General features: G+C 48.6%; 36 protein-coding genes and 1 non-coding gene across 37 annotated transcripts; 22 read left to right on the top strand and 15 right to left on the bottom strand.

Annotated features, from left to right (window-relative positions):
* Positions 1 to 3,680: 3,680 nt before the first annotated feature.
* On the bottom strand, positions 3,681 to 4,506 carry LOZ57_005810 (uncharacterized protein; the record flags this gene model as incomplete). The annotated part of the gene is made up of 2 exons (XM_049254836.1): positions 3,681 to 4,393; positions 4,467 to 4,506. 2 exons carry the CDS (start codon positions 4,504 to 4,506, stop codon positions 3,681 to 3,683), a joined length of 753 nt encoding a protein of 250 aa, XP_049106176.1.
* A 678-nt stretch (positions 4,507 to 5,184) lies between these two features.
* Positions 5,185 to 6,561, bottom strand: LOZ57_005809 (uncharacterized protein; the record flags this gene model as incomplete). Its single annotated transcript, XM_049254835.1, has 2 exons — positions 5,185 to 6,448; positions 6,551 to 6,561. The coding sequence occupies 2 exons, from the start codon at positions 6,559 to 6,561 to the stop codon at positions 5,185 to 5,187; spliced, it is 1,275 nt and encodes a 424-aa protein (XP_049106175.1).
* A 554-nt stretch (positions 6,562 to 7,115) lies between these two features.
* On the top strand, positions 7,116 to 8,348 carry FOL3 (folylpolyglutamate synthase; the record flags this gene model as incomplete). The annotated part of the gene is made up of 1 exon (XM_049254834.1): positions 7,116 to 8,348. The coding sequence occupies one exon, from the start codon at positions 7,116 to 7,118 to the stop codon at positions 8,346 to 8,348; it is 1,233 nt and encodes a 410-aa protein (XP_049106174.1).
* A 1,642-nt stretch (positions 8,349 to 9,990) lies between these two features.
* CDC15 (Protein kinase of the Mitotic Exit Network) lies at positions 9,991 to 14,638 on the top strand (the record flags this gene model as incomplete). Its single annotated transcript, XM_049254833.1, has 12 exons — positions 9,991 to 10,137; positions 10,204 to 10,338; positions 10,407 to 10,436; positions 10,499 to 10,524; positions 10,617 to 11,049; positions 11,105 to 11,929; positions 11,987 to 12,478; positions 12,535 to 12,669; positions 12,723 to 13,001; positions 13,056 to 13,263; positions 13,321 to 13,771; positions 13,840 to 14,638. The coding sequence occupies 12 exons, from the start codon at positions 9,991 to 9,993 to the stop codon at positions 14,636 to 14,638; spliced, it is 3,960 nt and encodes a 1,319-aa protein (XP_049106173.1).
* Positions 14,639 to 16,152: 1,514 nt separating this feature from the next.
* On the top strand, positions 16,153 to 17,712 carry LOZ57_005806 (uncharacterized protein; the record flags this gene model as incomplete). Its single annotated transcript, XM_049254832.1, has 3 exons — positions 16,153 to 16,768; positions 16,826 to 17,398; positions 17,462 to 17,712. 3 exons carry the CDS (start codon positions 16,153 to 16,155, stop codon positions 17,710 to 17,712), a joined length of 1,440 nt encoding a protein of 479 aa, XP_049106172.1.
* A 1,673-nt stretch (positions 17,713 to 19,385) lies between these two features.
* LOZ57_005805 (uncharacterized protein) lies at positions 19,386 to 20,695 on the bottom strand (the record flags this gene model as incomplete). The annotated part of the gene is made up of 2 exons (XM_049254831.1): positions 19,386 to 20,158; positions 20,215 to 20,695. 2 exons carry the CDS (start codon positions 20,693 to 20,695, stop codon positions 19,386 to 19,388), a joined length of 1,254 nt encoding a protein of 417 aa, XP_049106171.1.
* A 713-nt stretch (positions 20,696 to 21,408) lies between these two features.
* On the top strand, positions 21,409 to 22,055 carry QCR7 (Cytochrome b-c1 complex subunit 7; the record flags this gene model as incomplete). Its single annotated transcript, XM_049254830.1, has 2 exons — positions 21,409 to 21,524; positions 21,569 to 22,055. The coding sequence occupies 2 exons, from the start codon at positions 21,409 to 21,411 to the stop codon at positions 22,053 to 22,055; spliced, it is 603 nt and encodes a 200-aa protein (XP_049106170.1).
* A 3,020-nt stretch (positions 22,056 to 25,075) lies between these two features.
* On the bottom strand, positions 25,076 to 26,696 carry LOZ57_005803 (uncharacterized protein; the record flags this gene model as incomplete). Its single annotated transcript, XM_049254829.1, has 7 exons — positions 25,076 to 25,281; positions 25,350 to 25,470; positions 25,544 to 25,886; positions 25,939 to 25,999; positions 26,055 to 26,187; positions 26,256 to 26,494; positions 26,573 to 26,696. 7 exons carry the CDS (start codon positions 26,694 to 26,696, stop codon positions 25,076 to 25,078), a joined length of 1,227 nt encoding a protein of 408 aa, XP_049106169.1.
* Positions 26,697 to 35,530: 8,834 nt separating this feature from the next.
* On the bottom strand, positions 35,531 to 36,936 carry MAG1 (3-methyladenine DNA glycosylase; the record flags this gene model as incomplete). Its single annotated transcript, XM_049254828.1, has 2 exons — positions 35,531 to 35,714; positions 35,801 to 36,936. The coding sequence occupies 2 exons, from the start codon at positions 36,934 to 36,936 to the stop codon at positions 35,531 to 35,533; spliced, it is 1,320 nt and encodes a 439-aa protein (XP_049106168.1).
* Positions 36,937 to 39,334: 2,398 nt separating this feature from the next.
* Positions 39,335 to 40,565, top strand: ecm33 (cell wall protein Ecm33; the record flags this gene model as incomplete). Its single annotated transcript, XM_049254827.1, has 2 exons — positions 39,335 to 40,233; positions 40,289 to 40,565. 2 exons carry the CDS (start codon positions 39,335 to 39,337, stop codon positions 40,563 to 40,565), a joined length of 1,176 nt encoding a protein of 391 aa, XP_049106167.1.
* Positions 40,566 to 41,933: 1,368 nt separating this feature from the next.
* LOZ57_005800 (uncharacterized protein) lies at positions 41,934 to 43,123 on the top strand (the record flags this gene model as incomplete). Its single annotated transcript, XM_049254826.1, has 4 exons — positions 41,934 to 42,525; positions 42,581 to 42,631; positions 42,682 to 42,897; positions 42,957 to 43,123. The coding sequence occupies 4 exons, from the start codon at positions 41,934 to 41,936 to the stop codon at positions 43,121 to 43,123; spliced, it is 1,026 nt and encodes a 341-aa protein (XP_049106166.1).
* Positions 43,124 to 44,562: 1,439 nt separating this feature from the next.
* On the top strand, positions 44,563 to 45,488 carry LOZ57_005799 (uncharacterized protein; the record flags this gene model as incomplete). Its single annotated transcript, XM_049254825.1, has 5 exons — positions 44,563 to 44,759; positions 45,025 to 45,080; positions 45,106 to 45,293; positions 45,354 to 45,368; positions 45,447 to 45,488. 5 exons carry the CDS (start codon positions 44,563 to 44,565, stop codon positions 45,486 to 45,488), a joined length of 498 nt encoding a protein of 165 aa, XP_049106165.1.
* A 432-nt stretch (positions 45,489 to 45,920) lies between these two features.
* LOZ57_005798 (uncharacterized protein) lies at positions 45,921 to 47,624 on the bottom strand (the record flags this gene model as incomplete). The annotated part of the gene is made up of 4 exons (XM_049254824.1): positions 45,921 to 46,025; positions 46,078 to 46,946; positions 47,000 to 47,036; positions 47,091 to 47,624. The coding sequence occupies 4 exons, from the start codon at positions 47,622 to 47,624 to the stop codon at positions 45,921 to 45,923; spliced, it is 1,545 nt and encodes a 514-aa protein (XP_049106164.1).
* Positions 47,625 to 47,997: 373 nt separating this feature from the next.
* Positions 47,998 to 49,893, top strand: LOZ57_005797 (uncharacterized protein; the record flags this gene model as incomplete). Its single annotated transcript, XM_049254823.1, has 5 exons — positions 47,998 to 48,181; positions 48,297 to 48,758; positions 48,814 to 49,595; positions 49,649 to 49,741; positions 49,798 to 49,893. The coding sequence occupies 5 exons, from the start codon at positions 47,998 to 48,000 to the stop codon at positions 49,891 to 49,893; spliced, it is 1,617 nt and encodes a 538-aa protein (XP_049106163.1).
* Positions 49,894 to 50,793: 900 nt separating this feature from the next.
* Positions 50,794 to 51,473, top strand: hus5 (SUMO conjugating enzyme Hus5; the record flags this gene model as incomplete). Its single annotated transcript, XM_049254822.1, has 4 exons — positions 50,794 to 50,828; positions 50,903 to 51,063; positions 51,134 to 51,157; positions 51,220 to 51,473. 4 exons carry the CDS (start codon positions 50,794 to 50,796, stop codon positions 51,471 to 51,473), a joined length of 474 nt encoding a protein of 157 aa, XP_049106162.1.
* Positions 51,474 to 52,328: 855 nt separating this feature from the next.
* ASN1 (asparagine synthetase) lies at positions 52,329 to 54,326 on the top strand (the record flags this gene model as incomplete). The annotated part of the gene is made up of 5 exons (XM_049254821.1): positions 52,329 to 52,339; positions 52,401 to 52,543; positions 52,600 to 52,635; positions 52,698 to 52,846; positions 52,905 to 54,326. The coding sequence occupies 5 exons, from the start codon at positions 52,329 to 52,331 to the stop codon at positions 54,324 to 54,326; spliced, it is 1,761 nt and encodes a 586-aa protein (XP_049106161.1).
* Positions 54,327 to 54,798: 472 nt separating this feature from the next.
* Positions 54,799 to 56,095, top strand: POR1 (Mitochondrial porin; the record flags this gene model as incomplete). The annotated part of the gene is made up of 5 exons (XM_049254820.1): positions 54,799 to 54,846; positions 54,918 to 54,951; positions 55,010 to 55,098; positions 55,166 to 55,888; positions 55,946 to 56,095. 5 exons carry the CDS (start codon positions 54,799 to 54,801, stop codon positions 56,093 to 56,095), a joined length of 1,044 nt encoding a protein of 347 aa, XP_049106160.1.
* A 504-nt stretch (positions 56,096 to 56,599) lies between these two features.
* On the bottom strand, positions 56,600 to 57,609 carry LOZ57_005793 (uncharacterized protein; the record flags this gene model as incomplete). The annotated part of the gene is made up of 2 exons (XM_049254819.1): positions 56,600 to 57,440; positions 57,605 to 57,609. 2 exons carry the CDS (start codon positions 57,607 to 57,609, stop codon positions 56,600 to 56,602), a joined length of 846 nt encoding a protein of 281 aa, XP_049106159.1.
* A 318-nt stretch (positions 57,610 to 57,927) lies between these two features.
* Positions 57,928 to 57,999, top strand: LOZ57_005792. Its single transcript has one exon. It is a non-coding gene; the product is annotated as a tRNA-Glu (tRNA).
* A 1,522-nt stretch (positions 58,000 to 59,521) lies between these two features.
* On the top strand, positions 59,522 to 61,218 carry MAP2 (Methionine aminopeptidase 2; the record flags this gene model as incomplete). Its single annotated transcript, XM_049254818.1, has 7 exons — positions 59,522 to 59,558; positions 59,626 to 59,766; positions 59,823 to 60,421; positions 60,476 to 60,748; positions 60,802 to 60,963; positions 61,020 to 61,106; positions 61,162 to 61,218. 7 exons carry the CDS (start codon positions 59,522 to 59,524, stop codon positions 61,216 to 61,218), a joined length of 1,356 nt encoding a protein of 451 aa, XP_049106158.1.
* Positions 61,219 to 61,804: 586 nt separating this feature from the next.
* On the bottom strand, positions 61,805 to 63,139 carry ERG12_1 (Mevalonate kinase; the record flags this gene model as incomplete). Its single annotated transcript, XM_049254817.1, has 1 exon — positions 61,805 to 63,139. One exon carries the CDS (start codon positions 63,137 to 63,139, stop codon positions 61,805 to 61,807), a length of 1,335 nt encoding a protein of 444 aa, XP_049106157.1.
* Positions 63,140 to 64,427: 1,288 nt separating this feature from the next.
* On the top strand, positions 64,428 to 65,733 carry DES1 (sphingolipid delta-4 desaturase; the record flags this gene model as incomplete). Its single annotated transcript, XM_049254816.1, has 3 exons — positions 64,428 to 64,604; positions 64,669 to 64,947; positions 65,011 to 65,733. The coding sequence occupies 3 exons, from the start codon at positions 64,428 to 64,430 to the stop codon at positions 65,731 to 65,733; spliced, it is 1,179 nt and encodes a 392-aa protein (XP_049106156.1).
* Positions 65,734 to 66,688: 955 nt separating this feature from the next.
* Positions 66,689 to 67,918, bottom strand: SCS2 (phosphatidylinositol-binding protein scs2; the record flags this gene model as incomplete). The annotated part of the gene is made up of 7 exons (XM_049254815.1): positions 66,689 to 67,135; positions 67,198 to 67,296; positions 67,369 to 67,484; positions 67,541 to 67,599; positions 67,659 to 67,681; positions 67,748 to 67,818; positions 67,879 to 67,918. 7 exons carry the CDS (start codon positions 67,916 to 67,918, stop codon positions 66,689 to 66,691), a joined length of 855 nt encoding a protein of 284 aa, XP_049106155.1.
* A 1,379-nt stretch (positions 67,919 to 69,297) lies between these two features.
* Positions 69,298 to 70,343, top strand: LOZ57_005787 (uncharacterized protein; the record flags this gene model as incomplete). Its single annotated transcript, XM_049254814.1, has 3 exons — positions 69,298 to 69,379; positions 69,441 to 69,784; positions 69,849 to 70,343. The coding sequence occupies 3 exons, from the start codon at positions 69,298 to 69,300 to the stop codon at positions 70,341 to 70,343; spliced, it is 921 nt and encodes a 306-aa protein (XP_049106154.1).
* Positions 70,344 to 70,728: 385 nt separating this feature from the next.
* Positions 70,729 to 72,812, top strand: RAD52 (DNA repair protein rad52; the record flags this gene model as incomplete). The annotated part of the gene is made up of 5 exons (XM_049254813.1): positions 70,729 to 70,736; positions 70,806 to 71,082; positions 71,155 to 71,241; positions 71,301 to 71,480; positions 71,538 to 72,812. 5 exons carry the CDS (start codon positions 70,729 to 70,731, stop codon positions 72,810 to 72,812), a joined length of 1,827 nt encoding a protein of 608 aa, XP_049106153.1.
* A 638-nt stretch (positions 72,813 to 73,450) lies between these two features.
* LOZ57_005785 (uncharacterized protein) lies at positions 73,451 to 76,065 on the bottom strand (the record flags this gene model as incomplete). Its single annotated transcript, XM_049254812.1, has 5 exons — positions 73,451 to 75,212; positions 75,266 to 75,439; positions 75,503 to 75,734; positions 75,787 to 75,952; positions 76,012 to 76,065. The coding sequence occupies 5 exons, from the start codon at positions 76,063 to 76,065 to the stop codon at positions 73,451 to 73,453; spliced, it is 2,388 nt and encodes a 795-aa protein (XP_049106152.1).
* Positions 76,066 to 77,485: 1,420 nt separating this feature from the next.
* On the bottom strand, positions 77,486 to 79,463 carry LOZ57_005784 (uncharacterized protein; the record flags this gene model as incomplete). Its single annotated transcript, XM_049254811.1, has 6 exons — positions 77,486 to 77,517; positions 77,602 to 77,960; positions 78,016 to 78,220; positions 78,274 to 78,285; positions 78,339 to 78,498; positions 78,546 to 79,463. The coding sequence occupies 6 exons, from the start codon at positions 79,461 to 79,463 to the stop codon at positions 77,486 to 77,488; spliced, it is 1,686 nt and encodes a 561-aa protein (XP_049106151.1).
* A 437-nt stretch (positions 79,464 to 79,900) lies between these two features.
* LOZ57_005783 (uncharacterized protein) lies at positions 79,901 to 81,754 on the top strand (the record flags this gene model as incomplete). The annotated part of the gene is made up of 4 exons (XM_049254810.1): positions 79,901 to 80,187; positions 80,237 to 80,276; positions 80,336 to 80,764; positions 80,963 to 81,754. The coding sequence occupies 4 exons, from the start codon at positions 79,901 to 79,903 to the stop codon at positions 81,752 to 81,754; spliced, it is 1,548 nt and encodes a 515-aa protein (XP_049106150.1).
* Positions 81,755 to 82,345: 591 nt separating this feature from the next.
* Positions 82,346 to 83,213, top strand: LOZ57_005782 (uncharacterized protein; the record flags this gene model as incomplete). The annotated part of the gene is made up of 3 exons (XM_049254809.1): positions 82,346 to 82,789; positions 82,840 to 83,013; positions 83,073 to 83,213. 3 exons carry the CDS (start codon positions 82,346 to 82,348, stop codon positions 83,211 to 83,213), a joined length of 759 nt encoding a protein of 252 aa, XP_049106149.1.
* A 1,286-nt stretch (positions 83,214 to 84,499) lies between these two features.
* Positions 84,500 to 85,508, bottom strand: SIW14 (tyrosine-protein phosphatase siw14; the record flags this gene model as incomplete). Its single annotated transcript, XM_049254808.1, has 4 exons — positions 84,500 to 84,817; positions 84,876 to 85,071; positions 85,124 to 85,304; positions 85,430 to 85,508. 4 exons carry the CDS (start codon positions 85,506 to 85,508, stop codon positions 84,500 to 84,502), a joined length of 774 nt encoding a protein of 257 aa, XP_049106148.1.
* An 819-nt stretch (positions 85,509 to 86,327) lies between these two features.
* On the bottom strand, positions 86,328 to 87,534 carry LOZ57_005780 (uncharacterized protein; the record flags this gene model as incomplete). The annotated part of the gene is made up of 5 exons (XM_049254807.1): positions 86,328 to 86,382; positions 86,445 to 86,635; positions 86,697 to 87,187; positions 87,246 to 87,423; positions 87,499 to 87,534. 5 exons carry the CDS (start codon positions 87,532 to 87,534, stop codon positions 86,328 to 86,330), a joined length of 951 nt encoding a protein of 316 aa, XP_049106147.1.
* Positions 87,535 to 89,011: 1,477 nt separating this feature from the next.
* Positions 89,012 to 90,644, top strand: LOZ57_005779 (uncharacterized protein; the record flags this gene model as incomplete). The annotated part of the gene is made up of 3 exons (XM_049254806.1): positions 89,012 to 89,150; positions 89,211 to 90,386; positions 90,454 to 90,644. The coding sequence occupies 3 exons, from the start codon at positions 89,012 to 89,014 to the stop codon at positions 90,642 to 90,644; spliced, it is 1,506 nt and encodes a 501-aa protein (XP_049106146.1).
* Positions 90,645 to 91,832: 1,188 nt separating this feature from the next.
* Positions 91,833 to 92,744, top strand: LOZ57_005778 (uncharacterized protein; the record flags this gene model as incomplete). Its single annotated transcript, XM_049254805.1, has 3 exons — positions 91,833 to 92,060; positions 92,124 to 92,215; positions 92,282 to 92,744. 3 exons carry the CDS (start codon positions 91,833 to 91,835, stop codon positions 92,742 to 92,744), a joined length of 783 nt encoding a protein of 260 aa, XP_049106145.1.
* A 2,012-nt stretch (positions 92,745 to 94,756) lies between these two features.
* LOZ57_005777 (uncharacterized protein) lies at positions 94,757 to 95,379 on the bottom strand (the record flags this gene model as incomplete). The annotated part of the gene is made up of 3 exons (XM_049254804.1): positions 94,757 to 94,984; positions 95,052 to 95,099; positions 95,155 to 95,379. The coding sequence occupies 3 exons, from the start codon at positions 95,377 to 95,379 to the stop codon at positions 94,757 to 94,759; spliced, it is 501 nt and encodes a 166-aa protein (XP_049106144.1).
* Positions 95,380 to 100,261: 4,882 nt separating this feature from the next.
* On the top strand, positions 100,262 to 101,632 carry LOZ57_005776 (uncharacterized protein; the record flags this gene model as incomplete). The annotated part of the gene is made up of 3 exons (XM_049254803.1): positions 100,262 to 101,228; positions 101,288 to 101,350; positions 101,415 to 101,632. 3 exons carry the CDS (start codon positions 100,262 to 100,264, stop codon positions 101,630 to 101,632), a joined length of 1,248 nt encoding a protein of 415 aa, XP_049106143.1.
* A 1,035-nt stretch (positions 101,633 to 102,667) lies between these two features.
* LOZ57_005775 (uncharacterized protein) lies at positions 102,668 to 104,343 on the top strand (the record flags this gene model as incomplete). The annotated part of the gene is made up of 5 exons (XM_049254802.1): positions 102,668 to 102,838; positions 102,963 to 103,027; positions 103,090 to 103,389; positions 103,463 to 103,644; positions 103,700 to 104,343. The coding sequence occupies 5 exons, from the start codon at positions 102,668 to 102,670 to the stop codon at positions 104,341 to 104,343; spliced, it is 1,362 nt and encodes a 453-aa protein (XP_049106142.1).
* Positions 104,344 to 106,851: 2,508 nt separating this feature from the next.
* Positions 106,852 to 107,404, bottom strand: LOZ57_005774 (uncharacterized protein; the record flags this gene model as incomplete). The annotated part of the gene is made up of 3 exons (XM_049254801.1): positions 106,852 to 106,966; positions 107,078 to 107,151; positions 107,264 to 107,404. 3 exons carry the CDS (start codon positions 107,402 to 107,404, stop codon positions 106,852 to 106,854), a joined length of 330 nt encoding a protein of 109 aa, XP_049106141.1.
* Between the last annotated feature and the right edge of the window lie 1,256 nt (positions 107,405 to 108,660).

The following is a 108,660-nucleotide window of genomic DNA, read 5'->3' as shown; positions in this document are numbered from 1 at the left end:
CCTGCTTTGAATGGCAGACTGAATGGCTCGTTATTATCGTTTGAACAGCTGCCAATGGAGAGCACCTCCTTCAGGATACGAGTTTCTTATAACTACATATAAGTAACTAAACTCCTCAGTGCTCCGTACGCCTTTCTTTTTTAAATAAGGATACTTATTTCATCACTTCTGTTACACTCCAGCGATACCGGGCGTAAATTCGTGCATTGGTGCGCTGTCCAATGACGGGGCAGCTCCAATTCTTTTAAGCGCCCTGCGATCTTCATCATTTTTGCTTCTTACAGGCAGTCAATTCCTTCAGTAGAAGCTCAAAACATCTATCTATTTAGACAAATATACTCCGTACGGAGTAAAGCTTGCTGCAAACACCAAAGGGCCGCTGACCAGCATCATTACATTGGATCGGGCTAAGTATGCTGGACATATAAGAGCGACCCTATAAGGCGAATTACTCTGTACCGATTTTCCGACTGGGATGGCACGGCATGAAATGATAGTGATTGATTGAAAATCGATGATAAGTACTGATAAGGAGCATAACTATTTAGTTCTAGTACAAGCGCATTTTCGACTGTCACTCGGACCAAGAGCAGAAAATACATATATCGTAGACTGCAATGATACGTGCTGTACAAAAGAAGGCCTAGCTCTAGTCCTGCTTCAGTCCATTTTGGAAGTAACACTAGTCCAAATTGATTACCAATATTAAGCACTCTCTGCCATTGAAAGACTCCAAAAACCCAACCGCCACGACCAAGCAAATTTTAGGAAAAGCAGAGTCACCGGAGACCAGGACGGAACAGGTATTTTTCTATTTACACGGCAATCGCTCCGAGCATGGCCGCAAGGGCGGCAGCGGCAAGAGATCCAGATTTGAGCGAAGAGCCAGCGTTGGAGGTAGTCATGGCTGGGCCACCGGTGCGAGTACCTGAAGGGCGGGGGCCAACGCCGGGGCCGGAGCTGGAACCAGGACCAGAAACGCCGCCTGTGGCCGTGGCAGTTCCAGGGCGGGAGGCGGTGCTGTTGGCAGATCCAGTTCCAGATGGGGCCAGAGAGGTGGTCGAGTTGGCGGAGGCGGGAGCGGAGATCATCGCTGTGTAGGAGAGCGGTGCGAGTTAGCAAATTGAACAGAATAGAAACAATAGCTTGGGAGCGACTCAAGAGGGATTTGTAGTCGTGAGAAACATTTTTATGTACGTACAAACATCGATTCCGGCCTGCTTGCAGGCGGTCTGATAGGCATTCTGTGCCTTGCGGAGATTGTTGCTATCGCAGGCTTTCATGAGGGCTTCCTGGACATCCTTGGAGGCACCCTCGCAGAGGGTTTTGACATCGGCGGGGTTCTTCTGAGTGCTGCGTGTTCTGGTCAGTAGGGAACTCACAGAGTCGATGACGAATGGGACACGCGGCCACGGCGAGGGAGTGTGTCTTACTTGACGGCGGCGAGCAGACACGCTGGAGGAACCTGAGCGGCCACGATGTTGAAAAGAGCCAAGATGGCGAAAAGGAAAACAGATTTGGCGGAGAGCATTTTGAAAGAGATCGTGAATCTACCGGGAAGGTTGTTTTCTCGTTTTGAATCGGTTTCGAGGAACGCGATGGCGATGGAACACGCGACGGTTCAAGAAGAAAAGACTGAAATTAAAAGTATTGACGAGTAAGTAGCGTTTGATAAAAAATGAGTGACTTGAAGCTGGCAGGTTTGAAACGACTGTTGGATGAAGAAGGGTTGATGGGCGAAGAGAGAGAGGGAGAAAGAGGGTCGAGAAACGAAAGTTCGCGGGTTTGTGTTCGCCCCTGTCGCAGCCGGGCTTGGAACAGGGACAGGTCACCTTCGCAGGATCGCCTAAAGCCTGCAGCGCTAGCGCAAAGCCTGTCGCCAAGCTGGCTTTTAATAGCCTCGAACTGCTGTTTGGCGGTGATCCAGCCCGCTTGAAACGACATCATGGCGCCGATATATCTCTGGCGGCATTTCGGGGGCATGCGAGGTCTACATAACAGCGAGAGATCGCATTTGCGCTGCGCCGGAGCGGTCTCTGCTTCCTTCACCCCTGCTGGTCCCCAAATCGTTACTTAATCATCGCTTTCTGTGGGCATGAACAAGATGTCACCATGCGATTGGATTAAACCCATCCCGAAGTGGGCTGCCAACAGACACCCCAGCCTTGAAACACTATAACTACGGAGCAGATGCTCAAGAACCATTAGAGGGCCACTTGGCGACGTTCGGAGATTCTCCAGGATTAAAGGCAAAAATCAGGGGTGGAGCACCTTGGGGCGTTGGTCCAGTTTTGTCCGGAGACTTACGAACCCTCGGATTCCTAATAGCTTTATGAACACCTCGTCTTTCTCTGGAGGTTGCCTCATCATCCATTCATCTTGAATGAGCTACTTCTTGAATAATCTTTATTGTATGAATCCAGATCCCAAAGTCGGTATCTTGCGGATGAGTCTGAGAAACTCGTCTTTGTCATTCACTTCGCTTATCGTGATACCAAAGTCCTCAAGGCAAATATCGGTGATGGGAGGCTCAGGCGCCCAATTTCCTATGAAAAAGTAAAAGATAAATTCAAACTCACACGGAGGCTAATATGTGTGTCCCTAGATTTAGCTTGTTTGTCAAAATAGCCTGAAACGACAGGGCTGTTGCGAATCTCCGATGGTAGAGAGCCGGGTACCCAATAGATTTGCCCAATGACAACGGAAGAACATATTGATTGTTAATTCGATCCATAGGGTCGAAAACGTTTCTTACCTTCCATGAGCTCAAGAGTCTAATTATTTAGGACAATATCAGAAAGCCCTATTACGGATAGCTTGCGTTGGTTTATGCTTATTGGTAGTTACTATGACACCAATACTCCGTAGACCGCACTTCAACAGCATAATCCTAAGACACGTTCAAAAACGCCTTGGCACTCGATATAAATCCGTCATCCGCCAGTCCAGATATCTCATTGAGAATCGCTGAAGATTCCGTATCCTGACTGACAAATGCTTTGAGTGCGGTATATCGCTTTCCCCTACAGAATATGCGAACCCCCCTTGTTATTCCACGCAGAGTCTCTTGCCAACAGATAGGGTTTGCGAACCCCTGGAATGGGGTCGACAGCATATCAGAGCTGGCAAGGAAGATGGTTGTTTGATTTGCCACAATGACGCGTTGGGAGTACGCATTTCTTCGAAGATTGACTAGGAAGGCCTGATGGGTTCGGAACTGGGTGTTTCTCATCTAGTTTTCCCGCAGTGTACCTTTGGGCTCGTTGACATTGCACGAAGGCATTTGGACGATTGAAAAGAAACATGTCTAGGAATCCTATCAATTCGGTAACTCTCAAAAAAGATTTCCGTATAAGAGTTAGATAATGCTACTCCGTAACCCTAATCAGATCCGGAGCAGTATGCAAGAATACAAACCCTTTAATTCTTCTGGGTACGCGTGAAGGCGAACCATCCCGTCCCTGCCAAGCCACCGGCAACCTTGACAATCTTGGACGCGTCAACACTAAAACTTGTCAGACCCAAGCTGAAAATAGCAGCCATAGACGCGAAGCTGATTACGCCGATTTGGGTACATGGGGGGATTATTGGGATTGTTGGTATTTTACCTTGCGAGAGGCAGCCATGGCATTATGGTGGCAGGTCCTCTATGCAATAATGAAAGCGCCGATGGCTGTAACTCATTTCCATTGCGCGTCCTCCCGGCTTACAATAACCTCGGATACCTCCAGGCGATTTTCAACAATCTCTTTGCCATTAACCAGGTCGTTCTCCACAGCTCTTTTCTCTGCCAATTCCTCGTTCTCCGCAATCCCGGCTTCCACATGCCGCGTGATCAGTCTCCTCTTCGCAACCTCGAAGTCCACTTCTACGAACCACAACTCATCCATCAGACCCGCCGCGTCGCTCCAGGGCTCTTGCTTCAAACTCAGATAATTACCCTCGAAGAATAAAACCTTGGCTGTGGCTGGGATAGGCACGTCGTTTGCGACGGGGTCTTTGAGGGCGTGGTCGAAACTGGGGGCATAAATAGTCGCTGCGTCTGGAGAAACCGACTCGCGCAGGCGACGGACCAGCTCGACAAAGCTGACGGGATCGAACGTCCACGAAGCTCCTCGCCGAGCCATGGCATACGCGGGGTCCGGCATTGCTGCCAGTTGGGCTCTTGTGAGATGATATCCATCCATAGCGACGCAGGTGGCAACGGGTGGCTCATCGGGGTGCTCCTTCTCATATTGGCAGTTTATTTCTCTGGTCATGATCTTGGCTAGGGATGTCTTTCCAGAGCCTGGGCAACCGCTGATGGCAACCATGTAGCGCGAAGATGGCGGCGTGGAAAGGAATTTACCTGCCCCAGGTCGAAGGACATCAGCATCGAGTGTAGAGGTGGGTGCTGTTGTGGTGAGACAACCCCACCACAGTGGTTGTTCATAAAGCGTATGGACATCGCAAGGTAGGTTTCTTACTCCAGACCTTATCAACGAGCCTTTTTACTTGGACATCCATGGCTCCTCTCGATGCGCTTGGTATGAGCTCGTCGCCCTTAGCTAACAGTGCTAAAGCCTATTAAATGAGGAAAGTATTAGAAGTGGGCATGGCGGCCGAAGGTAAGGAGAGATGTAGTTTAGTAGTGGCAGGATATGCAACGATGGCTAAAAGAATGAAGCTTGCTAGAAGTGGCTTGAAAGCTGTAAATCCATGACAGATCAACGCGTATTACTGTTGCTGCTCAACACTGGTGGCGTACTAAGCAAGGCGGGGCGGGGCACCTGTTATTGCCAGAAAGGTGGAGTGCTAAGGCCTCTGGGTTATGACGGTGGTTACAGAGTGTTCCGTAGAATCTGGATACAAAGAGGCATTCAAAACGTAATATCTATTCAAATCCATCCCTCTCATATACAAATCCCCGATATAGCTATGAATCATGGGCCTGATAAAACCGAAAGGTACGCGCAAATTTTACACCGTCATGAATCAAGGTGATGAGATATACACAAGGCGCCTGAAATGCAGGATACGAAAAGGAGGTCATGTCGAATTTGAGACGTAGTTGCCAGAAAAGAGCTGCCAGTAATGCCGTAGCTCTAGCAATTCATGCTAGCAGAATGGCCTAATGGCTTTGAAAGCCAAATGCCAAATTTTCTGGTCTAGTCCAAAGAAAAGAACATGAAGTGCGAAAGACAGCTAATCCCCACGGGCTGAAGAAGTAATGTCAAGCTCTTGCCGGATGGTACGTGATAAACCTGCCGTCGCCCACCACTCGTCCGGAATGTCGTCTCGTCGGGCTAAGTGATCTAAGATCCCATGAATCTCTTGCAAGTCGGAGGGCATAGATGGTAGGTGATGGTTGTTTGACGACGAAGCAGCCGTTTCGTTATTGCCATTATTATTGCTACTCTCGTGGTTATTCTCATCAGAATTCCTCGCGTTGCGCCGACGGAGGTCTTCGCTTCGACGCCTGCTTAGTGAATGAGCAAGCGTGAGACTTAGCATGGCCCTAGGCACACGCAATGCTGCAGTGTCGATATCGGAGTCAGGTTCCGTGTCGGAATCGGTGGGTTCGCAGTTCGGAGGACCGTCGGGGAAGGCTTCATCAAACATGAGGCGTAGTCGTGGCGAAGCCGCTCCATACGAGGAGGCAGGCGTCAGAGTGTTAGCAGAACCTCTAGATAGTGCTGACGACGCGCTTGCAGTCGCTGAGGTAAACGACGAATCAAAGCTGGGTAGATGGTCGTCTGGGGTGATGGTGGTTAAAAGAGTCTCCCACGAATCATGCAATTCGTCGTCGTCAAAAGCGGAACCAGCAGGGCTACGATCTCTATCACCAAGACCGTCGACTTCCGCGCGTCTTCGCTCAGTCGCATCCGTAACAGACCGGTGGCCCATGCTGCGCAGCAGTGACGTCTGAGCATTGACCGTCGGGGAGCCCGTATTTGAACGAGAGAATAAATCGCCGTCCATTTGATGCGCCGGTGCAAATCGTGGCGACAGGGTCAAGTGCTCAGGCGCGGGAGCATGTCTGGGGCGCGGAGCAGGAGGCACAATCGGCTGTGGAAAGTCGCCATACCAGTATGGCCTTCCCATTTCGAATCTCAACGATGACTCGCGAGGAATGCGCATCCGCCGAGGCTGAGAAGAGTTGCGCAAGGACTCCCGTAAAACATGCTGACCGCTTTCGCGTCGCCCGATCGAATGTGAAGGATCCGGGAACGGCTGTATCATGGGAAGAGTGAGGTTGGGGTCAGGCACCTCCCGGTCACCAACACTGGGCTCTGTTTCGACTGTATTCTGGGAGATCGTCGGCCGGGGGCTGCGGCTGTTGCTACTGCCATGGCGCCGGGTTCGACGGATGGCGTTTTGCCGTCGGATCGATGAGCGAGCGGACGCGGCTACAGCATCGGGTTTAGGTTTCTGTTCGCGGCGCGAAGACGGAGGTACGTATTCAAGCCTATCCAGAAACCACGTCAGTTGCTGTCATTAATAAAGGACGTTGCTGGAGATGGTCGCAAGCATCCGCGCAACGCGCAATAGCATGGAAGCTTCAACTTACGGGATACCCATGGTAAAACAGTGATAGGGACAGATATTCGACCACGGAAAAAGGAACGGATGTATCTTGTGCAAAGCTCAAGTCGTCAACGGGCATAAAATCGTGAATTGAAGAAGCAGTTCTGTACAAGCGCTGGATGAAGGTCTTATTGAAACGCGGCGAGGCGGATGGCTGTCTTGAGGGGGCCGGTTGGGGGACGAAAAACGGCGCCGATACGAAAATGACGGGGCGAATCCCGCGGGAGTGGCCGTGCGGCCAGGCGCGACTCGAAAGGTACGCGTAAGCTTGGCGTAACTTTGAGCTGACACGGGTCCGGAAACATGAAAATCCGAGCCGCCGCGGCTGTAGGGCTTGGCGTTATGGTACGTGCATTTCAAGGTCATCACGTGCCAGGGCTCGTTTTGAGTGCGGCGACGGTCGTGCTTCCTAAACGGTCTCGACTAACTTGTCGCATTGAACGACGCCGGGCCGCTATGGCCAGATCTTGATCCGTGTTTCCAGCCATGAAACCGAAATATTTTTTCATACCCGCCAGAACATCAAACCACCCTGTCTCTGTTGCAGCATGATCGAATTGGGACTCGCTCGAATTGCGCGGCTTGTTCCGAAATCGTCCCTGGCCTGGAAAGCAATTCACGTTGCTGGAACGAATGGCAAAGGTTCAATTACAGGCTACATTTCTGCTCTGCTCACAGCGGGTGGTGTTCGCTGCGGCTCGTTTACTTCGCCTCATTTGGTCGACCGTTGGGACTGCATTACGGTCAACGAGCAGGTGGTCCGAGAATACCTCTTTCGTACGATAGAAAATGAGGTAGGGCAGCGAGACCAGACACTGGGCCTTGGGGCTACGGAGTTTGAGCTTTTGACTGCTACCGCATTTGAAATCTTTCACCAGGAGCAGGTTGAGGTCGGTGTTGTGGAAGTCGGTGTTGGTGGCCGCCTCGATGCAACGAATATCCTGACAGACGCCCTGGTATCAATCATCTCGAAGATTGGATATGACCACCAAGCAATATTGGGAAATACCATTCAAGAGATTGCTAAGGAAAAGGCCGGAATCATAAAGCCAGGAGTCCCCTGCATTGTGGATGGCACGAATTCCCCTGAGGTGAAGGAGGTAATAAAAGATCATGCCGACGCAGTGGGCGCACAGACGACGTTTGTCGAACCAGAGAGCATCCGGGAGACGTATCCCGCTCTACACCGTCGATTTGAAACGCTCGATCTGCCACCCCACCAGCGCACAAACCTCTCCTGCGCGATCATGGCTCTCCGCGCTTCCTTACCCGAGATTCGACCGGAGCTACCGGTCGATCGACTCTTTCCATTTGTGCCCAAAACTCCACGCTCAGGAAGACTACAGGAGCTGTGTCTTGAGCCCCTGATTCCCCGAAGAGAGCCAGTTTTGCTCGACGGGGCCCACAACCCGCAATCCGCTGAGGCATTGGCCCTATATGTCGATCATAGGCTCCGAGCGTCTGGTAACTGCGTTACATGGGTTGTTGCGGCCTCAGAGGGTAAAGACATGCGACAATTGTTTGGTGACATGCTTCAAGCGGGCGACAACGTTGCCGTTGTGGAGTTTGGTCCTGTCGCGGGTATGCCGTGGGTGCAGAGCGTTAAGTCCGAAGACATCGCGTCGATGGCCCGCTCGATTGACGGGATTGGAAGTGTAGAGAAATTTGGAGCTGATATTCGGGCTGGCCTGAATTGGGCTAGTACGGTATCTGCGGGCCGCCCTATGGTTATTGCCGGCAGCCTTTACCTGGTTTCTGATGTGCTACGGCTACTTCGGTAAACCAAGAATATTTTGAGGCAGCGATTAAGGTTGTTCGCAGACCATAGTTGAACAAATAATTGCTTTCCCTACGCCCTCGTCGACATCACTACTATTTCGTGAATTTAACTGGTTGACAAATACCAGGAAGTTCCTGGACTTGACGTTAGAATTATTTAGTTTACCCGGGACGGGATGATACGCCACGGCAAGCCTCCTCGCAACCAAACGCGGGTTCGATCTACTAAATTGAGGACAAACAAATGCTACACAAATCTCTCTTTGTATGTAACGTCGGGCTGACAGGCCGTGATAGACATCTACCATCATTTTGGCGGATGGTACGGAGTAGAGCTGACCCTATATATATGTTAGGCCCGATATTCACCTTCCTAGGTGGCTTGCGTGGGGGCTACTGGGCTGAGAGCCGCAAATGGAATGTGGCTGTGAGCCAAACTCAAATGCCGTAAGGCAGGAATTCCCTGGGATCTACGGAGTGCGTACGGAGTAGTAGTACTCCGCATGTAGTCATCATGTTGCATTCGCGGATTGAGGAGCAAACTCCTCCAGGCTGTCTATCTCAATCCCGACGTAGTTGGCTCCCCTGGGTGCTCTACCGGTTAGTTAGCTATTTGTGCATTTCAGCCAAGATCAAATGGTCGTAAAACCGCCGTTGAACCTGAATCGTGTGGCGAAGCCGCACGGCCTTTTTGCTCTCCGACCTGGCAATTATTATTGAAGGGAGCTGCAGGTGGAGATTGTGGCCGTATTTGAAATTGACCAGTGCCGGTAGAAAGAAATATGAGGACCGGCCAGGAGGCTACCGAAGATGATAGGCTTGGTCTCCTGTGGGCTGCGAGTGCTTCTAGAAGGGTGGGCGAATCCACAGATATTGTTAGCATCCTTCAACCAGCAGGCAGGGAGCGGGTAACTCAGCAAATCCCACGGCTCCAGTCTGCTCCTCTGAGCCACCGTCGCGCCATAGTCGCTGGGGCTCCGGCAGTGCCGTGGTCGCAAGGGCCCGTGAGGACGCGCCAGGGCCGCCAGGGGTTTCAGCGTGAAAAAATAATACACGGTAGTGGCGGGCCAGCGAGAAGTGGACCGTCATTTACCACACTCGGGCGCCGTATGTAGATTGCACGGCCAGTAGTTAACTAGCTGGCCCATCGTCGCAGCGATCGCAGCTGGCGAAACCAGCCCGGTGCTCCCCTTCGCTGGCCAGCGCGTCGAGCAATCCTCGTGGCGCGGCGGCGCTAAATGGCCGGAGCTGACTTGTTGTTCGTGCCACCAGCCAACTGCGTCATGCCTGGGCACTCTAGCTGCACAGTCGAAACAACTCTACAGCCACACGGCGCTCTAGTCCAGATGGCTGCTCGAAAACTCTTGTCTGGTCACTAAACCTCGCCGCTCCCCTCCCGTTGCAGTGCCCGACCGTTGGATGTCTCGCCCGCTCTGCAAGCTTCTCCCCTCGATCCCAGCTGAACGCAGCAACCAACCCTGTTCCCTGGCTTGCACCTTATCGCATGGCCCCTCCTCGACTGTCTTGCGCGTAACTCGATCGATTTAATAGGCGTACCTGACATGAAGACCAATCCCTCCATATCGTCATACTCGCCACAGACACTGTCCTACCCTCCGTGTGAGAGGCAACAGGCTCCCCACCATGGTGCTCCGGCCTGATGACGCAGGGGATATCCAGCCTCCGTCCCGTCATGACACTCCAAGGCAGAGAATGAGATCCGGCACTAGCTCGCCGAAAAAGGAGAGATCGAGGTCGTCGGCCAAAGATGTCTCGGAGCTCACTGACTATGTATGTGTACAATGCGGTTGTGAAGGCATGCAGCGGTCCGTGTTTATTGATAATGGTCATTTACAGCAACTGGGCGATTGCCTTGGAAAGGGGGCCTTTGGCTCCGTGTACAGGGCGTTGAATTGGGGGACTGGAGAAACCGTTGCCGTCAAGCAGATTCGACTGGTAGACCTCCCGAAGAGTGAACTGAGGGTTATTATGGTGAGAATTGAACCTCTTTTTTTTTTTTTTAGGAAAAGACAGTCTTTTAATACTCCGCAACTCAATAGCAAGAGATAGATTTACTGAAGAACCTCGATGTGAGTTGCCCCGCGGTGCTACAAGATCCGGTTCAGGAACAAAATTAACGCCAAGTTACCAGCATCCGAATATCGTCAAGTACCACGGGTTTGTGAAGTCTGCTGAGACTTTGAATATCATTTTAGAGCAAGTTGAACATTGTTGGTTTCTTGGTGGACAATTATTAATCTATTTGGCAGATACTGTGAAAATGGATCCCTACATACAATATCAAAGAATTTCGGACGATTCCCCGAAAACCTCGTCGCTCTCTATATGTCACAAGTTTTATCAGGACTCCTCTACCTTCACGAACAAGGTGTTATCCACCGCGATATTAAAGGCGCGAACATCCTTACCACAAAACAAGGCTTGGTCAAGCTCGCCGACTTTGGTGTTGCCAGCCGTACTACGGGTTTACATGAATCGAGTGTCGTCGGAACCCCATATTGGATGGCACCTGAGGTGATAGAACTCTCGGGTGCTACTACTGCCTCGGATATCTGGAGCCTTGGATCTACTGTCATTGAGTTGTTAGAAGGAAAACCGCCATATTACAAGTTCCAGCCCATGCAAGCCCTGTTTCGTATTGTTAATGATGACCACCCTCCATTGCCACAAGGGGCATCACCGGTTTGTTCCAGAACAGCCCGTCTGTTAGATGCTTAACCTGCTGACTTTAGAACAGGCTGTGAAAGACTTCCTTATGCAGTGCTTCCAGAAAGATCCAAATCTTCGCGTAACGGCCCGCAAACTTCTGAGACACCCTTGGATTATGAATGCTAAACGTTCCGATTCTATTGTTCCAACAAAATATACTGAATACGAGGAGGCTGTCAAAAGTGTTCAAGAATGGAATGAAGCTCTCCGATCCCCAAACCCGAATACTCTCCGACGGCCCATTCGATCTGGATATGCTAGCCCTGGACAACCCCAAAGAAATAGCTCGCATTCACGCCAGTCTTCTTCTCGCGATTCCCTTCCAGCTATAAATACAACTGTTGCAGATAAGACCTGGTCTCCAGAGAACAATAATGACAACTGGGACGACGATTTTGCATCAGCCGTTTCACCAAGTGCGCTCCAGTGCCCACGTTTAAAACCGCAAGACAATTTCGGTGGCATGCTGTCTTCGGAGAAGCTAAAGGCTTTTGCTTCCCTTGAAAATATTGCTGATTTTAGGGCCGATAGGCTTACCGAAAGCGACTCATCAGGCAAAGAGAGAAATGCCTTATCTGATTCTGACCCACTACAGACAATTCGTCCATATGCACGAAAGAAAGCTAATGAACCGCAAAGCGCGCCGAAACTTCCAAGGCGGACACGGCACCGACATGTCCCCACACCGTCATTCAAAAAGAACGCAATAATTACTCCCATATCTCGAGGGTCTCCCAAACCTGCCGGCCAGCCTCGATCGGCTGCTTTTTATAGAGAAAACTCCGATGAGGATTATTCGGATCTTATCGCTGCGAATGAAGAAGTGCTAGAGAGGAAGCTCGCTGTTGTTCCGGTGAGCGATCCATTTTTGAGTCAATAATTGTTCCGTAATCTAACCGGTGACTAGCAGGGAAACATTTCAGATGACGCAACTACTCCAGCCCACGAAGTCAATGACTCTTCTGACTTGAGCACCACAACGGCTCACTCGCCTGAGAAAAGCGTATTTCAGTTTCCGGCGAGGAGAAGAAAAGCGCCACTCACACGCGCCCGAACATCAATCGGTATTGAAATATATGCTGAAGACGAAACTGATGAGGATTTCTCAGACATACTTGGAAACGATGAGGATACGCTCGTGAGGCTTGATAGCGACGGCGCATCGGACTGTGGTAGCAGTTTAATGCTAAATTCCAAACTATCCAGCAGCTCATGGTTGGGTGATGTGGACGATGAAGATGACCCCTTTGCACAGCTTGAAGAGGGGTTGGACGAAATGGATCTTGAAGCTAATATTGCTAGAGATAAATATGCACGACTTCGGAATCAAGTTGAGGGTCTGGTCAGTTCGCTGAAGACCTCACAAGATGACGAGGTATTGGCGGACATTTCGGAACAATTGGTAGGCACCCCCTATTTCATATTCTGGTTTCGAAACATAAGTACTGAACAATATAGGTAATGGTTTTCTCTGATTTACCTGAAACAAAAAACGTAATCATTGGCGCTCACGGCATGTTGCCCATACTGGAAATACTCGATACGTGCCGTCGGAGGGACGTTATATCTAATCTCCTCAAAATTGTCAACTCTGTGAGCCGTCGCATTGTCTTGCTTATCTTTCTAACGCTAATGGATTTTGGAAGATTATTTTCAATGATTTTGAAGTTCAGGAGAACCTATGTTTCGTGGGTGGAATTCCGATTATCAATAAGTTTGCGTCAAAGAAATACCCACGAGAGATTCGTCTCGAAGCCGCTGCTTTTGTTCAGCAGATGTATCAGACCTCGACGTTGACCCTCCAAATGTTTGTCAGCGCAGGAGGACTCAATGTCTTAGTTGAATTCCTAGAGGACGACTATGAAGACGAGAGAGATCTCGTTCTGATTGGCGTTAACGGCATCTGGAGTGTATTCGAACTCCAAGTATGCCAACCACAAACTTTCCAGTGAGATTTCAGTATGGCTAACTTCAAATAGGGGTCCACGCCAAAGAATGATTTTTGCCGTATTTTGTCTCGAAATTCGGTCCTGGATCCACTCTCTTTAGTTTTGAGCAGGGTTTTGGATGAGGAAGAGGGTGAAATGGCTGAACTATGCGAAGGACGTATCGCGAATATCTTCCATATATTCTCACAGGCCGAAAGTCATGTAAAAGAGATGGTAGCCGAGAGAACTGTTCTGCATCGTAAGTCTTGATGTCATGTCAACCGATGTAGCATTGGGAAGCTAATGCATTTTTTAGGGGTTCTCAAGGAACTGAAACGGATGTCCCCTACACCCCAGATCACGATGCTGAAGTTCATCAAGAATTTGTCAATGCTGTCGACAACCCTTGAGGCGCTTCAGAATTCAAACGCTATCGACGTCCTCACGGACCTACTGCGCTCCACCATGAAGGGTCCCCATTTCCGTGAAGTTTCGAACCAAGTTTTAAATACAATATATAACATGTGTCGTCTGAGCAAGTCGCGACAGGAGGACGCGGCACTCAATGGGATAATACCGCTTCTGCAGAAGATTGTCAAAACCGAGCGACCCTTAAAGGAGTTTGCTCTGCCTATTCTTTGTGATATGGCACATTCTGGCAGAGTCGGCAGGCGGGAACTCTGGCGAAACAAGGGCTTGGCTTTCTATATATCTTTACTCTCGGATCCGTATTGGCAGGTCACTGCCCTTGATGCTATTTTCAGCTGGTAGGGCCCTTATTTTTTTTTTTTTTTGCTTCACCTTCTAACCGTAAGCTGACGATTTCCTTACCCAGGCTGCAAGAAGAAACAGCCAAAGTTGAGGAACACTTACTCGATGACCGTAACGGCGAGCCTCCCTTCACGATTGCGATACTTCGCTGCATCACAATATCGAAGGCAAACGCGTTTGAGAACCTTCTTGAACCTCTTCAAAAACTACTGAGACTGAGTCCAGCAGTTGCAGCAACACTCGCCAGGCCGGATATGTTTGAACGTATTGGCCAGAAACTACACCATCCAAAGCCGGCTGTGCGGGTGAACTTGCTGCGTATCCTATCGACCATCTGCGATGCTTGCGAAGAAGGATTTGGTCTTCTCAGTCAAGATGGGTTGCTGGATGCCATTCGAGAGCTCCAAAAGGATTCTCGTGTCCTTGTGCGGGAACTAGCTTCTCAATTAGTGAAGTCCAGTGAAGAAAGTGATCATATGAACAGCCAAAAGCGACGGTCAACAAGGACAGGAAGTTCGTCCATCACACCACCAAGCCTGATGTCTAGCCATTCGATGCCTGCTACACCACAAGTCAGCCGATCTGGAGGATCAAAATTCTACATAGATGGAAGAGACAACCTTCATCCGTCGAATGGGATCAATGGCTCACTGGTTCTAAGACCCGGAAGTCGGGATGGCAGAACACCGACTCCGAGCGGCATGCCCAAGCCCCGGCTAGTGCATCGATTATCGCAACAGATCACACCCATGACGCAGCAAAAGGAAGAGGGGGGCAGGACACCTACTTCGGCGAGAGCGCCATCTTTCCTTCAGTCGCGCCGAAGAAGGCCGACAAATGGCGGCGGGCCGGAGTGGGCATGACCAGGAAAATCTGAATTTGTTGAGCGTTTTCGAATTCCACCCATTGACGTTCGTTTCTGATATTTCTTTCCTTGCTTCTCGACTTTCTCTTTTTATTCGTTTTGGTGGATATGGGAAACGTTCGGATCTTTGCATGGCATAGCATGGGCGCATTTGGCAATACAGCATTACTTTGGCCGTTGAGCCCGGGACATTGGGTCATAGCTATTTCCTTTGTTCTCTCTATTAAGGCCATTCTGGCTAGTATTCATTCCTTTTCCATATTTTATTTTTTCTTAATCTCTGTCGTCCCGAGTGTCTTCTGTGGCTCCCCATATACTGGGTGGTTTAATTGTCGAAAAGCGAGAGTGAACTCACACTACAATGTTGTAGAAAGTGACGGTTCTTGTTCAGCTTATCGTCGAAATCACATTCATAATATAAAATATAGCTATACACTGAGGGTGTGCTAAACAAAAGGCACTACATTTCAAGCTCTCGATAAAGCCGTAACAGGCGGAAAATCTGTCACTCTGCCACAACTAACAATCCTTGAAACGTGAAGATGATAGGATAAAGCCACGATGGCACCTTGCTAGCCAATAATACAAGTAGTAATTTCGCGTGATTTGCTTAAGGATACCTCGGCAAGTGATAGCTGGCTTTGGTCGTCAAATCTATCATTGAAGCGCTCCGTAATCATATAGACGTAGCTTCAGCTGCCCGTAAATTCGAGACTACGCAGACATTAACGACGATACATCGAATAAATTTCCCCCGCAGTCGGTTGGCCCAGAGAATAAATAGCCGTTGATATCGAAATCCGTGGCAATCACAAGGTTCGCCCTACGCGCACGTGACGCGCGCCCTGATCGGGTGATCGGAGCCACGAAATTCCGCAAAGTTAAAATAATTTATCGTCATTAGATGCATCGCATCCCGATTCCCATAGACAATGAGGGCGAAGGCGGGCGTTTCCTTTCAGATCGGCGTTGTTTGTATGGCTCTTAGCGTTTTCTCTCTTTTTTCAACGGAAAAGACCGCTTAGAAGCCTGGTTATGAAGTTCGCTGCGTCTCTTCGGCGGTTTACCAGTGCCGCAAGCAAACCCCCCATTCCCCAATCAAAATTCACCCCATGGACCTGCCGACAATGCCTTCAACGGAAAGGAAAACCGTTCCGTTATTTGAATTCTCGCTCGGATTTTTCAACTTCGGCTTTTCGACTTAGCAACCAATCTAAAGGAAACACAGGTGGTGGCCAGAGAAGGAAGCCTCGGCGGGCTCTCAAATATGCTGCAGCGGGGGGCACCCTAGGCGCAACGGCGCTCGCATTCTCGGACGACATAAAACATGGGTATACTGCAGTCGAGAGAACCGGAAGGGTCGTCACTGCGCTGGCAGTCTGTATTAATGAGTAAGTGCCGGCTTCCTCAACATTCGACTTCCTTTCCTTTTTTTTTCAAACCTTTAGATTCTTGTCGGCATCTATTCACAAGAACAAGCAACAAACACATTTACTAATTTCTTTTCTTTTCATGGGCTACAGCTACAGGGTAACTCTGAACCAAAATCCGGATTCCGAAGAAGAGAAAACAGCAATCCTTAATGCTTGCCACAAGCGATGTGCTGAGCGCACGCTTCATGTGTTGGAGAAAAATGGGTCGATATTTATAAAACTTGGTCAGCATTTGAGTAGTATGGGCTATTTATTACCGTTGGAATGGACGACGACTTTCATCCCGTTACAAGACAAGTGCCCCGTTTCTTCGTTTGAGTCGGTGGAGGAGATGTTTGTGAAAGACACCGGACACCGGATAGACGAATTGTTTTCCAGCTTTGAAAGAGACCCGATTGGCGCTGCATCACTTGCGCAAGTACACGTTGCAGTTTTAAAGGGGTCAGGACGAAAAGTAGCTGTGAAGGTACAGCACCCAACGTTAGCGGAATGGGCTCCCTTGGATTTGGCTCTCACAAGGTTTACATTTTCAACATTGAAGAGGTTTTTTCCAGAGTACGACCTAGAGTGGCTGTCAAATGAAATGGACTTGTCATTACCCCAGGAGTTGGATTTTCGAATGGAGGCTGACAATGCAAACCGAGCGAGGGAATACTTTCGGACAAGGACAAAAGCGCCGCTGGTTATTCCAGAAGGTAAATCTACCAGACCGTTTCAGTGCGAATAGCTACATACTAATACATGAAATGCAGTCATGTGGGCAAAACAGCGGATTTTAGTGATGGATTTTATCTCTGGCCACCGACCGGACGATCTCGAATTTTTAGATGCCAACAACATCGATAGGGATGAAGTATCAGCTGCGCTGGCCCACATTTTCAACGAGATGATTTTTGGCGATGGAGCTCCGCTTCACTGTGACCCTCATGGGGGTAACATTGCAATCCGCAAGAATAACTCCCGACGCAAGCCCAATTTTGAAGTCGTACTCTATGACCATGGATTATACCGCGATATATCTAAAGAGGTCCGACGGTCATATGCCAAACTCTGGCTTTCTATCGTAGATGCGGATGAGAAAGGAATGCGAAAATACGCACACGAAGTCGCTGGCATAACAGATGATCAGTTCCCCTTATTCGCTAGCGCCATTACAGGCCGAGATTACACAGTTCTGACCAAGAATTCAATCACATCTTCCAGGTCTGTAGAAGAGAAAGAAGTTATGACAGATGCCTTGGGCGATGGAATGCTACAAGAGCTGGTTAGTTTGCTGGGTAAAGTGCCGAGGATTATTCTCTTGATTCTTAAAACCAACGACTTGAGTGAGTGTCGATATGTTTAGCTTCCCAACTTTGTATCAATTCAGCTAACAGCCATTTAACTAGCTCGTTCTCTGGATGAAAATCTCCACACTCGCCATGGCCCGCTTCGTGCATTTCTCATTCTCGCTCGCTACGCAACTTGCACTGTGTTTGAAGAACAGATGGAATCTATTCGCCAGCACGGCAGCATTTTTTGGCCTAAGAATCTTATGCGTTATATATGCGCCTGGACGAGTTATCTTCGGGTGGAAATAAAATTAGGGATCTATGAGCAGTGGTTATCTATGAGGGGAAGGTTGGGACTGGCCAATTAGTACTAGTTAAGCTCGACCTTCTCTTAGTTCAGTTATAGCTATGCTGGATATTTATGCTCTAATTTTGATAGACATTGCTTGATTGGTTATAAAGTATAAAATAAGTACACGATTAGGACATATGGACAGCAGTTCGCCTTAGACCGCTTAAAATACATCTTCCCCAAAAGCACGGAGTAGTAGCAACGGAATTTAATACACAGCAGCCCAGTTCAGCGGACACTTGAGCTCTGTACTCATAAGAGGTTAGAACTATTAATTATGTGGTCGTGAACAAGAGCTACTCACCAAAGATGGCAGAATAAAAAATTTTTGCAAATTTGATTCGTGGTCCTAGAATCTGCGGCTGGGAGAAACGTCCCGAGGAGGCGAGTAAGGAGGGGGAGCATCGCCTGTTTCCACAGCGATATTTGGTGCACTAGAGGCAGCCCTTTGTCGCCGATCTTCTCTGGCAGCATATGAAGCATCTCTGTTTGTTATATTCATATTAGCTTGAGTAGCAAGAGGGAGATCTAGTTTGTATGGAGTATTGAGATGCCATACGTTAGCGCTGATGCTATGAGGCCGGTGGTACAGAAGAGCATGCCTAGAGGTATGGCAATAAAAAGCAAAGAGATGAAAATTTTTTGTAGCACATGGTCGGCAATATCAAGGTTGCTAGTCGGGCCCGCCATGGTGGGTTAAATTTCTAAATTTGATATGAAGTAGCTAGGTATAGGGATGGATGTCGATATGGGGGTAAGGAGTCGGTAAAGGGTTTATGTATGGCGACATTTGCCTTTTAAGAGAGAAAATTTCGAGAAACGGCACATTTTGGTAACACCGTGTATGAAAGCCAGTGGTATAGTCAGAGTTGGCATGAGCCAGAACTTTAGTCAGTATTTCAAGTCCCGCCAGCAAGAAAGTAGGTGTTTGAGTAGCGGATCGTTTTCGGTAGGTTGGCAGGCTAAATGCAATAAACCAGAAGGCATTTCATCCAAAAGCGGCTACAAGTCCCAGAAGCTCAAGGGTATCAAAGCGTTAGCTTCTGAACATAGGAGCGCGGGAGGCTTAGCCTCAACGGCTTCGCTGATCGCAAAGGTAATGCAACTTCATAGCCATGTACTCAAACCCACTATGAGGTCAACCAAAAAAAATAAATTCCCCAAACTGCAAGGAAGTAAACGGTAGCAAACCGGGTTGGTTCTGGTTGGGGATACCATGTGGAAAGTTTGGAACTTTAAAAACTCCGGACGGGTCATATTCAAGTCATTCCGCTGAAAAACATCACAGGACGCCAGTTGTGTGCCACTGTTGAAACAATCAAGTACTACTGTACAGAACGCCCACTGTGCAAAGAAAAAACAGAAGGTTTTGCGGCTTTAGTCATACAGGGTATGAAGCCTTGGATCGAGCCCTTGCGCCGGCAGGGGAAACATTAGACGTTCTATGATTGTGAAATCCAGCAACGTCATGCTAATCAAACATAAGTAGGGGTAGAAATCATATTCAATGCAAGGCGAAGAACAGAAAAGGAACGTAGTAAGTAACGGTACCTATAGTCTATTCGTTCGGATATCACTAGACGCTGGTCATCCATGTAAAAAGAAATAGCAATATCAGTTCAAAGTCATAATAAAAACCCTGGCCCGCTGTACATTTCCAGGTGTAGCTTCGGAATTAATCATTATCAGTTAAAAAGTCGTCGAAGTTCCCTCTGTCAAGATTTTATCACCTTCGTATTGGGTCCAATGTATGACATTCCGAAGATATTCATATGTGAGCATCGTGGTCATCGCAGCTGGCACTGCACGAAACAAATTGGTTCCGATACCGGCATAAAAGGCGCGCCATCCCTCCTCCCGAAGAATGGTTTGGAAAGTACGGACCACGCCACGATATCGGGGCTGATTTCGCATGCCATCCGACGATGATGCACCGGAGCCTAACCCGGGAGGGCGACCGTGATCCTGAGGTTGCTCTAGAGCCCCACGGAATGTGATTCCTTCAGGTGACGCAGCTGGCTCGAGTCTTTGTTGGGTTTGCAAACGAGTTCGTAATACCTCATGAGGATAAGTAACAGTGCTGGCGCATACTTTGCTCAGAAAAGTGGCTGCACTTATGCCTAGCCATTGGGTATTGCCCTCATCTGGATGCTCGCCAATGCCAAAGCCAGTAAAAGCCATCTTGAAATATTCGTAAAGTGGAAATTGTATAGCGACATGTGTCAGCCCAAGCAAGGCGGGAGTAAGACCAGAATAGAAAGCTTTTATTCCTTCTGTGGCGTACATCTTACGAGCAGCATCCAGCGTACTTTTATAGTGCCAGGGGGCTCGATAGCCATTAGTCGAGGGAGTGAGACTCTGTGACATGAGTCTCGTTTTGATTACCCAAATAGGGTTCGTAGCGATCGTCGAACAGGCTCCCGCAGTGAGAGATGCATAGCCGCGAGCCATCCACCAGTTTTCTAAGTAAGGAAACGTCAGGAGACATTATATTTCTTCCTTAGCAAGTTAAACTTACCTGTCTTCTCCCAGAAGTATTCTCTAGACCGGTCGTATATTGTTAGGTAGATGGCCCAGGTCGGTAAGTAACCCAAAAGCATGGGTCCGAGTCCCCTATAGAATCCTTTAATACCTTCGTCTTTCCAAATAATTCTGCCGGTTCCAATCATCCCCTTGTACAGCATTCCCGTTTCCACCAACTGTCCATTTCGTCGAAGCTGAAAACCACCCTGCGCCTGTAGTTTAGTTTTGATGACATCCAACGGACAGGTCACGATGCCAGATGCGATGCCGGCACTTGCCCCGCAGAGAGGTGTAACCCACGATTGAGGAACGCGTGTGGAATATATCTGGATACTGGTAAGCAGTGGAGTCCCTGGAGGCGGCGTCCCCCGCGTATGTAGTTTTGGAATAGAGGAATGCGGTTCTGAGTGGTGTGAGATCTGCTTCGAGGTAGAACCTGCGGGAGTTCCAGGGGTATCGCCGCCACTGGGAGGCATGATTGACTGGGTTTCGAGCAGATTCTCACTCTCTTTCCCTCAGTGTCGCTGCATGGATGCAAATTTCAGGCTGAGAAGATCTGGCTTCCCCGCTCAAGCTTCAATAGAGGTGGGTTATGAACCAGTTATTACACAGTCAGTTTTGTTTTTGGCGATTCGCGATTCTCTGCCGGTTGAATCCGGTAGAATCGGGGGCTGGAGGATTTGACTCGTGTATCTTGCGGTGTGGTTAATGAGCAGTGAGTGGCCCTGCGGGGTCAATAGCCCTCGCAGCTCCAAAATGGAGCAGAGGAGGCTAGATGTGTGCACTTTTCATGCTATGCAGATGAAGTAAGCCAAGCAAAACGTGAAGAATGAAACAAAAACACAAAAAGCTGTTTTCAAGGATTGTAACCACAAATCAAACGATTGGACTGAGGAGTTCTTCACAAAGAAGAAGAATGCCAGTTGGAGACAGTGTAGCTGTGAAATGAGGAGAAGGACCCCAAACAAGGAATAACCCAATCCTTCTCTCCTCGGGATCTCCCTCACAGTCACGAGATCTGGGTTCGGAGAAAGTTGGTCCGAGCGTTGCCATTTTGCACAACATCATCTCACTTGGAGGAATCGCACCACCCAGTTGACCGCCGTCGCGCCGAGCCATTGAAGGTGTGGGACACAATTTCCGTTGGATTTCGACAGATACACAATCTATCGCATTCTCTTTCTTCACAATGTCGCTTGCCGCCATCGTCAACCGAACGTTCGAGGTGCCATGGGTCAAACGCATGATGATGCCTTTTGCCCAATGGTATACCGGCGCCGCTGGATACAGACAGATGGGACTCAGGTGCGTGCGAAGCGCTTGCTTTTGCAATGGCAATGCCGATTCAGCGGCATTCTTCTAGCCCTTCATGCGAGCCGGCTGACTGACTGCGTGCGGGCTGTGCTTGACAGATATGATGATTTGATTCCTGAGGAAAACGACGTTGTCCAAACAGCGCTGAAAAGACTTCCACCAAAGGAGGCTTATGACCGCATTTACCGCCTTCGCCGCGCGTTCCAGGTGCGTTGTATCCATGAGATTCCTGAAATCCGATGTGTGAGGGGAAGGCAGCAAGGGTATCAAGACATAATCGGACTAATGGGAGTGATATATCCAACAGCTTTCTTTGCAACAGCAAATACTGCCTGTGAGCGAGCAAACCAAAGCAAAGGAGGTGAGCAAACCCGCTTTCCTAAACAGGTGTGGTCATGTGGCCGGCTGCTGACGCTGTATCTTACAATGCAGGACATCCGCTATCTGCAACCCCTGATTGATGAAGTTGAGCGTGAGCGCAAGGAGCGTGATGATCTGGACTCCTTGGTTCTCAAGAGATAGACACTTCCATGCCAAGGGGCTGATGAATGTCAAACCTATTCAGCAAGAAAAATGGCTGTCATCACATACCAGCACACTCCCATGCTGGTAGAGGGATACTAGGAGCAAGAACATTTTCATTGAATTGTACAGATATTGTGAATTAGAATTCATGGTGAAAGAGCTGCTATTCTAGAAAAAAATACTCATATCATCTCATCGTTATTTTCTATCCTGAACTCAGAGTAATAGTGATGATACCCTTACATGTGGGCTGATGTCACTGCTTTTCATGGCCAGGTCTTTATACTGTCTCAAAGCTTAGTCCTGTGATCCAGTTGACACCCGAATATTGAGCGGATGTCACACGTTGAGTACTCTGTTACTTCATGAGGACGAGGTATTCAATTTGGTTCTCCTTGCCGTCATGGCATCTAGCTCATCAACCCGGCCGATGCTAAAGTAGCAATTATCCCGAATTCTTAAGGCATATTCACATAACACCAGTCGCGAATTCTCCGACTCTTATGTACTTTCTGGCTGGATATATGTGACTTCTTGGGCCAATGGTATCTGCACTCCACATGGCTGCATCTAATGATCAGCGAAAGTGATATCATTCTTTCGGCCGTTAGGTATGCCTGCCTTAGCATGTGAGCTTTTAGGTTGATTCGGATTGTTTCGTGAGTGGGCAACCGTGGAATCTGTCCCTGTTTCTGTATCTGCTCGGGTGGGCGTGTTGGAGTGGACGGAAAGATTCCAAGTGGATGTCCAGGGCGTTGTGAATTATGAGGTAAGCAAACGAAATGGAGCCTAGGTTAAAGGCAACGTATTGAGTCACATCCGGATTCAAGGCTCAAGAGTGCCCACATTATTACTCGAATGATGGTATGGTTATGGGTCCTAAGTCCAAATCTTAACCAGCGACCTGAGGCCGCAAACGGGGAATATGGGGCTAATATATCACCCCTCACACATGGGTTCTGGCAGTGTATGCCCTTCCCGTTTAATGCAACTTGAGGGTTAGTGTACTGCAGAGGCAGATGGTGTCAAAGCAGGAGGGGCAAGGTACTCTGCGCTGAGAGCTTCGATCCTGCGAGGGCAGAGACTGTTGCATTGATTCAGGAGCCAGAGCTCAGACGCGTCATATACAACGCCTTTAACGAAGACACTTGTAATACAATTAGCCAAAAAGGTCTCAAGTTCTCAACAAAATACAAGCAAAGTAAAGGGTGCATTTTCTTTCGACGCCCAAACATCATCCCACCAACGCTGCAGCCTAAGCGCAACGAAGATACGGCAGAGGCATGGCGCTCGAAAGCAAATAATAAAACAGGATGTGCATCTAGACACAGGGAAGAAGCGAGAAGGATGGACCCAGCGTGCGGTCCAGAGATGCGTTTTTTTTTTTTTTTTTTTTTTTTTTTTTTTGGATTTTTGATACAACACGACTTTTCTTGGAGAGCCTGGAGTATACGATGTTAGCGAGTGGTCTCCACGCCAAAAAACCATTCTGCCTGGATCCTCAGCTCCAAGACTCGTCACGCGCCCTGCTCGGAGGCAGCTGCGTGCAGGCTTGGTATGCAGCACGCTCCCGAGACCGGATGCGACCAAGATGGGCAGACGGGCGAGGCGGATGGCGCCTTGTGGCCAAACTCTTCACGAGAATCGCCTTCGGCGGATGCTTAACCTTAGCCAGCTGCAGATCGCCTTGTTAGTCAGTCACTCGATAGGCAACTAGTTGGTTCGTTAGCCCGAGAATTGTTTTTACAAGTCGTACCAAGCGAGACATCCAGGGTCTTGCTTCCGCCCGTTGAGGAGCCAGCCAAAGAGCTGCCATGGAGATATATCGATTCTGACCGCCCAGCTCTGCGTTTGTGAACCGACAGGCTTCCATGCGTCCCAAAAACTTTAACCGACCGGCCTGGTGCATCTGTATACGGACGCCGAAGTTTCGCCTTGAGGACATTCCAATCACGCCTCTCACACTGCTCGCGGGTCTCCGTGATGCCCAAAAATATCCCATGGCGAAGCAGGATTCTAGTCCCTTTCGAGTAGCCGCAGCTCTCAGCTCGTGGATTCGCCGTGGCGTTTTGCGCCCGTATTTTTCACCCCTATCGGCTCGACGGTGGTCGACCTCCTTAGCCAACACGTTTTCTAGAAACCAGATGAAGCCTCACATCGCAATCTGCAAATACGGTTCTGATTATTGCGGAAATTGAGAATAGCCATACATTTTTTCACCGTGCAGGAAAACGGCCGGCTAGCACTCCGCGTGCGAGTGGAGCGGAAGTACCCTCGAAGCTCCATAGGATTGACAATCTGGCGGAGATTCTTTCCTGTGCACGGCTCTCTCGCGCGCGCACGAAAGAGCCGGGGGAGGGGGGGGTGGACCCGTGGCAAATTCTTGCCTTGCGGCAAGCTTTCATTTCCCTCCCCTCCCCATATTATTATTATTATTACGGAGTGGTTAGTTAGCTCGCCCAGCGCGGCACACAAGAGCCTTGTGACCTAAGGTAAAATTGGTGTCCTGCCGTCGAAGGATTCTGAGTCGCGGGTGCTTAAACCCATACCATGAGGTAGCTACCTACCTTTGCTAAGACGCAAGCTAAATAAACCCGCTCGAAATGACTCCTTGTACTCCGTATGTAGGTACGGAGTACGTACTACTATAACTGATCATCCGGGATCCGCAGGCACGTTTTCCCGTTCCCTGCTCAGAATACCCATTCCTTCCGCTGGGGCGGGACTAACAATGCAGGATCGGAAGCATAATACGGGAGCGCAGTTATTATAAATGCAGTTTTCTCAAGAATTCTAGCATAGCATCGGTTGGGATATACAAATAGGGCATATATATCGGCAAGAAGAAAAGTGTTGAGAGATATACGTACAGAGGGAGGAATAAAAAGGTATAAGTGGGACAAGATGCCACGGGCTAAAGAAGCTTGGAAGAAAAAAAAGAAAACATGAGAAACTGGGCAAATCTTAAACGGAGCACACACATGGCCCGCCGTCTCCGTTTCAGACGTGCATTTTGTTTATTTAGCGGGAGTCTGAATGATCAATTGTTTGTCCTTCTTGATACCCTCAATGACGTTAATGGGGACGTTGATCGCCGCGGCGGCCAAATCAGCTGGAGTCATCGCAAGCCATTGGCCAAGAGAAATGTCAGCAACGCGGTTGGCCTTGTAGACCTCAATATAGACAAGGTCATCGGTCTTCGACGTGTTTTCAATGTAATGTCCTAAATAATGGTATGCATTAGTGGACAAGTTCTAGGGAAAAAACTTGACTTTATAATAAGGTACGAACCGCTATTGTCGGGGAATACGCCAGCATCGCCTGCTTGGAAGTCAAACGTCCTCGAGTTTCCAGCGCCAATGTACACAGTTGCGCGAGCAGTACCACGGTGGAAGTAGAGCCATTCTTCGGCCTATATTTCGTGGCAGAAGCGGTTAGTCCCGATGTAACGTTCCATGCGAGAAATCTAAAGAGGGGCGGCTTACAGTGGGGTGCCAGTGAAGTTCGCGGAGACCACCCGGCTTCAAGGTGACGACAGTGGCAGCGATCGTTTTGGAAATCGGGAAGTTGCGAGAGTCCACAATCTGGATTGTTCCACCGTGTCCTGGAACCTGCATGTGGTGTTCGGGCCGGCTGTGGAACACGAAAGAACTATTGCCAGTGACGGGGCCATGGGGTCCGGTGACATTCTTGGTGCTAATAGTCGAGTTGACAAGGGCAGGTTCGGGGTTGAACGATGTGTCAAATGTGTTTGGTGGAACGCCAAAGTTCTTCGCAAGAACGCTCTTCGGAGTGTGCGTGATCCAATCGTTGATTTGGAATGTTGTTCTATAAAAAATTGTTAGCGCCTTGTCCGCTCAGAAAACGGGGCCACTCGTACCCAACGCGACTGAAGTCACCATCATCGAAGCAAAGCAAGGCTTCATTTTCGTCATCAAGACCTATCCAAGTGTGAGCCAGGCTGAGACAATGGTGGGCGTATCATGTTGAGCGGACCTTGAAGAGAGTGAGCAACACCCTTGGGGAAATAGTACATATCTCCAACATCCAAATAGTCCAGTTGGAATTTGCCATCCTCATCGACAGCAGAAAGTAAGATTCGACCAGCATAGACATAGCCCCATTCAGCCTGTGGTGGCAAAATCAGCCTCAAAACACGATATATGGGGCCTCTGATATTAATCGTGAAGAACATACAACTCTATGCCAATGCATTTGTCGGATAGCACCCTTGCTCATGTGAATTTGAGCGCCAGCGATGTCATGACTGGTCGGTAAATCCGAAAGAACCTGTTCACGAATCCAACCTCCGTGGAACATTCTCATTCTTGAAAGCGAGAAACTCCATTTCAAATTTGGTACAAAACCACTGTCAGTGTCCGACGTTGCACCAAGGGCACTTGGGTTTTGTAGGTCGATTTGGTGGTTGGTCGCGCCTGTTTGAGCATCCTGCCATCAGCCACGGATTGTTTCGAGTAAGAGTTGGAGCTCCGATCGGACGGAAGACAACATACCGGCGAAGGGGCCGCCTTTGCCGTTTTCACCAATGGCTATTCCCTTGTTGAATTTGCCGGGAAGGACGCTGGCGCCGCTGGCGAGCGCGGAGCATGCTGTTAGGAGGGCGGCGGTGTACTTCATCTTGTCGACTTTTTTTTTGGCCTTTTATATGTATTTTCGAATGTCACTCACTTTGGGGACAAAATATCCTCAAATGGGGCAATGAGTGAATGACTTTGTCCACAGGGCAGGTATGACAGAAAGCTGCGGACCACCTAGTTTATATACAATCCGCGCTGTTTATATATAGCATGAAATAAAGAGGCGTATGTATGGCTGAGGCCATCTGTACCCGGTTGGCAGGGCCAGGATGCACCCAGCCAGGCCCGTACCCCCCTGGACCCCAGGCGTTTTCTCGCACGAATTGAAACAGGCGTACTGGGGCGACATAGATCGTTTTAGTTCCGTCAAATAGCGGAATCAGCATGGCAAACAAATGTTAAATAAGAGAAACTAAACGATGTCAAGAGTATTGGCAAATTGTGCTGTGGTGTAGAGTATCAAATACCCAGTGAAACACTTGATATTGTGAGAACAACTGAATAAAACACAGTCTCGGGTCTCTTTGAATTGCACTTGGCGACATTGCAACAAACGAGAGGGAAAAAAAGGCCCAATATCTTAAGACCTCGGGATCGGCTTTCTCGAATCCCTCTATAGACGGGGGTAGTGGTGATAAGTCGGGTCGAGCTCTTGTAGAGTTTCAACTCGACGACCTGTTTCATTTTCCCATTGCTTTGCCTAGCACACGCAGTGCTGGTCTCCGCTCCCCAAACACGTATCCAGAAAATATTTTTATGCTCGGGGCGTATCAGGCCGCGGGGCACACTGAGGGAGACTGAGAAGGAACCGTGGGGAAGCCGGGATTAACACTCGATGCTAGATTGTACATACAGAAGCCAGCGCGACGTCTAAGTCTTTCTCGTCACGGATACAACGCTACTATCTGGGCAGCATCAAGCGATATCTGATGTGTATGTAGGCAAACCCACCCGGCGCCGTTAGACGGGCGGCGCCTTGAGAGCTAAAACGCGATGCTGATCCATCGCCCCGCGGACCGCATTCCTTCCAACTCAGTTGGCGCAAGTCGGATCCATGCTCGGCGTGTGCATAGACTTATGCCATGTGTCTCTGGCTCCAGCTTCTCCGCAAAGTCCGTGCGACTGGACAATCCGCAAATTTCGAGCCGTCCGCGGAGGAATTGGCCCTACACGGGGGCAGTTCTCAACTACTGCAGCCAATTTCGCGGACCAGCAGTAGTCGATGCCAATGTTGCACTATTATTATATAAGTGCCCCGCGCCATGCCATCCAACCCGTCCGAACGCCGAGGCAGTGTCAACAGCAATAATGAAGCTCGCCGTCACGGCGTTTTGTACGGAGTATACGCGGCGTCGGAGATGGTCGATGATACCCAGCTTAGTCAGCGGTTTGGCCCGTACCGTATATTACAGTGCTCGCCGCATGCCGGCCGCATATTCTCGTATGCCCAGTACACCGGGCCTCGAACTGCCCAATGCGGCCTCGGGATCTCATCAACGCTGCACTGACCGAGCCGACCCGCGACTCGGCTCTGCCGCAGATGCAGCCTCCTCTTGTGACTATGATGTGACAGCTAGTAGGAAATACCGATGGAATGCAGCTCACCAAGAGACTCAGCAAACCGCGCCTCAAAGCTGGTGTATGCCGGGTTGGCAAGCCCGATAAGACTCTCCATCTCGTTTCTACCAAAAAAAGAAAATTAGATGTCGTGGCAGAAAACCTGGGGGGCGTCGCCATCGCCGTCGCCGGCGTGGATATCTTAGGCCGGGCCAGGATTCCGCTCTTCTCGATCTTAATTTTATTCGAAAATGGGAAGAGTTTCTCTCGGGTTCAGCAGACCCCTGCCATGCCTGCGTCTCATGTCCCTGCGCTTCTCGACTGTACCCTTTTACAGGGAATACCTGCCGTCTTTGCCAATCTTGTAACTCTCCTCTGGGGAATTGTCCCAATCTGTATGTGCTCTTTGCGTTGTTTGTGGGCCATGCTCTCTTGCATATCATACTTGCATGCTCCATACTTATGCGACCTTGCCGGGCGCTCTCGGTGTCCGGCTTAGCGCGCAATATGAAGACTCGTACTGAGTGTTGTTGCGTGTTCAATCTGGAGCAATACCAGGCGAAAATCCCCTTGGCGATAGTGGGTTGCTGAGAACTGCAGCAGGCATAGGTATCATATACGGAGATACTCAATGGGTGAAGGTATCACTAGTGTTTGACCTCGTTTCTAGAGTGTTTCCATTGTTGCCATACCTTCAACGTGGATATGGATTTCTCCTCTCCTTGGTGGCACGGCAAGTTGTCCTCAGTTTATCTTCCCCCAAAGGTTTAGAAACCGACGTCTTTTGTCCTGAAAGAGTCAACTAAAATCAAGCAATATGGACACGCGAAAGGAAGCCGTTAGGTTAACTTTTTGGCGTCTTGTCGATCAGACAAGGACGCTTCAAAAGGGCCCAAGCTTTATCAAGCGTATTTTGAGGTGTGAAATTAAACATGTTTCATTCTTGTCGTCCCTGGCCGCCCTTGGCGATCTTGGTGCCTGTGTGGCTAGCTCGCCTTGGTATCAGGATGCAGATGACTAGGCCCCTTGTCACTCGTGTAGTTACGGAGTACATGATGGAAGCTTTGCGATGAAGCCCTTTTTTTGACGGTGGAAATAGCATACTAATGGTTGCCACTTAATGCATCCAAATCCCATTGGCCCTACAGTCGAAGTGGATAGGGGCTGTGTGCAAGAGCTCTAGATGGCGATTTGCGTAGTCAATGCGCAGGTAAGTGCTCTCAATGTTGCAGCAGTGTTGATATTCGAAAAGACCTTGCTTGGCCTTAACCCTTGAGGTCCATCTAAGTCTAACTTTTCTTATCTTCCAAAGCGGCATCAGTTGTTCGGTATCAGCCGAGCCAGGCATGGTGATTTGACTCATCCAAACTTCCACGCTTCTCTTTGCCCTTTGCAATTTAGGCTTCTGCTGGAAAAAGCTACGTTGCGATGGATGGATGTATGCACATACATACGATTCACAGGAGAAGCCTGATCATACGATTCTAAAAAGCTATCCGACGGCTCAGGGCCCGGAAATGAGAGGCGTCGAAAGCTCCCTGGCTGGATGCTTCGAGAGTTCCCGGCGCAGCAAGGTTAAGAATTCTGCGAAAACTTTTTACCGACATATTAAAAAGTGGCTCATCAATAATAGTAACTACTGCAGAGTCTCCCAGTCATTCTCGTATCGTCAGCAACCTGTTGCTGAGGTGGCAAGGCGCACTTCTAACAGATAGACAGCAAAAGAGGGCCAGTTTTCTAGAGTTTTCCTCTCAGATACGATGCTCGTAAATTTGAAGATTTTTTTTCTAGGCATCCGAGGCCAGGACGTCAATTTTTGTTTCTTGTTGCTCGGCGAACGCATCGCCTTCTGATGCATGGTCAAAGGAGCCGAAAAGCCGTCGCCGGTGGCGATCTAAGCACAGCTGTAGTAACAAACACCACGAGTCGTGGTTCCCAGAGTTCATGCTCTACGGGGGTCACACAGAAAGAGCTTGAACAGGATACATATTCAAGGGGCAACTTGTCTTGGGCTCGGCTTCCAAGCAGTTTCGCGAGCTTCACATTAGCTACTGCACATTTGAGCAGTTTTGTCACCCAACAGCAACGCCCAGGTATCAGAGGAGCAATGGAAAGGATGAGTCTGCATACCTCGTACCCGCGAAGCAAGACTCTTGGCGCATCTGGCTGGTCTGGCAGGCTGGTATGCATGTGGGACTGAGCGCTGCATCATCGGCAGCTCCCACGTTGATGGCCAGCCTCGATTGATATTGACGCCACTGGTAACTATTCATAAGGCTTGAGTGTAGGGTTGGCAGAACCCAATAATGACCTGTCAGTCAGCGCTGGCCATCGAATTGCCATTTTTAAATTTTTTTAGAGCCCCAAGCTCAACTGTCGCTTACGCCTTGCCTTTTTTTTTTTTTTTTCGTCATGGTTCTTGACAGTAAACTAAGTGAATAAGACCTTCTGCGTGGGCGGCGACGCACCTTCGGCTACGACCCCCCGGTGAAGCGAACAACGGCGAGCAGATATGACAGCTCAACCATCACTGAGACCGATGTCAAAACCCTAGTTAGTTCGTTGTCGCTGCTGGCTGCCAACTCGCGTCTGACAGCTCCCAAGAGACCAAAAAAAAAAACATCCCAACAGACATACCTACTCCCGCACATGGTTGTTCCATGGAAGACGTGTTAGATGTACAGTTGGGTTGCGATGCGTGGGAGGCAAGGAGGCGACGATCTTCTCCTGGGGCCCTTGGAAGCCAGGTCTTGCGCGCCATGCAATTGCTCTGTCATTCTTTTGCTCTTTATCGCCATAACATACACTCGCGCAAGCGCATCCAGACCAACCTGAAAAAGTCGTGTCATCAGGCATCATTCGGCATCCCGGGGTAGAATCGCTAGGCCCTGAGCAAACCGTGGTTGGGATTCATGCCGGCAGTCGGATATCAGAGGTCATTTTCAAGGCTGGCACAGTGAACGTCGCAGATTTTGTCTGCTACGGCACGATGCCCGGACTCTTTTTGACTCAGCACGGTTCGCTTTTGTGTTACAGCCCCTGGCGGGTCTGCTGCGTGATACCCGAATGGCCTAAGAAGCCGCGTCAAAAAGGACAGCGCATGTATACTACATACGGAGTACTTACGAAAATAACTGCCATGAATGGATTTGAGTTGCAATACATACCCTGCGATATTCGTTATCCTCATCTTCCTAGCTGTAATTATATTCGCGTGCCTCAAAAGCCATTTCCGGGTGCCGGGAAAGTTCAAACGACAACCCGCAATCGTTGCGGTACCCGTTCATCGCTGCTTGGGCCCTTTTCCGTTTTGATACGTTCTCAATCGAGGCTCAAAGAGTCCCTCAGGCTTAGCTTCATATTGCTTAAGATGAAGAACGCTCTCGGATTGAATATCAAACTGGGGTCAAGCGTTCTTGGGCGGCACTTTGCGGGCAAGGAATAAGAGTCAGTGCAATGGAGCGCCGTTATGCAGGGACAAGACAACGGCCAGGCCGCCAGTGGCTATACGCGTAGGTTTTGATTGGCCTCCCCTCCACGACGGTATCATTATTCCCATGGTTGCCAACATGCCTGCCGTTGCCCCTGAATATCGAATCCGTTAATGTTGTGGACAAATTTTTGTCAGAGAAACAGGGTGCCCCGGCTGGCCGCAGCGAATTCCTTCCCATGATTGGCGGTATGGTTCACCTCACTGCCACCTGAGAAGGTGTTGCTGTACCGAGCGTTGCACATTACAGGGTTCTCCAGTTATCACTAAATTGCACTAAAAGGATCCCCGGTCCCCAGCTCCGGCACACTTGGATTATTAGCCTCGGATCCCTAATTCTGTGGAGCAAAGGGTTGAGCAACAAAAATAGCGCACAGCCATCCTAGAAAAAGTTCGAGTCGAAGAAATTTTGATGTCTCAATGTCTCCTGCCGCGATTTCTTTTCCCAGCTATTTCTACACATATACATGTATGCCAATGTGCGCTGTTGAAAGCGCTCATCCTGATGGAAGCCAATACCTTGGAAGTGGGTGATGTTGCCACGCATTGTTGAAACGTCATATTAAAGGGTGATTATCCTGACGGCACCCAAATTTGTTTTGCGTTGCTTTGCCTCTGTTTGATCTCTCTTTTCTTTCTATGCCTGATATCCTGCGCAAATCTGGTGCCTCGACGGCTCTCGACAACCTCAGAAATAAAGTTCGGCCGGTCGAGCGATAACCAAGTGACTCCCAATCATAACCTCGCTGATGATCATGGCAGCAACCTGGCGGCTCTCAGACGACACGAGCAAGGCTCTAGGCTGACCAAGCGGAGGACCAGACGGGCCGCGACCGTCCAGAATGTCGCCATTGCAATATGGCGTGAGGATCAGAGTATGATTTTCCACGTCACATGTAGCATCCTGCGACAATGCGACGCCTGCTGGTCGCCGAGCGTGGTTAACGTGGTTAATTCGACCTCGCCGGGATGTGCGCTGGCGCGATCGTCCAGTCAACTCGACAGTATTGTCTAGCTAACTACCTAACTGACTAGTTATTAGCTATTTACTGGCGGCTCCTAGGCCTTCAGACGTCAAGCACACCATTGATCACCGACGCCGAAACAGTTGGAAGAGATCGACCGGCGAAATCCAACCGGCCTTTTCCATCAATGGCTTTGGCATCTATCAGCATTGCTACGCCTACCGTTGTTCGATCTCCTATTTAGTTGAGGTAATTAATTAACCGAACTAAAATTGCTAGAGAAGCACTTGCGCGTCCTATATTTTCTTTCTCGCGATCAGTGTCCAATAATCCTTCAAAAGAAAAAAAGAAAAGATGCAAAACGAAGATTTCTGGAACTGGAAGTACAAGCTGGCTATCGCGGGTCGGGTTCGGACCGTAGGGCGTCACGCTCTCGGCAGATTGGCTGAAACATGGCTCTTGTTTGAATTCAAGGCCAAATGGACCAGGGACCCGTGAATCCCAGCACGCAGGTCTGTTGCTGGTTTGCCTCTCCAGCATTTTTGTGAAAAACACCCACGGCGCACTGGCCTTTTCAATTGTATGTATATCTATCCTTGATCCCAGGGGGAGTTAGTGATTACAAACAGAGAAGGGCTATTTTCAAAGTGGGTGTGCTCTGGACCGCAAAGTCGCAATTGATTACGGACAATTGTCAGACAAGGCTCGTTCTCTTGTGGTATCGGGTAGGCCCGCTTCCACTTGCACGATTCTTGATGATGTATGTACGTATATATTATTTGCTCTGCACTCCATACTATGTGTATGTGTATACATGCAACACCTCATAGACTGCTCGCATTTTAACGCTTTGACCCCCGATGTCTTAAGTGTGAACGTTTCAAAAAAAAGAGAACACCGATTGATACCCCCTAAAGCTTTAGGAATTGTTTTTTAAATTTAAATCGCTTCTACTCCCTACAGGGAAAATGTCCTCATACATCATCGATAAATAGCACCTCCTACTCCATACAGTATACATCGGCGGGAAGTCAACCTACCCTGCGATGCTGGAAGCGCGACTAACTACGGCCAGCTTGAAACAGGACTGGCCAAAAATTAACGTTGTTGGAGACCTCGCATGAACTTTGCCGCCTACCGCGTGGTAGAAACATGCCCAGGACGGGGAGGTGGAATAAAGGGGCTCCAAGACTCTGGAGGCGCCACCTTAAGGGAAATCACCGCGTCTCTGGATTGCGTCATGATTAAAAAAAAAAAAAAAAAAACAAAAACAAAAACAAAAAACAAACGGGTACGTAGTAGATCATGGTGTGCTCCGTTATTATTTCCAATTCCAGGGACCTTGGTTCGGAATATACTGCCGTCGAAGCGGTGCGCGCGGGTTCCCTGCTATGTCTCATCCTCCTGCCCGGTACTCCGTACTCTTATGATGCCATATTCCTTGCAGGCAAGGCAAAATTATCGCAGGTTTTCTTTTAAAGGGTGCCATCATCAAGCCAATAGCAGTAGCGTTGCTGCTGCGGTTGAAAAACCAACGTCGATCCTCCATGAACCTATTTTATTGTCAACTGGAGGCCTGTGCGCACATAAAAGTAGTTATGTAGGGAATATAAGTGATATCCGCTGCTGTTCTTTCTCCGATATCCGTCATCGGTCTTTGATTCTCGCCTCTCCTGGCTTATTCTCATAAGCCGTCTCGTTTAGCACTTCGTGCTTTGTCTGTAAGCTCAGGAGTAGCTCTCTCCAGCATCAAGTGAATTACAAAATCTGATGTGTAGTGGTCTGCTGTGCTTGCTCTGCCTGTCCTCTTCAACAGTGCCTGATCTTCGAGACCTTGATATCAACCGGAGTGCAGTCGGAAATCCACAAAGACTATGCCTCAAAAACTCTTCATATCGATGCTACCCATTGTGTATACTCTCCTTTACTCCTTTTCGAGAGGTGGATGAGTAGTCAGCGATTCCGCAGCGCTGACAATTGCAATATCATCTGGCTAAAGCCTTCCTAATCGGGCAACACAATATGAACATATAATCAGCAAAACAAGAAATCTAGCAACAGCCCAGTGATAGGTTGGTCGCCCTAGTGTTGGACGCCGGCACTACTTAGTAGACCGCCTAGGCGCTGGTTTGATATCCAGCCTCGACTGGGTGTCGGAGGGGAATTCAGTTGATCTGAGGCCTTGCCATTGAACTCCACTCCGCTCCCCTTCCCCCGTCATTTTCTTAATATATACTTGTTGTGTCTCAGCTTTTTTGCTTTTCTTTTTTAATATGTGCGCATAAGGCGATCCGATTCTTTCAATCGCTGTTGTACATACATACAAACACAGCCAGATAAAAAATGTCTTTGCCCCTGGGCAAACATTGAAAGTTTCACGCGTTCATTGTTATGTAGTGCTCTTATCATGTCTGCCCTAGGACATGATATAGATATCTCAAACCGGAAAGGGCATTCAGCAAAGCATCCCCACAGCTACTGACAGGGGAGGGCGGCGTGTAACTGACTTGGAATCCACGAGCAAGGAGCAATCATTTGCTGCACGAAGCTACAATATGGCACGGATGAGTGTTGAGGCTCCAGTGAAAGTGAGGCTTTGGATGGATATCGAAGCCTTCACGGCTGTTATATCTGCTCGTTGTATATTTACTACAACATAACCAAATTGCGCCAAGTTGACAATAAATGTCACGTAGGCATTATATTAATATTCTAATGGCCTAGATACTCTCTAGGCCATGGGTCTTATTGGCGATCTTGGGTATAAAAAGGGACAATCTGCGGATATAATCCATACATTTCCACCAGTGCTTCAAGCGCACATATAAAAAGAAAGGTATTCCGCAGACGAGATACTCATGTCTAGTTTTGGAAAACTTCGATGTCTGTTTCCGCCCATCGCCACATGTACCACATAAATAGACTTCTATATGGAGAAAACGGCGCTGCAATCTCGACCATCTCTTTTTCTGCCATGTATTTGAACTTACCTCCCTTGGCCTTGAGCTTTGCGACGTCACGACCAACGAAGGCGGCCATACCACGCCTATATCGAGTAGAGTTAGCAATGAATATACTACTCTGATAAAAAAGTACTCGATAAAGGGGGGGTTAAGAGAAGGAAAAACCTACTGCACTCCTAAATCCCCTGTAGAGAACACATCCAGCCTCTTCAGGCCGAATAAAGAGAACATCTCCACCGACCACCGGCCCAATCCTCGTACAGCGATAAGGGTTTCGAGGACTTGTTCATCGCTAGCGGTCAGCAACATGCGCGCGCTCAGTTCACCACTGGCGAATTTCTCCGCCAATCCATGAATATATTCGGCCTTTCGCTGAGACAAGCCTGCTGAGCGAAGAGTCGGAATATCAAGTGTTATAACTTCCTGCGGGGTTGGAAAGCGCAATTTGGCTTCCGTGTTTCCATTGCCCTCGCTATCTTTATTCTCACTCTTGTCCTTGTCTTTATTGTCACCTTTAGCAGCACTTCGGCGGCGACCCGAGCTGTTCTCTTTCTTCGTGTCCACAGGATCACTCAGGCTCTGCTCCTGAGGAAACAGCGATACAAATTTCTTATGTATCGAGTTCGCAGCCGCGCCCGAAACCTGCTGCCCGATAATCCCACAGGCAAGCCGCTCGAAGGGATCAATCTCCTCAGCCAAATGTGACGCCGAAAACGGAGGATCTGGATGTTTTTCAATCATAGCTCGCATCTTAGGCGCCACCTTCATCAGATGCGCTAGGCCCTGCTCGAGGATGTTCCCTGTCGTGGCGGTGGGGCGCGGAAGGCCCGTTTTCGATGGGGACGCTTCCTCCATGGTGCGTGGGTAGGCCGTAACGTGCGAGCCATGGGGTGTAACAAGAGTCGCCGTAGTTCGGTGCGGGTCGACGGGGCGGTTTAGATCTGGGGGCGCGGATGATGCTGGAATAGGCTTGAGATCCGGAAAAAAGGGAGGGGGGGTAGAAGGTAGAGCGGGTTTTTCATCGTCGCGTTTTCGTTTCTTCGGGGTCGATGGACCGTCCGTAGCATTAGACTGGAGACTTTCGGTTGGCAACTTCTCAGCAGCCTTCTTCTTGCCTTTTGACTTGGTGGTTGTCGTAGTAGCGGTAACCGTTACGGTCGCCTTGGTCACTGTAGGCTTCTTCGACTTGGATTTAGCAACTCGATTGCTCTCAGTTCGGCTTTTCAATGCTTTCTCTGGGCCTGAGGACGCCTGGACCGTCTCTTGTATCGCAGCGCTGATACGTAGGGAGCGTCGTGGAGCCATTGCAGCGATGAAAGATGAGCAACGTTGACCTATTCCCACCAAAGACCGGGCATTCATACCAGAACCACAAAGGTTCTGGTGCGAGAAAAAAGTGGCTACAAGAATAGGGCCCTTTGATCAGCTTAGAACTGGCGCCGTAGATATTTTCATTTCTCTCAGCCCGGACGAGGACCAGGCGCTGGTTTTGTTGCCCTGCGGCCGTTGGCTGGGGAGCCGGATGCGGCCGTGGAGGTCGTATCCGGCGTGGTTTAGACGCGTGAAATTAGTCAGATTCACCAACCGCGAACAAAGCAACCAGACCACGCACGCGGCCAAAGAGGCGTTAACCTCGCCCACCAGCCATCGCTGGCTCAAGCTCATAGGCGCGAGCGTCGAGTTTTCGGAAAGGCGCTCGGCTGCTACAAATTCGGCTCCGTGGCGTCCCCTGACTCCAGAGGTCGGTGTTCAAACACACCCGTTGCGTTTCATCTTCGTGCTTCAGACAGCTGCAGACGGGGGAATATCTGTGGTAAAATACATACACGTATATCTTGCATTGCTCTCAAAATGAGATTTATCGCGCATGCCCAGCAGAAAGATCTAGAACAGGGATAGATTAAATACTTGATTTTTTGCTGTTATCATCCAAAGGCTTTTTTGGGAACTGCCGATCTGGTGGATCGCCGATTCGCCGGTGAACAAGGACTTCTGCCCGTGACGAACTCATATGCGATTTCCTGCTGGCATGCTGGAGGATCAGGGCATGAAAAGGGCCATTGTGCGGATAAACACATCCAACGCCGTCATGTAACCCGTGGCTCAAGAGAGTAGCAATTCGAAGTCCATGGAAATGCCATTATTTGCCTCCTGTCTGGTCCGCCTCGGGGGCGTTGTTTCACCTAAAGGTCCCCCGAGTTTCGGCCACTGGCAGCTGAAATTCCTATTACAGCCGTCGGGCCGTCGTCACAATCCACAATAATGCATCCATCCTGGCTTCTGTGCACGACCATGTTGTTGTGCAGGTTGGCCTCCAGTCCTCCGCGCGGTCTCCGCCTGTCCGCTGCCAGACAGTGTGGCTGCTCGAGCTGCCTGTTTTGCCGCTCCGCGCCGATCGCCACGACGTCAGCAGCGGTGGGCCGCCGGGGTGTATGAAGCCACATGTGATGCGACCACTCACATGGCCGTCAGCGCTGTCTTTACGGTACCGTACCTTGAAATTCGGGTTACCGCAGCGTAGTGGGTGGGTTTCGGCTGTAATTTATTGGCCAGTCATGCTGCAGCACTGGGCAATTCCGCCACAGCACCGCCCAATCATAGCCGCCCAGGTGCCGACTTTTGTGGGCCGGTTCCTGACAGCCCACACGCCAGCGAAAGTCAATGTTTCAACCGCCTGGGCGAGAAGCACTGCACCACGCAGACGGAGGCCGCTCGAAGCCGCTAGTACGGGCGTATGGCGGCGTATCGCGAAAACCCTGCGAACAACTCATGACAGAGTCCCAGAAATCCCTTGGGATGTCCAAGATTCTTGCCCCTAACACGCCAGTACGCCCTGTATTGGGATGGCCTCCGGCTGCCGGCACTGCCATTGGCTGTGGTGCTTGCCGTCCGTACGGTACGGAACCCGTCGGTACGTAATGCTCATTTCTGGCCCTCCTATTCTCCGGCCCAAGCAAGCACATCACGCCTTTTTTTCTCGCTCCCCCTACGCCTCCAGGTTCCTCTCTCTCTCTTCATCTCTCGATTGAGCCCGACCACGCCGTCGAACAGAAGAAGGAGAAGCAGTTTTTGCTCGCTCGCTCATTCTTTTTTCTCTTCTTCTTCTTCTTTCTTACTCTTTTGCCCCCATTACGCCTTCTTAATTTCGCGTGGCCTCCCCGTCACTCGCTCGTCCCTTCGTTCGCCCTCACTTCAGCTCGCAGCTCCATCTTGTCTAAGCGCGCCTTCCAGCCAAGTCAGTCACCCTTTTTCATCCCCTTCTTGTCGCGTTTCCTTTTCTTCCCCCTTTCTCTGATCCTCGCCATCCATCGTTCGTGCCTGAAACCACTTACCAACAGCTCTATTCTAGATATCAGCCTTTTAATATCATCTCTCATTTCTCATGTAAGTATACCAATGCCCTCTGCCCACCCTCTCTATCCTTGATGTCATCCCGTTCCTACCCTGCTTTGTGAACCTGTTGATTTGTGGTTAATGGGGGGATACAATCCCATACTCGTTGTCTCGCGACCTGACACCTCAACGCCCACAACAACCAAACCTCACAACAACAAAAGCAACCAACACATCCAACACATCCAACCAACCAACAACATCCCCTCCTCCTACACTTGTTTTTTTGATTTTCTTTTCATTTCAATTTCAATATCAATCCCACTAATTTATCGCGTCTCTATCAGTCCTATCGAATATTGTAACCAAAATGGTTCTCATGAAGCTGTTCGTTCCGGCTTTGGCCCTTGCCGGCCTTGCCTCTGCTGCTTCCGGCGACTGTGATGGAAAGGTGATTCAGAACCAAGGCGATGCGGATGGCCTTGCTTCCTGCAGAACCATCACTGGGGATCTCGAGGTCTCTGAGAGAGCCTCTGGCACCATCTCCATCTCTGGTGTGCAACGCGTCAACGGAAAGTTTACTTGCAAGGGAGCAGTAAACTTGACTGAGCTATCTGCCAGCAGTCTCTCTCGGATCGGTGACGCTTTCTTGCTGAGTGGTCTTACCACACTCGCTAGTTTGAGATTCGACGCCCTCACAGAAGTCGACAGCATTAACTTCGAGGCCCTTCCCAGACTTCAACAGCTTTCTTTCTCTAAAGGAGTCAGCAAGGCCAGCCGTCTCCGAATCGCCAATACTGACTTAGTTAACCTTGGAGGAATCAACCTGAATACTGTTGGGGACATGGAGATTAGCAACAATCCTCACTTGACAGAGGTCAATGTCAACCAAATCACCAATACGACCGGTTTTGTCAGCTTTTCCGCCAATAACATGAAACTTAAGGTCACCTTTCCCAACCTAGAAAACGCCTTGAACATGACCTTTCGCAATGTTAGCGCGATCTCTCTTCCGTCCTTGAAGAAGACTACCGGTCTACTAGGATTGTACTCCAACTATATCGAGGATTTCTCGGCTCCTAACCTCACGTCCACCGGTGATTTAGTCCTTGCGGCCAACTCTCAGCTCTCCAATCTCTCGCTCCCACTCTTGGAGGATGTCAGAGGCGCCTTCCAGGTTGCAAACAACACCAACCTTAAGTCAATTACGGACGTGCCCAAGTTGAAGAAACTAAATGGCGCCCTTGATCTTTCGGGAAACTTCACTGAGTACGCCTATGCCCATGATACTAAATTATGGACAAGACTGACATAGAATTTCTAGAATACGACTTCCCAGTGTGGATGAAGTGCGTGGCCAGGTCAATATCCAGAGCTCTGATGATAAGTTCTCTTGCAGTACCTTTGAAAAGGACCTGAAGCCCAATACTCGCGGCAAGTTCACTTGTCTCTCAAATGTTAAGGACCCGCAGTCCACCGATCCAAACAACAACGGAAAACCCAAACCATCATCTGGCATTGCCATGTCTGATAACGTCCTTTCTCGCGGTGGTGTGACTATGATCGCCCTTCTCACAGCTATTGTTGGCATGGCTTTTTAAGAATCCTGCGACCCGATGACTTTTCTTTGCTGTTTTTTTATCAAGCTCTGTAACATTCCATCAAGTTCTTCCATTTCTTTTTTAAAAGGTTTTCGTATTGCCCGTTGCGCGTACTCGGTATTCATTGGCAGGTAATAATTAAGCATTTCTTTTTCTTTTGACGCCGGCTGTTTCTGGTGTGTTGAACCTTTACTCTGAATGGTGCCGTACTTTTTATTGCAACATGCCCATGTCCCAGACGCGGGGGTGGTGTTGGGGCGTATTATGTAGACACCCAGTCATGGCATCATTACTAGTACTTACTTCCAAGCCGATTCCATCATTACGTAGTTGATTAGTCTGTAGCTGCCAATAGAGTTACATGCTAAACGGCCAGCGGGAGGCGCAACCTTCGAGCGCGGCCATCGCCCAGGGAGCTTATATAATCAATTCACTTGACTAAATCACGTGCAGAAGACACTAGCGCTGGCTCATGCTGGCCAATCAAGAACGCTGATTGTGCACTGCGGCAGGTCATCTCACAGGCTGGCAAGCAGCCCCCTTATCGATCCGTGGTTTAACGCAAAACGACCACAGCGCAGGAGGCCAGGTTCCATTGAACACCCAACCTTGATCCCATCCATTCGCTTGGTTTCTGCTTTTTGTTTTGGCGTCAATTTTCCGGGTGTGAAGTTCCCGTCAAACTCTCATTTTTTACGAAAAAAAAACTACAGGGGTGCAGAGAATCTGGCAAGCTGAAGCGCTCTTGCTGAACTTGGCTCGCTACCACCCAGCGTGTCCGAGGGAGTACGGTAGACGTGAGGAGAATCAAGGGGAGCTTCGCGGCTTGGACGACGAAGCGACAAAGCCTATTTTCGGATATTCTGTTTCCTTTCGACAAAGTTCCTCCGGCCAATTGTCACCAACCTCCAACCATCACCACCGCCGTCATCACCACATTATCAGCAACAACAGAACGAGCAGAGACATTGCAGCGGCAGTCGAAATTTGAGGGTCGCTGAAGATATTTAGTATCTTTTTTCTTTTTCAATTCGTCGTGGAAAGAGGGTGTGGACACATTCAGCAATGTTGCTTCCGAAAGGTGGCATCTCGTGGAAAGGCACGCAGGCCAGGTTACCGCCATGGAGGGCGGTACTGACACTGCTGTCCAAGCCACGCTTTATCCTTACAGTTACAATCATCGGGGCAATGATGTTACTGTGGAGGGGAATCACACGTTCGGCGACGGAGATGCAAAGGTGTGTTGCTTGGCGGGATCCTCGCATCATTTTTCATCGCATACCCGTTTTGGGCCAATTGCTAATATTGTTTGCGTTCTTTTTCTGGTATAGTTTTTATTGCTTCGGTCCTTCGAAACCGCCCAATAAGATGACGGTCAATGAAATGGTGGATTGGCATGCTCACCTTCAAACCCCCGTCCTCTTCAACCACCACGAACCATATGAAGTGAACTCCAGCACGGTGCAAAAGGTGGACCTCAATGCTATCCGCTCGACCCCCAAAGCACTTCAGAATAAGGAACGCATTCTTATTCTCACTCCTCTTCGTGATGCTTCGCATTACCTTGGGAAATACTTTGATCTCGTTTCGGAATTGACCTATCCCCACGAATTAATCGACCTTGCCTTCCTTGTCAGCGACTCCAAAGACGATACATTGGCAATTTTGGCTGCTGAATTAGATCGAGTCCAGGGTATGCCGGGCAAGATTCCCTTCCGAAGTGCCATGATCGTTCAGAAGGATTTCGGTGTCTCCGTGGGTATGGATATTGAAGCGAAGCATGGATATGCAGCCCAGGCCCCGCGACGAAAAGCAATGGCCAAGGCGAGAAATTTCCTCCTCACTGCTGCGCTTAAGCCCGAGCATTCTTGGGTCTATTGGCGTGATGTAGATATCACGGACAGTCCGAAGAAGATCATTGAGGACTTTGTGGCTCATGATAAGGATATTCTTGTACCCAGTATGTATTTTCAGCAGTATGTGCAGACAATCTTGTGGGCTGACTTGACTTGCAGACATTTGGTTCCACAGATATGACCGAAATGGGCGAGATATTGAAGGAAGATGTTTGTTATCTCCCTGTCTATCAATGGTTAAAATGCTGACCCTTATTCAGTTGATTATAATTCCTGGATTGAGTCCGACAAAGCGCGTAAACTTGCCTCTACGCTTGATAAAGACACCATCTTAGTTGAAGGCTATAAAGAATTTGATACTGGAAGAACATATCTGGTTTCCATGGGTGACTGGAGGAAAAACAAAGATGAGGAGGTTGAGCTAGATGGCATTGGTGGCGTCAACATTATTGTTAAGGCCGACGTGCACAGAGCTGGTATGTTATCACTTGCTTCTCCTTTGCTTTCGCGCAGTGAGCTGATTTGCTCGGCTTAGGCATCAATTTCCCCTGCTATGCTTTCGAAAATCAGGCGGAGACCGAAGGCTTCGCAAAGATGGCAAAACGTGCTGGCTACCAGGTCGTCGGGCTACCCAACTACGTTGTCTGGCATATTGATACCGAAGAGAAGCCTGGCAATATCGGCAATCGAAAAGCGTACTAATACTAGCGATCCACAACTGAAAAAAGAAATAGCGTGCATCCCCTCACACCATACACATTAAAACTCCCCCTGACACACCAACAACTATTTACCTTACAGTCTCTGCCAGCACATCAGCCGCCCATATCTCCAAAAACCACTCGTTTGAGATGTGGACAAACAATGCCACCTCTCGCAATACTACTCGCCCACTACACCCTACCGGCAATGCGATTGGAATAAATCAAGGCTACAAAACTGAAACGAAAACACCAAATAATGACTTGAACTTACACTCCTGCCAAAAAAACAAAGCAGGTCCTTGTATTCGATTTCCACCTAAATGCATGCCATATCAAAGGCAACAAGCATTTCTCACCCTTTTTCGCATATTATATTTTTGGTACGGCTTGAATTATTTTTCTTCGATGGCTTCTCCTGATTCAATTGGAGAGGTTTAACCACATTGTTTGCCGTGTGTCTTTTCTTGAACCATAATGGGCGCCCGGGGTGTGATATTTTTTTTTTTTCGAGTGAGGTTACTTCTTACTTATCCCTCGTTCGACGTCGTATACATTCTATCTGTGTTTATAGAATAATATTTTGATGTTTCTTTTCTACTTTATGTATTTTCTTACAATATGAGGGGGAGTTACCCGCGTTTCTTCCTGTACGAGACTCACTCTTGACTACCTGCACCTGGTGAATGTCCCCGTAAATGGTTTTGTCAAATGAAAGGAGCTATTAGCTTCTTAATAATTTGGCCTTGATGTTAGTATGGCATGCATTGGGTCCGTCGAGCCATCCTCGCTCAAGTTTCTTCATGGTTTTTAACCCTTTTTTGACATTCCATAAACTCTCGGGGAACACAAGTTTGCATGTACGTATGTATGTACTTCACTCTATCTTTTATTGTGTCGCGACTTCTATATGAATTTTACAGACGCCATGCGAGACTCTCGACCGCTATGTCTTCAATGATTGGGGTAACCAATCAATAACAGTGCAATTCAAATTACGGCAGGGTCCATTGTAGACGTAACTAACCCTATGAAAAAGACATAAGGTAACAAGAACGGCTTCGATTTATAATTACTGCGAGCTCCGTGCCGGTCTGGCCGGCTGTCTGTAACAAACCGTCCGCCTGGGTGCATGCTGGCTGTGGTCGTGCAAGTAATTGTCCTACCCAAATGACGGCTCTTGCGATATCGAAGTTATAGATCGCACCAAGGGGAGATAGGCATAGTTGCAACACGAAGCAGGCCTGGCACAGATGTCGCACCGGCGAACGGCCTCGATCCGCGCTTCCATCCTGGGCAGGCTAGTTAACTAACCAGCGAACTCTGGCGCTCACCAACCCTCCAGCACGCCCGCACCAAGGAAAGCTCCCCGCACACGCCCCCCCTCCCCCGGCTGTTCCGCTCGTTACTAATTGCCATCGCTCCCGCCGAAGTCCAGCAATGATCCGACCAACCCCCGCCTCTGCCCTCCGCCTCTTGACCAGCTCTTCGCGGTTTCCTCCAGCATCGGCAGTGACAAGCAGGTCGACTTTGTTCTCGAGAGCTATGGCCAGCAACGCGGCGCAGAAGCCGGATTGGATTGTGGTGGTGCACGACCGGAAGGATAGTACGCTGGAGAGGAGGATGGCCGCGCGAGAGTAAGTTGGGTCTATCTGGGCGACGATATTTAGTTATGCTTTCGATTCTTGCTGGATGATTCAATTTGTCAGGAATATGGGTCTTGTTAATCTGGTTTTTTGCTAATTGGCATGTTGACTGATATCTATTTTCGGCCTGTCTTTGGATTCGCGCGTATGTGACTTTAATGTGGGTTGTTTGTTGGGATAAACAAACTACATCCACCTGGAAAGCAGTGCTGGTATCTGATTACTGTTGTTATCCGCATCAACTAACTTTCAATAGCCAGCACATCGGCAACTTGGGGCCCCTGATTGATTCTGGGCTCCTGAAGATGGGAGGTATGCCCCTCCAACCTTTCTCTAGGGTCAATCCGTGGGGTGCCATTGACTGATTGTCCTTCAGGAGCAATCCTCAAAAACCACCCAAAGGAGGGTGAAGCCCCACCAATGAACGGAAGTGCCTTGGTTGTCTCCGCAGATACAGAGGAAGAAATCCGTGAGGCATTGTCTAACGATATCTATGCTAAGACTGGAGTGTGGGACTTGAACAACGTAAGTTCTTGCTCGTTCAACGCTTTAGCTATGTAACTATTGTACTGACATACTTCTAAGATCGAAATCTATCCGGTAAGATCATTGTATTCTTTGGCTCTATAGAAACATATCCTGTCAGATGCTGCTTGTGCTGACAATCTGTGGATGTAGTTCCGATGCGCTCTCAACACCTATGCAAACCCAAAGAAATAGGTGAAAATCATCCCAATTCTACTTGGTAGGCCATTGGGAATTGGCAACTGTTCCGGGAATCAGAATATCCGCATTTTCTACATGATGATATTTGTCCCTCCTGTACCTGTAGAGAATACGTATTATAGATCATATCATTTCGGTTATATATTCTACTCTAGAACCGCCCTTCAAAGTCTACTTAAAAAGAGATGTAGAAAATTGATTTTAATTGACAATTCAATTCAATATATATATTTTTCTGAGGATGATGGAAATCAGGAAAGCAGTACTCCGTACAGAAGCTGATACATGACTGGTTATAGATAATCAAAATTTTTGTCTTTCGCTAAGCAAATAGTGAGTTGGCAAAGTACCGCATAATGCTTTTGACACGCCAATACCCGAATAATCGGGGCTATCTCATCTCTCTAACAGGAAATAGTGGACTCCTCAGAGTTTAGGGGAGGAAGAGTCTTTCTTGAGCATTGCCTCTGCAACTTTGCGGCGCTGGACTTTACCTGTTGCAGTTTTGGGTATTTCGGGAAGAATCCAAATCTATTCATTGTCAGCTTCTGTCCTCTCAATTGCTCCAGGACATGGTAATTACCTTCTTTGGCACCTTGAACTTCGCAACCTTTTGCGCAATCTCGGTTCTCAGTTGATCTTCAGAGATACTTCCCTTCTTCTTAATGACAACGGCCACGCCAATATCTTCTCCATATATTTGATCCGGAATAGCGAATGATACCGCTTCTCCTACATGGGGATTCTGGGTGATGATGTTATCTAGCTCGATAGGACTAATCTTCTCTCCACCTTTGTTGATAAGCTCCTTAATGCGGCCTGTAATATACACATAGCCGTCTTTATCTTTCTTTCCCTGGTCACCGGTTCGGAAGAACCCACCCTTGGTGAAAGACGACTTGTTTGCAGCGGGATTGTTAAGGTAGCCTTTAGTAACATTTTCGCCGCGGATGCATATCTCGCCCTCAGAGCCCTGTGGAACTTCGTTACCTGCTGAATCAAGGATTCTAACATCGACGCCTTGTCCAAGCCCAACACTGCCAGGTACACGCTTGCCAGGTGGGAGTGGATTGCTGGTCATCTGGTGAGCTGCTTCCGTCATAGCGTAGGCTTCTAGGACAGGAGCTTGAAGAGCTTTTTCCAAATCATGGAACGTCTTTGGTGCCAGAGGAGACGAGCACGAACGAATGAAGCGAATATTTGGGACAGGAGACGGTATGGGGTTCTTGAGTAGTATCTGATGTATTGTTGGAACTGCAGTATACCAATTGGCACGGTGTGTGGTGAAATCATGCCAGAACTCGGACGCAGAGAATTTTAAAGGTACTACAGCAGAGCCACCGGATGCCAATGGCGCAAGAAAAGCCGCTAGAAGGCCGTGGACGTGGAAAAGCGGCATCACAAGCATGGTTCGGTCCCTCTCCGTCAAGGAGTAGGTAGCTTGGATATTTTCTGGAGAGAAATAAGCTTATTATAGATCCAGGTGTTATTGGTATACTACTCACTCATTGTTCTTGTCAAGTTTTTATGAGTGAGAGGGACCTATGATATCGATATTAGGGTGCCCCGAAGTTTGCGAGGAAGCTGCAGACTTACAGCTTTCGGTCTTCCGGTCGTTCCACTGGTGTGTAGAACAAGCGCAACATCATCAGGCTGTGCAGTTCCAATGGGCTGGTTTCCTTTTCCTAGTAATTTTCCATTTTCCCTAACGTCGAGAACAACCTCGGTACCATTCCAATAGCACTCCGCAATGGCAGCTTTGTATTTCCTTGCGGCTCTGACAGCTGGCCCTTCCTGATCATAAGAGCCTTTTGGGACAAGTGCCAGGGCTGAGCTAAGATCATCGATGTAGAATTCAAATTCGTCCTGTTTGTACGCTGGGTTGAGCGGCGCTGCGATGGCTCGCTGCCACGAAGCTGCAAGAAACGAGACTATGAATTCGTAGGAGTTTGGGAGTGCAATAGAAACTGCTGCACCAGGCTTAATTCCCAATTTGGCAAGTTTCGTCTGAAAAGAAAGGATATCGGCGTGTAGCTGCTTGTATGTCACAGTCAAGGCCGACGGCTTGCCGGGAATGATGATAGCAGTGCCCTGGGCATTGCGGGAAAACGAATTGGCTAACGTTGACATGGCGGAGCTTAAGATGTAAAAGAAAGAATAAAAACCAATGGGTAATAGGAAGAGCTTGGGACAAAAAGAGGGTTGATAACAAGTGTGCGAATTTACTATTCACAAATACATTTCTGCTTGCGCGTTGCAGTAGTGCCGCAGATGCGTTGCACCAAAGGGCGGCTCGGGATGACATCACACGAGATCGGGGCTGCTGTGCCGAGGTGCCGAGAGCTGCAAACATGGCAAACCAGCCTCATCACGTGGTACTTGCTGATATAATCATTCTATTCGAACTTTAGTGGACACGACTAATAAGCATCTTCAGCTTCATGAAAGGGAATCTTCAATCTTGTTTTCGGAATAGGCGCCGTATATGCCTGAGCTTTCTCCAATGGCCGCGCAACCACCCGCACCTAAGAGTGGGCTGTCTTTATACGCGAATCTCCTCGACCCCTCGGAAACTCCCTCTACTCCTGGCACCATCTCTCGTGCACCAGTAGTGTTCAAGCAAGCTACTGGCGGTGATTCTCAACAACATGATGATGCAGCTTCCAGAAAGCAGCAGATAAGTGCTGGTAGATCAACTATCCCTCCTATCGCCCGTTGATTGCAACTTCAAACTCTCATTTTGGACGATATGGTTTGCTCACTTGTTATCTTGGGTTTGTCCCTGTCCCGTCAATTTTACAGCCTCTCTACGATTTCAACCTACGAAAAGGCCCCAACTGCCTTCTCAGAAACTTAAAACAAAACCTGGAATACCTAAACCACCTGTTATTCCTGCTGCTGCTGCCCCAAGTCAAGGCACTGCTCCCACTCCAGCACCAAGCGCTGCTCGCCCTCCGGTAAAAAACACCCTTGCAGACTGGGCTGCGACGGCAGATGATGACGACGTGAATGGGTTTTTTGGAGAAAAACGACAACGGGGTGGTCGGAAGAAACGGAAGAAGAACCGCGAGGCGGAGGTGCTTCATAACTGGGACGATATCTATGACCCTTCCCGCCCAAATAACTATGATCAGTATAAACACAGTGACGAGAAAATTAGGGAAGTGAGAGAATGGAAGGATCGCCTATATGCCCACCGCATCGCCAGAAGGGCTAGCAGCGATATGGAAAGTGATGATGAATACCAAAACCAGCCCATGAACAGTCAGTATCCTGTTCCTGAGTTGATTGTGATTCATTATTTAACCCCGATTTTCAGTGAAATTTGCACCTCCAAAACAGTTTGCTCCACCCTCTAACCTCAATGATATACCTCGCGAGCCCTCTCCGTCCAACTCACCCGCCACGGAGGCTACCCCCGTTCCATGCGCTCCGCTCCCTGACGACCAGACCGGAGAGGATGCTTTTGCACGACGCCTTCGAATGAGTCAAAGCGCCGCCCCTGTAGCAAGTACAGTAATTGAGCAACCCTCCTTCGCACCTCCTCCACCTCCACCTCCGCCTCAAGATGATATCCCTCCAGAACCTACTACGGCCAAAGACGTATACTCCGCAGCGACTATTTCGCGTGCACCTGTTCGATACACGTTACCACCTCCCCCAGAAGATATACCTGCAACTGAAGAGGAGCTCGAAGCTGCATTCGCTGAAGAAACGGAGGATGTGCCAAGTGAAGACGGCCCGCGCTCACTACGACCGGGCCAAAAAGGTTTCGCTGAAAGATTGTTAGCAAAATATGGGTGGACCAAGGGATCTGGCTTAGGTGCCAGTGGAACTGGAATAGTTAATGCGTTGCAAGTAAAGGTTGAAAAACAAAAGAAGAGACCGGACTCTGAAGGTGGGGGGTTCGTAACGCCAGCAGGACGGGGGAAGATAATCGGTGGACGTCAAGCGAAGCAGGAAGAGGAAGGCAAGTTTGGCGCCATGAGCGATGTTGTTGTATTGCATGGGATGGTGGATGGGATGGACCTCGATGCAGAACTAGAGGGCGGAGTGGATGGAGGCCTGATACAGGAAATTGGCGAAGAATGCGGTGAAAAGGTACGGCCCATGCCTTCCCATGTCAATTGTCGCTCATGGCTAATCGTTTGCAGTATGGGAGAGTTGAAAGGGTGTTTATTGACCGAAACACCGAAGGTCAGGTGCCTGTTTTTGTGAAATTCACCAACCAGCTGTCTGCATTGAGGGTGAGTCGTTGTGACCTCTCATATTTTTAATAATATTAACCGCCGCGTTTTTATAGGCCGTGAATGCCCTCGAGGGCCGCATATTTAATGGAAACGCAATTATGGCCCGCTTTTTCAACTCTGAAAAGTTTGAGAAAGGGATCTACAAGTGATCTATTTTCTCCGCATGTACTTACATACGCAAACTTGCCCCCTTCTTTGGCTCATATTGATGCACAGTCTACAGCTACTTGCAGGTCTTAGCAGTCAATGTATTCAACGCATTAGGTTCTTTAGATTTTTCTTGGGCGGCCGTAGTGCCTCGTCGTGCTTCTTGTTTTCACCTTGATAGGCACAGCATTGCCCGGGGATTTCCTCCAGGTGCAGCCCCGTTCCATCCTAGCTGTTTTTGCTTTTCCCTCTTCTATTCTTTTTGAGCGCTAGGGCCTTCACAAAAATATCCCCTTTACATGGATTCGCAAAGGATTAAAGGGGTCGAATACATCCGGCTCGGCCCCAATACAACTAACTACTATATAAGAACCCAACCGTGACACGCTCCGGCACTGGGCATACGTGCTTCCAAGATGGTAGAATAGTATCAGAGGACTAGTCTGGGTCTCTGGACAAACACACTGCCAAGGCGGCTTGCTAGAGACAAGAAAAAAACAGCAAGGAATCATCATGTGACCCCTTGTTGGGCGTAGATTACGCAGGTCTGAGGATAGTGATGGGCTGATATGTGTGATGGAATCAGTAGAGCTTCAGCTTCCATTATTGTTCAAAATCCGGGAAAAGGCAGCCTAGGCAGGTTGTGCATATTGCTTAACTAACTACTACCCCACAACGTGAAGCCGGCAATCTAGAACAAATACTAACTAATTGCCCTTGTGGCGGCCAGCTTTTACTTTGTACATACATAAGACCACACATACTCCCTACATTCTTCCTTATCTACGTCCTTCTCTCCTTCTTTACCAGCGGTCTTCTCTCCTTTATATTTTGCTTGCATTGGCACACCCTAAATACCGCCCAGCCCCAAGTCGTGGTCAAGCTACAGGCATCCAAACAAGATGTCTCTGTGTCTAAACCGCCTCTCAGAGGAAAGGTATGTTGCAGTTAACCGGCCGGATTGCAAGACTTGTTCGCTGGATAGCCTAACCAATGCGATGTGTTTTGTAGGAAGCAATGGCGTCGAGACCACCCGTTCGGTTTCTACGCCAAACCTCACCGAAACCCCCAGGGAATCCTTGATTTGAAACGATGGGAGTGTGGGATCCCCGGAAAAGCGAAGACAATGTGGGAAGGGGGTCTTTTCAAGCTGGACGTAATATTTCCCGAAGGTGTGTGCACGACAGAAATCTAGCTACGAAGTTCCAGGCTAATAGAGACCCCGTTTTGCAATACCCACAGAATATCCTACAAAGCCACCCAAATGTATGTCATTCTTCTGACTCTAAAACCGAAATACCTAAGGACTGACCCTTATATCCCCCAAGGCAAATTTAACCCGCCGCTATTTCACCCAAATGTCTACCCATCCGGCACGGTCTGCCTATCTATCCTGAGCGAAGAGGACGCATGGAAACCCGCAATTACAGTGAAACAAATTCTTTTGGGCATTCAAGATCTCTTAGATGACCCAAACCCGGATTCTCCAGCTCAGGCAGAAGCGTACAATCTCTTCAAAAAAGATAAACCCGCATATGAGAAAAAGATACGGCAGGTTGTGAAGGAAAACCCGGGTGTTTAGATCCCGTCTTCGAGTTCTAGCAAATGGAAAAATGTCGCTTGCATTTTGGCGGCATTTTGACGACTTTTACGGAGTAGACGAGAATATCTTGTGGCCCTCTTCTTCTATATGCCTTTTTATTTATTTTCACAGCCGGGAGTTTGGAGCCAATTTTGATTCGCCAACACTTTAACATATTCCTTTGGTATTTTGCTTTACTGCACCGAGTTGGATCTGTACCCTTCTCAACCTCGGGTTCTTTACACAGTGGAGCAATGCACCAATGATTTAAATGCCTAAATGGCTTTAGTGTTGGGAACTTACGATGAATACGCGCAGCCCAGAGTAAACTACGAGACAATGTTGCAGTATGCAAGTCTGACGAAGCTCGAAACAAAAAAAACGAATGATATCTCGCAGGCAAGCCCTTCAGAATTCCAAGTGGCTCATTTGTTGTAGATGGCGCGCTTGGCTAGTTTGCCATCGGAAAAGGTCAAACCGGGTCTTATCTTATCGGCGTCCATCCCACCAGGAGTGTAACTAAATAACCTTAATGGATGACTCAAACTTTTTTTCGTTCTCGCTCGATACAAAAGAACCTCCTGCACGCCTCTTTATTCCTCATTTTCTTCTTTATTGTCTTCTTGCCGTTCTTATTTTCTGGATACCAATAAAAAAGCAGTCATGTGCGGTATATTTGCGTGCCATTGGTATGTTCCCAGGCCTGGTTCACCCTACCCATGCCCCCCTGCCCCGCGACTCTGGGCCTGAGCATTCTGATGACTCTTTGAATACCCCGTTACGGAGCGATTGGACTAATAAATGCCTTGATACAGTCACCCGGATGTACAAAAATTCAAGCCGACGGCTTTGCGTATGGCAAAAGCGTGAGTTTTCGACATATACCTTTTCCATGTGGGAGTCATAGCTAAAAGCATGGGTGCATAGCGTTCGGCATCGTGGCCCCGACTGGAGTGAGTGGAACACAATCCCTGTCTTGATGCTGCACCCTGCGCTTCTTATCACGATAAGTAATGGGCTAATGGATGGTCGCGATCAGGTGGTAACTTTATCGCGAACAACACAAGTTAGTATTACAAAAGTGGAAATACTTCGTGTGATCTGCAGGTACTAAGTCTGTGGATAGTCCTCGCGCACGAGCGTTTGAGTATTGTCGGTGTCGGTGAGTTTTTAAGACTCTTGCGGAATATAAGCGAGAAGCGAAGGAGACTAATCAACAGGTAGAGTCCGGCGCCCAGCCCTTGGTCAACGATGACGGGACATTGGCTCTCGCTGTCAATGGAGAGATTTACAATCATCGAATCTTGAGGAAAGGGTTGAAAACTCCATACCAGTTCAAGACACACTCCGACTGCGAAGTTATCATTCCATTGGTATGCATCTGCGCATCTCTGCAACGAAATGTGTGCTAACTTTCTTTCATTTTTGTAGTACCTGGAACACGGTATCGATGCTCCGAAATACCTCGATGGAATGTTCTCATGGGTTCTTTTTGACAAAGAACAAGACCGGGTAGTTGCTGCAAGAGATCCCATTGGAATCACTAGTTTCTACCAAGGATGGTCTTCCCAGACGCCTAATACCGTCTACTTCGCATCCGAGCTGAAATCGCTTCATCCTGTTTGCGACACGATTATCGCATTCCCTCCTGGCCATGTTTATGACTCCAAGACCAACACTACCTCGCGCTATTATGAGCCGAAGTGGTGGGATCCAACCAATGTCCCTTCAGCACCAGTTGACTATAAATTAATTCGAGATTCCTTGGTCCGATCTGTTCGCAAGCGATTGATGGCGGAGGTGCCTTACGGCGTTTTACTGTCTGGAGGACTAGATTCCAGTTTAGTCGCCTCGATTGCTCAGCGAGAGACTTTGCGCATGGCAGCGGTACCAAGTGGTGCAGTAACAAACGAGGAATCTGGCGCAGCTTTGGTAGGAATTGACGACGCTAACGAACTTTCTACCGTGACTTCGTTCTCCCAGTTGCATTCTTTTTCCATTGGTCTTCCAGGGGCCCCTGACACCAAGGCTGCTATAGAAGTCGCTAATTTCCTTGGAACTAAGCATTATGCTTTTACGTTCACCGTCGAAGATGGGCTCAACGCTCTTTCAGATGTGATCTATCATCTGGAGACGTATGACGTAACCACAATCCGCGCTTCCACGCCAATGTATCTGCTGAGCAGAAAGATCAAAGCAATTGGTGTAAAGATGGTTCTCAGTGGTGAGGGTAGTGACGAAATCTTCGGTGGCTACCTGTATTTCCATGCTGCTCCAGACAAGAAAGCATTTCACGAGGAAACGGTCCGACGAGTTAAGAACCTGCATTTCGCAGACTGTTTGAGGGCCAACAAGTCTACTTCCGCATGGGGCCTTGAGGCTCGTGTGCCTTTCCTGGATAAAGACTTTTTGGAGGTCTCTATGGCGGTTGATCCGCAGGAAAAGATGATCACAAAGGACAGAATTGAGAAATACATCTTGAGAAAAGCGTTTGACACATCTGATGAGCCAGACACGAAGCCTTTCCTTCCTGATCACATCTTATGGCGCCAAAAGGAGCAATTTAGCGACGGTGTCGGCTATTCCTGGATTGATGCCCTGAAGGATAACGCTGAGCTCCATGTGACGGATGAGATGATGAAGAACCCGAAGCCAGAATGGGGAAGCGATATCCCAGACACCAAGGAAGCGTATGTCTTGCTTCAAATCCCATTTGAGGTATTGTTAATCAATGTGTTCTCTAGGTACTGGTATCGGATGATGTTCGACGAGCATTTTCCACCCTCTTGCGCATCGACTGTAGTACGATGGACGCCAACATGGTCAAAACAGACTGACCCTAGTGGACGGTAGGAAGCCTTTTTAGCCCTGTAGTTTTGCGAGGAATTGCTACTGACCCTGACACCAGTGCCATTACCACGCACGTCGCCAAATACAGCCACGCGTAGATGAGATAGTTAGAAGGTCTGGCGTGGGGTGTTTTTCTGCTGTAGCCTCGATAGTTCTTCAATGCTATTATGATTACATTCGAGCCCTCTCCTCCGTAGATCTGTAACGTCCGCGATGTTCGACGGGGCTGCCGTTCCATGGGTAAAGGCCTATCACGTGGTGGAGTGCAATGCCGCCGGAAAGCGGACCAATCAGAGGCGCGATAGAGTCACGATGCCCGACTTTTCCGCTTCGAGCATTGTTTTTCTGTTCCCCCGTGATTTCGCCCGTCGCCCGCCTATCCCAACGTCCCAACTCCGCCTCCCCAACGTCCGACCTCGCCGTTCTCTACACTCCCACAGCTCTCTACGCGCTCTCTACAACCGCTTCTTTCACTATGGCTGCCCCTGCTGCTTTCGGCGATATCGCCAAGACTGTCAACGATGTCCGTTCCTCGTCCTGCCCGCTGTAACTGCGTGTCTTGAGCCGTTTGCTGACATTGTTGAGTACCTATAGCTCCTGAACAAAGATTTCTACCACACCAGCCCTGGTATGATATCGCTGAGCTTACATCGGACGGCCGGAGGATTACTGACAACAGTACTTAGCCAGTCTTGAGGTCAAATCCAAGGCCCCCAATGGCGTCACGTTCAACGTCAAGGGAAAATCTGCTCATGAGGGTGCCATCTCGGGATCGGTAAGTTTGATATATATATATAACAGAATACTGCCGGGGAACCACGCTCACCTTCTTGCCATTGCAGCTCGAAGCCAAATACGTTGATGCGCCCACTGGTAAATACCCATCAAATTCTGATCAGACCTCACTTCGCACCGCGACACATGCTTCACATCCCTCCCTAAAATGGATACCACTTTTGTCATTTTCGTTTATTCGTTGTTATACTCGTTTTAGCACTTCTTCCCTCGCTTCCACACCTCTACACAGAATTGACGCTAAGCTAATATCGTGCTCGCATCCAGGCTTGACGCTCACGCAAACGTGGAACACTGGCAATGCCCTCGACACCAAGCTTGAGCTGGACAACAACATTGCCAAGGGCCTCAAGGCAGAGGTTCTCACGCAGTATCTTCCATACTCCAACGCCAAAGGTGCCAAGTTGAACCTCCATTTCAAGCAGCCCAACTTGCACGCCCGTGCTTTCTTTGACCTCCTCAAGGGCCCCACTGCCAACTTTGATGCCGTTCTCGGACACGAGGGTTTCATTGTCGGTGCTGAGGGTGGTTATGATGTCCAGAAGGCTGCCATCACCAAGTACTCTGCTGCTGTCGCATACTCCCTCCCTGAGTACTCTGCTGCCATTACTGCCACCAACAACCTCACCCTCTTCTCTGCCAGCTACTACCACCGTGTGAATGCTCAGGTCGAGGCCGGTGCTAAGGCTACTTGGGACTCGAAGGCAGGAAACACTGTCGGCCTTGAGGTTGCCAGCAAGTACAGACTTGACCCTTCTTCCTTCGCTAAGGTAATTAATCTCCTATGATATACGTTGACTTATGTGCTAATTATATTCTATCAATAGGCCAAGATCAACGACCGTGGTATCGCTGCTCTTGCATACAATATCCTTCTCCGACCAGGTGTCACCCTTGGCCTTGGTGCCTCCTTCGATACCCAGAACTTGAACCAGGCTGCCCACAAGGTTGGTGCCAGCTTCACCTTCGAAGGTTAAATGACTTTGCATGGATTTATTGTTTGGTGATAGACGTTTTTTGTAACATCAAATAAATCAATTGAAACCTACCATATTTTCTTTTCACACAACACTTTTAATTCATTTTTTTGTATTGATTCTGCTAGATTCCCACCTAAGTTCTCAATATGTTAGCTATGAATACATATTGTATGTAATGTAGCTACATGTTGAAATATGTCTGATTTGTGTACGCCTCCGATTTACAACCTCAAACATGATTTATCCAGCATCGGATGGAGTACACATAGTTATCGATCGAACTATCCGGTACCAGCCTAAGCTACGTATAAGTTGAAAGTGGATTTGGAGGAGCTTATGCTTGTGGGGAAGGCAAATTAAAGGGTATCAGTAACCATTCATAAATTCTGTTTATATATTCTTTTTTGTGGTTTTTATAGGAATCCAGTCGTGTATAAATGCGTCCGACAAAGCTTCCCATATTTTCCCTAGAACCTAGGATAAGCAGGCTATTTTAAACCTTTAGGGATTTTTATTCGTTGCATCGCTTTGGTCAACCAGTCGCATTTCACCATGAGGAGCTACTTGCGGCTCCTGCCGCACCACGCTGGTCACCCGCATGTTATACTCCTGGGCGTGCGGCTTCCTCGGCGCATACATGATCGGCGTAGTCATCCCAGTTGAAGACGATGATGATTGCGCATTCCCCAGAAGTCCATGGCCTACTACCATCACCGCCCAACCAGTGCCCATGATACCCAACACCAGAAACAGCCGCATCGTCGTATTCCCTTCGCCATCGGAGATGTCAAATCCGCGTGCTGCAGCTTCCTCTTTTGCCTGCCGGGTGGCTCTAAGACGGCGCTCACGACGCCGGGCGTCTTCGTGGGTCTGGGTGCGGAAATGCGACGCGGCGTTGAAGTGGGGGACAGGGTTGTGGTAGATAAATGCATCCGGGTTATCATATGCAGCGGGACCGCCTTGAGGCTGCCTGTGAGAATGGGGGTGTTGGTGTTCATGGTGCTCGTGGCGGTGGTGATGTGGCGGAGGGCGGTTATGGTGTGCTGTGCCATAACCTCCATGAGCATAAAAGCTAGGCGGGGGTCCTCTAAAGGGGCCCCTGCGCTTGCTTAAGCCTGAAGGTGGTCGTGACCCGACGTATGAACCGCGATGACCACTTCGTGTGCTGGATGATGCTACTGTCGCTGCACGGTGTATATCATGATCGTGATCATATTTTGCACGCTTGGCAGCATTGGAGAGGGTTTGATACGCATTGGATATTGATGCAAAGCGAGATGAGGCATCGGGATCCTTTGGATTCTTATCGGGATGGTGGGTGAGGGACAGAGCGTAAAATTGTCTAGATTCGCTCACGCAGACGATACGTTAGCCTCTCTTCATGAGATTGCAAACCTCGACGATCTTAACTTCGAATACAAAAAGCAGACATCCACTGAAAAGAAAAACGGTAATTATTCACTTCTTAATCTCCTGAGTAGTAGCAGTTATTGGCACATTTAGAACTTCATAGTACGTGGGATCGCGACTATCTGCAAACGACCGGGTTGCGGAAGCGGGAAACGGGTATCTCCGTAGTCCCGAGGGCAGGCGGGAGAGGATAGCAGCAGAGTTGAGGCATGGCGAGAAACGGTGGGTGCAAAAGGGCATGCCGCTGCATGGTCTTTGGTGGCTCCTCTGTCGTTATTGTTTAATATCAAGCGGAAATTTGAGACGGAAATGCTGATGAGGTCACACCTCGCTAGTCCAATTTAAGTAAGGTTTCGTTCTGGGTGGCGGTTCTTTTGCTTTGTTTGAAAGTTCAATTTGCCTGCCACTCATCAAGCAAGTCCTTAGTGGTGTAGTGGTTAACATCGCTGTCTTTCACACAGTAGCCCTGGGTTCGATTCCCAGCTAGGGAGTTCAAATTTATCTTTTTGAATCGTTTCCAGGTGGATCTAACTATTCGAGTCGGCTTTTTTATCACCATCGGTTTCTCCTTATTAAATAACGAAGCTTGCGCTGTCAACCGATCTTGGATTTCGGGCTTGCGGGAAAATGAAGCCCGAGCCAAGATGGATCTAAAAAGTATCTGCACTCCATAACAATAGCACCAGCTGCTTTTTTTTTAGACAGGATGGTTGGGTAGTTAGCTATTTCATTCTCTAGTATGAAAGACTATTTCGAATTGCGTATAGAACGTTTTTCAGCACATTTTATTCATTTTTGAGGTATCCCTCAAAGCTGCAAACGTCGGCCCATGCAAATTTATATACATAATAGGCCTGAATCATAGAAAAAGTTAGGGGGCAGAGAAACGGCCTCCTTAGAGATCTATTAACCTACTAAATTGCTTCGCAGTTTTTGAAATAATTACCTGGGATATCTACATTCAGTCACATGAAATCTCGCCGATTAGCTGCCGCCTGAGGGAGAGCTTTCCATACAAGGTAGTGGGGGCTGAACATGCCCTATATGTATATCCCCTAAACGCTCTTAAGTGATCCGATGCGAATACTGCCTGTTTTATGAGGGATACCCCTTTTGATCGTTCTTCTCCACTGGCCCCGTAACAGCCAGTTCTCCCCTCTCCTACCCCGGGTAATGACAGGAATGGAGAGGTACCAGAAGCCATGTCACAACCAGTTCACCACCCCACTGCCCTGGATAATGGCTGTAATGGGGCGTTGGGTTCACTTCCATTGGTGTTGATTTACCAGTCAGAGAGTTACATCTCATCAGAGGTTTCCGTCTGGAGCCCATCACACCACAGCCCCCCAGGGTCAGAGTACTAGTTAAATGATTATTCCTCTTGTTTTACTTCATAAACAATCTTGGAGAAATCAAAAATGTCCAGAAACGTGTTTTCAAAGACATAATCAAGAAAGTTATATAATTTGGCCATAAGTAATTCTCGGCCAAATGCCCAAGAAGCTAGCCAAATAAGTTGGCCCAATGAGGGAGTGGGTATGCAGCGGGAAGAAAGCCAAAAAACAGGCGTAGTTTATCATGCAGTAAGACGCTCAGATGGTCCATATCTACTGAAGGTTATACTTAAGCCTAGGAAGAGTTCCTAGAAGTATGGTCATAAAGTAGACATGTGGTGGGAAATCACCTGGGTATAACACGTCAGATGAGCAGTATTGTTACCTGTAAATATATAACTATGCATTTGCCGGCTCTTATATATAAACTGAAAATGGAAGGTAATCAAATTTGTATATTTCTTTTTGCCTTGTGTGTTTTGATTTTGCAGGATAATGGAGTTATCGCCGCCTTCTGGATTCTTACTAAGCATCTTGGAAACCAACAGGCGGCTTAATGCGGCGAGCCCCCAACACAGCCGCTTTATTCGTATAAATCGAATAACGTCTCCCCAGTCCGCCTACACAAGAATCACGCAAAAAATAAGTTTGAGAGGAGAGCTATTACCAGGCTGTCAAAATGGCCGTGCAGGCTCCTCAGGTTGATACTCTTAGCCGTAAGTTACAGAATTTGTTTTTTTTGTTCATTGGCTGCAGATCCTTGCTTGCTAAACTCGTGTGTAGTTAACGAGGCTCTTGCCGCCAAAACTCCCGCCAACGGCAACGCTACGCAAGGAACTGGCGGATCCGCGGATGCATCGAATGACGATTCCGATGATGATAAAGAGGATGATCAGGTGGTAGCGGAGGGTGCTGCTGCTACCGGTATGGGGTATCCTATTCCCTACCTTTATGTGTGTGCCTAACGCATGCCGCCTTAGGAGAAAAAAAGAAGAAAAAGAAACCCAAGAAAAAGAAGAAGAAGGGTGTGGCTAAGGTTCAGAGCAACCCTCCCCGTGTCCCCTTGTCGACCCTCTTCCCAAATAACCAGTATCCGGAGGGAGAAATTGTCGAATATAAAGATGAGAACGCTTATCGTACGACAAACGAGGAGAAGAGATATCTCGATCGTATGAATAGCGATGCCATCAATGACTTCCGCAAGGGTGCGGAAATCCATCGACAGGTTCGCCAGTATGCACAGAGAGAGCTTCTAAAGCCCGGCAAGACTTTGACCGAAATTGCAGAGGGTATTGAGGATAGTGTTCGCTCCTTGACGGGACATATGGGTCTTGAGGATGGTGATAGTTTGGTTGCCGGCATGGGATTCCCTACTGGGTTGAATATCAACCATATCGCTGCCCATTACTCTCCAAATGCTGGAAATAAAACCGTCCTTCAGCAGGGCGACGTCATGAAGGTGGACATTGGTGTTCATATCAATGGAAGAATTGTTGATAGCGCATTTACTATTGCTTTTGACCCAGTTTATGACAATTTGTTGGAAGCGGTGAAAGATGCCACCAACACTGGTATCAGAGTGAGTACATTATGGCTGTTCACTACGACGTTCAGGGGCTCATTTTTATTTTAGGAAGCAGGTATTGATGTCAGAATGAGTGATATCGGAGCTGCTATTCAGGAAGCAATGGAAGCTTACGAGGTTGAGATCAATGGCACCACTTACCCCGTGAAAGCCATTCGAAACCTCAATGGTCACACAATTGGCCATTATCTTATCCATGGCGGAAGCGTTGGAAAGAGTGTTCCTATAGTCAAGGGTGGTGACCAGACGAAGATGGAGGAGGGTGAAACCTACGCCGTCGAAACCTTTGGAAGTACTGGAAAGGGATACGTGAGAGATGATGTGAGTTCATTTACGCGTATAAGAAAATGGGTTGACGCTAATAAGTTTCCCAGCTGGAAACTTCTCATTATGGCAAAGTTCCCGATGCTCCAAACGTGCCACTTCGTTTGTCTTCCGCAAAGAATCTATTGAACGTTATTACGAAAAATTTTTCCACTTTGCCGTTCTGTCGCCGATACCTTGATCGGCTCGGCCTGGACAAATACCTTCTTGGGGTAAGCCCTGCGTATGGTTTTGTATATGCAGACTGCGACTGACTGACGTTGAATAGTTAAACAACCTAGTATCCTCAGGCCTTGTGGAAGCTTATCCACCTCTAGTCGATGTGAAAGGCTCCTATACCGCTCAATTTGAGCATGTGAGTTCTGTTCTACCCGAAAATGTTGAACTTTTGCAATTGACTATTTATTTAGACATTCTTGCTTCGGCCAACTGTGAAGGAAGTCTTCACCAGAGGAGACGACTATTAAGTCTCGAGGGATTGATGTACCCTGGTAATAGGGGTTACGTGATCCATCCATCGGATACCTTTCGGGTTAAAGTCGATCCTTCTACAGATCGCAGTTTCCCTAGATATTTGGTAGGAAAGAAAACATGGACAGTCTTTTCAATATACATCAATATATCAACATCTCATCAGACGTAGTGCAGAAGGGTTCGTGGCGTCTTTTTCCAATGGACACCCCTAGTTGGCTATTTCGACGCCCGTTCTAATATTTGAACGACTCAGCATGTGTGGAGTAGTTCGTTGACATGACGGATGGCAGTTGGGGGCCTCGAACAGGGTATAGGTTGCATAAGCCGTTATCACCCTGCGCCAAGATAATTATGTTTTAGCCAGACTAAAATAGATTAGTGTATTTCAAATTAGGGTTTAGTGTCTTGGGTGTCAACATTAGGTAGCCAACTACGGAGTACTAAGGGTGCCCATTTAACCAGACTCTTTAATCCGAAGACTGAATGTAACAGGATATCCTTCCCTCTTTTCTGGGTGCTGTGCTGATTGAATATTCTAAGACTATTATTTGGATTGAATGCCTATACTAGGTGTCAACTCTATCTCCAGGAAATCCATCCTTCCCCCATTTCAAGTTGATTCCCAGCCAGACCAACCAGTTGCTCGATAGTGCAAATATCTTCATTTGCAAACTCTCCACGGTCAATACCTCCCTCTACCTCATCTCCAACCAGTGAGCACCCACGAACGGCGACACCGGCGGCCCCCAAGACAACCTGATGCTTTTCGAACCCCTCATTTGCGATCTCCTGGTCAAATCTCCTCAAGGCATTCTCACTAACATCTGGGTGGAGTAAAACAATGGTACATCCGCCTCCTCCAGCGCCAGTGAGCTTCGCCCAGCCGACTTTTGTAATGTCTGCCAACTGGACCACACGATCCAGGCACGGGTGGGATACCTCAAGGCTATTCAGCAATTTTTGATTCTCACCAAACAGTCTCCCCAAATTCTCAATAGCGGCTTGCCTTTCCTCGCTGTCGTTGAAGGACGTGGCGGTGGAAGAGAGAAAATGCAGAGCCTCTTCGACAAGCAGACCGATGGCGTCTAAGATGGGTTCAATATTTGCGGGGTTTGCTTCCTTCAGTTGTCGCACCTTCCGAACCTGGTCAGCGGTTGTACGTGTTCGTTTCGTGTCTATGAGAAGAATGCGCAGTTCGGGGAAACAGTGAAGCGGCTTAACAGATAACAGGCCATCGGTGGTTTTGCAGAAAAGCACGGCTTGGCCCAGGCAGGAGATGGTGTTATCGACTCCGCTCGGGTCTCCGTGGATGCAAAGTTCTCCGGCGTAAGCCCAATTGTTGATTCGCTGTAATTGATCTTCCCGGTTGCCACTTGGCCCTTCAAGTGCATTGGCCTGGATGAGCAGCGCAGTGCTTATGCAGATGGACACACTTGCACTGCTGCCCAAGCCAGCACCAACAGGAATTGCGGACCGAAGTGTGTACACGGCGCCGGGGCTTTCAGGGGAGCCAAGTGAGAGGAAGAGGTAGAGAAAGACTCTGGCAGATCCTTGGTGTATCTTTCGTTCTTTCTGCGGGAGATCTGGCGAGACGGCCTCGACAAGAGGCTCAATAGCCGCGAGCAGGGTCCCATCGAGGGAGGAGCCGTGACACTTGCGGAGCCGGCTATCGGAAGGCGGCCAAGGTAGGGTGTCTATTGACCAAGTGTAATACAAGTCAATCTCCCTAAAGTCTAGCGCGACGATGTGCTCAGAGGCAGGCAGGGTCTGGACGTGGAGATACGATCGAAGAGAGATGGCCGCAGCAATGGCAGGCTTGCCATATACTGCTCCGTGCTCACCAAAGACAATGACTTTCGCCGGCGCGGAGACAATGAAGGATTTCTCCAATGGTGACAATCCATTTTTGAGCATGGCCACCGAACGGCGAAAAGGATGAGGTTGGCAGTGTTCTCTTGTCTGGACGGGTAATATCGAGACGGGACCTGACTAGCGGATTGTAGCTGGACGCCGGGCGGACCTGCAGACGGGAGCTACACGGAGTAGGCAACTATGGACCCACTGCACGTGGCTAGTGCTCAGTCGGCCAACAGAGTTGAGACCCTCTCTGATTTTACACCAAAACCTATGCTTTTCAAGTTGGAATTCCCATAGGTGCTCTACCTGGTAATTACTGGTGCCAAACGTGGTTGTTAGCTACCACATAATCGCAGGCCTCTTCTGACAAGAAACGTCATTAACTGTCAGAATGTGAGCGTTACTGGATCTCGGAGAGGTAGCTCGCAATCAGGTATACCGGCGATCTACTTCTCTGGATTGGGGGGAAGGCAGCCAGTCGGGCCAGAATTAGTGAGTGTTGCTTCAGCGTAGGGTGGACAGGATCCCACTATCTTCGCGTCTTGCACATTGAGAACCAACGGCAGGTCTCTCAGAACCTGGTGGAAGGTCAGGTTATTTACATCGCTTGTTGCGAGTGCACAAAAGACACTGTAATATCAATTTATGGGTTTGGGAATATGCATTCAAGCTGCGTATGTCCTGCAAGCCTATTCACCCATTGCGTGAGAGTGAAGTCGATGAAAATTGAATATCGCAGAGGATCATCTCGTGAAGTGGATCTTGACGCGAGAGACATGGTCTTGAAAGGGATGGCGGCTCGAAGAGCAGACAATCCGTGCTTATAGAAATAATGGTCTGTTCTACAGAACTAAATAATATGTCTCAGGATAACTTACTTCGTTCTAACCATAATAGTTGCGGGCTAAAGGGGCAGTGTGAAAGGTTCAGCACCCGGAACACGAAGGCTTCTGTGGGTCTGTTTGATCGAATTTATGATACTCCGTACTTTGATGCTTCTTCGATGAGGGGACAACGGAAGTGGACATTGCCCGGTAAGCTCACGTAGCTTAAAATCTTATGTTTCGGAGATGAGCAGGCAAGCGTCTATTCTTGTATCATAGACTTTAACAGCTGTTTGTAAAGGAGTTTACTCCGTACTCCGTATTGCCACTGCCCTTGAGCTAGTTAACTACGTTACGTAATCGGATCTCGCCCCACGTGGAAGCTGGACGCTCCGCGAACTAAAAACGATATCAAATCGAGATCCTCCAAAACACAGATGAATTGACCATGCAGCACTTCACATTTCGCCTCTACTAAGGCCTGATTTTGTTTTTAGGGCCAATTCTGTACAGTCCAAATCATGCCGTCGATCGTAAAGACAACCTCTGTTCAGTCTCCGCCCCCTAAAACTACCTCCCTTTCCGGCCGCGTTCCTCCGCCACCTTCCAGTTCCTCCGTGGAAGATCACTTCTTTTGGACATACACGGAAGAGCCACATAAGTCAAGAAGGCAGGCGATTATTAAAGCACATCCAGAGGTTAGATTGGAGAGTACTGCTGCTCAGCAGGCCTTTTTCGTTAATACCATTGCGTTAAATGTAGGTCCTTAAGCTATGCGGCATTGAACCATTAACGAAATATGTCGTCCTCGGCGTCGTTTCTCTACAAGTTGCCTGCGCTTATCTTCTACGAAATACCCCGATACTATCATGGCCCTTTCTCCTGACCGCCTATGTGATTGGGGCTACTTCGAATCAAAACTTGTTCCTAGCAATTCACGAAATCTCTCATAACCTAGCCTTCAAATCCCCTTTGGGGAACCGGCTATTGGCAATCTTTGCAAACTTTCCTATCGGATTGCCATATAGTGCTGCATTTAGAGTGCGTCTCCCTTCCCTATCACTTGGGATCAAACCTAGCTAACATTCCTCCCAATATCTATAGCCTTACCATCTCACCCACCACAAATCTCTCGGTGTTGCATCTCTAGATACAGATCTTCCAACAGCCCTTGAAGCTGTTTTCCTGGATTCGATTCTGGGAAAGGCATTTTTTTGCACATTTCAAATCCTGTTCTACGCCATTCGTCCCATGTTCATTTATACTCCCGCCTTTACTGACATTCACTTCCTGAATATCATTGCCCAATTCGCTTTCGACTTTGCCCTTTACAAACTCTGTGGCTCTTCCGTGCAACCAATTTACTATCTTCTTCTTAGTTCATTTCTCGCCGGGTCCCTACACCCTTGTGCTGGTCACTTCATTGCAGAACACTACTTCTTTTCAAAAACTGGCGGGGGCACAGAATCCCTTGAAGAACAGAAAAAGGCAAAGAAAGAATCCTGCATTTCTCCCTTGGCATCTCTTACTCCACCAGAGACATATTCATATTACGGCCCTCTTAACATCCTAACCTACAATGTTGGCTTGCACAACGAACACCACGACTTCCCTGCTATTCCTTGGACTAGATTGCACAAACTGCACCACATTGCGAAGGAGTTTTACGAACCCCTACCGTGCCATCGCAGCTGGGTGTGGGTGATTTGGACGTTCATCTTAGATAAAAACGTTGGCCTCTGGTGCCGAGTGAAGAGAGCTGAGGGAGGAAGAATGGTCGGAGGAAAAGATGGGAAGGGCTGGAAGGAGAGCGAGATCCAGAATTGATGTGGGAAATAGAAACAAGTGATATCTTGATATTTGTTTTTTTCTCTTGGATATCCATCCTCTTCATCTTTTCGAGCGTTGTTCTGGGGCGTTTTTTTATCTCCTATTCTCTGCATTTTAATAACGATTGCTATGTTTGAGATAGCATTTGCAGCCTGTTTTCTGAAATCTACCCACCGCTTTCATCTCTTTATCTAGTATCACAAGTCTAAAATGGGTTCTTGTTGATATCTTATGTACATTATTTCTTATTCAAAACTGTAATAAAATGGGAGCTAATTGATAAAAGAACGACCTTTGCAGCACTAGTTCTCATAGGACTCCCTGCTGGAAAATATGCAAGGAAAAGGATACGAAGAGATTTACCTTGACGAGTCAACTGCCTTTCTACTCTTTCACATAGGACATCCGCGCAAAAAAGAGCACGTGAAAGGAAGATTATAAGGACAACTAAAGAACCCACTCCCATATCGCATGTTTCATATCGCATTGAGAGAGAGAGAGAAAAAAAAAGAAAAATTACTGAGAAAGAGAAATAGACCGGACAAGCTGTGGGACAAAGAATTATCGGGAAGTTCAGGTGGAAAAACGAGAGAATTTAACAGAATAAGTTACAGTATGTATCAGGGCAGCATGCGCTTAATATCAACACTAGTCCGGGGTGGATGACTGGATTTGGCAGAAGAAAACATAACTCCCCGGGTCGAGACAAGTCGCTACAGGAGAATCAAAGTAAGGAAAAAGGATTGAAGTAGGAAATATGAGAGGCCTCCAGTCGATGAGTTATACGGGGTAGCACAGCCGTGAAAGTAGCATAGAAGATATCGAATTGAGGCTTGCATGTGAAAAAGAAGCAGTCGCGGGCAACGCATAATCTCACAAACACTGTAGGATGCCTTATGATGTGTTCAAAGGGCATTGGTCAGCGTATCAAGAAAATAAACACAGGGTTGGTCTAAAAGAAGAAGTATGCCAATAGGAAACTAAGTAGGCAAAGACCGGCAACCATCTGAACAGGAACACCTCCAGACGGATGTGATTGTTGTTGCAAGGTAGCCATTTCCGAAGGATTTTGTTTTGGGGCGGCTTTTCGTTGCCGAAGCTCGCTGTCGGCCACCTGCTGCTTTAAGGCTTGAATCTGAGCCCGGGCATCTTCAAGTTGAGATTCGACATCTTCACCGGCAGATGAAAAGGTTACTCTCTGCCGCACCTTTTTCGTATCTTGCGAGGCGGACGCAGAGTCGGGTTCTTGCGGCTCTGATTTAAGATTCGGAGGTGGGATTGGCGGCTCGGCAATCACAGCGGCTGCACCAACGGGGGCAGCTCGGGTGGGAACCGACGGGGTTTCAAACTTCGGGTTTGCTGGAGATGCGTGTAAAGCGCTTGCATCATCTTCAGCGGGCTAGGAGAAAAGAGACGTGAGTTTGGAGAATACACAAGTAGGGAAGATTCTCAAGAACATACAGCTCCATTCGTTGAGGGGGCATCAGCCGGAGCTAGGTAATTGACACGAATCTTTCGCTCTTGGATGGTATTTTTGGCCGACTGTTCAACATCGTGCCACTAGGATTGTGTCAGTAATCCGGTCCCATTGATGCTTCAGTCCCAATAAAAAGGTTGTAGGTCATTACTCACAATAGCGGTTACGTTGGAGAATTCCTTATCCGCGGAAACAGCGACGGATTGGACAAGAAACTTATCTCTACATTTTGTATCGAGCGGCGGTTCATCTTTCATTGCCTGAAGGAGAACTGTGTTTGATAGTCAAATTAGCGACGAATCGCACTACGGATCAGAAAGAAAATACCTTGAACTTCGATATGCTTGCCAGGCTCAATGCGGCCAGAATTTGGACGAACACAGTATCTAAGAAAATGTTAGCGCACTTCTGGGCTCCTGGAAGTGGCTTAAGCGGTCTGCAGTACCTTCGTGGTGCAGTGGTTTTTACCTGTTATTAGGAAGAGGTGCATTTAGTTGTCTATTCACAACGTAGAAGAAGGGAAAGCAACGGTACCTTGAACGCAACTGGATCGGAATTTGGATTGCGCAAATGTAATATCTGACTGACTTCCTGGTCAAAAGGGCCTAAAGCGTCAAACGATTGTTAGTAGGTGCCTTGGGGCGTTGAGAGGGGGAGGCTCTTACGCTGAAAGCCCAATTCGGCGGGCTCGATTTCGACAGACATTATTCGGAGAAAAGAAGAGATCAGGAGGCGAGTATGCTAGTAGACCTTGTTGTGAATGGTGGGTGCTTGAGTTGAGATGCGCATTGCCTGGTCTCGTCGGGTGATTACCTGGAACGATAGCTGGCAACGTTAATCCGCCGGCAAAGCTGGACAGGCACGTGACCGTCCAAGCCACCTCACCGGCTCCACGACTGGCATCGGAAACGGCGGACACCCAGACTCCTAGTGACGTCCTAGCAGCGCTAGGTTCTCGTGGACTCCTCGAGCCTGATTAACCAAATGAAACAGCTGATTTTATCAGGAATACGGCCCGACCAGCTTGCTGTGCATTTGCATATCCTCACGTTCACAGAGACAGCTCAGTCGTCTGTTCGTACATACCATGGATCAGGCAGCTATTAGTCGAATATGCCCCCATATTATAGAGTTCCACCCCCGGCAGAAATTACAACTATCTTCATCCCTCTATTGGTAAAAGAAGTACATGCCTTGCATGCTTATGCACTCTCTATGTACAATACAGCACACCCCGCTGAAGCATTTCAGTCCATAGACACAACAATTTGTCTTCTACTTAAGATACTGACTGGTGTTGTTAACACATTTCCTTTCAAGTTTTGGCTGTGAAAGCAACCTGTTCCATCATCCCAGCATAAGTACATGGATTTCACTATTTCATACAAGTATTGATATATATATCCCCAGGAAATTCACCATAAACAGGACTTCATGCTCTCTTGCCTTTCATACGACATTCGGAGTAGAGAGATTTCAAAAAACTCCACCAATGTCCTTAGGGCACAACAGGGCCTAGCCGCGAGGCCATGTTGAAAGCTAGAAGAGCCCAGCACTCGTCTCAGGTCCTCATGATGACGTCAAAGCTTGGACTCAGTTTCTGCCGTCTCTCCTTATAAGTATTGGGAACGGCTTTGTTACGCTCTGGTCACATTTGCCAAAGGGCCTTCAATAGCTGATCGCCCGCGTACCTAGTTTAAGGCTTGAATCAACTGTAACATGCTAGAGCAATTTGCTGCGTTTCCATTTGATTGATCAAAAATATTGGCTTAGAGTAAAATTAAGAAATCTTGTATGCGTCAGATAAGTGTAGAGTAGATGTAGTTATAAGACATAGTACTCCGTACATAGTTAATTAGGCTACCTGTTTGCCCTCCAGTTTGCGAGCGGCGCCGCAGGCGCGTAGTTAAATAGGCTGCCGCTCGGAACCAACCCCCCCCCCCCGCACTGCCTGGGCGCATCCCACATTCTTCCCTAAGCTACATAACTATGCATGACACCACTCCTTGATTTACTTACACACTTTATTAGTTCTATTCCAGCTTATTATCTGATTTTGTTAGCTACCACTTATATATTTAGAGATGCCAACCGATCTAGAACAGCTCGTTGACATGGGCTTTGACCCAGACAGAGCGAAGATTGCAGTTTCACAAAGTGGCGGACGTATGAAGCTACTTCAAACATATATCCAGCGAGGAAACTTCCTAACATGTCTATTTAATAGTTCAAGGCGCACTTGAATGGCTCGAGACCAACCAAGACAAATCGCTCGAAGAAATACAGTCGGCAGTCGCCCAAGACCAAGATGATGGAGGGGAACCTCTAAAGCCGGGCGAGGAAGCGAGGAGCTTGGTTTGTAACGATTGCGGTAAAAGATTCCGTAGCCAAGCGCAGGCCGAATATCACGCCTCAAAAACAGAGCATGTTGATTTCTCGGAGTCCACGGAGGAACTTGCCCCCTTGACGGAAGCAGAGAAGGCTGCGAAGCTCACGGAACTTCGAGAGCGACTGGCTGAAAAGCGTGCGAAGGTATCCGAGCAGGACAAAGCCGATAAAAAAAGAAACGAGGTTTGAAATTAATTGAATAATGATTTGTGCCTGAAGTTTTGGGTCTAATTCCATATATTTACAGGAAATACGGCGGAAAAACACGAAGGAGTCTCAGGACATTAAAGAGGAGTTACAGAAAAAGGAACAACTAAAGGAAGCAGCCAAAAAGCGTCGCGAGAAACAGGAGGAAATAGATGCCAAAGCAAGAATCAGAGCTAAAATAGAGGCAGACAAGGCGGAAAGAAAAGCCAAAGCAGAAAAGGAAAAGGCGGAGCGAGAAGGTCGGTCTACGGCGGCTTCAGTTCCTATTCCGGCCGCCGCCCCAGCTGCTCCCAAAGCCGCATCGTCATACACAGAAACTAGATTGCGACTTCAGACAGCATCTGGAAATGTGATGAAGGCCTTCCCTGTTGAGACAACGCTCTTTGAAGTAGCCACCTACCTCAATCAGGAGAATGGCCTGAACGTCCAGAGCTTCACTCAAACTTTCCCTAAAAAAATTTTTGATAGTGGATACTTTGGAGAAACGTTGAAGGAGCTTGGTTTGGTCCCCAGTGCCAGCTTAATTGTAAATTAGAGCGCGTTGGTTGAGCCATTTTTGCATTTGTTGGCGAAGACGGGGGTGTCACCATGGATAACTACACCTGTAGAATGGAGTTGATAGGGTGAGAATAAGTTGAATCAGCGCAGAATTGACAATAATTTGTCGTAGTACAGATTAGATTTGATTTCATGGAACAGCTCGATGCCGCTTAACTATAAATAGAAAGCCAAGGTGACAGTCACGTGTCGCGATTCTTCAACGCGTTGGACGCGTCTTGGTTGCCCGATTCGGAGATATCAAAAGACTAATTCGATCTTCAAGTCCAGTGACGCCACTGGCATCTAATTCTCTGTGCCGAGTTGTTTTCTGATATCTAGATGGTATTACGCGTCCACATGTTCTGCTAAGCCTTTTCGCAATGCCAGCGTAAGTTTGAATGACTGTTCCCTATGCAACGCTATCCCACTAAGGACCTTGATCTTGCATCGATATTAGGCCAGGGGACCAACACAAGTCCTATTCGGCGAATATAAGTGCTTCCAACCCATTTGAAAATACCCCTCAACGCATGAACGTGTATACCGCACAGGAGATTGCATCGCTACAGAGCCGCCTTGACAAGCAATTAGGCCCCGAATATATATCCTCACGGGCGGGTCCTGGTGGACAAAAGGTACACTACTTAGCAGCAGATAAATGCATTAATCTAGCAAATGAGGTCTTCGGGTTTAGCGGCTGGTCAAGTTCGATTCAGAATGTTTCGATCGATTTTGTGAGTTGAAATTACGCGGGAAACCTCTATAGATGGGATGGGAAATATGCTGATTTAAGGGATTCTTGTTAGGTCGATGAAAATCCGAACACGGGCAAAGTGTCCTTAGGATTGTCAGTTGTCATGAGAGTGACACTGAAGAATGGAGCATATCATGAAGTTGGTTTGACTTACGGCTCTGGTACATCAAGTGCTGACGTTTGTTCCTATGACAATAGGACATCGGATATGGTCACATCGAAAATGCGAAAGGAAAGGCTGCTGCATTTGAGAAAGCTAAGAAAGAAGGAACTACAGATGCTTTGAAAAGAGCTTTACGTAATTTTGGTAACGTTCTGGGGAATTGCATATATGATAAAGACTACCTGGCAAAGGTCACCAAAGTCAAAGCTATTCCGGTATGACATGACCATTGGACTTGTGTGGCGCTCAACTTTTGCTAATGAAGGTATCAGGCCAAATGGGATATCCAAGAATTACACCGTCATGGGGATTTTGTACCTATCAAACAAGAACCCGTTGTTGCCCCGCTTGTTCCCAAGGCCGAACCTGTCCCTAATATCCCGTTTCAATCAAACGTACCCAATATCTCCAAAAAACCACCCAATGAACCCCTCTCTATGGACCTTTATAATGATTTCGGAAGTGAGTTGCTTCTCACAAACCACATAAATATTTCTAAAGATAGTCTAGGCGATGCGTTCGACGAAGCAGATTTCGGAGAACACGATCTTACTCACCCCGATGAAGTAGTTTTGGAGGAAGAACCCGCTGCTCAAATCCAAAACAACAAACGCCAGTCATCCGACGTGCAAAGACAAGGCTATGCTGCCGGAGGGCCGCCACACGCGATTCCGAGTCATATGGTCACGCCATCAAAACCTCCCCAGCAGCCTTATACAGCAAACCCCCCATTTTCTCAATCAAAACCAGCTCTCCCAGTCCCTGCGGATCGTATAACAAGGCCTCCCCAAAATCAGTATACGACCCCCAAGCCTCAAGCAGTAACGCGGTCACAAATTGTACCAGCCAGGCCTATGCAAGGAAGCCAAGATTTCCCTCCTCCTTTACCCTGTGATCAAATGAAGGCAGCCATCGAGCCGGGCACCGACAGCAGAGGAAATGCATCTCCGTCGAAGTCATCGTCTCTAGATGCAGATAACCAAGAGAACTCTGTCGTAGAGCCCGGGGTTTGGTATTCTGCGCATGCTGCCTACAAAGTCGACCCAGGAAAGGGAGCGCCCACTTTTGATCCCAAGTTTGACAGCCCATCGATTCGAAAGACTCATAGTGTCGATCACGCCAAATCGGCACCAGTTACTCGAAAAACGTTCCAAAACATACCGCCATCCTCCAGCCAGGTACTTCACAAAACAAGCATTAACAATGCTCCTTCCGGCAGTCAAACTACACCCCTTAGGCCAAATCCCGAGGCAAACAAAAGGCCAGCACCTAGTAATTATCCAACTCCTGCTAGGCCTCCTTTAACAACCTCGTATCGACCGCCCACCCGGAGAAGCATGACAGTTGCCCCAAACAACCCCCCGGCACCTTCAAACCCAAATACCAACGTACACCATAATATGAATGGCAAAAGGCCGCCCCTGTCGGACATGACGAATATATCCCCCGCTCCTGAAAATGCCGATGCTACAAAGAAGCCTAAGGTCGGTTCCGCTTCCGTTCCTACCGGGGAAAACCAGCAACGACAGGGTGTGAGAAGCAACTGAATTTCCGACTATTATTTATTTTCTGCGCCAAATGCGCACTTTATAAGCTTATTCTTAGCGACATTCACCATGACAGTACATCTCCTGTTTTTCTACTACGACCTGGGAGACCGTTTGTGCTCTGGGGATTATTCGGTACCTTGCTTGTATTTTATGCATGTAAATATGTGTAGCTGCATGTTTTACTGGAAAGGTAAGGGTTATGGCGTTGAGGAAGCTATGAAGGGTGAAATTCTAACGAAATTGTAAATCATATTTTGATATTAGAAGAAGCTAGGCAAACAAGACCTAAGCACGAGACTTGTATTTGAGAAAACTATGCTTGGATAAACGGATTATGCGCTGGGTAACTTTTTGGCCAGCGATATCAAGGCATATGAGGCAATAAAAGGGAAGTTGAGTTCCTTGTCTGTAGGGTACCTGAGGGGTATGCCATTGCCGTCTCCAAGAGATAATTAGTTATTAAGTAAACAGGCATAATAGGGAAGTGTAAATTTCAAAGCAAGTAGAAACAAGAAAAATTGGTAATCAGCGCCTTAAAGAGTTCGAAAACCGACCTGGACGAATGCTCTTTATGAGTTTCGAATTGAAAAAACCCTACCGAAGCGCAACACGCTCGATCCAACGCCATGTGTAAGTTAGTGCGCCCATCTAGACGCCGCCAGACCAGAAGAGGCTGCTTTCTTGGGCTCTTGTTTGTCGTCTTCTGATGCCCATCGCGAAGCCCCAAGGCCTTCTGGCTGCTTTTTCTTTCTTTCTGTCTGTGGGCGGCTTCCATTATCAGTGCAACTTGGCGCTGAGATATTACTTCGTGGGCCAGGAGGTAGCTGAGCTTGCACAGGTTCAGGTTTCTTTATGTTAATTTCCGACTGGGACAAACGGGAATGAGAAGAAGGCATCGGAGTGGGAACTCGAGTTGGGTGATATGGTGGTGTTAAACGACCTTCATTGGAGGAATCGGTGCATTGTTCACGATGAGCACCGCGGCCTCTAATGCGAGGCGGCGCGGGCTCAGGAACGCGAGCGGGGACATGTTGCCTAGAGGAGCGAGAAGGACTAGTTTGAGAAGACTGGCCACCATACTGCATGGCAGCTGCGGTCTGGGGAATAAAAGGTGTCTCGCGCATCTGCAGTTGAGAGCCATATTGCGGGGGTGGAGCTGGTTCAGTCGTGCGAGCTGCCACGGCTGTTGAACCGGGAGGGTTTGAACTCGCTAATTTAGAGGAATTGTTCACCTTGGCCTTTTCATCTTTAACCACAGCCTTCCCCTTATTTGGCCTTTCAGAGATTAAGGGAGGAGACATGGGCTCGAACAAGCGAGTTCGGCCGGGGAGGAGATGGTTACCAATGATATTGCCCCCGTCATTGGGAACGGGTGGTTTCCGGAATTCTCCAGACAGGCTCGGCTCGGGTTCATTGCCATTAAGATCGTCATGCTGGTAAGGAATTTTTGATTGAATTGCAGAAGTTATGTCTTCTGGGTGAGACTTGATGGCCAGGCCCATCTGTGCAGGGTCATCTTTTGGTGCCAAAATAGAAATAGACTTATCAAACCCGCTGCTGGCATGTTCAACATTTTTCTTAGATTGAGGAGTATCTGCTGGTGCGCAGGGGCGAGTTGACTTTAAAAAAATCGTCTCTTCGAGGTCCTTCTTACGACTCTCTAAGACCCTGACGATCGAGGGTGCAAGTGCCACTGTTCCCGAGAGCATATCCTTCAACTCCTCCAACTCCTGCTGCATCTTCGACATTTCACCCGCCACATTTACCTCAGCTACATCTGCGAAAGTCTCCGGACTAGTGAATGTCTCTGATTCGCTCAAAGCTCTGCTATCAGGAGAAAGACTAGACGCACGTAATGTATTGACGCTGACAACTTTCGTGTTCTTGGATTCTAAAGAAAGCGGGCTTGAGGTAACCGTCGATTCGCTGCATTGCTCTGCCTGTTTGGCTGATGCAGGCCGAAAATTGCGACGTAGGTAGAGGTTCGGTTGTGGAAGGCTGCTGCTAAAACCATTATCAACCTTTCGTTGTCGAGAGTTAGTCTGGCTCTCAACTTCAGCAGAAGGACTCCCAAATACTTCAAGTGGAACCAAAGTTTGGGGCTCTGGTGTTGTATTTTGAGGCGGCGGAATCGCCGTTTTTCCTGGTGTCGTTGGGATCTCCACGGCATCAACAAATTCTGCTTCCAACTCGTTTGCAGCGACTTCAATAGGGCTAACGCTGTGGTTAGCATTGTTATTATCTATGATTTCTTCCAGTCTTGTATTAACTGAAGTGTCTGCATGCTTCTCAGGGGTAATGAGTGGCTTTAAAGCAGTGCGCACAGTCTGAAGATTCGAAACGGCAGCCATAAAAGAAGTGGAGTCTGCTAAAATTATATTTTGCTTTCTCATGCTTCTTTTTCGGATGTCAGTGTTGCTAGGAAACAAAAGAAAACGGCCATTACTTACAAAGGTGACACGATAGGCACTCGAGGTCTCATCGTCACCGGCCGAGGGGGCCTATGTATCTGAGCGCCGCGTTTTGATCCACGCCTCGGAGGAGATTGTGGATTATTGATATTTTTCGCAGGATCCAATGGACGTCTAGAGGCACTAGGTGCAATTTTACCCCGGTCAGTGGTCCTGATCATGAAGCAGCCTGGTGTTAGTAGAGAGAAGGCTCCTTCTTAGATAGTATCCACGTACGAGGCTGATTGGCGCCCACGAGTGCCAATAACGCCGCCACCTCGGGCACGACTACCAGGAGCTCCCAGGGCGCGCCTGCCGCGTGGATGCACAGATGTGTCTATTTCTTCGTCATATTTCTGCCCACCGTTTGCCTTAATCGATTCGATCAAGTTGTAGCGGTGGCTTTGGCCTTCAAGTATTGGAGCCAAGTCTTCTCCTTCTGTTGCATCTCCTAAAGTTTTCCAGGCTTCTGTGATAGACGATTAGTCGAAAATTTATATCTGGCAATATAGTCTAGTTACCTTTCCAAGCCTTCAGTTTATCCTTGTTCTCTATGGCAAGCCGATGGGATTGCGTTCCCTCTTTATTCGAGGCCCTACATGCTTCCAAATGGTCCAGAGAAACAATGGGTTTTCGACCTGCCTCTCTCGTTGAGATATAATCCCGTCTTGCAAGGCCGAGGTCCTCCTATGAAGGACGTATATCAACATTGTATCAATTTGAAATATAGGAATACAGACACATACCATTTGGAGAACCTGGAGACGAGAAAGACGGTGTGTGGAATGATTTTCCGCCATCTTCGAGTGGAATGGCGATCAAGTATTTTGGCTACGGCGCCTTTTATTAGAGTATGTTTGATTAACAAAATAAACAAAAAACCTTTGAGATGAGAGAGAATGGAAGTTTAGGGCAAAAACCAATAAGAACCAAAACCAAAAGGCTCAGGGGAGGATTACAGACCAAACATATTCAGATGAGGTGAAAATGAGAGAAACATAAGAGGGTCTGCACAGATTGAAACGCGTCTAAGGAAATGAACTGACAGTAGAACTGAGAGGGAAAATGTAAAAGCCAAAGGCAACTCAAAATTGGTTAAGAACTGAAACGAGAAGCAGACAAAATCTCTGTCAGATGTATCAGTTACGCAGTAAGAGGTAGAATTAGCACATTTGTTAAGAACGCACTTGTAACAAGGAGTGCCAGAGAGTGACTAGCAAAGGGTAAGAGAGGGGATCTTATTTGGATGGAGGGCAACCCTCAAAATAATATCAAATTGAAAGGTCAAGACACTTGCAGAAGCTTCTTATAATATTGCTCAGTACCTTTTGGGTAGGGAGTTTTGCGGGAGATTCGTAGCGATGGCTTGGTGGAGTTGGAAAAGTTTGATGCTCAAAGGTCTAGGTCTAAAGAAAAAGGTCTGGTAAAGGGAAGAGAGAGATCAATTCAGAAAGATAAAGACTGATTAGAAAGCGGGCTTCGAATGGTGGTTGAGAAAGGGGAAGAAAGAGAAAAAGAAAGAGGCTAATTCAGTTGAAGGTTGCTGTTGATGGAGAACGTGACGGCCTAAAACAGTTAAGAGAAGTGAGAATATCAAAATACACATAGTTAACCAAGCAACCACTTTCGGTGAGTGCTAGTGGAATCACCCACCAGCCCCATCACGTTGTTGCTTGCAGCTTCACAATCACAGGGTGTGAAGGGGTTTAAGAGGGAAAAGTCGAAACAAAGCCATTGCTCGATGCAGGTTCCCTTTCCACTTTGGATCTGCGGCTTACCGGGACCAAAAGATGAACAGCATCCCTAGGATATCGACTGTCAAAATTTTTTTTTTTACATAATGTGGCACGTATATGCAGGCATATACGATATTTCTAGGTTTTGACTCCGCTCAAGTAGAGTCAAATTTATATCAAAGATGAACAGTCAAGAGGTCTTCACCTAGGACGCATATGTGTTTCACCTTCAAATGTCAAGAATAGCTGGGAAAAGATGTTAAGAATATAGAATCAAAACCATATTCTTCAAGCTTAATGCCGGGGCGCACAAGGTTGGACTTGTGAGAGAAAGGATTCACGGGGAGAATTCATGCGCGGTTATGAGCTAACTCTCCGAGTATGTCTAGGCCTGGGCTGGAGTAATGGGAAAAATAAATACATCTATATAATATCTAAGACATGCTGGAGAAGAAGAGGGTATGCACAAATGGGTTGGGGCGGTTTAATTTGAACATGTCATTGGGCCGCCTTCATCTATTGGTGGTAAAGAGCAGGTCAGCATCCTTGAGCACAGAAACATGTCGCTCAAGCGAGCACGCTAAAAGAGCAGAAACTTACGTTTAATCATTTTAATCGACGCCTGCAAGACACTGATGGACATGACCAAAGAGCCAAAGATAATGCATAAAACTGCCGGAATTTTGGATTTCCAGCTCTGCCCGCTTAATTTGATGAAACAAAGTGGTGGAAGTATGTACGCTAGAACGCATGCACTTGTTGCTCCGATAAGTTCGAGGACAGAGCCGAGGTCACAAGTGATCAAAGCCATCACAACAGACGTGACAACCAGTGAGGTCGTAAAGATGAGATGGCGGCTTAAGTCGTAAGGCTCGTCTGGAAAGTAAAAAGTAGTCATGACAGATCGGCAAACGAATGCCTCGAGAGGGAGTGTTGCCAACATATTAAGACCAAAGCAGCTATAGTCATATGCCATTAGCAAATAAAAACAGTGCGATAGGAAAAGAGGCATACAGTCGTGCAATATTTACTAATACATTGTCGGCTGGAAAGTTATTCAAAACGTTGCCCTTTGTCCTATCACCAAAAGTAAGATAGCCTGCGGATGCCATGATCACGCACATGACCATCGAAATGCCAGTGGAATAATGAGTTACAAGGGCAAATCGATCCAGAGTAGGCTTCTTTAGAGATCCGTATATCAGGAGGCTGTTATGATCTGGTAGAAGGTGAGTAAAGACGTAATAGATAGCAATACTACTGTGTACATACGGCAGACAAAAGCTACGATATCCAATTAGTATAATGAAGGCTTAAGATAGGTATGTTAATCTCACCAAAAGATATAACTCCAACAGCCTGGAAAAACCCAGAGTTGATCAGAAGTGAGCCTTGGATTTCACCTTTAAGGTCTGATGGGACTCTTGGACCTTGTGTGATGACGGCAAACACAATCACAAGCATGCTTATTAGGGCGAAGGTCGAAGCTTTCGCAAGCTAAGGATCTTAGCACAAACCATTTGAACGGGGGGGAAGGCCCATACCTTTGCAATGTCTCTATACAATGATAAAGGATATGATATTCCAAGAACGAATAGGATAATAACCGCACGTCGATTGGTGAGTAGCCATAAAACCGGCAACTCGTTCAATGAAGGGAAGAGAGCTGACAAGACTGGCGGTATGGTGTCGCCGACAATGATACAGAATGCAATCATCCCACCAAATGCAAACGCCCATTGTGCTATCGATATTGCTATTAACCCAGGTCTGCCAAAACAAAATTCAACAGTTGCTTGGAAGGAATCGGCCCCGCTTAGTTTCGAATTAACAACGATCAAGCGAATAGTCCAGTCAACAGTGACCGTTAAGGACAGTAGAAGTAAAAGACCGGTTAACATCCCGGCCTGACGGAAAGCATACGGCTGTCCAATGATTCCCGCTCCTATTATACTATTCGCCATATTCATAAATGCATTTCGAAGATTGCTTTTCGGTCTCGCACTCTCCAGGTGTTCTTCAGGAAATATGGGCAAGTCGGAGGTTGCAAGAGTCACACTAGGTGCCTCGATATCTGTAAGCAGCGGAGCCAACTGCCCCGTACTACTTCGTCTCGACCGGCCAGTATCATCGTCCAAATAGTCTTCTTCGTTGAGCCATGATTGATCTCGGGCATGTGAGGAAGAATCACGTCCAGGAGTTTCCTCTGCACCGTCTCCAAGGTCGAATCGAACGCGGTTAGGCGTACGGGGGTTGCGGGGCTGGCCATTGTTCAAAATCGGAAGAGCGAGTGCAGAAGGGCATCGGGAGGGAGAGTTGGAGCTTGATATGGGTCGTGAAGGTTGAGGTTGGTCATTCAGCTCGTCATCGTCGACGAAGTGAGAAAGCAGATGCGCTTCTTCCTCGCCATGCCGGGGCGTCTCAGTCTTGCGGACATCGAATCTGTCGGTGCCTTTGGGCATAGCTACATGTATCGTTCATCCTCGCACTGAGAGAACCGCGTAGACATGCCGGATCAGGTCCCCCTGGGAGCATCTTCGTGTCATTGCTGCAATTCGAAAGTCTCCTGTGGCTTGGCCGAGACTCCCACGTGATCCGAAAGCTTGCACGCAAGCAAGATTCCAGCAATTTACCTCCTTTTCAAGCCATAAGGAGAAGTACAGGCGACAAACTAGCTCGAAAGCGCACGTCCCAGAAAAGCTGAGTTGCCTTTGATGCTGGTGATAATGAAGAAGAAAGGCATTGTGTGCAATGTTGGCATACAATGAACTTGTTTTCCAGAATAGGCAATCTAACGTCTGACGATCTTCGCGATCAACTAACTAACTATTGTTCGCTGCTGTTCATCAGCTCTATCGTCGCTGTCCAGGTAGCTGAAATTTATTATGACGTGCAAGTCATGGCTTCAAACTGCATCCAAGTGTACTCTGATATTCAGACTCATGATAACAACCCTCTTCGACTCGAGGTATCCGGTTCTGCTCGGATTTCTTGCCCTCCGAACTCTGCTCTGGCACCCCAGCAGCCAAGTTTAGGCGTACTAAATGTCGACGATATATGGCTTCGCTTGAGTTCGGCACTATTGTTTAAGCTTGATATCCAGATCCAGGACTGTTCTGAGGATGCGCTGTTTGCTCTACACATCTTAAATACCATCAGCCATTTGTTGTGTTCAGCAAAGGCAAGGTCTAGCTTTTGCCGAAGGTTCATATCTCTCCATACTAACCTATTGTAGCTGTGGTCCGATCTTTGCTTGTCCGTATTGCTGGAAGGGTGTACGGTCGTTTCTGATGGTACAAATCTTCAGCGAGTTTGCATTTCTATCCCTCTACAGCAGAATTACAATCAACTCTCTTACGTAGAGAGCTATGGTAAGCGGAATGCGAACCCCTTCTTATCAGCAGCCTATACCCATGTTCTGCCTCCTGCTGGGGTGCAGGTCGTCACCGTGCGCGAAATTGAAGCTTGCTTCAACTTTTCCATGGCAAACGTGAATGCCATAAAACCTCCAGCAAGGGGGCTTCAACACTCGCTTCACTCTATCGATCCTTCGTGTATCAGTAATAAGCTGTTCTTTGAGTCCATGTCTGCTGGCGGCGCACTCTCTGGTCTAGATGCGGATTGGGTCTCACTTGACGATGACTCCCCGTTCTCTAGCCAAGAATTTAAGTCAAGTTTTAGTTCAAAGGATTCCCAAATAACCGGACCGGATGACGAGCAGCCATCTAATGAACGTCCGAGGGTAGAAATTGCCGATACTTATGTAACTTTGCTCGACTATGGGCTCCGGACTTTACTCTGCCACCAGCCATTTCGACTAGAGAGGCATCTTGATAGTGAGGAGAAGAATGATATACCACTCGTCCAAAATCTCGCCTCAACCCTCTTCAATAGTGATTATGATCATGCAAGTTAAATTGTCTATCTACCCGTTTGGATGCCCTCAGCTAAACCGCAATAGGGTATATCCCAACGAGCAGCTCTGATCCCTATAATTGCCAAGGGAATACACTCGCTTCTTTCAACTACTTCGTCCTTGGCTCTCAAGTCAAGATTTGCAGAACTTGAGAAAAATCACCAGGAGACCCCGCGGGCCGAAGAAAATAACCTGTCTGACAAAGTCTCGAATACAAGGAAAGTCATCAAATACCTGTTGTGGACAAAGATGCAACGAAAGCTATTATCACCTTTTCCAATGCGAAAGCTCAGCCCATTAAAGCTTCATAGCAGCTTATCAACTTCTTCTCAGAAACAGTCCACGCCTGCTATTTTGCCGTCTGAAACAAAAGGCATCATTTCTGCGCCGTACTGCCCAATTCTCAACATGGGTGAACACGATGATTTCGACTGCAGTACAGACAGTGAAGATTTCCTTGCAGACGAGCTCGATGAGCTTGAAAGCAAATTGGTAGAAGAAATGATAGGGGCCAAAAACAACAAGTTTTCCCCCACTTCACCCACTCTATGTTCGTCGCCCATGCTTGACGAGGAAAAATATGACCAGGATGATGTATTCTGCTCAGATTTAGACCATAATAGAATAGAGGCGCCAATGTTAGATGGCTTGCCCAAAATTTCATCTTCACCAATGATTTCGGAGCTATCGGTCGACTCCGATCCTATTTTAGATGACGACGAAAATGAAAATAATGACACGGACCTTGGTGACATGATACTAGATATATATAGTGGTGTTGATAATATAGACAATGTTCCGGGCGCCGGTGCTGCAAACGAAGAGATGCTCTTCTAGCCCACTTGGATTTCCTGTTATAAATGATGTTTTTATACTAATTAATTAAGCCACTTTTCTCCTTGAATGCACGAACAGAATATGTTGAAGAAAAAGTAAACACAGGCTCTACAGAGTATAAGCATACGCCTTTCAGAACCAACTCTTTTTGCGGCCTTCGTCCCCTGCCCAACGACCGCCCTAAAACAACGCTGAACACCCATTAACCAATAGTCAAGAACAACATCTAGACTCAGTAGTGATATAGCACATACGACCACAGGAAGTGGAATACAGGGCTTCCCGTCCGCTCAGCCGTACTTAAGCCACTCTGTATCTGCGTGGGACATACTGGCCCCAAATCCCCGCTGCTTTATGGGTGAGGAGCGGGTGAGTAGTGGGTGAGCAGGGTGAGGAGCGGGCGAGCAGGGTGTTTTAATAAAAAAGCCACACTGCTAGAAAATAAATATCAGAGAGGAGCCATGCTGATTCTATTCTTGTTGATCTCTTGGTACTTTCAAAACATATCTGGTGTTAGCTTTTGATGTCATCTAATTCTAACCGACGTAGGGCAAGGAAGAACATAACCTAGTAAATGTATTTAAGAACAAGATGGAAAATAAATTAAATGATGCGAAGGCTCGCAAGAACAAGGCCAGTGGACTAAAGCCATCGACAAGAGGTAAAAGCGAAAAAGACCAGAATACCACCCAGAAAGAAAAAAAAAAAAGTGAATGTGTTGGTAGCAAAGGGTTCAGCTCCGGGCCCCAAACTAGCAATAAAAATGAACATATTGATAACAAGGGTACAGGCCCAAGATATGAACAAGAAGTCTCAGATTGGGATGCAATCTGTACAGCAGCATGCCTTCTACATGATGTGAGGGGTATTCGTAATGAATTAACCATTTTTCGAGCCCTGGTAGTTCAGCAAAAATTGGCATGGGATGGTCTACTCTCGAAAGGCTTTTTGAAGGCTAGCGACACAGATGGCCCTGATTATATTCTTCGAGAGCTTGACAGAATGTGTGGAATGACAGATAACATCAAAAAATCTGTGAGTACATAAGAACTTTTTGAGGCTAACACCTACTAATGATTTTTTAGGTCCTTGATATTCTCAGCCTTGAGCAAAGTAGTATTGGCATCACAGAAGCAATGGAGGCGAGTGAGCAAAGTGAACAGGCTATGAAGCAAAGTGAACAATCTATGAAGCAAAGTGAACAGTCAATAAAGCAAGGGAAAACCCTTATGGTGTTTACAATAGTGACAATTGTCTTTGTATGTGCTCATTCTTCATTCATACTATTTAACAAGCTATATCTAACATTGCTACTAAGACCCCAATGTCCTTTCTCACATCACTGTTTGCCCTGAACACATCAGCCTTTCCACATGATGGCCACGGAAATCTCTTCTATCATTCATCGTGGATATTTCCAATGATATGCAAGTTTGTTCTCAGCCAGCTTTCATCTTGAAAAAAGCTAACAAATTTGATAGTTTGTATATCAATTGCCATCACTATCCCCTTGATGCTTCTTGCTATCTACTTTGAAAAAATAAACACTATTATGACCAACGTGTTGCCAGGCGTCATAATATGGCCCCGGCACTCGGACAATCCATCAACGGTGGAATCCCCGGTCAATAAGGCTAGTGATCAACCAACATCCACCACCACCACCACCAACAACAACAGCATAATAGGCGGCACACCGCCACCTACTAATACTGTGGACAATAAAAGATTTTCCATCGAGGCCATCTTGGCCAATGGTGCACTTGCTCTTTCAAATACAAACAAAGAGAAACCGGAACGGCTCTCTCAGTATATTTCTCACTTACTTCGGAGACACAAAACAGTCGGCGACCCAGAAGCAAGAGTTGAGGAGGGGGTTGAGTAACTAATGCCTGGCCCTGAAGGCGTAATGACGTTGGGTAAACCGTGATTTTGGATCTGGTAGACAGCATTTCTTTGAATTTCGGCCGATTTCTTTGGTGAAATCATTTTGAGCTTTAAAAGTGTCTTTCTTTCGGCTTATCTATTCACCTAATATCTTGCATAATCCCTTGCTCTCCCATTTACGGACTATCATGCTGGCATTTTTTCCCACCACCTGTGGCTTTTAGAGCCACTCGTTAAATACCACCTTTCGAATAGAGTCTAGACCTAGTTTCTCGGTTAGACCAGACCATAATAAAAGAGATATGAGCATAGAGTCGAGAGTAATCTGTATAAAACATGATAATTCGCATTGTGTCTTATCATATGACAGCAATACTCATTTTGCACGTTGTAGCTCGTGTGAGTCTCATTAATACCCTTGCTACTGGTCCAGGCCTAGCAGCTCCAGAAGAACCGCCCATCCGAAGATGATTAAAAACGGTAATCAATGCCCATCAGGCATCAATTCGAGCTGGGAGTAACTTGTCAAGAATGGTTTAAACTGCCCGTCGTCTAGGTATTATTATCGACAGGCGTCTCGTATTACGAAACGTAACATGACAAGGGGGATGGATGTGGAAACACCAACGCCCGTTTCTCCTCCACGATTTGACTCCGTTTCGAGAATTAAAAAGACAAAGAACCACCCCTGGAAAGCAAGTTCCATTCACTCTGCAGACCCGCGACCCATTGCCACACACAGTCTATTCGCCGAAAAGGGCCAACCTGAATTTAAACGCCTTCTCAAAGCATAGCCAGGTCTGAATGGGATAACTCCGAATATTGAAGAATGCTCATCATGGCCGGGCGTGAATGCAATCAATTCGTAAGGTAGATCGGCGGCTCCTGGAGAATAGATTTCGGAGTTGGGGTTTTCTCACCTTCATCAAGAAAATTTCGATCGCCGTCGACTGCGTTGCACAATTGCTTTTGGGTAGCTTTTTTCTCTCGACCCCAATACTGAACTCCATGGTGCCCCACGAATTCACCTAGGATGTTGGCTTCGAAGCTCTCGATGTATTTGCGGTCTAGCAGACGGGTCTTGGGCGTTGAATATCTAACATATTCTGCCACAGCTGCCGCAGTAGACCATCCTTGAGCTCTTCTAAAACAAGCAATCACACAGCCGGTTCGGTGCTGGGAAAGGAATTAGAGAAGATCTCTCAAACTGACATCGAATTCAAAAACACAATACCTTTCCTTTATTGCAGTGGACTAGGACCGGGTGAGTGTCAGGGTTGAAAAGGATCTTGAGCACTTCGAGAATCGTGGTCTGAGGAGTAAAGACTTTTGCGTCTTTATTCGCCAAGATTGGAATTACATGAGTGTTTATTCCGTTTTCTTTGACAAATTTCTTGAACTGTCGGGAGTACTCCTGATCGACAAGTGTACTGGAGCCAATAAGCAATGACGCCTTGTAGGAGGGAAATATGGTCTACTCACATGATGGTTTTCAGGTTTAGACTCTGGATGGATTCGAAGTGATCTGGTAGAGGGTAGCTGCTTCGATAAATCCCCTTTACGACCTCAGCAAAGTTTGTAGGAAGACCAGGGCCATGAGGAGTCGGCGGACGACTAGGACCACTTTCTAGATCGACTGAGTTGTCCTCTTTCTTATTGCTCCCTGTGACAGTTATGAGAAGAGATCACAGCACATCGCGTCGCGTGAATGACAGTGCAAAGTCGAATTTGGATTCACCACAGTTCAAGAAGGGTGTTTACGGGAACAATATGGGGATGTTGACATACCGTAATTTCCAGCTCCATCATAGTCGGGTGAGAGGACAGGTAGTTCAGGATCAGGTGCAGACTTACAGCCGTCGCCCATCGCGTTGAGTGGTATTAAAAGAGTTAATAAAGAATAGAGTGGAAAAAAAATGGAAAGTAAATATAGGAATAGAATAGGGCGAGGATCAGTATTACACGAGCTGAGGACAATAAATGCGGGCGATGGGCACGAGACTCGCTAAAGAGCCGATGGAGAGTGCAAGAGATCAGAGGAGGTGGCCGCGGAGCTGAAAGGGGGCGCCAGCGGGAGGGGGGGAGAAGTCTGGGGCGAGGCCGAGGCGCGCGGGGAAAGAAGGGAGGGAGGGAGGTCGAAGCTGGCAGTTGGGCCTGGCTTAGGAGAGCATCCCCGGGGAAACAGGTAGGATAAGGGGAGCAGCGATATAGCAGAGGCTTAGAGTTCCCAGGGTGATATTGCACTCAGCAGCACAGCTGGCAACTAACCACCAATATGGCAGAAGCAGAACAAGATATCACGCGTGAGATCCATGGTGAAGGGCGGTGGTGTGGGGATACCATGCATTACAGCCTGCCAGCAAGCAAGGGGATAGGGCAGCAGCCAGCAGAACAGCGTGGGCTGGCAGAGGATAGCTCTTGTGCAGCAAGTGTGCCTGCTGGAGTACCTGCAATGCCCGGCGGTGTGGTTGGTGCCAAGCTGTGCGGAATGACTCCCGGCCCGATCGGCCGTTTAAGGTTAGCGTTTCCCCGGATTATCTTAACGCCGCGCGACGATCGTCAGCCCTATGTGAACAACCAGGGAAGTCTATGTATTGCAGTACATTGCTTTCTATGTGCATGGGAAACCGCATCAACTGCACGCTGCTGCCGGCACTTGCACCACTATTCCATTGAAAGGTTCCTGCTAGGACAGCCGCTCTTCTCCCAAGCCAAACATCCGGATGGAGTTATTCCACGCCCTAATTGTATAGTTCGTCAGCAAGGAGTCCTTCGTCTAGGGACGTCGTTTTGGTGTACTTACGCCTCACAGACTTCCTCAACCGAAATCCCTTTGACTCGGGCAATCACCTGCGCCACATGCGATATCGCCACAGGTTCGTTCCTTCCTTTGACCATGCTCCCTTTCTGCCACCGCTCCTTCTTAAACGCCTTCGGCAACGCCGGTGCGTCTTGGACATATTTAAACGACGCATGAGACGGTCGAATCTCACACTATTCCCCAATGTCAGCCATCAAAGTTCTCATGTAGATTCAAGGGCTTCAATAATCATACCCAAGGACCATCCGTTTCGATCTGTATTCTATTCAGCGGCATCGCCTTCACAACCTCCAGGTTCTCCTCCGTTTTCAGACTGCACCCATTGACGCCAATGTTCAACCCCAGTGCAACTAGCCGCTGCATTTCTTCTACCGTTCCCGTAAAACTATGCACCAGCCCTCCTTTCGGCAGCTTGGCGAGTCGCGACGCCACCAGCCGCTCGAAATCTTCGCTAGCGGCGCGAGAATGGAGAAACAGCGGTAGCTGAATTTCCACAGCAACGTCTAGCTGTGCTTCAAAGTATTTCAGTTGCTGGTCCTTGGGTGAGAGGAATAGGCGATCGTAGTCGAGTCCAATCTCTCCAAAAGCAACAGCATGACCGGCATCTTTCGCCTCCAGTGCCAGGGCTTTAATCGCTGCCAGATAGCTGTCCGGTCCTTCGGGGTATGAATCGAAGAGTTTTGCTTGGCAAGGATGCACACCGACCGTGGCATAGCAGAGGCCAGCTAAATAGTATTAGCTCATCTCCTTTCTAAGGGTAAAGCATGGTCAGGGTTTTCATACGGTGATCTTTTGCCAGCTGGATTGCATGTTGCGACTCACGAAGATCCGAGCCTGTCACCATGAACTTTTTGCAGCCGGCATTGACTGCCCGCTCAATGACATCCTGTAAATCATCGTCGTGGACTTTTCTGCCGTGGTATTCACCCCTGAAAACCGGGTCACCTAGATTTATTCCAATCTAGCAACAACATTAGTATTAATCATACAACGGAAATAAACGATATTTAAGGGCGGCTTGATCATGCAGACCTACGTCGACATATCGCATCTGTTGAGCGGATTCTCCCATTGCGAAACGTCCCACCAAGGTACTCAAGTACCTCTCAGGACAACTATATGGTCTATTTACACGCGCCTGGCATCTATGATACTGAAATGCAGAGGTTGTCTGGCCTTTTGACGATAAGCAAGTCTTCGCCCTGCACAAGCGGGGGGAGCCAGTAGCACCAGCCGCATACCTCGAAGCGCTCCACGGAGGCCAGAATTACTTTGCACAGGCGACAATCTCTGCCAAAGGCCTTGAGCAGCAGACAGTCGTATCATCGGCTCCGGGCCCCTGCAGACACATCCGCCAGCCGGTCTCTTGCGACGATATTTCGAATTTCGGTCGTCGTCTTGGCGGCGGGTGGGAGATGTTGCTTAGTCATGCGCCAAGCATTTCTGGCTGGCCAATAAGAGACGCTGCCAAAGCCTTACGTCCCGGCATTCCAATTGGCCGTTTTTCCTCTCACTCGCCGCTGCGGAAATTCGCCAGAAAAGCCCAACCCAGCGAGGGTCAGCCCGACGCTCAACGACTCAGAAGCTGCAGCCTCTGCTGGCTCATCATTATTTTGGCAACACACATGTCTTTCATGCATTCACAATGCATGAGTCTTAATGCTACTCCATCTACGGTAGTTTGTGCATGAACTCCAATTCCCCTGGACGCCGCCGCCCATGTTACACAACCCAGCTTTTCAGGCTTCTCGCTCGCCCGCCTTGCCGACAAAGCCCGTCCATATCGTGTGATGCCCTGTCGCCATACATCCAGCTTCCGCCCAGGAACGGAGGAGTCCGCATATACTTAAAGCCGTCTTCCGTATTCCGTAGTGTAGTTACTTTCTAGACGGTGAGGCAGATGCAGGGCCGCGCCCCCTCAAAAAGCGGTGACAAGGCGAGAAGCCTTGGTTTATCCGGCCATTACTGCGTGGAAAAAATCAATTAAGGGTCCAGATACGCCAGACGGGCAGACTGCTTTCAGCATCGGAGATCTGGGCCCTGCAGACATCCCAAGAACGCCTGCGAGATCCACGGCGTGGGACCGGCACACGCCTCACCTATCATCAACATGCCGTGCGGGGTTCCCAAAAGATCACCGCAAAGCCACGCCCCCAAAGAACGCCGGGTATGTAAAGTCACCGGACAGGACGGCAAGAGCTGAAGGTCGAGGCGTGCGGGCACAGCTTGGGTTCGAGAAGACGGCAGCCGCCCATGTCTTTCCCCAGGGCGAGAAAAACCTAAAAAGCGTCAGCCGAAAGGCTGTTTCTCATAATAGGCGTCTTTTCCCCCAAATTTTGATCTCCACAAGAGGCTTTTTTTTTTCGTTGCTGGCGATGGAGCACGGTGAGAAGCCAGTTGTTTAAGTATCGCTCGTTTCATGTTTAGAGGCCATCCTACTTCGACTGTCGTTGCTGGCCAGATATTTCTAGAGAGGAGCTCCTACTTGGTATATATATAAACTGTGAACAGACATAACAGACCTTCTTTTAATACCCCTCTTGTGAATGATGTCAAGCCCAGGCGGCCGTTTGATTCCGTGTGGAGAAGTCGCTGCGCACAACTCGTCCCACGACTGCTGGATTGTCGTCGCCAACGAGGTGTGGGACGTGACGGAGTTCTTGTCGGCGCATCCGGGCGGCGCTGCGAGTGTGTGAGCCCGCAGCACGTAACTTATGCAGACGCTGTTTGGCTAACAAAGACGCCCAGTCATCCTGCAGTTCGCTGGCCGAGACGCAACGAAAGCGTATGCAGATATCCATGCGCCCAGCGTTCTGCGAGACAACCTCGCCGGCGACAAGTTCAAAGGCGATCTGGACCCGGCCACGGTCGACAGCGAATGGCTGAAGACACCGCCGGAACAGGACCCTGCAGTGGCCGTGAGCGATCAGAAACCGCCTCTCACGACGCTCATCAGCGCCCATGACTTCGAAGAAGTCGCCTCGAGGACCGTCGCCCGCAAGACCTGGGCGTTCTACTCCAGCGCCTCCAACGACCTGATTACTCGCGATGCCAACAAGTCATTCCTCAACCGCATCTTTATGCGGCCCCGCGTCCTGCGCAATGTTCGGCAAGTGAGCACGCGCACCAGGATCCTCGGCTGCGACGCGAGCATGCCGCTGTTCGTCAGCCCGGCCGCCATGGTCAAGCTGATCCATCCCGATGGCGAGCTGGGCGTCGCCAGAGCCTGCGACTCCAAGAACGTTGTGCAGGCCATATCCAACAACGCGTCGTACTCGATGAAGGACATCACCGCCGCCGGCCCCGGCGCGGACTACTTTTTCCAGCTCTACGTGAACTGGGACCGCAGTAAGTCCGAACTCCTGCTGCGCGAATGCTCCGCGAACCCGCGGATCAAGGCCATCTTTATCACCGTGGACGCTGCGTGGCCGGGCAAGCGCGAGGCCGACGAGCGCGTCCGCGCGGACGAGAATCTACGAGTCGCCATGGTCGATGCGACCACGAAAAATGACAAAAAGGGCGGTGGGCTAGGTCGCATCATGGCGACGTCGATCGATCCGGGTCTGTCGTGGGAGGATCTGGTTTGGGCCCGCAAACACACTCATCTCCCGCTGGTGCTGAAGGGCGTGATGAGCGCCGACGATGCCATTCTGGCCATGGAGGCGGGCATGGATGGCATTCTGCTGAGTAACCATGGCGGCCGCAATCTCGATACTAGTCCTCCGCCGATCATCACTCTTCTCGAGCTGCATAAGCGTTGCCCGGCAGTGTTTGATAAGATGGAGATTTTCGTTGACAGCGGGATTCGCCGTGGAACGGACATTCTGAAGTGCATATGCCTTGGGGCCACGGCTGTGGGTCTGGGCCGGAGTGTGCTCTTCGCGGCAAACTATGGACAGGAGGGTGTCGAGCATTTATTTGACAGTATGTTGTCCGCTTATAGCAGCTGACCTTCTTTATATACCGCTACTTTACTAACAACTTTACACAGTTATGAAAGACGAATTAGAAGGCGCTATGAGACTTGTCGGCATCACGTCTCTGGACCAAGCCGGACCTGAGCTGGTCCACACTGGAGATATCGACCACTTAGTACCCGACTCTGTAAACCACCCGTACGCGAGAAGCCCCGCCCGACGTCTATCAGCGACGAAATTATGGACGCCAAAGGCCAGGCTGTAGATATACGGTCTGATTCAGTCACGAGCGGAAGGGAAGACAGACTTCCCCCCCCGGAGAGGGGCACATGTACGGAGTATACTATGGGTACATTGGATGATGTTTGTTTTTTGTTTTTTAGAGAGTTTTTTTGGATTCGTTACATTGGTACGGAGTACCATCCACCAATATGAATGTCATGGCCGAGTGAAGGAGGAGATACTCTACGGATGAAGTTCCGCCGACTAAACACTAAACCTGCAAAGGTGATCCAACTAGACATATTCTTAGTGGTGCAGGTAAGGTTCTTGAATTCGAAGAAGCCACATTTAAATGAGTGAGGCGTCACTAGCCTTGGAACTAAGCTCGAGGAGGGTAGAGAGTGGTTCGGGGGCTGCAGTAGCGGTGAGTGCCGTAATGCTTCTCCTCGGTCCTCCAACGCTAATTCCACAGTCCTCTGCTCAAACGCAAAGAATCAGTATTGAGATAGCCACTGTAGCCTTCTGAGTGATTTCTTTTCGTTCGACACGAGGCAGCACTAAAGCGACTCAGGGACTTTAGGATAGCGGACGCGGAACGGCCGAACCCCCGGCATCCTAGCCACTCCGACAGGCCGAACGCATGACGGTCAGGGATTCGTCTGCGCAGGCATGTAACGAACTAAGCCTGCGGAGCACCAAGAGGCCGCCGGGCGCGAATCTGGGAAGTCGTCGCAGGAATGCAGCCCGGTCAGACCACCAAGACTGGCACGCTTCCCCTCACTGAGCTAGTAGTGGGCTATACCTAGTGAGTGACGCTTCCCCTCTCCCGCCCGGCAGTCTTTAAATTCGCCCTCCTCGCCCGTCACTGGCTCTGCTTCTCTCCATCTGTTCCTCGCGCATCCCTCTTGCTCGCCTGACGTCTCTTCTCGCCGGTCCGCACTCGGAGGCTAACCTGTCTTGGCGCCTGCGCTTTGGCCAACTTGCGGCGGCGGAGTGGGTACCCCTGGACCCAGCCAGATTGCGTGTGGTAGCTTGTACCCTGTCCGCTCCCCCAACAGCTTCCTCAACCAGCTGCGGATTAGGCAAGTCAGCTGATTTGTCGCCAACTATCTCGCCCGCCGCGCTCTTTCGCTCTCAATTGACCTCGTTTCTCGCTCCTGTATCATTCTTCTCTCTCTTTGACCCATTACCCAGCCCCTGCACACCCACGGGCAGCTCAATCCAGCACACCATGGCGGCTCCTCGCTCTACATCGTTACGTGCTCTGCGCATCCTGTCCCAACAGCATTCGCCAGCGCCGTCGTCGGTGCTTCGTCGCTCGCTCCATATGACGGGCGTCTACTCTGCACAGCCAGCGTCTGGCCCCGACGTCACGTCGATATACCGCTCACGAAGCGTCGCGGACCTGAAAGCTGAGTGTGAGAAGAGAAACATTCGGACCGGTGGTAGTAAAGCCGAGGTTTGTCCCCACTGCAACGCTCACACGACAGGGAACTCGGGCTAACTCCATCGTGCTCCGTAGCTGGTCGATCGCCTGGCGAACCATGATTTCCTTCAGACCAGGGCATTTAGCATCGCCATGAAGAGAATCGATGGTCCTGCTTTCGGACAAAGGTAGGAATTGTCGTCTCTTTGGGCTTCGACCATTGGGCAAATCGCTGACATAGAATGAACGCTTAGCTCCGACAAAGGAAGACAGTTCAACACTTCCCGCGCTAACAAAGCTGTCAATGACTCATCTCCCGTTGATTTCGTCTTTATGCCGACCAACAACGCCGAAACCGGCTCAAACATGGCCCCCGGTTTCCCCCGAATGCCAACCCCCCCGGATTATTATACACATTATGAACTGGTAAACACGAGCGGTACTCTCCCTATGAAACCCGAAATCTACAGTGTTGGTGGTGCACCACTGGATGCCAATGGACCAAGCCCCATGGCTGAGGTGGTGGACAACTATTCCGTCGACATCAACCCGTACAACCTCACCGAGATTGTTACGAGGTCGAAACGTGCTGCAGCGTCGTTAGACGTGGCCAGGAGTCAAGAAGGCGAGGTGACGATAGCAGGTATGGCAAAGGGGCTGTGGAATATGATGATTGAAGATCATCCCAAGAAGAACTCAGATACGACTTTGAAATGACATCTGCCTCGTAGCTTTTGCGGATAGGGAGTGTCCATTGTTGTTTTTTCGTTTTCCTTTTTTTTTTTTGTTTTTTTGGTTTCCTATTTCTTTTCGTTCTTTTCTAGTCGATCCAGACGAACTCAGCCAAATGCATCGCCAGTGCGCTTGCATTTTCCCACTTCGACCGTGGGTTCTTTCTACGCTCTTTTTCTGATCTCTGTCTATTTATTATCGCTTTTATTTTCTTCCGGGCTACGACCCTTCTTTGGCACGGTATACTATGTCTATACTGGATCCCAGAATGGGAAATGCCCCTTGAACATATCAAGCCATATATATGGCGGTATAATATATTTTGCTGGAATCTCTTTTCTGGAGATCTACTCGGCTGTTACTCTGATATTCACCTATTGGAGAAATTTTGAATGAAAGCTTTTAGAGCCATAGATATATTGCGATCTATGACGGTTGTATCATTGTCAGTATTTTCGTATGTTTCGCGTGTTGAGGTTAGCGTTGCTTTCTAAGGGTAGCATGCGAGCGGAGCGGTTAAATATTCTTGGTCCCTCGAAGGCCATTACAAGAATAGGTACAGAGGTGGGGATACGCTAACGATATCTTTATATATACTCTGCATTGTTAAGTGTATATCTCCACACCTCCGATTTGCTTTCTTCATAGCGGCTATACTATGTTCGCTATTTCTCGGTCAAGCTAGTTTCAGTAAGAGATACAGGTGGCCTGCTTTATCTAGAGCCAGCTCAGCTAGTCCTCCCTAGCTTCAATCCCATGATTAAATCTCCTCCCCTGACTCCCGGGCATGATAGCATATTTGCACTGGGCTGAACTAATTGCTTCATCAATATACGCACATGATCGTAGCTTCGGTAGCTATAGATGCAATAGTCGTAGTTTTAGAGTTCCAGGCTGTCCAGTACAAAAGGTCATTTGCGTCTCGTTATATTTCTAGGCTTTCTAGTTCTAGCTAGAATTCCGACTTCCCTTACGCCAGACGCCAATGGATGCTTCGCCGCTGACTTCTCAGCCGAGTAGCAACCTCGTAAATTTTACATGTGTTGCAAGAACCAACCGGCTGAAGGATGACAAAAATCCGCCCCGGTGGTTCGGGCCGGGGCCGCCAAACGGCTAATCACTGACCCAGAGTTCGGCGGCCCCAGACCCGACGCACGGGCCCTGGCGACCCTAACCACTAGGCCGTACCACACCCTGGCCAACTCTATATATCGCTCTGGAATCAGAAACGGGTTCTTGTAGAACAAGGCAGAAGGCCTTTCTCATTTAGGCTCAAAGAACAGTGCTTAAACCAGCAGCTTCTAAGTAGCACTTAAGAAATCATATATGCAGACTAAATTTCTCTGTACAAACAAAATTTGCCATTCTACCCTGTGATGCTATGAGCTACAAGCTGGAGAGAAGTGCCTGATTCATCTGATCTCAGATTTCTAGGCTGCTTTATATAAAGTGAGCGACTAGCCCTATGTGGGGCAAAAGAGTCAATCAGAGTGAAGCTCTGACATGTTTATGTGGCAAAAAGAAGACATGTTCCAAATCTACACCATACAAAGAAACAAAAAGAATGCTCTACTCTCCGTGCCGAGCCTCGCCTAGGCAGGCCTCCGGCTGACATACTCATCCCAATTTATTCTACTACCTTCTAGGCTTAGGCTTGCTGTTTTGTTCAATCCAATCAAGATACGCGCTGATCCTGGTGAACACTGAAGGCTTGTTTTCTGTGCCGCAATACCGTCCAGCTGATATAATCCCAATCAGATTTTTCGTTGCTACGTCAAATATCGGTCCGCCACTATCGCCATTGCATGGAGATTTGTTCCGTGCACCTGCGCATATCATTTTTTCCGTAACGTGGAAATTGGCGGGGGGTGGTTTCGATAATCTACGACAGGTCTCGCGATCGACAATAGGAGCGTCTACTTTTAATAAAACGGGCGCTCTTTGTCCCCCATGAACTGTTTGTCCCCTACGGAGAAAAAATTGGTCTCAGCCAGGTGTTAATGCCAAAAGAAGAGAAACACAAACCAGCCTAAGATACTTGCTGTGGAGCCGGACCTAGGATCTGAGCCCTTTGCGGGCAACCTCGCTTTGCGAACGTTCCGGCTTTGCTGGACAGATGTGCTTAAGTGAATAAGCCCAATGTCGTTCGTAATTGTCGAAACATTATAACCAGAATGTACCGTGACGGACGTGAATCCATAAACCGTACCTCCAGAACCGGCCTCCTATTTAAAGAAGCAGACATGTTGGCTGCAATTCCGCTGTGATAGAATTGTTTGTTATATTACTCACTAAGGATCCGACCCGCAGCTGGCCTCTCCGGAGAAACTCTGCAGGAAGCTACTTTTCAATGAGTATCGAAGTTGGTCGGTCCTTCTGAGAGATAAGGGCTTACCGCGGTACCATCACGTTCTGTAAGGCAATATCCAGCTGTCACCGCAACTTTATCACTAATCAGTACAGCACCACATTGTCTTTGTGAATTTCTCCAACTGAGGAGAAGAGTCTCGGGAAATTCTCCCAGCTTTGCTGCTGTTCCACCAACGATTCGAGAGTTAAGAGCAGATGGAGCGGCCGCTGTTGTAGTCGCAAGAAGGGCAAGAATAAATGTTTGAGCCATCATTTTAGTGTCACACTTTCCAAACGTTCCAAGTCCCGAATAATAATCAAATAGAAGACTGCTCTATGAAATATCAACTCAGGTCTTTGAACTGGGAGAAGCACGTCCGTTTTTATATTTTCACCATTGTTCATGCTATATCCCCTGAGAATGTCCTGATATTCTTGATACCTTCCTTAGCTGGTTGAGCACCGGGCTCATGCCATGCTCCACAACGGAATGTCAGGTACAAAAGTGAGGCGAATGATATTAAGTTTTCAATTGTTACATACCACAGAGCGGCATCATTTCTCACCGGTCCGGCTTGAGCACACTCTTGGGCACGTCCAGGCCATTTCATCAGAGGAAATACTGCGGTCAGACTATAATCTAGAGAAAGTCCAATTAGCCACCAGCTTGGAGAAATACGTGCCTCTGCTCCTCCCAATCCTTACCGCCTTGTATCTTTCTAGACCCATGAAGCAGAAATGGGCCTAAGCTAACCAGGGTTTATATATATTTAGGAAGGCGGAGAGAAAGACCTGGAAGAGGAGGGCATAAAACAGCTTGCATGGGCCCGGAGGACGGCTGATCTGCTGAACGGTGCGGCAAAATATACCACCTGCGGGATGGGGTGGGGGGGAAATCGTGTGAATAGAAACATTTTTAGTAAGTAAGGACTTAGGAGTGGCGAGACAAACAAGACATGTGCGTAACTATACCAGATACTCAATATGTGTACCCGCTAAGTCCAGACACATGGTAACCCTTAGTCCAGGCTACCATGTGCCTTGGTATTTTTCCGGGAGCATTCCCGGATTTTATTCAAGGAAAATCAGTCGCCCCAAGCATATTATCCCAAAGTGGTACGGATACGAGTCAGATGCTTGTGAAAGCACCTCAATCATAGAAATTATTGGCCGTGACCAAAGTACTTGCTGAGTGGGTAAAACCTGGGCCCAGCTAGATAGTGCGACATCTTTATGGTAAGACGCATGGGTAACGACTTGCTTGTTTCAGTGTGGGCCGTGTATCTTAATCGTTTCTAGGCGTTGACGTTGGCAGATTGCCGTTGCACGAAGGTACGGAGTACTTCGTACTCTATAACCGCGCTACGCGACTTAGTTCTTGGCTTTCACTCAAGATGTCTGGTATCAATTGGAGCACAGAATAATACTCCTAAAGAACGAAGATTGTTTCTTATTGAAAAAAGGTCTTATTTTCTCCTCAAGGAATGATATTGACTATCCGAAGTCCGTGGCGTGGAGATAGGAGTATAGAAGTAGGCTCGAGCCGCTCAACTCGGCGCCAACCCAAATCTTACCGTTCCTTCGGGAAGCCTGCGCTTCACGGCCTGGCCGGTCTCAAATGGGTTAGGGTACCAAGTCCGGAGGTACCATCATTGGAGGGAAATTTCGGTAATCAGGTAGGGCTCTTGCGTGATCAACAGTCTCTTGTGGTGGAGAGGTTGGAGGCCACTGAAGAATACGTCATAGATGCCGCTCTTATGTAGAGAGACTCTGCGAGGCGAAAATAAGCCCAAAATAAGGATTTTCAACAATGAATGTAAAACCCTAAGCCCTAATTTCCTAATGCGTTACCCCATCAAATGCTATTACTGTGATTGGTCCAAAGACGTGTCCAACTTTACAACTTCTTTTCATTGGATGTGAACAGGTTCGCCCTATGCCCTTTTTGCTTAGACAGGACCACTTATTAGCAGCTACTAGCAAGGCTGAGCAGCGAACGAAGTGAGCGAACTCTTCTCGTATAAGTTGGTGCATTATTTTCCACGCGGCATAAGCGGGAACTATTGTGTAGTGCTGATTGAAGGCAAGATCGTCTCCCATTAATCAAAATATGAATTCTGCGCTCATCGGCTTAGTGCTTAAGAGTTATATTGCGTACGGAGTACGTCATTCGGATTGAATGTCTCCGTGCCCAAAAAGGCGGCTTGGGGCGTTACATTTGACGCGTTGGATCATGCTGGTGGCGAGGATAACGGCTCGCACTACGGAGTAGCAGGCCTCCCGAGAAATTGGACAGCCTTATATTTGGACGAACGGATGGTAGAAGTGGTGTAAGGATATTTCCATGAGGGGTCTGCGAGTCGATTGATTCTCCCACAAGAGTGGCCGGACAGGGCAGGTGGTGCGCTCGTGTTGGTGATAGGCTGGCGCCCGAAATTTGGGACGCAAAGCGCGCAAAGTCTGAGGCTCCCTGAATGCCCAGAGCGCCCGACAACTGCGAAGAAACAAGGTTCGTAGTATGATGTTGCAGGAGAAGAGGCTTGCTGGCCAGACTGTTTGCTGTTCCATTTTTCGTCGGAGTTGAAACAGGATGCCCCAAAAGGCGTTGGCTGGATGACTGGTCAGTTCTTGTGGCCTGCAAACAAGGCAAATGAGGCTTTACGCGGGCTTAGCGGTGCTGGACGGGACCGGTGGCGGTCTCGCCCTGGATACTACAGCCAACTGGGGTTAGCGGGCTGGCTACTCATCAATATTTTCTCCCGTTGCCTGCTGTTTTCTCCACAAGATGACAGTCTCCGCCTCTTACATGCCAGATGTCGACGCATTCCCTTGCTTATGATCAATTCCATTAAGGACTGTTGGAAGACAGCATTTTTGAAGACAGCACTCGAATCATTGATGCCACCGCCCGTGATTTCTGGCATTGAATGGCAGCAATATAGATCTTTTGGTCTTCTAGGAGAGAAGAACTTGCAATACACCAAGGTTGTCAAGGCAGAGATATTGGGGGAAGCAGGCTGTCTGTTGGAAAGGTACGATTGATGAGATTCGTCAATCATTAGTATCTTGGCTGTGACCTGTGGATATTCTCACTTACCTTTTGACATTATACTGTGCATCCATGGGTATGTTTTTGGGTGATAGATCGCCATATTTAACGACAAAAGATGCATCTTTAAGTTCAGGTAAAAGAACACTAGAAAGAAGGTTCATTTGACCAGCTCAGTCTTGTTTAATATCTGGAAGAAGACCCATGTGGACTTGAGGGATCTTATTTTGAATTATCCGGGTATAATGCTTATGGACGATCCCCCTAAAATTGCGAGTAAGATTTAGTCTGAGCAAAATTGAACTTACCAGTCCTCTTGGTACATTCAATCCGTGATGTGTGCATCATTGCTGCTTGATTTTCAAACTGGTTGCTTTGAAACTCATCTGACCATAAAAACTGGCTGCCTGAATACCCATGTCGAAGCAATGAAGGGGCATCTGACTGGATGGTTGAATTTACGGAGTAAGTCCGCTTCTCTGAAGACTTGCAGCCCATGAAAACCCAATGAGCTCAAGTTCTTCAAGAATATGAATCTCTGACGCAAGAAGCTGTGTAGCCATGTCCTGCGAAGTACTCTTAAAGTCCAGCTCTTGCCCTCTTTAAAGGTCATCTTGAACATGCACAAGGTAGAGGTCTGTTTGTCGCTTCGAAGATGAGACCTTGTGACGGGAATAGTATTCTCGTAGAAAGAGTGTTGTTGCATGTTTTTAGCGTAGCTGTGGCCTGTCCGATTATGGTTCCTGTGATATTTAAGCCTTCCCTTGGTTGGGGCTTCTGGGGCTAATAATCGTGGATGTTGCTTGGTGGCTGTCTGCTACCAGTTCGTCGACCCCGTATTTGGCCATCACGAGACCAGCCAACGAAAGAATAAGAATGAAAGGTCTACGTTGAGTCATGCATATATATTGTAAGATTTCGAAATATATAGTCATAGCTGTGATACCGAAAGACTTCTATGCTCAGGATCTATGATGTTTTGCTGAAAAGCAATTGTTTTGTAGAGAGTGGACTGGCTAGCGCCGCACCCCCCCAGCCCCTTATAGCCGCTAGTTAATATTCCGGGCTGCTATTGGCCCAAGCTCGCAGTCCATTCACATGTCTTGGGGGCTCCACCCCCTTTCAGGATCGGGCGGCTAGAGCGAGCCCCTTCCCTCTTTTGCCAGCGCGAAATCAGGGAAGCCGCGAAGGTCCCTGGACATCCTGGGCAACTGCAACGACATCCCATCTGCAACGCCCTTCCTCCTCTCCGCCTCGCCATCTTCACCTTCTCCCTCCTTTCTCTCTCTCTCTCTGTCTCTCTTGCTTTTCGTGTGTTCTGCAACGTCCTTCTCTTGCTGTCTACCCTCAAATCACAGCCGCCGGGCACATTCGGCCTTTTGACTTCCGACCCCTTCTCTTGCACTGTTTGTTGTTTATTCATAGCCTGGTTGATATTCCTCCCACAATCTATTTACTCTTACGTGTGCACACGATAGCAATTGTTTATGGGCGTAAATATTTACTAGTCTGCAGCAATCAGCGGCCGTGTTCTCCGCAGCGTTTCCACCTCCACGTTTCGTTTCATGTCGATCTAAACGGCGGCTATTGTATGCGTCCAAACCCATCGTTTGCTTCCACGCCTCCACCAGCGAGCTTTCTATATATTTTAATATTTCTCGTCCGGCATACGAGCGACTCTCTTTTCGCCCAGGATATATTTTGGATGAACGTCGTTGAACAAAAGTGAATAACACATAATACATTTTGAGACTACCGAAGCGTGTTTACAGATGCCCAGACGTTGAGTTAGTTTAGTATAGACCCTACTTTGGGATCATGATTTTGTTGCCATGTTTTCTTGTTGCAGGCACTCTTTCTACCGGGGTGTCTGCCTTTTACCCTGTGAAGATTCCAGAATGGGATGCCCCGAGTCCTCCTAGTTCTAATCGGCGGCGTTTTTTCCCTGTTTCCCTTCCAAAGATTTTTTCTCCACATGAGAGCACTTCATTGTCGTTTGACATCGTCAAGGTTCCGACAATGGTCAGTTATGTCTGGCATTTCTACTGATCTGGATGAACTGACAGCCTCATAGTCCCGACGGGAAAATAAATACAGCGCAATCATGTCTTCCGAGCCGAAAATGAAGAATAGTATTGCTATCAACCAGGATGGCAGCGATTATTCTTACTTTTCGGTTGTCAAAGTGGGCTCTAAGGGCCAGAAAATGTGGATGCTCCTAGATTCCGGTGCTTCTGAATCTTGGATGATGGGTTCCAATTGTACTTCTCCTGCATGTCTAAAACATAATACCTTTGGGACAGAGTCGTCGGATACTTTGAATATCACGAATAAAGATTGGCGTGTTACCTATGGGACAGGGCATGTGGAAGGTATTATTGCGGAAGACACCCTTTCACTGGCTGGCTTCAATGTCCGCCTTGCTTTCGGATATGCGCTGAAAGCCTCAGATGACTTTTTAAATTATCCAATGGATGGCATTCTCGGGCTGGGACCGTCGAAAGCCACCAAAGTACCACCGTTTTTACAGGTCATAGCGGAGAATAAGTTATTGAAAAAGAACGTGCTTGGAATAAATCTCCAGCGAGCTGCAGATGGTACCAATGATGGGCAAATGGTGCTTGGGGATGTTGATAAGAGCAAATTCACGGGGGATATTATCTACACCAAGATAATCAAGGAGACCAATCGTTGGGAAATCCCAATTGATGGCGCACTTGTTGACGGCAAAACTATCAAGTTCACCAACAAAAGCGCCGTGATCGATACAGGAACCTCATTTATTCTTATTCCGATGAAGGATGCCGAAGCAATACATGCACTGATTCCAGGGTCAAAAAAAGATGAGGATTATTTCAAGATTCCCTGTAATACAAACACCTCTGTGGAAATCATGATTTCTGGGGTAAAATGGACCATCTCTCCCAAAGATTATGTTGGCAGTGGCAGGGACAATGTTTGCAATTCATATATCCTAGGTCAACAGCCTCTAGGACCCAACCAGTGGCTTCTTGGTGATACGTTTTTGAAAAATGTTTACTCCGTGTTCGACTATGATGAGAGCAAGATAGGTGAGCTAGGGACCTTCTTTGTCCTTGGAACAGACAGCTAATTTCGGATCAATTTACAGGATTTGCCAATCGCAAGTCCTCTGGGCCTTCCTCCGCCGGCAATATGGCCACTCCTAGTTCCAGTATGTTGTTTCCCTGATATATCTCCCCTTAATTTATTTTTTCAATTGCTAATGCCTGTTGTAGCCACGTCCAGGTCCTCTAGCCCAGAATCGACGGCCTCTCCGGTTCCTCCACAGGATGTTAACAATAAACCAATAGCAAAACCAACTCAGTCTACTCCAGCCAACTCGCCAGAACATAAAGGCGCTGCTGCCTTTATTTATACGCCTTCCTGGCCCTCACTTCTCCTGCTCTTCTCAGCAGGGCACTCTTGGCACCTGTTGTACCATGCATTTCTTTGATGTTGACGGTGAAAGGAGTTCACTCCGGAGCCTCAACTAAATAGTATTGCTGCCATGTATACCCCGGCAACGACATCTTCTAATTTCCGCACCCTGGCTCTAATGCCTCTTCCCCTTGCCTTTAAAAGCGCGATACCCCTCAAATTGTTGATCTAGCTACAATATTTCACATATCATTGCGTGGCGTTAGTTTTCCTTCGTCTGTGTTCATGAAGCGCCCACCGTTGGCCTGCTCATCTTTTTGCTCTACAACATCTTCTATCTACCTCGTACTATAGGGTGCTCAATCGTGACATGGTGGGCTTGAAATATATTACTCCATCATATAGAATTATGTTGAAATTTATATGCATTTTGGATCAGGACAGATCTTGATTTGGTAGTTAGTCTATAAGTTGTAGAGCCCCATTCTTTGGCTTGAGTACTCCGTATTCATACAAGGAATATTATTTTATTTATACCATCTTGCGCAGTGTACTCCGTGCTCTATTGGAAATTCGCTTCCAATCCATATACATAAAGCCATCAAAGATTACGATTACAAAAGGCTGACGGATTATGACAGTTAAATGGCGATTGCTGTGTGGAACTCCGGATATGGAAGGTTGTTTAAGCTTTCGAACCAGGGGCTAGCAAAGTTAACTACGGAGTAACTAGTTAACTACGTCATCGCCAGGCCCGCGTTTCGACGAAAGTCAACCACCGCCAGGAACAACCCCAGCAATCTCTGCAGCATGATACCCAGACCTTCCAGCAGGCGCGCACCACAGACGCAGTAGCTTGATACTGAACCAAGAGGGGGGAAGAAGCATGCCACTCCCTTCACTGCACCGTGTCGCGGCCCAGCACTTGCTTGCAGCACCAGCAGCCGCCGCCGTCAGTGCACCGCTCTCGCGCCCAACGAGCCTCCTTGGAGTCTCTGGACTCCAGCGGCAGTATTCTAGAAAGAAGCAGCTATCAGCCAGCAAAAGAAGCCTCCATCAGACCTGCGCGCGCGCGACGTTCCGGCCCGTGTGGACGGAGCGCAGGGTCAAGATGCCGTGGGTCGAGGCGCTGGCGAAACAGCGGGAAGAGGAGGAAGCGGCGCAGCAGCGGGGGCGAGATGATGGTGCCGCGATGGGAGGTGGGAAGGAGACGGCGGGAGCGCCGTCGGGGGTGAGAGTAGATCTGGAGCCGAAGAGGATGAGTGAGAGCTATTATCGGACTGTAGGTGTTGTGTGTGTATTTGTTTGAGGAATTTGTGTGGGATTTGGGTTGGATATATTTCCTTTTTGTCGATTTCCCCCTTGTTCTTCTCATGTAGGTTAGACTGATGGTGCTGTTCGTGTAGATATTGCCTCTTGCGCAGGACCCGTGGCTGCTGGATACATATCTCAATGCCTCCGGACATATCAGGTACGTGTACCACAATGCCTTACTCCAACCCCAGTGCACACTTCTCTGACCGGAATCTGCAGGCTTGGGTCTCTTCTCATGGACCTCGATGCCCTCGCTGGCGTGGTTGGTTACCAACATACGGGCGACAACGTCACTATGGTCACGGCCGCCGTGGATCGAATCGTGATTGAAAACCCGCTAAAGGAAATCTGCGATCTCGAACTGAGCGGCCAGGTCACGTATGCCACGGGCCGTTCGAGCATTGAGGTATCGCTGCAGGTCGCGAAAGCGCCGGCGACGCCGGGCCAGGAAGTCCGGCCGGAAGACGTCTTGATTACCTGTGCGTTTACGATGGTCTCGCTGGATCCGGCGACTAAGAAGTTCGTCCTCTTGAGTTTGCTGGGCTTCAGCTGTCCGAACGGTAATTTTTGTTGACTGACGATTCGCGGCTAGGCCGGTGAATGTTCCACCGCTTTTGATTGAGACGGCAGAAGAACGGCGATTATTTGAGAAAGGGGAGCAGAACTATAATGCAAAACGGGCATTACGGTCGCGAAGTCTGCGTCAGGAGACGCCGAATGATGAAGAGAGTGATCTTATTCATGCTATGTGGATTACTGAGTTAGCATACAAAGGTGAACCTGATAGAGCCCTTCAACGTATACTCCGTACTGACACGGCACTTCCCAGACCCCCAAAACCCCATTGTGCGCCCTGACAACGTGATTCCAATGCAAGAGACGGCGCTGCGGTCGGCTCAGATCATGCAGCCGGAGTACCGCAACCGCCATAACTTCATGATCTTCGGCGGCTACCTGCTGCAGCAAACGTTCGAGCTGGCATTCTGCTGCGCAGCATCCTTTTCCCACAGTCGGCCGACATTCCTCTCGCTCGACCCCAGCACGTTCGACAATCCCGTGCCGGTAGGAAGCGTGCTGTATCTCAAGGCGGTGATATCATACACGGATCCGCCGCTGGCGTCCGCGGGCCCCACGACTACGACCTCGGCGGCCGCCGGCAGCGGCGGGCCTGGCGCCTCCTCCGCAGGGAGAAGAAGATTCACGAAGGTGCAGGTACGCGTCGACTCGTCGGTTCGTGACGTCTCGCACGGCGCAAAGAAGCCCACGGGCGTGTTTAATTACACGTTCCTGGTCGAGAGGGATATGCAAGTCATGCCGAGAAGCTACGGAGACTTTATGGTTTGGGTGGATGCGAAGAGGAGGGCGATCGCGACCGACAAGAGTTTGCCGGAGTGGGCGGTCAGCAGCATGGCGAATGGCGAGAAGGACTGGGAGGCGCTGGGGGAGCAGGTCAGAGAGGGCGTCACGGAGTGATTCTGGTGGTCATTACGATTGTCGTGATTGATTGATTGCTGGCTGGCTGGTAGGGCGGTTTGGGCATATCTGGCGAGGGATCAGGTCTGATAGCAGGCCGTATACTCCGTAGTTATCTGCGTATAGATTATGTTGAGATACCTAGGCAACGGCCACTCCAAAACCCATGTCATACCGTCAGACAGCGGCTCCGGAGCAACAACAGGCTGATACTCGGCGATTATCTTACAGCGCCGTTCCTCGGCTCGTCCAGGCGCATATTCGCTCGTCTCACATGCTTCATCTCCACCGCACGGCCCGTGGCGGTTAAAATAAGAAATACGGAGCAGTGTAGATAAGAAGGGAATAAGGCTCGAGCAACAATAATAATAATAATAATAATAAATGATGTGCAACCGCATCGCACTCACGCAGATCCTCCCGACGCGGCCGCCGGCCAATCTACTGCAAACACGTTCAAGAAGGTCATCTAGTTAGTTAGATCCCATCGCCAGCCCGGCGATTAACCACTGCCAGGAACGCCGGGGCCCGGTTTGGGCGTTTCGCGGCGTAACCAGCGAGTTGAGTTAGCTATCTCGGACATATCTCGGCGACGCAGCGCCCGAAACGCCGGAGAAAGCCCGCGCAACCCAAGAAGGAGGAGGAGGAGGCAGAGGAGGACGAGAAGGAGGATTTCTTTTTTATCTTTTTTTTCACGTTTGACTGCTCGGTTTTGCTCAGCTTCGGTCTCTGGTCACGGGAAACAACAACGAAGAGGCTCCTTGTCGCCTAGTTGGCTGCTGCTGCTCCTGCTACTACACTACACTACCCTACACTTACGATATTTTCTGGCTCGAGCTGATCCTGAATCGGCCCCCTCGTGAACAGCCCAAGGCAGAGAGAAAGAGAGAAGGAAGAAACAGAAGACGCAACCTACTTGAAACAAACCACCACTCCCTCCCACGTCGTACTTACACGCCTCACCGCGCCCTTCCTCTGCGTCCCCAAACTAGTTATATTCTCGTGAGTGTGCCGGCGGATCACCTCCCCTCCTCTTAGGCCTACTACTGCCTCCCCCCCTTCGTCGAGGATTAATTAACCCAGCAGCGACAGGATACTAGAGTAGTGAGCGGCAGCAGCAGCAGCAGCAGTAGCAGCAGCAGCAAGCAGTGCGTGCGCGCGCGCCACACATTCCCAATCAATCATGCTGTTCACGCGGTCGGTGTCGCTGACCAACTTCATCGTGGCGTCGTCGGCGCTGGGCTTCCAGGTGTTCGTGCTGTATCCGTGGCACAAGCAGCTGGACGACAGCTTCGAGGCGCTGAAGAAAGAACACCTGCAGGTGCTGCATCGCGAGGCGGTCCAGATCGAGGAGCTGTCGCGCGTGCGCGAGCAGCTGAAGGAGGTCGTCCGGAAGCAGCGGCGGTGGTGGTTGTTCTGAGGAGGACGAGAGAGGGGGAGAGAGAGAGAGAGAGAGAGAGAGAAGAGAAATGCAAAAGCATGGACTGCTGGAGTTTTTTCCTGTGGATAGAATTTCATATTATGGGACGGGGGTCCGCCTCCCCCACGTAGAAACGACATGAATAATAATACATACATACTTCAAACGATGATGACAAAAAAAGAACGACCCTGCATTGCTAGTCTTATTCTCCTCCCAACCCAACCTGCGAGAAACTCGGGATAACCTTGCTTCTCCGTGGGTGTGAACGTCATCGTATAGATAGCCAATTTAGCCGTATCAACGCCCCAAGCCCCTTGCCCGGCGATCAGAACCTCAAAAACAAACCCCCAAGACACCGCAAGCTTATCCTGCTGCCTACGATCCTGCGTTCAAGCCGGAGACCGCAGCCCTGTCCCCGGAGCGGCAGTAGTAGCCAAAAAGAGCCCCGAAACCTCCGATCCCAAGGCCAAAGAGAGCCCAGGGGGGGAGGAGGCGCCCCGGTCTCCACCTGCCCAAGCTCGCCGCGTCGTTTTACCAAGTACGGCCAACAAACGCCGCCGGCCAGAGAGGGCCTGGTAGGGCTGGGAACACGGGGGCGGCGTTAAGGGTGGGAGGCGCCGCGGGTGGCGGTTTTGGCGGGCGGTAAGGCCGGGTGGTTCTGAGTGGTCAAGGGGGCCAAGTTCTTAACCACAGGCCAAGCAGACCCCGTTGTTGCTTTGGAGCTTTTGTTTTTGTGCCGTCCGGGGGCTGGGCGCGACGTCTGGTCCGAGGATGAGAGAGAGAGAGCCTCAGGGGGAGAATATGGATTACCATTGATTATGGAATAATAATGCCTAAGCGAGCACGCCTGTCGATGGGTCTTGCTGGGTCTTGGGCTGCAGGAAGGGTTTCTGTCCGTAACAAACACTTCGTCATGACGGCCGTGTACAGCAGTAGCAGTAGTATCTATGCATTGCATGCAATATCATATCCTCCGTAACTATCCCCTTATCAATCTGGAACCATCCAAAAAAAAAAGAAAAAAACAACAAACAGTTTCACCTTTTTCCTCGTTTCCCGGTTTTTTTTTTTTTTTTTTTTTTTTTCTATGGGTCGCCCTTGGGCGCCGACGGGAAGAACGCCGCGTCCTTCATCCGCTCGCGGTTGCGCTTGGCCAGTTCCATGTTTCGGAGCCGCTCCAGCCGCATGTTGTAGAAGTTCCTGGCAGATGTTCAAAAAAACGCAAGAGATTAGACACAAAGGACCCCGGTTCCCGGTGAGCTGGAAGCTATATGTGCCTAGAATAAAACTCCCACAAGATTACGTACGTACCTGTGAAGCTCATAGATCCGAGGCGTCTCATCCTCAGGCGTCCCGTCGCCTTCACGAGCTTTGATAGCCTGGATCTATACACCAAAAACAACCAGCACCACGGGGGAACAATCAGTGGTTTCCAGAAATCCAAATGCCGCGCCCAGTAGGGCTTTTTTCGGGAGCAAAAAAAAAAAAGAAACCCACCTTGTCATCCTTTTCCTTCTCGGCCTTCTTCTTTTTTTCGTCCTCCTCGTCCTCCACGCCATCTTCCTTCTGCTGCTTCTTCCCGTCCTCCTCATCCTTCTCCTTCTCCTTGCCTTTCCCTTTCTCCCGGCGGCGCTTCATCTTCTGCTCATACTCGCGCTTGACCGCCTCAATCTCCCGATCCAGCTCCTCCTTTTTCTTCTTGGCCGCCAGCTCTTCCCCGTCGATGATCGGCGAGCAGAAATTGCGGTCCGACAGATGCGCCTGGCATATGTAGAAGAAGTCCTGTTTTTTTTTTCTTTTTAAAACCCCGTGCGAAAGAAAAAACTAAGTATAGAGTAAAAACCAAGCTGCAGAGCTCTAGGCTTTCTTTTCCACCTCGGCACTGCACTGCACTGCACATTGCACTGCACAAGCACAGCCCGGAGGATTCACAGCGAAACGTGCTTGGATCAAAGACAAAAAGAGGGGGGGGGGGGGAAGTGGGGTGGGGAGAGGGGAGCTCTATACCTTGTTCTCCGGCGTAATCATCACTCTGGGAGTGGGCTTATAGCATACGAAACACGACCTGGCCGCCGAGTCCGCGACGCGCCGCAGATGCCATCGATTTGGAATAATCGGCTGAGACATCTGGCACTTGGATATACTTCTCTGTCTGACAGCAGCAGCAGCAGCACCAGCACCAGCAGTGGAGGTAGGTAGAAACTAGTAGACTAGGGAGAGGAAGGAGGAGACTTGGTTAACTTAGGTCCCGGGGCCGTTTTGAGCTCGCGCCTGGCTGGCGAAATAACCAGTTAATAAAGCATGGGAAGGAAGATTATTAATTCTTAATTGCTTTGCTCCACCCCACCACACGTACACACACCCCCTACCCCGTGTGGGTGTTTTGTTCAGTAAGCAAAAAAAGAAGAAAGAAATCCTTTTTTGGCGCGGCGGGCGGGCGATGTTCGGGTCGTCGGGGCGGCAGGTTCAAAGCAAGAGAGAGAGAGCCTGCGGTTTGTTCTGGAGGGAGGCGGTCGATGATGTCCACGAGGGCGGTGGCGGGCGGCAGTAACTACGACTAGTCACATGGACGGACACGGCAGGTTACGGGAGAGCGATGTATACAAGAATGAGGAGCACAAAGAGGAAGCTGTGCAGAAGAAAGGAGGTAAAATGATTCCAAGTTTTATTTATTCCAGAGCTAGTAAGTAGAGAAAAACAAAATCGATTTTTGTCGTTTCGGCCGTGATAGATTCTCTCTTCTTAGGTATACGGAGTATATCAAGACAAGCCAACATCAAGAGAAAACAGAACTCAAGCACACACGCACACACACATATCAAGATATAACAAAAACAAAAGGCCAGGTATATCCAGAAAGTATTAGAACGCAGGGACAAGAGGAGGGCTGTGTT

This window comes from Ophidiomyces ophidiicola (genome assembly GCF_022830035.1).
Source record: "Ophidiomyces ophidiicola strain CBS 122913 chromosome Unknown scaffold_32, whole genome shotgun sequence".
Lineage (NCBI taxonomy): Eukaryota > Fungi > Ascomycota > Eurotiomycetes > Onygenales > Onygenaceae > Ophidiomyces > Ophidiomyces ophidiicola.
Note: the sequence above shows the minus strand (reverse complement) of the source record. Positions and strands in the feature narration are given on the sequence as shown.